This window comes from Cibotium barometz, chromosome 6, assembly GCF_041138505.1.
Source record: "Cibotium barometz isolate CiBa-2024 chromosome 6, ASM4113850v1, whole genome shotgun sequence".
NCBI lineage: Eukaryota > Viridiplantae > Streptophyta > Polypodiopsida > Cyatheales > Cibotiaceae > Cibotium > Cibotium barometz.
The window spans coordinates 57,587,505-57,731,683 of NC_141051.1; the positions used below are offsets into that span (position 1 = coordinate 57,587,505).

Consider the following 144,179-nt stretch of genomic DNA (forward strand, 5'->3'; position numbering starts at 1 on the left):
CATGGTGAAGCGCGTGGTTGCTTTAGAGAAGGTAACCCCTAGGTACACGTATAATGTCACCACCTCCACCTGGCGTCTTGCGAGAGTGAATGTCAGCTGACTCCTGCCCTGTCTCGATGTATGAAAGACCATAACCTTGGTTTTTCCAAGGTTCACAGTAAGACTCCTCTGTGTGCAAAAATCATCGAGTGCATGTAGATGCTGCTGTAGACCTCCTGGAGACTCAGACACTAATACAATATCATCAGCATAAAGCATAATATGTACTGAGATACCTGCTAGATCAACTCCATCTCCGCCTCCCCGTGTAATGAAGCCAGCCACCTCATCAATGTATAACCCAAATAGCGTGGGGGAAAGTGGGCATCCTTGCTTCACACCGATAGTGCTAGCAATAGTCTCGGATATACCTCCTAGGCATTTGACTCGCCCAAAAACCTGCTCATATAATGCATAGATGCCCCATGTCATATCTGCTGGTATGCCAAGAGACTGCAGGCACTGAAAGAGCCTCTCTCGTGGTATTGTGTCAAATGCCTTGCGGAAATCCACAAAGCAGCAATAGAGCTTTCTCTTCCTCACTCTGGTCTGATCAATCATACATCTCAAAGTGAATACATGGTCAGTGGTAGAGAAAGCTCTCCTGAAGCCTGCCTGCCCTGATGAGCGTAAACCTGCTCGCTCAGCATATAAGCTAAGCTCTTGCTCCAACACTGCACCATAGAGTTTGGCCAACACGTGGCCAACCATAACCATCATGTAGTTGCTCGAATCGAGCATATTCCCTGTTTTATGGATCGGCACAATGGTGTGCATCGTCCACTCCGCAGGCAAACCCTTTGCTATTGCCTTGTTAAACAGGTGTGCAAGAAAAGGAGCCAAAGAATCTACTACATATATGAGATGCTCACCCTGTAGGCCCATATGGTCTGCGGCCCATCCATGCTGTAGGCGGCGGATAGCTTCCTTTACCATCGAGTGGGTAAAGAAGCTAGCTGTGGTAGGTCGAGGCTCCTGTGGCTGAGGTATACGTGGCTGTTGTGGGGCGTGGTATAGGCCCTCTGCATATGTGTGCCATGTCTATGGGTCTGCAATGGGTGTCGGTGTCCGAGGCTCTCTGAAGTGCTGCCATGAGATAGGGCTATCTCTACTCATGAAGAAATGGAAGATCTCTAGCTCCTGTATCTCTGCGAAGGCCCACCTTTTGCGGCAAGTAAGTCTCCTCATCTCTCTCCTGTGATGGCTCCCAAGGCTCTCTGTATGCAGAGCCGTGAGCATAGTGCTCTGCACTCATCATCATACCATCTGTTTTGGGGCATAGTCCCAGATCTCGTAGGCTCTCCTGAGTGGACATGATGTGAAAAGCTCTGTAATGCAGCCGTGTGTAGGAGTGATGCCAGCTGGTGGGCTGTAATGGTATCCATAGGTGCCAGGGGATCCATGAGTGGGAGCCCATCCTCTACTCTGCCAGTGTATATGCCTGCCATGTCATGTGTGAAGTAGATGGTAGTGTGTGGCGTCGGTATGTGGGGGGCTGGTGATACTGGTGATCCGGCTAGTGAATGATCTGCCCCAATAGGACGAGGTGGGATGGAGAATGAGGTGACAAGCTATGATGCCTCCAAAGACCCCATAATGTAGTCCACCACTGTGCCTCTGGTCCGTGTATGACCCCCATGTGGGAAGCATGTCAGCCCTCCTGATCTCGGCCACTGTAGCATCTCGTTATAAATAACGAGACGATGCCTGGCTCCCAACTCTAGTAAGTGGTCCCCATAATGTCCTCTGTCTAGTCCAGTGTCCTCTGATGTCCGACTAGCCCCTATCTCCTCTGGATCCACAGGGTGGAGGATCTCCATGTCATCATAGTCATACACCTCACACTGTCTGCTCTGTGTGTGGGTATTGAAGTCACCCGTAAGAAATACTTCCCCTAGTGTAGAATAATGCATAATCTCCTCTGACAGACAAGTGTATGGCGAGGCTCCTGTCTCCTCCTCATGTGGCATGTCCTCTGTAATGACATAGGAGGATCCTGATGGAGGAAAGTAACATAGGGCTATGTATATAACCCTGTCCTGTGAGAGCTGTAAGCTGATCCACATGTATCTGGCCTCTGGATCCTGTGCTACCACTCTCAGTCTCCCCTGTAGCTCCCGTCTGAATAGAACTGCTACTCCCCTCGACCCTCTCGAGGTACCTTGGCGTGTGGTCCTCCTGTATGCTGACTCCCACTGGAATCCCTCTACTCGAGGTAGCCCTCTCTCTAGGCTCTGATGTGTCTCTGTCAGAAGTATGATGTCTCTCCCCACCATAACATGCTCCAGTCGTCTAGGCTGCACCCATAGTGAGCCATTACAGTTCCATACTACCATGTGTATCTCTGTTAGTGGCCTGGTCTCTTTCCCATAGGCCCCAAACCGCTAATCCATGGGCCGGCCATCAATGATGACCCGACCATCTCGATAGAAGGCCTTCTTGCCTTCTCTCCTTGTGTGTAAGACTTGTGGCATGCAAGCTCTCCTATGCTCTAGCTGCATCCTCGTGAGATTATCGTCCAAGAAAATAGGAGCTCCCTCTAAAAGCCTCATAGTATGACCCTCTTCCTCATGAAGGTGACCCTCTCCGTCTCTCGTGCAAACTGTAGGATGAGGGCTCGCTTGCGTGTTGTCTTTCCCGGCTCTCCATGCTTTGAAGGGGAGAGGGTCCTCTTCCCTGTAGCCTAGCTTCATGCATAGAAGCTGTCCATCTGTCTCGGGAGTGGAGTTGGGTGTCTCGGTGACTCAAATGTTGAGGCGGCGGGCATGCCTCATCTTCTCCTCCTCAATGGTGGTGTGAATGATTTGATGTTCTTCCCTTTGAGTCTCCTCCCTCACTTCTTTGCGGATGTTCTTCTTCACCACCTCAACCCATCCTGACTGCTTGGCTTCGAGTTTTCCCTCCATGTCCTTTGTGATCTCCTTGGAGATCTCTTCTTTGATGGCCATGAGAGTGTTCTCATTGATCTCCCCTTCTTCCTTCTCGGTGTTCTTGACGGCTACTAGTTCCACTTTCAATGCACTTACCTCCTCCTTGAGTGCTGTATTCTCTTGTTCAAGGTCCGTGACCCGTGCTTCGAGGGCCATGATGTGCCGGTGTAGTTTGTTCTCCACCTCATTGAGGTTGGAATCGGATGTCTTCGTATTCTCCTTGATTAGTGCCTTCATTGCCGTCTCGAGGGCCTCGAGTTTCTCTTGGAGACTCGGGGCCATTCCTCGAGATTTTGAGGAGAGAGAGAGTTATGTTGTTGCCTTGGGGGCCTCAGCAAGGGTGGGAGGAGAAAGGGGGATGTAGGGCCTACCGGACATGCAGGCGGGCCAGCATAGCGCCAGCAGTAGTGGGTGCCAGTGGCGAACAGAGAGGGCAGCTACGCACAGGGGCGCGAGGCGAACAGGGAACAGCGAAGTGAAGCAAGTGGACAGTGCAGCGAAAAGCGGGCGGCGACCAGTAGCGAACAGCGAAACAGGGGCGGCGAGGGCAGAGGCGAGGGCGAACAGTTGCGGGCGGCGACAGTAGAGAGTAAAACAGCGAACAGGGGCGGCGAGGGCAGAGGCGAACTGGGACGGCGAGAGCAGAGGCGAGGGCGAGGAGGGTAGGCGAGGGCAGAGGCGAACAGGGGTGGCGAGAGAGAGAAAAGCGAGGGGGAGGAGGCAGAGGCGAACAAGGGTAGCGAGAGAGAGAGAGAGAGAGAGAGGTTTTGCATGTCAATCCAGGATCTCTAAAGAGCAAAATAGTAGCCTTTTACAACGTCCTCTTCACTACAGCACAATCAGTGCCCAACATTTAGCAAGAAGGCAGCACCACCAAGTTGCGCAGCCTGTCTTCAAAACAACTACAAAATGGCAACCACTCAACAACTGACCCCATCTTCAATATCTAGCAAGACCTTAGTAGACTAGGCAATGCTTCTTTCTAACAATATCTTTTCTCATCACATTGAGGTTCATCGGCAGATCACGTCTTCACAATGGCTCTCTCCATTAGTTTCTTCCTCCAGACTTCTGCATGCAAGGAAGCAGAGACGCGAAGCATCGCTAAGGATGGGTGGGAGACCAACTAAATATTTACATTAGAGATTAATATCACATAAATCCATCTTAAACATGTTCTTATTAGTACTTTCAAGTTAAATTGCAAGTTGGCATGAAGAGCTGCTTGTGTGCTCAATATATAATTTCCTTAAATCAATAGCAAAGATGCTTTGCAATATAAAATGTGGTGAATGCAAGGCTCCAAATCACAATATTCCAACATCACAAAGAGAAAATGTATCACCATCATTAGACCAAAGCACCATTCTACTAAATCTTGAGACGTGTGAACATCCAACTCTCTTACTTCCCTAAACTGACACGTAGCATGTTTCCATTATAGTGGGGTCTGCTCATCACGACCCACCATACCATGGATCTTACCCAAAGTGGGGCAACAACCTCGTGCAAATAAGGGCAGTAGTGAAGAAGAGGGCCAGTCCCTGGAGACTCCTTTGATCAATCTAAAGACACGAGCCAGTATGCTCATTTGAGCACACTCATTGCATGAACACCCATAAAAACTAAAACACCTGCACACATGAAGCAATGGTAACAACTTCAACAAACCTTTTTATTAACTTGCTACAACTTTACTACGTATTTTTATGCCAGGAGTTGTAGTATAAAATCTCAAAACAATTAGTTGATAGTCATTGAATGTGCATAACACTCTAATTTCCACAACTAAACAGACACCTCCATTACCAACTGATATTTAGCAGGGGAAAATAATAATCATACATCAGCAAAATGATATTGTGGCAGGGCAATTGATAGATCATATGTCAGCTTATCGACACTGCATAAGACAAGATGCTGCAAAAAGTTAACACTTTTACTGATCTTCGATTTGAGCTATCTCAGATCATGCATTCGAAACCCTTTAGGACAGCTACTAATGTCGGTATGTTCTAACAACTTGTTCAATTCGCCGTCGACAAAGGGGGCAGTTGGAAAGTTGAGTAGAACAGGATGTACAAGAGCACATGTGCCCGCACCTGCAAGTAAATTATCAGAAAATGGCATGACTCTCTCTCTCTCTCTCTCTCTGTGTGGAGTATGGTAAGCACTAGTTTCCACTTTGGGCTCTGCATGGACCGCATACCCCCCTTCAGTACAGTTTGGACTCCCCTTTTTTCCGCTTGTCTCACGAGGATACCAACCGGGTTATCTGGTCAGATCTTCTTAGGCTCTACACACATTGCACATGGATCACACCCCCGGAGCTCCCCACGAAGATGCACCTTTACAGAGACCACTTCGTCACACTCACTGAGGATGGATTCATCCAGCAGCCGGGCTACTTGAGTGTTCACATGTCCCATGCCATGTGGATTGCGATTGGCTAGATATGGGTTTCTTCCCACCGCTTCAAAGTGGAGACAGGTACAGCTGAGCGCATCTTCAGAGCTGGGAAGCTCGTACGGACACCCAGAGAGGAGAGGATCTGCCGACTATGCCACACAGAGGTTGAGACGGAGGAGCATTACATATGCCGCTGCCCAGTATACTATGAGATCCGCGGGAGGTTTCACTGTCTATTTCGTGAGGGATTCGGTCCTCTCTCCAGGATCATTGACTTCTAGGACCAGCGTTGCCTGGGCTGCCTCCTTCTTGAGCTCCGCAGACACAGGGACACCTTCTTGAGACACAGGCCCCAGCCACCCCGCCCCCTTCCTCAGCAGCCAACCATCACCAGTTTCTTCCGGACCCAGGAGGTGGAGCACACCGACAGTGTGGATCTTGTGGACCCTCCACGAGCTGCTTTGGACCTACCTCGCCCGAGAGGAGTTACCTCGGACTGAGCCTCTGCACTCCAACGTGCCCGACGCCCTCGACCCCCCCGTCGGCCATGATCACCTCATCAGCTCTAGATCCAGGACATGCTCCACCGCCATCGAGCTACCTTTCCACGTGACATAGCTGAGGGAGACCTCTCGGCCATACTCGTCAACCCCATGCTTGACAATTTGGAGAGTGGTATACCATCTACTCGGAGCTGATGTTGCTCCCATGTTTTTATGTTTTTAGTATTCCATGATGAGTTTCCATGGACAATTTTGTATCACCCCAGTGAGATAGCTATATTTATGTTTTCATTCTGTTTTATTTTCCATTCCATGATGAGATATGCCATGGACATTATTGTACCACTTTGGTCTCATAGGCCCATTGGGTCTTTAGTAGACGCTTAATATATCTTTCTTTCTTTCTTTCTTTCTCTCTCCATGATCATCGCCTTTCCAACTCCAATTAATTCACCCAGCACCTGGCACACCTATGCCACCTCTCTCTACCATGTCCCCGAGCAGCCACCTCTCCCCCATCCACCCGAAGCTCATCCCCCACACTCTTCCTTCTTTCACCTCAGCATGGTGAGAGATGCTATTGACAGGATGCAGACTGGGAGAGCACAAGATCATGATGGACTCCTCACCGAGCATTTCTCCCATGCTAGGGACACGCTAGCCCCTTTATTGGTTCACATGTTTAACAGGGCTTTATGTGAGGGCTTCCCCCGTCAGTTGGTCATTGAATACTATTGTACCATCTTGAAAGCAGGTGACCCCATGGACCCCAACAACTATAGGACTATCATGATTGGTCACACCTTGGCCAAGATTTATGGTTCAATTTTGGAGCATGAGCTTAGTAGATGGTCCGAGGAGCAGAGACTCAGAGCACCGGGGTAGGCAGGATTCAGGAGAGGGAACTCCACACTAGATCATATCTTTACACTACGGGGGATCATTGAGGAGGGGAGAGCTCACGGGCAATGCATATACTGCTGCTTTGCGGATTTCCGCAAAGCTTTTGATACTGTCCCACGGGCCAGACTGATCAAGAGACTGCAGGATATGGGAGTGCCAACAGAGATGCTGGGGGAGATCCTCTTGTATGCAGATGATATTGTTCTTATTTCTGATTCACAAGAGGGGCTGCAGAGGCATTTGGATGCATTACGGGCCTTTTGCGAGGACCGGGACCTTACTGTGAACCTTGGAAAGACCAAGGTCATGATCTTTAACACCTCCTCACAGTGGATAACAAGATCTGCAGTACAGTTCTTGATGCAAAAGGCGGCCGACGCTAGGTTGACGAGGGGATATGCAGCCCTTGGCTCGCTAGAGAGGCAATGCTCACAGATACAGTTTCAGGAGCCGAGGACGAAGCTTTGGCTATTTGATACTCTAGTTACACCTGCACTACTGTATGGTGCCCCCATCTGGGGTCCTAGCTTATACCACAGGAGGAGACAGAGGAGAGAGCCGGCCGAGACAGATACAGAGGAGATAAATGATGGGTGGAAGCCGTGTTGGAAATAAGTGCACACTAGGTGTACTATTTCTCTAGTCTAGTTTCAGTTCAGTCTTTGTGTCTTGAGTCTAGTGCCATGTGGCACCTCTACATTTATCCCATAAGTGAGTCTACTCAATCTTGTACTTCTCACCTATAAATTGTAGGTGTCACATCAATGAATAAATCAATCTTGTGTCTTGTCTACACTCATCTCAAGGTAACTCTTTGTCTTTCATTTTGTTCTTGTTTCATTTCTAGTTTTGCTCTTGCCTTCATATTTTCTACATGGTATCAGAGCAGGCTGCTCCTGCCCTGTATTGCTTGCCATAGCCTGTAGGACCAGCCTATTCACACTCTGCACAGGCTGCGCCGCCTGAATCTTCTGTCCGCCAGTTTTTTTGCTGTCCGCCTGCGCCGGCCTGATTTCAGTAGCTGCTGCGTACTCTTGTTTTCGTGAAGCTGCTGCTGCCCGCCGTACTGTTGCAGCTCTTCTTTGGCTGCCTTCTTCATCGACTCAAGGGTGCGTATCATCTCAAGGAAGCTGCAGATCGACTGTCCTCCTAAACGAGCTATTTTGCTGCATTCAGTTCTGCCATTGCTTCCTTTTGAAGAGTCTACAAGGTACTGTGCATTGTCTCCTTCAGTTTGCTGGTTAGTCCTTTTCTTATCCTCATATCTGCAAACTGCTAGTTCCTCATGCTTCGATGGGCTGTCAAATGCTATGGCCTTGACAAGTGGTGAGAGAGCCGGCTTCTAAAAACAGTTCGGATCTCTTCTTTCATTCATTTCTGCAATCTTGTAAGGGAATAGACACTGCCCTTGCATTTTAGCAAGAGGTAAGACCTTCCTACATGGCCTCTTCTACTCATTCTCTCATGTCTATCGACAAATTCAATGGGTCCAACTTTCATACTTGGCAAATCAAAATCAAGTGCCATCTTATGAAAGAAAGTCTTTGGGACGTTGTTCATCCTGCTGCTCCCGAAGATTCCGACATTGAGCAAGTTATCACTTATGCTCCCACTGCCAAGAATGACAAAGCCTATGCTATCATCTTGCTCGGTCTTGGAGATGATTACATTCATCACATCTCCGACATACAGTCTGCTTCTCGAGCATGGATCACTTTGGATACCCTTTTTGGACCCCGCTCTAAAAATTCTAAGATTGCACTTATGATCTCATTCTTTGATCTATATATGCAGGAGGGAGCTACTATAGCCTCTCATGTCAATTATTTTCGCAGTCTTATGGTTCAGCTTGCATCAGTGAAGTCCCCCATCTCCGAAGATATTGCTATTGCTGTGCTTCTCAAAAGCTTACCTGACACCTATGCTACTCTTGTCACTACCTTCAAGTATCACAATAATCCTACTCTTGAAGGTATCATCAATGCTCTCCAAGAAGAGGAAAGAACAAAACAACAAAAGGTAACTGACACTGCATTTTTAGCAAAGAAAGGAGGTTCTAAGGTAAGAAAGCCTTGCACCCATTGTGGAAAAACTAATCATATGGAGAAGGACTGCTTCAAGGCTCATCCATGCACCATTTGTGGCCGTGATAATCATCGGGAGAAGGACTGCTACTCTAAAACCTCTACATCAGCCCCTGCATCTACCTCAGCCCATGTTGCTGCAGCATCTACATCAGCAGATCTTGCTGTTCATTCCTCACATGATGAGGAATGGGCTTTCTGATTACTTCACCTTTCTCGTCTACCACTTTGACCACTGATGATGTAGGTCAAGGGGTTCTAGTGTCTTACTCATGTTTTTTGACCTCTCTCTTGTCCCTACCCAAGAGGCAGAGATTGCCCTTGAGGAGGGGATGTCTTCAAGGTCCATCTGTTTGTCTACAGTCAGTCTTCTGTCTATCTAGTCTTGTCTGTCTGTCTATCTGTCTATCAATCTGACTGTGTCTTGTTTTAGATCCATCTTGTCCCTATCCTTGTGGACCCATATGAGGATATCACTTGAGGAGGGGTGTCTCAGGATCTTTTGTCTCTCATGTCTTGTCTCTCAGTCTATCAGTCTTTATATCTGTCTTCTAGTCTTGTCCATCTTGTCTTCTAGCTTGTCTCTCAATCCTTGTCTAGTCTCTCTGTCTTGGTCTTATCTTTTGTCATGTCATAGTCTTGTCTTTTTGTCTTCCTCCTAGTGTCCACTTAAGGAGGGTGTTGGAAATAAGTGCACACTAGGTGTACTATTTCTCTAGTCTAGTTTCAGTTCAGTCTTTGTGTCTTGAGTCTAGTGCCATGTGGCACCTCTACATTTATCCCATAAGTGAGTCTACTCAATCTTATACTTCTCACCTATAAATTGTAGGTGTCACATCAATGAATAAATCAATCTTGTGTCTTGTCTACACTCATCTCAAGGTAACTCTTTGTCTTTCATTTTGTTCTTGTTTCATTTCTAGTTTTGCTCTTGCTTTCATATTTTCTGCAAGCCGATGGAGAGGCCCCTAGTGGCGATGATCTCACGCATGATTAGGAGTAAACCATCAGTGCCACATGAGATTGTGCGGACAGAGAAGGGCGATAGTGACAGAGGCTCTATTCCAAACAGTGACATACTGGCATAGGCTATGGGAGCTTCCACTTGATAGATACCCCCGGCTAGCCCTGGAGTCCTCGAGACAGTTGACACTTGAGGGAGATATAGAGTGCTGGTATGCACAAGTAGGCACTTGGTTTGGCATGCACAGTATGCAGATGGAGGCACTCCCCCCCTTCTAGTACAGCATAGAGGCCCCGTCATTTGCTCTCAGCCGCACAGAGCGGAACAGGGTTATCAGGAAGGACATTGTCAGACTGGATACTCAGAGGACATGGAGTTCACCTAGTCGTCCACTGGGGACGAAGATGGCCTTCTACAGAGATCACCTCCTATGCCTGACAGTGGATGGGTTCATCATCCGTCCACCCTACATGGACATACACCTATCCTTTGGGGTGAGATGTGCGATCGGCCAGATCTGCACCTCGTCCCACCAGCTGAGAGTGGAGACTGCCAGATATGGGCCTAGGGCGGCCACACCAGAGGACAGGATATGCCAGCTCTGTCACACAGAGCCTGAGACAGAGGACCATTACATATGCCAATGCCCTGTATACTATGAGATTTGGGGGAGGTTCCACTGCCTCTTCCGAGCTGGGTTTGGACCACTTTCCAGGATCATGGACTTCCCGGATCAGAGATGCCTCGGACTTTTTCTTCTGGAGCTCCGCAAACACATGGAGTCCTTAGTGAGATCCATATCAGCTGCACCTGCTCGAGGAACAGCACAGAGAGCTCTCACCGACTTCTTCCATACCAGCACTCCGAGGGCCGATCCACCCATCATACCCAGACCACAGGCTAGTGTAGGAGCTCGGCCAAGAGGTGTGACACTCGACAGAGCCACTGAGTTATGCAGAGCTCGACGCCCCAGACCCCATGGCCCTCGCCCACGGCCATGCCACCACAGGAAGATCCGGGCCATCATCTCCCATCATCGCCGACCTTCTCGCGCCAGCTCAGTTTTACCACCTTGAGCACCATGTCACAACAGCCCATGAGGGATGTATTAGGGTGTTATGAGAGCTCTCTGCTAATGTACCTAGATCAGATTTTAAAGTTCTAGATTTTTTTGTTATCTTTCTTTATGATGTACCTCATGGATATGATGTAACCTTTTGGTCTCATAGGTCATTTTGGGCTTTTGAAGACGTTAATACAACTCTTGTGTATCAGATGTCATATGGTTGTAACTTTGGTCTCATAGGTCACTTTGGCCTTTTGAAGACGTTAATATAACATTTCATTTCATTTCTCTCTCTCTCTCTCTCTCTCTCTCTCTCCCCCCCATGGCGTGACTTGAGCTCAACCCCACTGCTGATTGCGCCTCGCGCAAGTGGCCATCTTCTCTCTCTCTCTTTGCCTAATGTAGACGCTCTACTGTAGCTTGCCTCTGTCCGCCTCTCTGCTCTGCTTTGTGCGCACCCAGCTGCGCACCTCTCGACTCTGGCTCGCATGCAGTCCCCTTAACTATTTCCAATGGCAACCCATGCCTAGCAATGATGTCCTTGAAGAAAAACTTCACCACCTCCTCTATAGAGTTGGTCTTTACAGATTTAGCTTCCGGCCACTTGGTGAAATAGTCAAAAGCCACAATGATGTAATCACATCTGTTGCCTTTTGTGGGTGACTTGATTGGTCCAACAAAATCCAATACTCACTTCATGAATGGAGTTAGCGGCAATACAGTTGAGATGGACAAACTATCGGCATCTCTGGGTTTACCCATCCACCATCACATTGCTTTGCTTTACTATTGGCATCCCTCGTAACAATTGGCGACCATAGGCCTTCTTATAAAAAAATTTCGGCTGTTATTTCTCTGCCCATGTGTCCTCCAATGATACCACAATGTTCTTCTCTTAACTCTTCTTTCTACTCATGATTCGAGACACATCTGTGTAGGATCTAGTCTATGCCTCTTTTGTAGAGTCTTAAAACTAAAGGGTAACTTTGTATCCAAAATATCTCAAAACTGTATTAAATCTCTCTAGAATATTTCTCTCGCTTTTGGCTGCTCTGCCTACGCTGCCCACCTGTGCTGTGTGCCTCTGGCTACGCTACCCACCTGCGCGCCTTTGCCTGCTTTGTGCATAGGGGTTCGCTGCTCTGATGTAGCCTGCCTTTGTCCGCCTCTCTGCTCTGCTCTGTGCGCGCCCAGCTGCCCACCTCTCAGCTCTGGCCTGTGCGCAGGCAGTCCCCTATTCTGTTCTGTGTGTGCCTCTCTGCCTGCTTTGTGCGCCTCTGGCTACTCTGCCTGCACTGCCCACCTGCACGCCTCTGCCTACTTTGTGCATAGGGGTTCGCCTGTCTTTTTCCACCCACCCTTGCTCAGGCCCCCAAGGCAGTAACTAGGGTAAAACACGTCTCAATCCCAAGAGGGAGAATAGGATGGTGAGACAGACTTTCACACCCCCACAAAGGCACCAAATGCATACCGCAGAAGACTGAGGGAAGGGATCATGTCCCCTAGCTCATGAAGGCTTGCGAAGATGGCTCGATGAGATGAGGCCCTTTATGAGGAGATACAGCTACACATAAGGACAGAGATGAACACCATGCGACAGGAGCTTGCAAAGGAATGGACCGAGCAAATGCATGCCCAAAGGAAAGTGATATACGAAACACTGAATGAAGAGATATATGCCCAATTGAAAGGATCCTTGAGAGGTCTAAGAGGCGCAAAAAACCTCAACCTCCCCCTTCTACATTGGAAGCCTTAATACCTGCTGAGAAAGCTGAAGATTCAGAAGATTCTTGTACATGTGTGACAAATACAATGTCCACAACTTCTTTTCTTGCTGTGACCCAGGCAGAAGCATATGGAAGATATTTCTTCTCAACCTATGACAACACTCGAAGACTTTTGTGTTCCAGAAAAATCAATGGAATCCCTTTCAGACATCCAACAGGTGGTTGTCGCCTCTGAGCAGGAAAGCGTGGTGACACAATCAGATAATTTACCAATAGTTTCACTTGAAGCAGATAAAGATTCAATCTTTTCTTGGACAAAGCTCGAAGTTACCAATGATGTTAACAAAAGTTCTACTCAACCTACAGATATGATTCTCATGCTTTTGGTAAAGATGAGACAAGTTGCAGATGCAGTTAATATTCAGTTTGGTATATGCAAGATTATTATGGTCAACAATAATGCCATGACATGGGATCTAGCAGCTAGGGCTTTGGATGCAGAAGCAATACAATCATTTCCCTTCTTCCAGAGTCACAACAACTACCCCTGGGTTTTATTTTAAATGGGAGGGAATGTCACGATTGTGACTTAGTTCATTATACACAGTCTCCTTATGATTAAAGATCCTGAAGTGACATAATTACAGAGGACCCCTACACTCGGATGGTCACGACTATTCACTCTAGAGACATGCCTCTTCATCAAGAGCCACACTCCTTCGACGACTGGTCACACCCCTTCGCTCTAGGGTTGCAACTCTTCACCCAATGGTTGCAGCTATTCGTCCAAAGGATGTGTCTCTTCGCCTAGAGTCATGACTATTGGTCATGGGATGTGTCTTTTCATTCGTGTCTCTTGAACTCCTATATAAGGAGCCTGTTGTATCACAATTTCAATCAATCAATCAAACATCTGTGTTCAAGTCTACTTTCAGTTTCAGTCTTAAATACACAGATAGTGGATGAAATACGTAATAACAGTAATCCTCACAAAAGACATCACAGAAATGCAAAACACTTTGGAATCATGTAAGGCAAAAGTGGCTGCAGATGAGAAGGAAATGCATTCATGGGCTGAAATTGCCAAATTGAGGAAGTCAACCCATGGATTGAAGTAGTAAAAAAGCAGAAGGATACACCAGTCAATAAAGTAGAGGTGATGAATGCTACATTGGAAGAGGAAGCCAAGAGACGGGCACGTGCCTTACATGTACGCGTAGTTGGGTGGGAAGATAAGGGAAATCCCCAAGAGGATGCAAAAGCTCTTGCAACAAAAATTGGAGCCACTGATGTACCCATTACTGGAGCATGGCGAGTAGGCAGAGATGAAACTAGGGTGAAGATATTGATCATCAGGTTTGGTGACTTGGAGAAGAAGAAGGCCTTCCTCTCCAAGAGGATGGCCCTTAAGGGGGAAAAGATTTATTTGGATGAGGACCTTACACCGGCATAGATAGCACACCGGAAGGAACACATGCCGCGTGTGCTTTGAGGCAAGGAAAGAGGGGAAATGGGCGGTATACAGAGATGGCCGAATCATCATTATGGAGAGGAGGCCCGCTTGACAGTGTGCGGCCTACAAGACCTTGCGATTCACGGTGTGGAATTGCAATGGAGCCCTTAGAACAAATGCAGGATACTTTTAGACACAGTGATATTGCTATGTATACGGAGACCCATCAGTGCACAAACAAGAGGCTTCCTGATGTGCGGGGTTGTAGATGGGAATCAGTTTTCCGCCCTTAGCCACGCACAATGGGAGGTACCAAAGGATCTGGAGGAGTGGCAATACTTTTCAGGGAGGAGCTTCATGACAAAATACATGTGGTACATAGAGATGCAGATGCGAGGTACATGTGGGTCCGAATATGCAGAGGGGGGCTCTGCGAGCTATATGTGGCGGTATGCTACTTTCCCCCAGCCCACTCCAGGTTTGCACCATCAGGAGAGTCGCCCTATACGCCACTATATGATGATATCATGAGGTTTGCCAACATGGGAGACGTATTACTGTTAGGAGACTTTAATGCACGTACAGGCACAGAGCACACATTGCTGTATGATACTCAAGAGGCTATGTAATTCTCACACTCGGGAGTGCACATGGGTTGGTCATATACAATGGCCTATCGAGATGGCAAGGATCAGATGCTCTCACACACTGGAACTCTAAAGGGGGAGCGAGAGGAACGGACTATTTGATGGGATCTCCTTCATTGATACCTGATGTGCGGGGTTTCACAATTTCCAATTTGCCCATTGGCATGGCAGCCGATCATGCATACCTGAGTTTCACACTAGTAGAGGTAGATCCCCGAGAGATGGGCCAGCCACTCATCTACCTAGGTACCCAAGATATCAGTTTACATGTGAGATAGTTGGGGTTTACCGAGATGCAGTATCTGATGGCTTGTTTGCTTTAGACCCGCATAGCCCTCTGGACGAGATCACGAGAGGATTGGCAGGTGTACTACATGCATCCGCTCATATGCGTTTCCCTGCACTATGATCCCTTCCACCCCACACCACTGCCCCACAGAACAATTGGTATGATGATGAGTGTCGTGAGACACAAGCACAGCTACAGCATGAGATTGCCATTGGGACTCACACGCATAGACAGGCCACGATGATCTTTCGGCGCCTTGTGTGGAGGAAGAAACGAGCCTACTTGGCTAAGCTAGAGGAGGAGATCTACCAACTCTTCCTGGGGAAGGACAACAAGAGGGCATGGAATATGTTTCAAGAGAGACAGCCTGGTGCTCTGATTACTGCACCTAAGGCATGGCATAGTTATGCTAGAGAGCTATATGATGCACCAGGACAGCCCCCCACCCCCCCTCCACTAGGAGCTAGACCAGCTAACAGCCCCTTTTTTACTATGCGGATGGTGCTAGATGCGATAGACATGTTACATAATGGAAAGGCACAGGATCATGATGGGCTATTTGGAGAGCACTTCTCATTTGCGCGCGTCACTTTGGCTCCGCTCATCGTACATGTGTTTAATCGTGCCATTTGTGAGGGTTTCCCGGCAAGCTGGACAGAGCATATCATTGTACCACTTTAAGAGTGGGGACCCCATGGTATCAGGCAATTACAGGACGATCATGATTGGTCATTACTTGGCCAAACTATATGGCTCTATATTGGAGTCGGAGCTGAGCCGCTGGGCAGAGAGGCATGGTCATCGAGCACATGGACAGGCCGGCTTCAGGAGAGGATTTACTACCTTGGATCACATACTGACACTACGGGCACTTACTGAAGAGGGCAGGGCACAGAAGAGAAGGATATATTGATGCTTTGTGGACTTCTGCAAAGCCTTTGATACCGTGCCACATGCCAGGCTTATGCACAGATTGCATGATATTGAGGTACCCGAGGATATGCAGTGGGGGATATATGCTTTGTATGAGTCTGTGACAGGCAGAGTCCGAGCTCCAGGCGGACTATCCGATGTGGTGACCAGCACGATAGGACTGAAGTAGGGATGCCCGCTATCGCCCACCCTCTTTTGACTGTACACTGATGTGGTCTCCGATTATGTAGACAGATTGGGAGGCCCAGGGGCATGCCTGGCAGGGGTGCTGATACCCATCTTATTATATACTGATGATATTGTTCTAATCTCAGACTCTCCGGAGGGATTACAGAGACCTGGATGCATTACAGGCTTTCTGTGCAGATAGAGATCTGATAGTGAACCTTGGGAAATGGTGTTTAACACCACACAGGCATGGGTGACGAGATCAGAGCCTCAGTTCACTTTCCGAGGGGAGCCGGTTGAGTACGTCAGGTCATATGTCTATTTGGGAGTTACTTTCACAGGACCGCGTTTCTCCCTAAAGGAGGCAGCAACAGCTAGATTAGCTAGAGGGCATGCAGCCTTGGGGGCACCTAAGAGGCAGTGTGCACACATACAGTTTCGGGAGCCGCGCACCAAATTGTAGCTACATCACAGATCTCAGAGAGGGACGGATGAGGGATGGAGGTAAATGGAGAGACCACTGATTATGATGATTGACCGCATGATTCGGAGCAAATCATTAGTACCACATGAGATTGTTTGGGCTGAGCTGGGTGCCGCACTAGTAGTGACCGAGGCCCTATTCTAGGCAGTTATATTTTTACAGCGGCTATGGGAGCTCCCTCAGCAGAGGTACTCCCGATTGGCATTGACCTCATCCATACAATTGGCAGAGGATGGAGATACTCATTGCTGGTACGCCCACATGAGATCATGGTTTGACCTACATGGTTTGCGGATAGAGGCACTACCACCCTTTCAGTACAGTCTGGATTGTCCATTTTTGGATCTCACCCGCTTAGAGCAAAACCGCGTGATCAAGATGGATATCATCAGAGTGGACACAGAGAGGACATGGACTAGTTCCCTTGAGCCCTTAGGCACAAAAATGGCTCATTACAAGAGCCATTTTCTACACCTCTCACTAGATGATTTTATCACCCGCCCGGCGTACATGGATGTACACCTATCACATGGGATACGTTGTGCCATTGGACAGATTCGGACCTCATCACACCAACTGCGGATTGAGACAGGGCAATATGTGCATCAGATCTTGGATGATCGCATTTGTCAGCTATGCTACCAGGAGGCAGAGACAGAGGAGCACTACATTTGCCGATGTACAGTCGATTATGAGATCCGAGGGAGATATCACTGACTCTTCCGAGAGGGTTTTGGGCCGTTACGCAGGGTCATGGAGTTTGAGGATCAGAGATGCCTGGGATTGTTTCTACTTGAGCTCAGGAGATTTTCCACTCAGTATCATCTCGGAGTCTTACAATTTTGCTCTTATAACTATAAGACAATCAGTTTATTGTACTTTTTAGTCTCATTTACTTGTTCTCTTTGATGAGACACCAACTTCAGATGTACTCTCAGTTTTGGTCTCATAGGCCGCTATGGCCTCTTAGAGACGTTAATATATCATTTCATTTCTCATGTAACTCTAGACCGAGCCACGGCACTACAGTGAGCCCAACGTCCCAGACTCGCTGGACCTTGCCAGCAACATAGACATCAGCCCCAGCTTGAGGAGATCTTGGAGAGGCACAAAGCCACCTTCTCACTGTCCAGTATATTATGAGATACGAGGGCGTTTTCACTGCCTGTTCAGAGAGGGTTTTGGACCACTTTCTAGAGTCATGAGATACCAGGATCAGAGATGCCTCGGATTATACTTGCTGGAGCTACGTAGACATAGAGAGGGTCTCTTGAGAGGGAGGGGATCAGAGAGGGAGAGACACCTATAGAGGCAGATTACAGACTTCTTTCGACCAAAGATTGAGCAGTCAGGCCAGCAAGCTGCAATCCTGTCTTTTCCATATTGCTCCCTTTGCTCAGGAGTTAAGCCAAACCTGTTCTTCTTGAACTTTCTGGCATGAGGCTCATGGTCCTCTCTTTTTCTTTTCCCCTTATCCAACGGGGCAGCCCTATCTGCATGGGCTCCATGGGCCATCATGGAAGTTTCATGAAGCACGGTGGCATGTGCTCCACGAACTTGAGAATCAAATGCATGTGACTTTCCTGCATAAGGCAATCAGTAGGCAAAGCTCTTTTAGTGGCAGACTTGTCACCCCTACCATGGAATATATGTCGTGAATGCATGTGACCATCATGCCCTCCATGAGCACTAGCGTACATATACCTGTCAAGCTTTGTGCCTTGTGGAGAAGATGCATGACGAGAGGTGACTGTCACCTCTTCCCTTTGCATAAATGACTTCAACCTTTGAGATGCGTGATCTCCATGCTTCAAGCGAGGTGGGTTTCTGAATTTCAGCTCTCCATCTTCTCTCTTTTTGATGTCACCTTTGCGGAGGAGGTAGGAAAGTGCCAACTCCCTTGGCTTCTTGCTCACTTCTCGTGCCATGGACTCAAAAGTCACGTCTACCATTGCATCAGGCTCTTCTTCTTGTATGACTGTCTTTCCTCGAGACAGTTGTCCCTTTGAATCACTATCATTTACCCTTTCAAGGGGCTTGTGCCTTCCTCGAAGAGCATCAGAACCACGCGAGGCACTTGATGGGCACCTCGAATTAGGCACTTCCAAAGGGTTGCCTTGGCTGTCCATTGTGTTAAGTGTGCTAGAAGCGGGGTGTCCAATACTCAAGTTCGTTTCCCCACTAGGAAGAGGGAAACAACCTAGCTCTGATACCAATGAAACCGATTCCGTCAAGTCGGAATAGACTCCAATGGACACCCACACGCGTAATAGCACAACTTCATATCACAATTTAAAATGGACAACTTAATAACAACTGGAATTTGAAATGAAATAGATGGACACCAGCACTGGGGCCAGAACGGGCCGACCCCCCCTCAATATATGATATATTTATTGGGAGTATTTAACAAATAAAATGCTCCATGGGTTCAAAGAACCAGATAATGTCCATGTACAAAAGGCTCGAAGTAGATGTTCGAAGCAGAGCGACCACTTGAGTGGTCCAGTCTTTACGGTCCTGTGCCTTCACTGGACTCCGCGGAGAGCGCCCCACTGGTGTTCCAGGACCACGCACAAACAGGCGCTCCCGTACTAACGCCTGGCTCTCCCGATCTCAGCACCTTTGGATCGTGGTTCTCCAAGAGCTTGGTCTACCCGGCACCGAACGGGTGTTAGCCATAGGGAGAATCCCTAATCAGATTTATCACAACGTACTTTACTTAAATCTGAAAATTCACTTACTTGTAGGTGGAAAACCAATACCCAGATGTATCTGTCTGTGTGCAGCCATGAGTGGAGGACACCAAGACACAGCAGCCTCTTGAAGAGAAGGGGAAGGAGTTGCCTGTGTTGAAGGTGTAGCCACTTGAAGATGGGAGATGCCACCTATGGAAAAGAGGCGCAATCGCCTGCAAAGGAATTCCACCACCTGCTGTGCAGGACAAGACACAGCCGCCTGCTGTGGAGGAGGAGAAGGCGTAGCCGTCTATGGAGAGGATGAGCAGCCTGCAGAAGATGGAGAAGTGGCCGCTTGTTTGCAGAACACAGCCGCCGGCCGCCTAGCTGTAGGAGCACCGCTGCTGGAGATGAGCACACAGCCGCCTTGTTGAGAGGAGATGGAGGCGCCTGCAGTAGACAGAAGGAGCACCGCCTGTAGGAGATATAATACCTGGCTGCAGCCTGCGCAGTTGCCTGCTGCTATGTAGTGGGCAGCCCACTGGATAACCAGCGCAGCCACCAGCAGATGGTGCAGCCGCCGGCAGAGGGTACAGCCGTCTACAGGACAGAAGCAGCCTAAGGGGTTGCAAAAACGCAGCTTGTTCAATAGCCGCCTGGGAGAACATGCGCAGCCAGTTCAGCAGCTGCCAGGGTGCCTCGAGGAGGAGCCAACTGAAGGATGAAGCGTACACCCTGAAGCGGAGGAGATGTTCACTGCCTTTTTCACGTTAGAGGTGGTGGCTCCTTTTTGTAAAGGTTGGAGGGGGAGTTGCACGACTAGAGCTGGCTGGCTCCCCACGTTTGCATGTGGGCGGCCAGTTCTATGGTGGTGTGGGTAGGTGACCATGCACCCACCCCCACACACACACACACAAGATAAGTGAGGCTCCCCACCTTGGCCCCTAAGTGGGTGCCCACTTTTAAGTGAGTGTGAACATATAACCTTATAAAACAAAGGGTTAGAAATAAAATTATTAAACCAACATGTGTAATACACTTACCACCTGTTCACACACAATAAAACTCGTCAGAAGACAGAGCAATAGCTGCAGGGCTTTGCTGTGTTGTTAGTTTCGACTTATTGAAATAATTTTTATCTTTGAATATCCCTAGCCAGGCATAAAGTTGCTCATTTGCTGCTTTTATGATTTGTTTGTATTTGTCTTGAGCATTGTGGAGTTGGGAACATGGTTTTGGAAAGATGGAATTCCTGATGTGGTTTGGGACCTTGGGATCTATGATTGGTCTGTGTGCCCCGGATGTTGCATCTTCAAGACATAATCGGCTGGTTTTGTTCTTTGGAGATAGCATAGAGAACTGCAGCTCCAGACAATTAATGCTAGTGTGACAGGTACATAATTGTAGCTCTAGATAACAATTACTGCTACTGTGACATGTAGAGAATTTCAGCTCTAGATAACAAGGTGATGGTGATGCAAGAGCGTCACTATTGCCCTTGCATCACTTTCAAATTTCACTTCGACCTTGCTACGTTGTCAAAGTACATAGATGATAGGGTACCAAGATCGCACTGCATAAACCTTGGAGTTGCACATCCGCCGGTGAAAATCACCTATGAGGGTGGACCCTGTATGCATCCCCAAGTGGGTTTTTTGTGGATCATTCTGAACAGTGGATGGGTTTCCAACCCCGCATCTAAGGGCATCCAGCATACTTGAAACCCTTTGGTGTACGTACTCACATGAGTGCCACCTTTCTCAGCCATAACATGGAGTACGTACTCACAGGAGTGCCACTGGCAATCGTGACAAATTCCTAGATTTCTTTCATTGAGAAAGTGGTCTATAGTAGCTCATTTTGAAAAGGAGTCTTTGGATGTATCCATGTTCTGTAAACATGTATTAGCCAAGTGTTCTCTTATTGACTATTCAGGTCTTGCTTGGGCGAAATCACCGATATCCATGTTCTTGGGCTTGCCTACTCTCAGTTGGAGTTCGACAACCCCACTAGCAGCAGATCAAGTGATGCAACAGAGCCCCATTGCGATATGCAGCACTCAGGCGTTTTTCGCTAGATGGAACCACGGCTTTGGCTTTGCATCCGACCCCCCTTTGCAGGTGTTTCCCGCTTCCCAATTAAAGTCTGCTTCCCCGGCCTCAAGAACCCTCTTGTCCATTCAATTGGACAGACGTTTGGGCAGGTTCCTGGAGTCACACCCGACTGTCACCTCGGTGGTGGCTAGGGCAACTGGGATTCCTTCTATTAGAGTTTGCGGAGCCTCTCTGTAGGGTTTCCTGCAGGTCATTGCACTTCCGAGCCTAAAGGGCCTGCTGTTGCAATGTGCTTCATGTGTAGTCAGATGGGGCACATGGCTTGTGTCTACCCATGCCACCGCGAGGCCCATCGAGGATTCTCCCCTCACCCTCCCCCAGCCCCACCTCAAGCTCCCCCGGTGAGGGTGCAGGACGCAAGAGCTCAACACCACCCCCTTCCCCTCCCGGGAGAGGGCGGCCGGTCAGCCCGACTCAGTACGTAGGGTGAGGATGCTGGCTGGTGGCATCCAGTGTGTCGACCTCATAGACCCACCACCAGCCCCAACTGAGGGCCACCAGCTAGAGCATCAGGCAAGCGGGGCCCCCGAGGTAACAGTGCCTACGGGTAGCCGTTATGAGCATTCATCTCCGGATCAAGAGGTGGGCGGCACCCACGAGGTGCCCATTTCAATTTGTCAATCTTCAGCTTCCAAGGTTCCAGTGCAGGTAGTCCCCCCTCCCTCCCTTTCCCCTGCTGCTCTAGGTCCACTCCCCCCCTGGTCTCCCTTGTCTTCCCCCAGTCCTTTTGTGATACCTCCCCCTCCCCTGCCTAACATCCCCCCTTGTTTGTTGTTCACGGCTTCTACAAACTCTTCAATGAGAGAAACTCCAGTAGCAGCAAGGACACCGTCTTCAAATTGTTTACAGGTCTCTGTGTGTCAGAAATGCTCAAAAACCAAATTTTAGGGTTTTTGACAGCAGATTAGGGTTTCTCGCATCTGGTCGTACAGCTCCACACCTGTCTGTAAGGGCCGTACAGATTGATGTTACAGCAAAGTGGCACATTGAATGAGTAAGGCGAGGGTGTATGAAGGGCTCATGCAGAAAAATAAGGTACATGCAGGTGGTGGACAGCTGTTATGGGCGAGAGTGCTAATGTAGCTAGGGCATTTCTCCCAATCGAGTTTGAACACGGCCGCTCCCACGTCCTCAGGGATGGGGCGGGATTCATGGAGTACCACTCACACATGCAGAGAAGCCTGCACCTCCGAGAAGTCACTGGCCTCAACTGGGAGATGCTGAAAAACGGTGTAGTCCACCGGATATCCCATGAGTAAGGGGGACTTGGGAGCAAAAGAGGAAACAGGAGAGGATAAGATCTGGCTCCACTGGGTCCGTGAAGCTCTGGTGATTGGGGGGGGGGGGTGTGCGGGGGGGCGCAGGGGGAGGGGAAGGGGAAGGGGGGGAGGCCGCTCAGAAGCGGTCATCTCTGTGGGGGAGGGGGAAGGAGGGGCATCTTGGCCCTCTCCGAGAGGGGCTGTCACCACTTGGTCCTGACACCCTAGCTTCTAACCAGTGTCCAATGAGACTGGCAATGGTGTGCTACCAGGGTGACTGGGAACGCACACATCAGGGTATCCTAGTGTGACTAGAACCTTGGGATGGATACCAGTTCTGAGAATGGGGATTTCCAAGTTTCATATGCATGTGCATTGCTCATGTTTGCATGTGTTGACTAGTTGATTTGCTACAAGAATGCTTTGCTTTTGTGTGCTGTCTGTGTTGTCGGGGACAGACTTGTGTCATCGACTGGCTACAAGACCGTGTTAGTGCCTTTGTTTGTTGACAAGCGGTCGCCATTTTGCAGAGTTCTAAAGTAAGGGAAAAATTCAGCTTTGAAAAGCTTGAGGTGTTCAAACACATTAATAAGTGTAAACACTTTTAAAACGGGCACCCTCTACCTTATATTTAAACCAAGTGCCCTCTTAAGGCTTGTGTGGAGTGCTCAAGCATAATTAGTCGTAAGTGTGGGCTGCCCCTCATACTTGGCATGGGCTAACCACACGTGGCATTGGTAGGTGTGCATGACCAGCCAACCTCTTCAAATCTTCTCCTGTGAACTAGGTGCCTCCATTCAGCTGAGCTGCACCCACTGCTGAAGAGCTGACGGACAGTTGTACATCATCCCTACTGTTTCCATGAAAATTCTCACCCTTCTGTAGCTCTTTTGGAGAAGTCTGGGCTACCCTGTCACCCATCGCTTCATCCCCTGCAAAGTCCCACCAGGCCTCAGAGACCAGCTCCTTTCCTTTCTGCTTTCAGTCAGTTACCTCCTCCCATCGACTACCAGCCAGCCTGGTCTTCTAAACCCCACAGGAACCACCTTTCTCGTCAGCCATCTCCCTGAGACAGTCAGTCAGTGCATTCAATTATACGCTACATTCGTAGATGCTTTCTGCATATGATTTTCTGCGCCTTCACTGTAGCCTCATTTCCAATCTTTCCTCCTCGCTCCCCCCCTTTCCCACCATTCACACATGCATTTCCATGCATCATCAGAAATACATGAAAGATGTAATGCACATGTTGTTTTGGACAATCTCCTAATCTCAAAAGCTTGTACTTGAAATATCTGGACTCAGGCATGGGAATCAAGCCCCAATGTACCTTCCAGTCCAACTGACTAGGAGTTTATTCATAGCTAGTAGCCATAGGGATTATGTCCAGCTAGTGAACGACCCAGTGCCCATGTAAGCATATTTGGTCATCATGCCACATTAGCATTCTTTGGAGAGAGAATTAAAAGTCAAGTGACTCCTTGACCAGTCAAAGGGTAAAGTGTCTGGTCCAAGCTACCTCCTTAAAGGAGGTTAAGGACTTCTAACAGCTTTCAGTAATGCACCTCTATTCCTTGTGTCTCTCTCATGCTTTTCATGTGTCTTGAAACTGGTTACCCATTTCACCGTTACAATTTACACACTATCACATGTGCTCTAGTAATCTTGGCACACAACACTAAACCCTAGCATCTTGAATATTTTGAGTTCTTTTTGCAATGGCATTACACTATGCATTCCACATTAAAGAACAGAGTTAGAATTTTGTATGTATCTTGCAATAATTATTGAGCAGCATTCTGAGAAAGTTTGGAGAAGCTCACGGGACAAAAACGGCGTTATACTCTTGCTCTAGGCAAATGACACAGAGGTCAGGCACCACAACATCCCTCTTTGGCGCAAACATATCATCTTCAAGGTAGCCAGCTGGTGTATCTGAACAGACTCCAAAGCCCACGTGAGCTGCATGTCTAGCCAGTCAATAGATTTGTAATCATACAGAGTCATGAACATAACAACCCATCCTTTTCTCTTACCTTCTCGTTGCTTCTGCTCTCGCCTCTGTGCTGCAGCTTTCATGACCCTACAATTGCATGAAAATGAATCCTGCATAACAAGCCAGAAAGCATGCACAATGCCTCTTGAATTGTTGAACTTTGACTGTTACCTCCTAGTCAAAGCCACTCTCCTCCGCCTTTCAAGAAAGTACTTTATTGCATGTGAAGTCATGAGGTAGATTCCAAAGACTGCAAAGCCCAATGACATATACTTGTACCACCTGACAAAGTGAACTAGTAATGACACTTACAGAATTGCTCTAAAAGAAGAAGCATGGAGAGTGAGCATTTTGGGGAGTCAAATGGACAAAAATACAAACCTAGACCACTTTCCAAGATTGGCTATTAGCTCATCAATGCTCCTGGGAGACACATAAAAAGGCCCTTTATGTGGCTTCTGAATACGTAGTGTGCCTAAATCATCTTGAACAGCCTGGTTTTCACCAAAGACATAAGAGATAACAAAGTCAAATACTCTGAAACATTCCTCATGCAAGGTAAAGCATGCATCGCTACAAAAATTGGATACACAAAACATTTTATGGAGAGAGAAAACTGCTTATTAAAATCCCTGAACAGCTGCTATATGGAAAATGGAAAAAGCTGATACAGCTGCAACACAGATCATGGAGGCATATGGGGTTGAGAGAAAAACCTTAGATGATATCCAATTTACAGTTAGTATCACCCTGAGCAGTGAATTACATAGACGAGCCATAAAATCTGTTCTGCGCTCCCCATATGATGAATCCTCTGTATGTATTCAACTGAAATGGTGCATCAATGTGCATTGGACAAGTTACAAACAGGGGCGGAGGGTTTACTTCAAATAAGGCACAACCTGTATGCTATCAGGTGCATCAGGTAAGAAGTCATAACTCCACCAAAAGACCCGAGTCGCTAGCGTGTTTCTGAGCTCCCCCCCTCATGCCACAGAGCTACAATTGGGGGACCCATCGACGTTCTTTTCCTCTAGGAGCACCACCTCTTAGAGGGGTGTACCAGTCGCTGCGGGAAAATTTTACCAAGAAGGAGCCACACTTTTTGGTCTCCCAAGAGTTTGTATTTCTGTCAGTGAGGAGCTCTTACCGGCAATTGATAGGTTTAGGTGTCATAGTCTCTGGGCGAGCATAGTGGGTTACCGTTATGATTGGAGAGGATTGCGTGGGCTTCCTCAATGTCTGTCCCAAACACCGCAGCAGGTAGAGCCATTTTCTAGAGCACAGCTCATCAGGCTCTTCCTCACGCTGACTCTTGGTGCATGGGTGTTAACATGATTGAGGCAGCATAGGAAAGACTTGGAGGAGGCACGGCCACAGTCTTAGGCACAGAGTACTCTGCATGGGAGGAGTTGATCTTGGCACTCGGGGGACAGGATCCTTGGCATCTTCCAGAGTTTGGGCGCAACCCCGGGAGCTTGTGCTTCGGCGATCTGATAGAAAGAGCACCAGCCCCAACCTCTCTCGACTTGATAGGTTTTATGTGGATGAGTGAGCTTGTGGCCGTGGGGGCATGATCGGCATCTTGGCGGGCACTACTTTGTCGGATCACGCTCCGGTTATTCTGACATTAGAGGACTCCTGGAGAGAAGACAACCACGCAAGCTCTAGGATTCCGGACAACCTTATTCAGGACCCCAAGATCTGCAGCAGCAGGATAGAGCACATTTGGGCGGGACTGGATTTTATTTCTGGCTCTGCTGCATGCACCTTGGAGTGGGCCTTGTGAGATTAGCACTTTTTTGTAGGAGGTAGCTCAGAGCAGATTGGAGGGATTTCGTGAGCAGTAGAGGAGTCTGAGGGGTCTTGCTTCTCTTCAACGGCTTCAGGAGAGTTCCCTCGATAGCCCTTGGATTGAGAGTCAGCTTGCTGCCACCCGTACGGAGATCACATCCATCGAGGAGAGGAGGGTGGAGTATAGATACCATGCCAAAGCTTCCTTTTGGACCCAAGCTGGCGATAGAGTCACGGGAAACTTCTTTGAGATAGCAACCACAGGAGGAGAGATGGTATTCGTAGGTTGCGTGGCTAGGATGGAGCCATTGTTTCTAACACCCCCCCCCCAATGTGAGAACCATTGCCACTGATTTTTTTCGATCTCTCCTCACGGGTGCCCCATTATCCCCACAGGTAATGGACACGAGAGAGGTGACTCCCCTCTCTCTTCGGTCCTTCTTATTGACTCCCTTCATTGCAGAGGAGCTCGTGGAGGAATTGATTGCTCTGCTAGGGGCAAATGCCTGGGGACGGACAAGCTTCCAGTTTCTTTCTTCGCCATTGGGACCTCATGGAAGGCGGCCTTTGAGCTGCCTTCAATGAGATTATGACCACAGGTGCCATGCCACAGAGTCTCTCAGAGGGTTTGATACACTTGATTCCTAAGGAGAGTGGTGACTAATTGGAGATCCAGAAGTGGAGACCCATCACCCTTCTTGGGACCGCCTACAAGATCTTCACCAAGGCCATCAGCCGGAGACTGCAGTCTTTCCTCCCTAACTTGATCCATGACACTTAGATTGGTTTTGTTCAGGATCGTAACATTCTGGATAACATCTTCACCTTCTCAAGGGTGACTACTTCGGCTAGGATACGGTAGCAAGACCTCATAGTGCTACTCCTAGACTTTGAGAAAGCTTATGATAGGGTGGATTGGAGCTTTCTGGAGGACACGATGAGCCGGATGGGGTTCCCCGTGGAGTGAATCCGTGGGGTTTCAGGACTTTACTCAGCCTCTCACAATCAGGTTCTCATTTAGGGAGCCTGTGGCGAGAGATTCCCTCTTTCTTGCTCGGTCTGGCAGGGCTATCCTCTAGCACCTTACCTTTTTCTTTTCGTCGCTTAGGCCATGAACAGTTTTCTCTCAGCCCAGAAGACCGGGCTTCAGGGATTGCATCTCCCCCTCCGCACACAAGAGGAGCTGCTGGACTCAGAGTTTGCAGATAACACAGAAGCTTACCTTTAAGGAGATGTGGGGAATCTCTAGAGATTCATTGAGGCGATCTTTTGTCGCACATTAGGAGCACAGATCAATTGGCACAAGTCGTGTGGTTGGGTAGGCTTTGCACCCGCCCAGTTGAGGCTTTCCAGTGGATCCCGAGGGGCACTCCAATTCATTATCTCGGATGCCAGGTGGGCATCGACATCTCTCCGGAGGAGCATCTCGCCCCTCTTCTTTTGAGCATTTGGAGGAAGCTTTCGTACTGGAGTTCTGTGAGGCTCTCCCTAGCTAGTAGAGTGGTGGTGGCGAACCGGGTCCTTGCCACCATGTGGTACATTACTTCTGGTTGGGCCTTCTCTCAAGCATGTATTGGCTAGGTACAATGGTTGATCCGGAACTTCTTATGGGCCGGCAGTGACGGGAGGCCTGCCAAGGCCAAGGTGGTATGGAGAGTGATCATTCAGCTAGGGTGTAGAGGGGGGCTAGGCATCATTGACCCTGCTATTCAGAGCCGCACCCTGCTGGGCAAGCTGATTGCCTTCTTGGTGGTGAGCCTTGGAAGGACTTCCTCTTGGCCTAGATTTCAGCCCGCACTCCGAGTCTAGGCGGCCCTTGGCTGTAGAGTACCAGATGGATCTTCACAGAGATGAGGGCCCACGGATTTAGCCCAACTTTTGAGGACAGATTTGCAGCCAATTTACTTTGAGCTTGGGATCACCTCAGGCTGGCCCTTAGGCAGATAGCTCCGATAGTCTCATAGGAGCATCTTCAGTAGCCATTGGTTTGGAACCCCCTGATCCATCTACCCACCAATGGCCATATGTTGGGGACCCGACCTCATGTATCATGGGGCGCGTTGAGCATTGGACTTGCCACGTCCCTTGGAGATTGTCTTGCACACAGGCAGTTACCCCCGAAAGTTCAGGAGAGAGGCTTGACAGGGATCCGGGGTAGAGACAGGCTCAGAATCGACATCGACTCTGCTATTCCTTAGGAGTGGCTGACTCCTATCCCACACCCAACTCCCCCACTCTAGCTAGGCGTGTTTACCAGGCATGATATTCTTTTGGTAGACCATGGAGCGGATGAGGACAGTGGTTTGCTCACTTTTTCTATTAGTTTTCATGGAAGATTAGAGAGATCTGAGCCCCCCTTGGAGGATTTCAGTGGCTGCACCTTACAAAGGGTGAGGTTGATTGGATTTCAGGCACGGGAGTGGCACATAGACCCCCCACCGGCCAAGGTAGCTAGGGAGAGATTTTGGCAGCTATGGATATGGAAGAGCCGACCTCTCACACGCTTGCAGTGGGACCCAAGAGAGTGGACTTGGCATGATCCTGTTGATCGGAAGGAGACTCTGGATGCCCCCTTTTTTGCATATACAACGTGGCTAGGCCGCAGGATTCAGATGCCAGAGATTGATGGCACCTAGACAGTAGCAGTACGCTGGTAGTCATAGGGCCTCTCATAGCGTTTCGTCTCAGATTTTTGGAAGAGGCTCTGGGATAGTTTTTGGCCTCGAAAGATCACCCTCTTTCTCTGGCTGTTGGCACACAGGAGCTTGGCGGTTGGCACATGGTTGGCCATTGGAAACGACTAGCAGCTTGCACGAGGTCTGGCCACCCTCAGGAGTCTCAGCCACATTGTCTTTGGGATTGCCTGAAGGCTCAACACGTTTGGCAGCGGATTCTCTGCATCTTCATGATGGATAGGGCCCCGACCTAGATCATTACATGGGGCACCGTCACTTGGGCCATGGAAGCTAAGGTTGTCAAGGCTTATGAGGAGGATGGTGGGGGACTTGCCCTTTAGGTTTCTCACCTCCGCATTTCGGCAATACCAGTCACAGCCCCATCTACTGACCTTTGGAGACTGGGTTCATGTCAGAGATGGGAGATTTGTAGTAGCATTGCAGCCTGGCACATATGATGAGCTAGATGCAACAAAGCCATCGAGGGTACCCACACTCCACCTGCGAAGTCCATTAGGAGCATTTGGCTCGACATCATCCATACCCTCCGCGGTCAGTGGTGGTGGAAGTTGGAGGGTGGCTTTGACTGCATGCAAAAGCGGTGGGAAGCTTTCTGGAGGCTCTGGCAAGCAAGAAGCCAAGGGAGTTGGCACTTGCCTTCCTCCTCCGCAAAGGTGACATCAAAGAGGGGGACGACGAAGAGCTGAAATTCAGAAATCCACCTCGCTTGAAGCATGGAGATCCCGCATCTCAAAGGCTGAAGTCTTTTATGCAAAAGGAAGAGGTGACAGTCACCTCTCGTCATGCATCTTCTCCACAAGGCACAAAGCCTGACAGATATATGTATGCTAGTGCTCACGGAGGGCATGAAGGTCACATGCATTCAAGACATGTATCCCATGGTAAGGGTGACAGGTCTGCTTCTAGAAGAATTTTGCCTTCAGAGTTGTCTCATGGAGAGACATTGCCATATGCAGAAAAGTCACATGCATCTGAGTTTCAAGTTCGTGGAGCACATGCCACCGTGCCTCATGAAACTTCTATGACGGCCCATGGAGCCCATGCAGATAGGGCTGCCCCGTTGGATAAGGGGAAAAGAAAAAGAGAAGACCATGAGCCTCATGCTAGAAAGCTCAAGGAATTTAAAGCAGGTGACAAATCTGTCAAGTTTGATGTTTTTCATGGAGAACATGATGCTTCTGAAGTGTTAGCATTTGTGGCACAGTTCGACATTGCTTTTAGCGATGAAGACTTCACTGAGAAGTCTAAAGTACGCCATGCTAGCATGTTTTTGAAAGGAACCGCTGCTCATTGGTGGATCACTGAAAAGATCACCAAGGATCCCATTTGCACCTGGAAGGAATTTATGGACCGATTCTATGCTCAGTTTTTGCCACCAAATGCGGAGCAAACTCTCACCCAAAAGTGGGACAGGTTGGAGCAAAGAGATAATGAAAGCGTGCAACAGTATGTTAACAAAATCTGGAAAGTGTTGCTGGAAGTAACTCCCTTTATGCAAATCACTGAGGATGAAAGAAAGAGGAAGTTTCGCTCTGGACTACAACTAGCATATCGTTCAGGCATTGAATTGCACCCGAAACATACTTTGCAACAGCTCACAGCTTCTGCTCTTGCTACGGAGCAATTGGTGCTCAAGATTAAACAGGATCAAGGAGGTTCAAAGGGGAAAGACAAGGCTGTCCCAAATCTGCAAAAGGGTGGACAGCCACCTAAAAAGAACTTCCGGGAGACCCACAAGGGTGGTAAAGCTGAAAATACCACATCTAAAGATCAGGGCCCAAGGAAGAACAAATTCGGCTTAACCCCGGAGCAAAGAGAGCAATATGCCAAGGATGGAAAATGCTTTTCTTGTGGTAGCAAAGACCACATGTTTTGACAATGCCCCGATCGCAAACCAAAGCACGAGGACAAGCAGACTAAGGCTAATGTACATGCAGTTCCTGATGTGCAAGGAAATACAAGTCATGATGCAAAAGAGCGAATGGTATGCAAAGCTTGGGGGCAAATCAAGGATCAGCCTGCCTTATTCATGTTTGATGACTGTGCAACCGATAACTTCATCTCTATGCAAACGGCAGCTGCATTGGGTATTGAGGTTGAGAACATGGGACCTCAGATTGAAGCCGAAGCTGCATTTATTGGTAAAGAGGTGCAGGTTACCCCATTGATAGGGAAGTTGCGCATCCATATCCAGGGCTACCTTGATAATGAACATTTCTTAGTTGCTCCACTAAATGGATGTGATGTATTGTTGGACAAGCCGTGGCACCATAGGCTTGAGCCCCGCAAAGACTACAAGTCCAATATGATTTCTTTTATGCATAAAGGCCGCATGCATTTTATTGATGTTGGCAAAGAAGGGGATTCCATCCCACTTGTATGCGTACTTGGTTTTTGTTCGTGATAGCCTTGTGCCAAATCATCAAAATGTGGATACTATGTCTAATGATAGGCTGAATTTTCTTCATGCATTCAATGACTGTTTTGCTGATACTTTGCCAGGAGAATTACCTCCCCAAAGGCCCGAAGATCATCGTATAGATCTTGTGCCAGATAGTTCTCCACCCAACAAACCCGCATATCGAGTGAGTGCCGCACAACAAGAAGAGATCATGAAGTAGGTAAACGAGCTTTTAGAGAAAGGTTTGGTTCAGCCCAGTTCCTCACCTTATTGCTCCCCTGTGCTTCTTGTTCAAAAGAAGGACGGATCGTTCCGCATGTGCGTGGACTATAGAGCTTTAAACAAGCTTACCATCAAGAACAGATTCCCAATTCCGCGTATTGATGATATTTTGGATAAGCTTGATGGCTCAGCTTATTTCAGCCGACTTGACCTGAAGAGTGGTTATCACCAGATATGAGTGGTGCTACATTCAGAACAGCCTTCGGATTATATGAATTTTTGGTAATGCCTTTTGGTCTCACCAATGCTCCTGCCACATTTAATCGTATGATGGATAGACCCCATCGCAAATTCACAGGAGTATTCTTTGATGATATCTTAGTTTTCTCCAAGAATGAGCAGGAACACATAACTCATCTGGTCACAGTGTTCGAAGAGTTGCGGAAGCATAAACTTTTCACTAATGCCAAGAAAAGTGAGTTCTTCCTTTCAGAGATTCATTATTTGGGTCATATTGTATCCAAAGAAGGAGTAACAATGGATCTTGCAAAGATAGAGACCATTCGGAATTGGCCGGAATTGCAAAACGTACATCAAGTACGTAGTTTTCTGGGATTATGTTCGTATTACAAGCGTTTCATAAGGCATTTCGCTATGATTGCCACTCCTTTACATGATCTCACAAAGAAGAAAACCACTTTCAAATGGACTTCAAAAGAACAGGATGCTTTCTTGCAGCTCAAGCATGCTATCATATGTGGTCCAGTTTTGATTGTTCCTGACTTGCACAAGTCATTCGTAGTTGAATGTGATGCTTGTGGTGATTGTATAGGAGCTGTCCTAAATCAAGAAGGGCATGCAGTTGCATACGAGAGCCGTCGTTTGCATGATGCTGAGCTTCATATGGATATCAAGAGCTCTTGGCTGTAATTCACGCCTTAAAGATATGGAAACATTATCTTCTTGGGGCTGAATTTGTAGTCAAGACAGATCATCAAAGCTTGAGATACTTTCTATCTCAGACAAAGCTTTCAGAGAAGTAGATGAGAATGGCAAACTTTCTTTCTATGTTTCATTTTTAGATTGTGCATACTCCAGGAAAGAAAAATGTAGTGGCTGATGCATTATCCAAGAGGCCTTATGTAGCTGCAGTCTCAGTGGCCTCTCATGGAGACTTATCTGCTATGCGAGAATTGTACCATTTGGATGCTGATTTTTGCCATATATGGACTGATTTGATGGCTGGTCATTCACATGCCTCTTATGTTATCAACGAGGGTCATCTTATGAAGGATAATTGCCTATGTGTAGTGAAGGATTTGCGTCCAAAAGTTATGGACGAATGTCACGCTCCACCTTATGCTGGTCATAGAGGTATCATGCCTACTACACGCATGATTCAGAGATATTTCTTTTGGCCAAGCATGCGTAAAGATATTGAGGCTTATGTACGTGCATGTATTAATTGCCAAAAGGTAAAATTTGACAGGCAAAAATCTCCAGGTTTGCTTCAGCCATTGCCTATTCCCTCGCAACCTTGGGAAAGTATTACTATGGATTTTATCCCAGCATGGGAATGATGCTATTTGGACCATTGTGGACAGGTTTAGCAAGCAAGCTCATTTCTTGCCCATCAAGAAAACCATTAAAGCTAAACATATGGTAAAGCTTTTTCTTGCTAATATTTTCAAACATCATGGTATGCCTAAATCCATTGTTGGGGATAGAGATCCCAGGACTACAAGCCTCTTTTGGAGGGCTTTATTTGATAATATGGGTACTAAACTTGAGTTTTCATCAGCTTATCATCCCCAAACGGATGGCCAAAGTGAAGCTGCAAATTCAGCCATGTTGGATTTATTGAAATGTTATGTGGCAGATCAAAAGACTGCATGGGAGAAGTATCTTCCACTTGTTGAGTTTGCCTACAACAATACAATCCATGCTTCCACGGGAAAGGCTCCGTTCGAGATTATTTATGGCAGAGTGGTATTGCCACCTATCCTTCGTACAAAGGATGAGATTTTTGCAGCTGATGAATATGTTCGTGATTTGGATGTAGCCTTTGGTCAGGTGCGGACAGCCATTGCTAGGTCTCAAGATAAGCATAAAATGGCTGCTGTAGAAGGGACATGCAAGTCAAAGAAGGTGATTGGGTTTTGCTGAAATTTGAGAAGGCTAGGCTTCGGAAGAGGCCAGGACGAGAAGGATCATATCCTAACTTTCTCCTCGCTATTATGGACCCTTCAAGGTGATTCAGAAGATCAATGAAGTGTCCTACAGGCTTGCTTTACCTAATCACTGGAAGATTCACAATGCTTTTCATGTGAGTCTATTTCGGAAATATGTGGGGCCAGATCCTGATGAGCCTGTCACAGAAGATCTGCCAGAGATTGTTTTTCACAAGGAGAGAAAGCTACCTGCAGGAAAGCTTTCCAGGAGATACCTTGTGAAGTTTAAGAATTATTTGCCTATTGATGCCAAGTGGGTAAATGAGGACTATTTTGTTGATTACCCACACTTGTTGCAGGCATATCTTCAGGCTTTTCAGTTGAGGACAACTCGTTAGAAGCCCGGGGGGATGTCACCAATTGGCCGACCATTTGGTCCATCTCCAATTTTTGTGTCTCGTTCACTTGAGGCCAGGCCGGTGTCTCATGTGAAGAGGCCGGTGTCTCGTTCACTTGAGGCCAAGCCGGTGTCTCATGTGAAGAGGCCAGTATTTTGCTGACATGGACGGGAGCCATACTAGTGCCACCCATGTGTTAGCAGGATGGTGTCATATGGACGGGAGCCAGACTGGTGCCACCCGTGTATGACCTGGACTGTGTTCGACCCATGGGATTGTCACGCCATGGAAGAGCCAGTATTCGTGCCGTGTTTTGCCTATGGGACTGTCACTCCATAGGGAGGCTCGTGCCTGGAACTGTGTCTTACCTATGGGACTGTCACTCCATAGGAAGACCAGCATTTATGTTTTACGTCGTGCCATTTTTGTGCCGACAGATATTTTGTACTTGTTCCATGAACGGGAGATATGTCCATGATACTACTTGCACATGCACTCATGTTCTACATGTTTGAAACTGTTTTCGCATGACTTGTATTTTTGTGTTTGCCTGCTTGACGTGTTACTTACTATGCGGGGACGCCCGCCAGTGAGTCGTGAAGTTTGCTCGGTCTTCTGACGAGTTTTGGTGCATGTGAACAGGTGGTAAGTATATTGCACATGTTAGTTTAATATTTCATATTCTAACCTTTTGATTTATAAGGTTATATGTTCACATACACTTAAAAGTGGGCACCCACTTAGGGGCCAAGGTGGGTAGCCACACTTGACTTGTGTGTGTGTGGGGGCGGGTGCATGGTCACCTACCCACACCCCCTTGGAACTGGCCACCCACATGCAAACGTGGGGAGCCAGCCAACACTATGGTTCTAACTCCCTCTCCAACCCTTACAAAAAGAGAGCCATCACCCTTCGTGTAAGGCACCAGCGATCATCTCTTGCGTTCGTTTTCTGACAGACGGCTGCCATCTCCTACTGTACTGCTGCGGATGCTCTCTCCCAGGCGGCTGCATCTCCACAGGCTACGCATGCTCACTCAGGCGGCTGTGGCTGTGCGCCCCCAGACAGGCAGCCAAACTAGCTGCGCTGCCCATCACAGCAGGCGGTTGTGTACGTGTGCATCTCCAGACGGGTAGTCAAATAAGTTGCGCTGCCCCCCCACAGCAGGTGATTGTGTGCTTCATCACCTGCAAGCTGTGCTTCACAGCCAGGCGGCTGTCCCTTCTCTCCTCTCAACAAGGCGACTGTGTGCCTGTCTACAGCAGGCTACTAGGCGCCTCCATCTCCTCCTTGCAACCAAGCGACTGTGACAGCCAGGCGGCCGGCGGCTGTGCTCTGCATTCAGACGGTTGCCTCTTCTCCACTGCAGCCAGGTGTTACATCTTTCAACAAGGTGGCTGCTCCATCTCCTTTTTGTAAGAGGTTGTTACACCTCCTATCCATAGACGGCTACCGGTGGTTTTGCACCTTCTCTAGGTGGTTACGCCTCTCACAGCAAGCTACCTTCCTCAACCTCCTCGACAGGCTGATGTGCCTCGGTGTCTCTCTCAAGTAACTGCACACAGACACCATGAGTATTGGTCTTCCATCTGCCATCCTCAAGTAAGTGAATTTTTCAGATTTAAGTAAAGTATTTTGTGATAAATCTGATAAGGAACTCTCACCACGGCAACACCCGTTCGGTGCCGGGTAGTCCAAGCTCTTGGAGAACCACGGTCCAAAGGTGCTGAGATCGGGAGAGCCAAGCGTTAGTACAAGAGCGCCTGTTTGTGCGTGGTCTTGGAACACCAATGGGGCGCTCTCCGCGGAGTCCAGTGAAAGCACAGGACCGTAGAGATTGGACCACGCTAGTGGTCGTTCTGCTTCGAATATCTACTTCGAGCCAATTTGTTTGGTACTGTATTCATCTTGTACATGGACATCATCTGGTTCTTGGAACCCATGGAGCATTGTATTTGTTAAATACTCCCAATAAATATATCATATATTGAGGGGGGGGTCGGCCCGTTCCGGCCCCAGTGCTGGTGTCCATCTATCTCATTTCATTTCATTTCAATTTCAAGTTGTTATTAAGTTGTCCATTTCAAATTGTGGTATTAAGTTGTGCTATTACGCGTGTGGGTGTCCAACGGAGTCTTTCCGACTTGACAGGATCGGTTTCAAGGTGATCCCACATGGCATTACAGACCACCTGTGTGGTTATTCCCCCCCCCCCCCCCCCCCCCCCTCCCCTTGTAGGAGATAGCCTTCTCCTCTCATAGAGTGGCCAACCACAGGGGAAGTGCATCTTTCTCCACCTTTTGATTATTTGATCCCCGCCTTGAACATGAGGCAAGTATGTATCTAGCCCTTCCTGGCTGTATTCAGCCCATCATGGCTGTTTTTTCATTAACTAATAGAAGGATCTATTTCTCAGAAAAAAAAGTCATAACTCCACCAGATTTCTATCACCATCTCCTATTTTAAGGGCTGGACATGTACATGGGACTCATGGGTGCTCTCATGAGGAGTCTCACATGTATGGGTTTAGTCAAGACGGGCGGTGCGCGTGAGTGCCCATGACATTCTGGTCTTCCCGTTGTGCATGACGAAAGACTTACAGGTGTCTAGATGCAAAGATGGGAAATTTTTCCAGTAACATTTTGCATAGCCATGTGTGTGCTGGATTTTGGTTTATTCGTGCGACATGTTATGTCTGCTTGGACAATGCCTGATATTTTGACTATGAATGCTCATGGGGCTCGCGGATGCCTGGAATGTGTGTGTGCATACTCTGTTTGGGCTTAAAGCAGCATTTTGCTGGGTTTTGCAGGTGGTAAGTGTGCACAATTCTTTTTATTCGATTTTACTATGGTTTATGGACGTAGGATTCACACACAATGAGGTTGGGCAGACAAGTTATAAAATTATTAACTCACTTCACACCAGATTGGACCTGAATTAAATATTTTTATGGTTTGGCCGGACACAAGGAGGAGGGCGCCCCTTTATCAACTCGTGTAGCTATTTTGAGTGGAGAACTCCTCTTTTGGCAAAAATCCTAGCAGATCTACATGTGGAAAGTATGTTGGCCACTTCAAGGCTAGGACAGGTGTTAAACATGCGTGGAGAATGCTCGCCAGGGCTGTCCACCCTTCTATAAGCTGGTCGACTTCATATACAGGCTCCCATGAGCTGGTCAACTGCTTCTTTTAGCTCTCCAAGCAAAAGCGATTGCTTTCTGGGCTGATTTTCTACAAAACAATGACAATCGACTGTTATGGGGCTGATTTGTGGACCACAGCACTCTCTTTCTATCTTCTCACTGCTAAACACAGAGTTCCATGGCTGTAAACAGAGATTTAGGACAGTTTTACACGATGGAAATGTAGGGTTTCAGCCCTGCTATGGTGTTTGGAAGATGAACATGGCTATGGCTGTTGCATTGCATAGAGTAAAGAACGGGGAAGACAAGTTCAATACTAGAGAGAGGTGAAGTACATGGGTGAAATACATGACTCAACTTGATGTGACGCTTTGCTTGATTATTTCAATGAAAGTACAAGTACCTTTATAGGTTACAAAGATTGCCTCTTTACATCACTACTTATGTCATTCACACACAAATATCTAGATATTATTTGATACCCCTCTAAGAGGTGGTTCACATGCACACATACTTCCTCACTCTAGGAGTGACTTCACACACAGGTTAGACCTTGATTCCCAACAATCCCCCCCTCAAGGGATTACCTCATACTATGTCAAGGATAAATCTTAGGCTCATGGACTAGTTTCTTATGCCAGTTATGGGGTCCCAAGGGTAGAGTATGCATGGGATTAGGTCATTCACAAGTGACCAAACACAACTGAACAACACACAACTGATCACAACACAATACAGAACTTTGGACTCTAAAAGGTCTAATGATCATGGCAGTAATTTTCTTCCTCTGTGGAAAGCTCTTTCTCCTCAATGATGTTGGCATCTTCTTTTTTATCATAGTAGTACTTTTCATTGTGGTTGTTTTTCCCACAATGTTTGCACGGCTTTTTTAAATAGCAGTCTTTTTTTGTATGATTGTTCCGACCACAAAGGGAACATTTCATTACCTTTGAAGTTCTTTGTGATAAAGGAGCTGTCCCCTCCTATTGCCTTCTGCTTGAACTTCTTCTTCTTTGAGGGAGTTGATGACTCCTTCCAGGGTGAGGTTTGGGAGATTTTTGAGTGTGGTGATGAGGTTTCCTCAAGGAACTTCAGGCATTGACTTTGACTTGATAAGAACAGCAACGACCACGTCTTCAGCCACCTTGGTTTTAAGTGCAACAAGCTGGTTCGTCAGGAATGTCATCTTGTTCACATGAGCGTCAAAGTTCTAATGTGACTCCATCATTAGGCCATAGAACTCTATCTGCAAAGAGACCTCAGAGTTCTTTCCCTATGCTCCAAAGAGCTTATCCAACATCTCATAGGCTTCCTTGGAAGTCGGGAGAAAGATGAAGTTGTCTGACATGCCTAGGGCTACGAGACCAAAGGCTGTATTATCCTGGAGCTTCTAAGCTCTCTAGGCTTCGTCTTCTGCTTCACGCACTTTTTCCTCCCCCTTAATGAAAGGCCATAAACCCTCTTTCATGAGACTAAATTTCAGTTTAGTCTGCTAGGTATGAAAATTATTCCCATTTAAATTTTTTAATAAATAGATGAGAGGCCATGATATGAGAAGGGAGTCTTAGCTCTTATAATGTTTGAGCCATTGTTAATGTCATTTATGTGCCCTTGATTTTAAGAAATGATGAAAGATTCGGGATAAGTGCTTTGATTGAGATAGATTTTCAAAAAATGATGAAAGGCCAATATTTGTACGTTCCTAAGATGTTTGTAGAAGCACTATGACCCCTTTGATGTGTCTGCTACTGTAGCGACAGTCATGAAGCTCTTTGCCAGAGCAAAGTATAGGCTTGGTCTTGAACGTCACGCCGCATGGCTGGTCATGCAGAAAACTAGCATGTGAAAGCCTCTTACTGCCGGGTTGTGCCTGGTGGCTATGGAATCTCCTAGTGGAAGTGTTCCTTGGCCTAGCTGTGGCGGGATGCTACAGCTTGGAGCGGTGCTTCTTTTTTGAAGAGCGGTGCTTTGAGAAACTCTTTTATTTGATTTGTTTATTCATGTTTACTAGAACTTTCGGTGAGACCGGTTGATGTGATTCCTTGCTACCGCATCATCTTGTACAAGAACACTCTTTTGGTAATACACTTTATCTAAAAGGGGGGGGGGGGGGGGGGGGGGGGGGGGGGGGGTGGGGGGGGGGGGGTCTGCCCATCTTCGACCCCTAGTGTTGTGTATTGTGCAGGATGCTCTCTTGATGTGATCTTGATAGTTATGTTATGACATGATGTATCGGACAAGGATGTATGATGCCATGTGTATGCAATTTGTGATTGTGTTGGATTTGCAGAATTTCTAAGTTTATGTGTTCTTTCGAACTGCGACATTGGTATCAGAGAAAAGGTTTCTATTCTCTTGGAGGAACAGGAGGTTGTGGGCACTTAGAAAACTGATTTTTAGCCAACACAATTGGTATCAGAGAAAAGGTTTCTATTCTCTTGGAGGAACAGGAGGTTGTGGGCACTTAGAAAACTGATTTTTAGCCAACACAATTGCTAAGGCAAGTGATTCACAATAGCATGTTTCACCAACTCCTGACCATGAGGGGCGGGAAGAGCAACATGAAAATCAACCTTCAGATATTATGTCAGAATTGGAAACTCTGCAGCGTCAAGTATGACACTATGGAGAAGAAACTGCTAAACTTCGTGCCTTGCAAAAGGACCCACAGGTGCAACAGATTATGGCTGCCCGCAAAGAGGCTACAGTTGAGGAGACTGCTTTTGAAGCTATAGCTCAATCTATGGGGATTGCGAAGCCTAAGGAGTTGGCAGTTGCATATTTGTATGCACATGGGCATTTGGTAAAGGATGCTGAAGACAATCTGGTTTTTAAGAACCAATTCGTTTGGAAGCCATGGAAGATGTAAAGAAACCTGACAAGCATATTCCCATAAGAGATGTGTCGTCTACCTTGGAAGATGTAAAGAAACCTGACAAGCCTATTCCCAGAAGAGATGAGTCGTCTAGCCGTACTCCACGTGCTACTTCTCATCCCAGCAAGACCACAGATTCAATGCATTCAAGAAGTGATTCTTGTGTACACAGTAAGAGGGAACGGAGTCCTCCCACAACACCCCCCCCCCCCCCCCCGAACACAGACATGCAGACACTTCTAGGTACAGTTCTCATGGGAAGAGGACTAAAGAGTTTAAGTTTGGGGATAGGGATGTAAAGTTTGACAATTGCGATGTACATCTTGTGCACTTGCTTTCATACGTCAATTTGAAATTGCTTTTGTGAATGAGGATTTCTCTGAGAATTCCAAGTTGAGGCATGTGGAATTGCATCTTAAAGATACGGCCCCTGACTGCTAGATGGCCAAGATTCGCGATCATTCCGCTGCCTCCTAACTTTGCTAAAGACATGTAGAAAGAGTGGGATTGGATCTCACAGGATGAAAAGGAATCAATTTCATCTTACACTGCAAAGTATTGGAAGGTCTTATTGAAGTTTACCCCTTTCATGAAGCTTACGGATGCTGAGAAGAAGCATAAGTATGAGTCAGGGCTTCATCATATCATTCAGCAAGGTTTGGAAGTTTATCTAAATCAAACTTTATAGCAGTTGATGCATTCAGCAACTGTTGCTACGAGCTTACACATGAAGTGGGCCAACAATAAGCAATTTTCAAGTCCATTTAAATCAAAACGCAGATCTGGTTTTGACCATAAAAAGGGTGGGCAGCCACCTAATAATGTATCCAAAGATGCACAAGAGTCAAAGGATGACTCAAGGAAGAAGCCGGGGGGTCAACAAAATGATTATGGGCAGTTCAAACAGCAAAAAGAGGCTTATATGCATGATGGAAAGCGCTTCAAATGTGGGGATAAAGGACACATATGCTAGATGCCCACGCGAAGCCTAGTTTGAATGTAGTCCTGGATGTGCAAGGAAATACAGGTCAATCACCAAATAGCAAAGCACTATGCAAAGCATGGGGCAAATTGCGTGATCGAACTGCCTTATTTCTTTTTGATGATGCATGTACATATAATTTCATTTTCGGTGCAGATGGTTGTATCTCCTGGGTAATGTATCAAATTTTGGTATGCACATGAATGCCAGTGCAGCTTTTAAAGGAAGAGGAGTTGATGTAATGCCAATCATAGGCAAACTCCACATTCATATACAAGGGATATTTGGATCATGAAAACTTCTTGGTTGCTCCAATCACTGGAATTGATGTTTTGTTGGGAATGCCTTGGCACACACGTATAGAGCCCAAGAAAGATTACAAAACAAAGAAGATTAGTTTTATGCATAGAGGTCAAGAACATGTTTTGGATGTAGGAACTCCTTGAAGCACTATCCCACTTGTTAGCCATGTACAAGTTTCCAAATTAATGAACAAGTCTACTTGTTCCTACTAAGTTTTTGTTAGAGATCAAGCTGAACAAGAAAGTGTGAATGCTAATGTGGATCATCTGACACAAGATAGGCTGCATTTGACACAAGATAGGCTGAATTTCTTACATGGTTATAGTGATTGTTTTCGAGAGTCTTTGCCAGGTAAATTACCACCCCAACGGCCTGAGGATCATCGTATTGATCTCATTCCAGGAAGCTCTCCGCCAAATAGGCCGCCATATAGAGCGAGTGTCAGTAACGAGGGGAGATTATGGCGCAGATACATGACTTGCTTGACAAAGGATTGGTACAACACATGGTATGCAGATGGAGGCACTCCCCCTGTTCCAGTACAGTATAGAGGCCCCATCATTTGCTCTCAGCCGCATAGAGTAGAACATGGTTATCAGGAAGGACATTGTCAGACTAGATACTTAGAGGACATGGAGTTCACCTAGTTGTCCACTGGGGACGAAGATGGCCTTCTACAGAGATCACCTCCTATGCCTGACAGAGGATGGTTTCATCATCCGCCCACGCTACATCGACACACACCTATCCTTTGGGGTGAGATGTGCAATCGGCCAGATCTGCACCTCGTCCCACCAGCTGAGAGTGGAGACTGCCAGATATGGGCCCAGGGCGGCCGCACCAGAGGACAGGATATGCCAGCTCTGTCACACAGAACCGGAGACAAAGGAACATTATATATGCCGATGCCCTGTATACTATGAGATTCGAGGGAGGTTCCACTACCTCTTCCGAGCTGGGTTCGGACCACTTTCCAGGATCATGGACTTCCCGAATCAGAGATGCCTGGAACTTTTTCTTCTAGAGCTCCGTAGACACAGGGAGTCCTTAGTGAGATCCAGATCAGCTGTACTTGCTCAAGGACCAGCACAGAGAGCTCTCACCAACTTCTTCCATACCAGCACTCTGAGGGCCGATCCACCCATCATACCCGGACGACGGGCTAGTGCAGGAGCTCGGCCAAAAGGTGTGACACTCAACAGAGCCACTGAGCTATGCAGAGCTCAACGCCCCAAACCCCATGGCCCTCGCCTACGGCCATGCCACCATAGGAGGATCCGGGCCATCGTCTCCTATTATCGCAGGACCTTCGCGCGCCAGCTCAGTTTTACCACCTTGAGCACCATGTCACAGCGGCCCATGAGGGATGTATTAGGGTGATATGAGAGCTCTTTGTTCATGTACCTAGATCAGATTTTATAGTTCTAGATTTTTTGTCATCTTTCTTTATTACTATTTTGTACCCAGGATGATGTCCCTCATGGATATGATGTAACCTTTTGGTCTCATAGGTCATTTTGGCCTTTTGAAGACGTTAATACAACTCTCTCTCTTTAGAGGGACTACCCAGGAGGACACACAGCCGACAGCCCAGCAGTGGGCACTCTAGTTGAGAGAGCTATCCAGTTGGGCACATCCAGACGCCCGAGGGTTCGCGGATCCTCACATCGGAGATGATGCCTATACCGGAGGATTCGGAGCATCATTGCGAGGCATCGGGCTCGTCCAACCAGGCATCTCACTATGGCAGATATCGAGGCCATCCGGCAGAGACCCATGCTAGAGCTCCTAGGATGATTACCACTCCAGCCATATACTGTTGTACTCACTGTCACTTTTGTACTCCCCCATATTCATGTATTCATGTATCCATGTACTCATGTACCCGATTTTGACTAGTAGCATTAGCTTCCCACTCTCCCTAGTTGCTGCTTCCGGATGCTCCCTACTGATGTATTGTAGGGCTAGATACTTACCTTCACTTCTTTCTTTTCTTTTCTAGACAGTGTATCAGATGTCACATGGTTGTAACTTTAGGTCACTTTGGCCTTTTGAAGACGTTAATATAACATTTCATTTCTCTTTCTCTCTCTCAGTTTTGGTCTCATAGGCCACTATGGCCTCTTAGAGACGTTAATATAGCATTTCATTTCATTTCTCCGCGCGCGACCTGCAGCCCAAACATCCTCTCTCTCTCTCTCTCTTGCACGCGATCTGCACTCACCTCTTCTTCTTCTCCTCCTCCTCCTCCTCCTCTCCCCCCCAATTTCTCACAAATTCCCCAATATTCCCAATTCCCTAAATTCTCAATTGGCCAATTTCTCATAAATCCCCAATTTCTCACAATTGCCCAATTTCTCACGAGTCACAATTCCTCAACTCCCCAATTGCCCAATTGTGACCACAATTGCCTAAGCTTTTACCATATTTTAAGTGTCTAGCTAGCACTAGGTAGGCCTACAAATAATTCTATAAACTACAAGTTCTAAACCATTTTATTGTATTTATATAGAAAAAACTATGAAACCTCTGCGTTTCTTAGCCAAAAGACGAAACGTTTTGTCCCGAAACCTCAAAAACCCCAAAACGTTTCTGGTGACTATGGTGCAAAAGAAAGATGACATTTACCGTATGTCATATTGGATAAGTTGGAAGGAGTTGCATGTTTAAGCCGTATTGACTTGAAGAGTGGCTACCATCAGATTAGAGTGGCTCCGCAAGTTGTTCATATGACGGCTTTCAAAATGAGTTTTTGGTGGTACCTTTTGGTCTTACCAACTCTCCTACCACTTTTAATCGCATGATGGATCGCATTTTTAGAAAACACTGTAAGTATATAGGGACTTTCTTTGATTACTTTGAGTTTTCAAAGAATGAGGCCAAGCATAGAGACCATTTGGCTGCAGTGTTTGAAGAACTTCAACTTCACAAGCTCTATATAAATGGCAAAAAGAGTAAATTCTTTTTGTCTCAGATCCATTATCTTGGTCATATAGTATCCAAGAAAGGGGTACAAATGGATTATGCTAAGATAGAGGCCATATGGGATTGGCCTGAGTTGCAATCAGTGAGTTTTCTTCGGTTATGCTCATATTACAGAAGGTTCATATGGCACTTTACTGAAATTGCTTCGCCATTACATGATCTTACAAAGAAAAAGGTCACTTTTCAGTGGATATCAAAGGAAAAAGAGGCTTTTGAAAAGCATAAAAAAACGATCATAATGGGACCGGTTTTAAATTTTAATCATTCTGGATTTGCATTAACCTTTCTCGATTGAGTAAGATCCAAGTGGGGACAGCATTAGGTGGTCACTATTGGCATGTATGATATGAGTAGTGCCACATGTGAACATGGGCTAACCAAGGACACTTTTTCCCTTTGGATTTTTTCCCTTGGAGATCTGATGTGAAAGGACACCACTCACTTTATTTGTATTATGATATTATAGAGTTGACCTACATGCTCCACACATCCCAATGCAATCCACACATTTGCATCTCCATCTCTCACCATCTCTATGTGATCTATGTGTTGTGTGTAGCTACAACTGGCCTCTTTCAAGTGAAGATGTACGCCCTACACACACAGTATCTAACACACCTGGCCGTGGTGCTCAGCAAGCTGCAACACCTGCTCCTCTCTCACAGGAGAAAAATGCTTGTGATGCCCAAGTGATGGCTTTTATTGCTTTGTTAGTAAAGCGATCAATTATATTGCATATCAGGTCTTGCAAGACCTCATGGCGAGCTTGGGATGTATTGGAGACCATGTATAAGGCTAAGAATGAAGCCAGAGTTGCCTTTCTTAAAATGGAGTTGGAAGATGTGTCCATGGAAGATGGAGATAGCATGGATGATCATCTTAGGAAGTTCCAAGATCTTTGGGAGCAGTTGCTTAACATTGATGAGGTCATTCCCGAAAAGGAGTTGGTCTCTAGGACACTAGCATCACTGCCAGAAACTTACCTGAAATTCTACACATTGCTCACTCTGTCTATGTGGGGAAACCTGGAACCAATCCTGTTTGAAGAGCTGGTTGGTTTGTTACTATAGGAGGAGCAGAATCAGAAGAACAAATATTCCGTCATGCATGGCAATGGTGGGGCTTTTGCTGCCCAAGGCAAGGAAAAAGGAAAAGCCAAAAGCAGTTTTAAGCCAAACGCTGATTTGGGACAGCCTTCACAAAAGGCTAAGAATGTTGCAGGCAAGCTCAAGAAACACTGCTGCAAAAAGCCGGGTCACTATGTAAATGAGTGCAGAAAGCAGCTTGCAAAGGAGAAGAAAAAGGAAAGCGGCATAGCTATAGATTCTTCTTCATCACCTGCAGTGAAAGATGATGCATCAGTAAATCTTGTGCAGGATGGGGACTTTTCTTACTTGCAATTATGATACATCATTACAACATATGTCTCTACAATGGTGCTTTTATACACATTACCCTCAAAGAAATTTGTTTAAGAAGCTTATGGCTGCCCCTGAAGGCAAAACGATAACATGTGCAAACAATTCTTCTTATCCAGTCAAGGGAGTTGGTGAGGTGATCCTCGCAATAGCAGATGGCACAGACTTATGACTTCGAGTGCCCATCAGACTAAGGATGATCAACAAATAGTTCCTTACCCGAGAATCGTATAATAATCAGGTATCTCAGCACTCTCATCATGAGTAACATCAGAGAATGCACACAGCAAGACCATGTTCATAACTGTCGAGACTGAACACCACTAAGAAAACATATCTAGACTATGTTCAAACTAGAACACCCCTACAGGGAAAACCAAACTACCAGAGCCCACCCTAAACATAACCTAGCTCTCACCAAGGCTCATATGCTCAACTGACATCATCATAGGCAATTCTGATCAATCAAATGGTCTCTTGATGTCCAAATGCATATAACATTTCACCAAGATCTAATACATCACCTATGTTGCCTAACAGACTGAGGACAATCATCACGAGCACGAACGCAACTTAGTCAATCACTGACTACTAAAGTGTCCAAAAACTTTGAGTTACTCTCAATCACTATGCCAAGGTAAACGTCATACAAAATAGCATCTAGTGCTCTACTGGGACTAGCTAGATCTATAATAACCCCACCAATCAACACATTACCACATAGTCCTCGACATCTACCGCATCAAAGGCTAAAATATATGCCTCATCAAGGCCAATAAAATCACACATGGTAGATCCTAGCATCCCATACCAGCAAGATATGCCCCATATATGTTTTACAAATCCATAATCCACCAGTTCAGACTCCCAAATGTTCCTCAAGGTATAATAAAGTTGCTAGCCATTACATCCGGCACACAAATGGTCTCACCTTGGAAGAATAAATCAACCCAATCAATTGATCTCAATATCATGATACATGTTCTGAGTACGGATCTTTGTAAAAAAGATGATATGCGTGAGCGCCAAGATCCACTAGCTAATTGAATCAATGTGCCTGTCGGTTTCCCACAACATCACTCAACTCGCAAAACATAACAACTTCACCACGTTAGTGACGAAACAAAGCATTTCACCACATCAATCATAGATCCAATCATAGTTACAATAAACAAGCAACAACACTCCAATCATCAACCCTTAATCTATTTCTTCCCCCTTCCCTATAGTTGATTTAAAAATCAACCCTTCTCGCCTTTGATCAACTAACACCCAAACAGAAATATAAATGCATCAAGGAATCCTACATGCAATGGATCCTAACGTCCCATACCACTAGGATATACTCCATATAAGATCTCTTTTAGACGTTTAAGCCCAAGCTAGAGTGATCAATTCCTTCCTTGGCCCGGTCTTGATATAACTAGCCTCCTACATGAATGTCAATCACTTTTAGGTTAGCATTACATCAATCTACCCAATATAACATTATATACCTAGATGAATCCAGGAACATGCCCAAATTCACCTTTTAGGAATGTGCATGTTATATACTCATGGTAGTCAACCCACAAGACTATATAACTATCAACTCCATTATGCATAGTATGGACTAGATTCTACGACATCCCCACTAACATCATCAGTGCCCAATAGTGGGTGTAGAACTCGGTATCAAGATATGCTCTCACACGCACTCCACACACACACACACACACACACACACACACAAAAGAGCATATATTCACACAAAGCACTTCGTACTGAGTTTCTGTCAAACCTCCGGAGATGCAGGGCAGACTCAGCCATAATGAAGGTTAGCACTAAGGGAAGTAGCAAATAGAAAGAATTAGTACAGCAAATAAGTAGTTGATAGGGCAAATGCACCGCTAAAGATAGAAAGAATAAGCACAATATCAACTGGCCACAACTTAGACGAAAACTTCACAATGTGAAATCTGCATGTCCGCTAATACGGCTGAATTATATACCTAGATGAATCCAGGAACATGCCCAAATTCACCTTTTAGGAATGTGCATGTTATATACTCATGGTAGTCAACCCACAAGACTATATAACTATCAACTCCATTATGCATATTATGGACTAGATACGACGACATCCCCACTAACGTCATTAGTGCCCAATAGTGGGTGTAGAACCCTAAACCCTAAACCCTATTTCATCCATTTCTTCTCTTTCTTTCCCACATATCTACCTGCTCCTTTCAAACATTCCCTCCCTCTACAATGGGAGGGTCTGTAGATGACAAAATCAGCCAGCTTGATCATATCCTTAGGGATCTTATCAAGGACCAGAAGAAGACACTGGACAGCAACATCACCGCCATCAAGAAGGACTTATTGACGCGCATGGGGAAGCTCGAGGCCGAAGCAGAAATATGGAAGGAAGAGAAGCTTACCATGCAAGAGGAGTGGGAGAAGGAAAAGCTCGCCATGCAGGAGGAAATCAACCTTTTGAAGGGCGAAGTGGCATCCTTATGCGATCGTCCACGGGAGGAAGGAGAGACTCTTGAGGTGGACAAAGAGGCAATCAAAGAAGAGATCACCAAAACCCTCACCCACACAATCGAGAGGAAAATGGAGGCGGCCCGCGAAGGATGGGTAGAAGTGATGAAGAAGAACATAAAAAAGGAGGTGCAAGAAGATGTACAAGTGATGAAGAAGAACATCAAGGAGGTACAAGAAGATGTACACATGATGCAGTCTACTCTTGATGAAGAGAAGATGCGACGGATCCGGCGCCTCAACATCCGAGTCACAGGGATACCAGAGAGCACTGCCTCCACGCCCGAGATTGACGGGCGGAACCTATGTACCAAGCTGGGACTAAAGGAGGATGAGCCGCTCCCATTCACTAGAGTATGGAGGACAATCCCAAAGGACTCCACCAAAGGCAAGGCCTTAGTGCTACAGTTCCCGGACGAGGAGAGTAGGATGAGCTTTATGAGAAGACGGGCTATCTTGAGGAGCTTGCCAAGGGACCCCATCTACTTTGATGATGACCTCACATGGATGCAGCTGGAGCATAGAAGATTATGCATGCCGAAGATCAAGGCGGCACGCAAAGAAGGGAAGAAGGCACGTTATAGGGATGGTCACATCTACATTGATGGGAAGAGGGTCGAATAGCGCCATCTGGCCTATGAGACACGGAGGAAACAACATGAAGACAAAGAGATACACATAGCAGTCTGGAACTGTAATGGAGTCCTATGGACACATCCACGGAGACTTGAGGAGGTGATGGAGGGCCAGGATATCATCTTGATGACAGAGACACATGAGAGCCCGGAGAGGGGCTTACCACGGGTTGAGGGTTATCAGTGGGAATCAGCTCACCGACAGGGGATGAGATAGGCCACCTCCCTAGGTTCAAGAGGTATTGCAGTGCTTTTCAGACATGGGTTACATGAGCATGTTCGAGTCATAGCACGAGACTTGGAGGCGAGATACATGTGGATTAGCTTACGCCTCTCGGAGACCAGATGGATTGGCTAGTGAGTCTCCATACTCTGTCTTATTTGAGGAGATCTCATACTATTCGACACTGGGAGAAGTCTTCTTGATGGGGGACTTCAATGCACGGACTCAGAGCAGACAGTGCGAGATCTATGACTTTGAGGATCCCTTGAGACTAGAGCCGCTAGCTACAGAGGATACGGGGACCACTCGGATCTCTGCTGACAGAGGAGCTGACAGCACTGGATATGGGCAACATTTGCTGGAGCTTGGGGCCCAACACCATCTCATTATTTACAACGGGATGACTCAGTGGCCAGATTCAGGTGACTTGACTTGCTTTCCAATGGGAGGCGGCAGTAGTACAGTGGACTATGTGATGGGATCCCGGGAGGCAGCAGATATGGTGTCTCACTTCACCGTACCACCATGCCCCATTGGGGCGGATCATACATACCTATCCCTCACTTTCAGGAGCTTACTGGAGACCCACCCACCCATCATATAGCCATCACGCGCTATTTTCCACTTCACTCAGGACCTAGCCGATGTGTACGACTATCATGTTCATGATCAGCTATTTGCCTTAGATCCATCGGCACCCATGGCTATGCTCACCTCCCAACTCTCACATGTACTGCACTTTGCAGCCGCGAGGAGTTTCCCATACCACATACAGACAGGACAGCCACCTACATCTGGGAGCATGCCCCAGAACCGATCGTATAATGATGAGTGCAGAAACCTTTACCGCAGTCTCCGAGTGCAGAGGGCTCACGGCGAGATCACCCAGAGGCAGGCAGGCAGGAGGATGCATACTCTCACACGCCGTAAGCGGCGAGCTTATGAGGCGGCTCAATACTGGGACACATATCACATGCTCCTGAGCAGAGATGCTGCTGCTGCTTGGAGGAGACTCAGAGAGCCCCGTCCTCCCACACCTATTACCGATCCTCAGACCTGGCAGACATATGCAGAGAGACTTTATGATGTGCCTACACAGCCCCCTATACCACAGCCCACAGAGCCATGCTCCACAGTCTCCACCTTCTTCACCCCACCTATGGTTAGGAGGGCCATATGCCGACTCCAACATGGACGGGCGACAGATCATACAGGATTACAGGGAGAGCATCTCATCTATGCTATTGATACATTGGCACCATTTCTTGCTCATCTCTTCAACAGAGCTCTGTCAGAGGGGTTTCCGGGGCTGAGTGGACGATGCACACTATTGTGCCGATCCATAAAGCGGGAGATGTACTAGATCCCGGGAACTACAGGACCATCATGATTGGCCATATATTGGCCAAACTATATGGGGCAGTTTTGGAGGCAGAGCTGAGCACTCATGCAAAGGTTGGGGGATTGAGAGCAGCACGCCAGGCAGGCTTCCGTCGAGCCTTCTCGACCATCGACCACATTTTTACATTGAGGTGCCTGATTGATCAGGCCAAGGCACGGAGGGAACGGCTCTATTGTTGCTTTGTGGATTTCCGCAAGGCATTTGATATTGTGCCCAGAGAGCGCCTCTTTCGGCGACTACAGACACTAGGCATACCTTCAGACATGATGTGGGGCATATACAGGCTATATGAGCAGGTCTTTGGGAGAGTCCGATGCCCAGGAGGCTTGTCCGACACAGTTGCTAGCACCATTGGTGTGAAGCAGGGGTGCCCGCTCTCCCCCACGCTCTTTGGGCTCTATATTGATGAGGTGGTCGATTACATCACACAGGGAGGAGGCTCTGGGGTTGAGCTATCAGGTATTACTGTCCATGTTATGCTTTATGCTGATGACATCGTCTTGGTATCCGACACGCAGGTTGGGCTTCAAAGACACCTTGTGGCTCTTGATGACTTCTGCGCACAGCAGGGTCTCACAGTGAACCTTGGGAAAACCAAGGTTATGATCTTCCACACCTCACCCGCAGTCAGGAGCCACACTACTCTCACATTAGCAGGAGGGCGGGTCGAGGTGGTGAGCTCTTATGTTTACCTTGGCATCACATTTACTAGCTCAGCTGGACGCTTCTCCATGGCTAAGGCAATCCGAGACAGAGTGACCCGGGGGTAGCAGCTCTTGCTGGCCTTGAGCGTCAGTGTCATCAGGCACATTTTCAGGAACCCCGCACAAAGGGGTGGCTCTTTGATACATTAGTGACACCAGCCTTGATGTATGCAACAGTGGTTTGGGCACCAGGGCTTGCAGCCTCCACATGGGTACAGCTGGAGAGACCACAGATCTTGATGCTCTCGAGGATGATACGCAGCAAACCATCCGTCCCGCACGACATTGTTCGAGCTGAGTTTGCTGCACCACCTATGGCAGTGGAGGCATTGTTCCAGACGATCTCCTTTATATACAGGATGAGGGAGATGCCCACGGAGAGATTATCCCGCCGAGCTTTTGAGGCATCCAGACAGCTGGCCGAGGCTGGACACACTGGATCTTGGTATGCACAGATGCTACAGTGGTTCTCACACCATGGGATAGACATTGAGCAGTTGCCACCTTTTCAGTATGATCAGTCTGCTCCACGGGGTTACCTCTCTCTCAATGAGAGGAACAGAGTGATGAGACAGGACATATGGCAGCACTACATACAGGAGACATGGACAGCACCAGAGAGCCCACTACCACCGAAGATGCTGTATTACAGAGACCACTTTATGAGCATCTCAGGGAATGGGTTTATACATCGACCGCGGTACATGGATGTATACATGCCACACACAGCTCTCGCGTTGCTATTGGACAGCTACGAGTCTCATCACATCAGCTAGAGATAGAGGCTGGGAGAGCGGCACGGCTGTCCCAAGCCCATAATCTCCAAGAACAGTCCCCTATCGAGGCCGGTGAGGGGTCTACATGCCACTGTCTCTGATGAAAGCCGACCACCCGCACCCTCTGAAGAATACAACCCTAGAGCCCATCCAAATCTAGTCGTGTCCTCTGAAGCTGGCCACCCTCTCCCACCTCGAAAGTGAGTGGGGCGACTCTCTCCGCTGTGCCGCAGACCACTAGAAGGATCTCATGCCGAGTAAAGACACCCATCCACTGTGGAGGTGGAGGGTCCTGTACTGGGGTCCGCCACTCCCGGGGGATGGCCGCCTCAATGTCCTGTCTCATCAACTCTCTGCCCCTCATCCCACTGAGTCTCCTCTCCTGAGCCTCTAGAGGCAGCTGCTGAAAACATATCCAGTCGTCTAGGGACTGGGCTGGGCCGGAGCTCAACGGGCCCCACGACACGTGAGACCGCGATCCAACCATATGGCCACTGGGAAGTCGAATCAAGGGGTTCCAGATCAATGGCTGCCTCAGGCGCTCCTCATCGGTGCCCGGGGGAGTCTGGAAGAGTGACGGCCTCAGATGCGCCCAGGCCCTCAGAAGGCTAGCTGCAAAACGCTCCTCGAAGCCAAGGCCCACTCCTCTGGATCGCTGCTCTGTAAAGATCCACCTGATGCTGGGGGTCGAGGGGCCGCTAAGAGGAGTGCGGCTGAGCATCCTGGAAACAAGAAACTCCTTCCACGGCTCAGCGCCTGGCAGGAGGCCACGAACTACCAACTTGCCAAGCAAAGCTCGGCTTTGGCAAATAGGATCAACAATGCCCAGGCCGCCTCTCTCCCTCGGCTAAGTGATCACAGCCCATGCCACCTTGGCCCTGGCGGGCCGCCCGTCGTCACCGGACCAAAGAAAGTTCCTGATGAGCCTCTGCACCTAGCCAATGCACGCCCGAGAGAAGGCCCAGCAAGAAGTGATGTACCACATGGTAGCAAGCAGAACCTGGTTGGCCACAACTACTCGGCCAGCCAGAGATAAACGAGCGGTACTCCAATACAGAAGCTTCTTCCGAATGCTCAGAAGAAGGGGGGCTATCTGCTGCTCCGGAGATATGTCAATGCCCACATAGCATCCCAAATAACGCACTGTAGTGCCGGGGGGCAGCCACTGAAAACCATCAACTGGCCTCCAAGTCGGGGGGGGGCATAGAACTGACCCACAACCCACACGACTTGTGCCAGTTGATCAAAGCGCCCGAAGCTCTGCAAAACCTGTCCATGGCTGAGGCGAAGCGGCGGAGGTTCTCCTCACCTCCCTGAAGATAGACAGCAGTGTCATCCGCAAAATCCGAGTCTAGGAGCTCCTCCGAGGTGCGGATGGGAAGCTGGAGGCCCCGCAAACCTGTATCCTATGCCGTCAAAAAAGTGCTCATGGCCTCCGCCACAAAAAGAAAAAGAAAGGGCGCCAAGGGGCACCCCTGCCGCACCGAGCGCGAGAGCTGGAACCTCTCTCCGCGCACGCCCTGTATCAGCACCTGGCTATGAGCCGAAGTGTAGAGTGCAGAGACCCCACGGATCCACTGAGGGGGGAAGCCCATCCTCTCTATAGTGCCTTCCAAGAAGGCCCAGTCCACCCGATCATATGCCTTCTCGAAGTCGAGAAGGAGCACTGCCAGATCCTCCTCAAAATCTAGCCAAAGCCGTAGCCTCCCAGAAAGAGAAAATGTTATCCAGAATGCTCCTATCCTGGATGCAGCCTGTCTGCATGGAGTGGATGATGTCCGGAAGGTGAGGCTGAAGCCGCCTGCTGATCGCCTTAGCTAGGACCTTGTAGGCCGTGCCTAGCAAGGTGATCGGTCTCCACTGTCTAATCTCCAGTCTGTCTCCTCCCTCTTTGGGGATCAAGTGAATCAACCCCTCTGCCATGCTATCCGGCATGACTGCCGACTCCATAATCTCCTGGAATGCCAATCTGAAGCCCCTATGTAAGAGGCCCCAGTACCTCTGGAAGAAAGCCACTGAGAGACCGTCCTCTCCTGGGCATTTGCCCCAAGGTAATGCCTGAAGAGCCTCCTCCAGTTCCGTATCCGAGAAGGGGGAGAGAAGGGAGTGCTGCAAATGGGCCGGCACAACCGGTCTCGTGAAGCTCCAGACTGCCTCCCGAGCCTCTCTCACCCTGTCATCTGCTGGCTCAGCAGAGAGAAGATCCCTGTAAAAATCTGTGGCTATCGCCCGAACCCTGGGGGGATCCACCACAACCTGGCCATCAGCCTGCCGAAGACGCCTGAGACCCTCTCGTCTGAAGCGAGGCCCTGTCGCCTCAAAGAAATCTCGAGTCACTCTGTCTCTAGCCTGTGTCCAAAAAGAAGCCCGAGCATGGAATCGGAACTCCACTCTCCTCTCCTCGATGGATCTGATCTCAGTGCGAGCTGACTCCATCTGCTCTGAGATCCAAGGGCTCGTAGGATCCCTCTCCTGGAGTCTCTGGAGGGACGCTAGACTCCTCCGTAGGCTCCTCTCCTGCTCTCTGAAGGCCTCCAGACGGTCCAAGGCAGCCTGTCTGAGCATCCGACTCATCTCCTGCAAGCCACTGGCAAGATCGCTGGCTGCCGATCCTCTCCTGAACTGCAGCTCCTGCCAGACCTGCTCAACTCTGATCGCAATTTCGGGCTCCTCTATGAGACAATCTGGAACCCGGACGCTCTGGCCCCGCTCTCCTCTCGTAGGGTCCTCAATCTGGAGAAGCACTGGAAAGTGGTCTGAAAACGAGGAGCCTGCAAGTATGCCCACAGTGCCACCTCTATTACAAGCCCACTCATCAATGTAAAACCTGTCGATGCGGGAAAGGTTAACTCCTGTGGCCCGTCTATCCGAGCGCGAGAAAGATAGACTCCCCTGCAACCTACCAAACTCCGGGAGAGTCCACGGATCCTGGCCTCTCACCTGCAGCACTAGTTCCTCCCAGGCAGCGAGCTCCGGCCCATGAATGGCCTCCTGGCTGCCCCCCATCCTGTCCTCTGCATCCTCCAGCATGTTGCAATCCCCTCCTAGGCACCACTGGTCTGCCAAGGGGAGGGACTGCCTAATGGTGCTCCAGAACTCGGCTCTCCCGGTCGCCCCATTAGGGGCGTAGAAGTTGAGGAAGCCAATGCGGTCTTCCCCAACCCGAAGGATGATCCACTGCGCTCGACCCTGGACCAGAGTGCCAGAGTCCACAACCTCGGATAGAAGCTGCTCGCTGACTGAGATGCATGCTCCACCCTGGTTCCCCTGGGAGCCATATGCCGGTGACCAAAAAGTGTGACTCCTGCCTGGCAAGATCTTCCCGCAGGTGCGGGTACGCCCGGCAGAAAGGTGGTGCTCCTGGATGAAAAGGATATCTATGGGTCCTCCAACGAGAGCCCTCTGGATCTCCTGGCGAAGTCTGCCCCGACCAATGTAGCAGCGATGTCCACCGAGACCCTGGATGTTCCATGAGAGGATCCTCATGGATGAGCTATGGCAAGTGAAGCAGCCGCCACTGGCTCACCCCTCTCAGCCGGCCCGGATGATCTGCCCTCCATTCTGTGAGTCTTGGGCGCCGGCTTGGAGGGAGAATAGTCACTGTCTGTCCGGGTGCGGAGTCTCCCCAGAAAGAGGGTGACCTGTCTCTGTGTCCAGCCCCACTCCGCCTTCGCCCTGTCCAGGGCATAGGCGTGAGACCAATCCTCTGCATATATGTATCTAAAGGTAGGCTGCACCCTCGGGGCGGCATGGAGGAGAATCAGTAGCACCGCCTCAACTGAGGTGTGGACCGGATCCGCCCGCCAATCTCCTATACCAAACAAGCTCATGCGGGCTGAGTGTAATCGGGTCTGCAATAGGTCCGTGAGCCCCAAGTCACTGAAGTGGTGAGAAAACTCCAGTATCTGATCACGCAGAACTTCCTCTACAGAGTTGCAATCCCATGCTGTGTCTGGGGCAACACTGAGAGGAAAGGAGAAGGCCACCATGCTGCTACAAATAGTCACTTTTCACTACTCACCACAGCTATGACAAATCTCGATTGCGATTTCAACAGCTTTGACAAAATTCCTTGGTCCTAACACGGTCATGGACAATCTATCCAGCGGTAACTTATGTTGTCCCTGAATCTAAAGGTGTAGGAAGGAATCACTGGGTCAATCATGACAACCATCACAATAGTACTGGAAAAATTCTGGAAAGTGTACATCACTATCCAATGTCATGCTATCATTCCTTCTCATCAATCCTTAGTATCCCACCAAGTAGCCTACAATCATGAGGATCCACACAATAAAAAGGTTTCTCCCCCCACCCCCCCCCCCCCCCCCCGAGCCACACGGGTCACAGCACGAGTATCAAAAGATACAACACATCCACATCCCGCATCTCAAAGTTAGACCTTGGACAAATCTAGCCTGTAATAGGCTTTCAATTCTTACCAAAAGTCACAGATTCTATCCACTGCATCTTCACCACAAAAAAGACACGTCGCCTAATCAACAAATACACAAAACGCTCAAAGAATATCTACCTTTTAATAATCCCCAAATCACCTCAAGGATGAAAAGGTGAACTTCAGATCCAACTTTCTACTGCTAGTAGGAGGAACCTAAGATAGAATCCTGCACAGGTTCGACAATACAATACAATAGTCCACACCATAAGCTCATCCCACTCATATAGCCTCAGTCAACCTATAAATAGCCATTGACGCATAAATAGCTATAGCTTATGGAATAACACTTATAAACACCTTAGTACACTAATCCTCACGGTCCCCTAACCCCAAATTAGACCAACTAACCATGTGGTTAGCATCGTGTACATAACAGCAGCAAAGCAGCGATGACCCATGCATTCCAATGAACTCATCAGATCCAAGGTCACCTTTTCTGCCATGGCACCATGAACAACACATATGAGCCACGGACATGCATGTCATAAATCATCACATAAGCTAGGCATACAAGATGGGGCCTAGCTTGACTAAGGGTCTGACAGCTTAACAGTCTTATTCATGCTTAAAAGCTAATGTAGTCACAAAGTTGAGATGGCATTGAGTATAACACTCTTAAGACAAACAAAAGAAACCCTTACCTCACCTACTACAGTCAGTGCTGTGCCTACAGGCAGAACTCTCTCCACCCGCTTCACTCCAAGCATCTGCAATATCCCAATAGACAGACATAATCACTCATTAATCTCAGTTCACGAGCAAGGTCTTTTAAGCATCTGCAATATCCCAATAGACAGACATAATCACTCGCAAGATCTTTTAGGATTGCAGCTAACATGTCACTGAGATACAACCTTCAGCCCTTGCAAGTAGTCAAGGGTCCCACGTACAAGTGAGCGACCTGATTCCTCAAAAACCTCACTAGCAATTGGCAGCTCTAAACCATAAGCCCCACGAGCTCCGACAATAAAAACCCGGCCTGTACCATCCTCCTAGCACCATATACACAAACAAATACATTATTAGAGGATTATTTGCCAACTCTTTCCTACACCATAACTCTTCCAACCATGAGTAAGGTTCTCACCAAATACCAAGGCACCTCCTTGCTCATTGCAAGCATCAATGCGGAATCTTGAATCCATGATCCAGACTCGTTGTGTTTCAAGAAATGTTGTTCTGCCTGACAAAGTCAACACCAATGCAACACTAAGAAGTGCATAACACATTAACACAAGGAGTAGCTCATTACAAATACAAGCAGGACATCAAAAACTTGCAAGCAGAAAGGACGTCAAAACTAAAATACTCCAAAAGTGCACAGATAACATATTGATGGGGTGTTACGAACATGAAAAATAGTCTAAAACAAGAGAGCAGAAATGAGACGAGATGAGAGCTTATGTAAGAGAAAATGCAGAAGCTTGCATAGGTCCTAGATAGGGGACTAGTGTGGAAGAAATTACAGCAATTAAAGCAAACAATTGATGAACAAGGATTGCAAGATAAAATGTGATTTTAAGAAATTAAATTCCTAAAGAACTTGGTTAGAACTGTTGCATGCTGCAAACAACTTATGTGTGATCCCTCCTCCTGCGTTTGCCTAGGATCATCTTGTCAATGGGTGAGTTAAAGAGGGGAGTGATGCCCCCGCGCCCCCCCTCTCTCGCCCCCCCCTTTCGGCTGCGAATAGTTTTACAGGCATTTCAGCCACCAATAGAAATCCATAGAAAAATCTTCGATCCATGAGATATCCATGAGTTCCATAAGTCCAATGCATCCCAAATAAAGGGAGACAAAAACATACTCCATAAAGCATGAACGTGATTCAAGAGCTGATCCCAATACATGTGTTTGCGCAGTCATAATGACAAAAGCGTCATAAAAATTCATTAAATCCTCATTGAAGATAGATAGATCCCGAATTTTAATGACTCCGTATCGCATAGAATACCAAAATCATGAAATAGCTTAATGGCTTTGTGGCCAAGAAAGAAAGATAAATAGCTGGGTTGCTCAAAGTATCCTTCCTATAACAAATACAAACAACCCCTGCATGCAAGAGTTAAAACATATATCCAACTGACCAAAAGATTGAATATATTTATTTCAGAAAGATTGCATATACATAAGCCAAAATACTTAGCTGATCTTTACGAGATCGAAGGATACTAGCAAAACTGCACAATCAAGGTGTATCCAAAATAGCATCCTCTTTACACAAAAAAACATGTCTTCCATGAGAGGCTGAAATCTACCGTCAAAGTATCTATATCTCAAGCAAAGCCTCTGTATCATCATGATGTGTAATCATTGGATGAGGTCAAAAGACCATCATGTGGCCCACTACTCCATAGTCTATGCACTTAAGGCTGCCAGAAAGAAGCGCAAGGAGATACTGTCTCTAGTGCAAAACCAACGTTCTGTTTCACTCTGGTGCAGGGCTTCCTAATAAGAGTTGCTCTTCCCTCAAACCCAGGAGGAAGAGGGAGAGCTGTGTGAGGATGCTCCTTAGGTGGTGTCACAAAGGAAAAGCGGAGCCTCTTCTTCACAAAACATGAGTGCTCATCCAAGTCCTTGGGTAAACGTTTCCTGTATTGCTCATGAGGATCTGAAATGAGAAATTGGCCATTGGGATGAACCTTGATTTCACCATTCTACCAAAGGTATTTAAAGGCCAAATCTATGGGGTTCTCAGCATACATTTGAGCCAAGTCTCCAAAAATGCCCATTGCCGACCTGTCAAGATACCTTTCCAGATAGTAGCTTTTTCACATATGGGTAGCATCGATAGTGACTCAACAAAACCTCACGCTTAGCCAACTGCTCCAGAAGTTTGTCGAGTTGTCCGGTATAGAACACTTTTGAGCGTCAAGGATCTTCTGGAACCCTATAGCCATATAGACGAGGGTGCAGTCATGCACCGGATTTTCCGCAGTATACTGAGCGACTTTCCACAAAGCATAGACAAGACTCAGGCCAAGCTCTCTTCCCAGAGCCAAGACAAAACAGTCCAAAAGTTGTCCCAAAACTGTCTCAAAACAGTCCCAAATCAGCCCTGTTGTTGTTGTCGGTTGGCCTGAACAATCAGCCTGTATAAAGGCAGAAGATAAGAGATAAAAATGAATGATGTACGGCCAGCTTCTTGCATGGGGTGCTGCTGTACAGCCAGCGTCTCTGCAGCAGACAGAAGAGAGAGAGAGAGAGAGAGAGAGAGAGAGAGAAATGAAATGAAATGAAATGAAATGTTATATTAACGTCTTCAAAAGGCCATAATGACCTATGAGACCAAAAAGTTACATCATGGTGGATCTAATACAATGTCTGGATAAAAAACCAGAAAATGGAAAAGAAAAATAAAGATGATACTACTGGCACCTAGAGAATGAAACTGGAACTGGCAGGTAAACAGAAACCCTTATAGGGTGTGAATATAGTGAGGGGGGGTTACGCTATGGAGGTGAGTGGAGTATAGTGAGGGGATAAAATATCATGTGGGACGGGGGGGTACACTATGGAGGTGCCTCCATCTCATAATATGTGCCGCATAGGACGCTGGCGGATCTCCTCAATATCCTCTGTGGTCAGCACCCTGACTGGGTGTCCCGCATGTCTCGCAAGAATAATCCGAATCCGCCGCTGCAACCTCCGTCTATGCTGGGATGCCTCCTCCATAGTCGTGGGCGTTTGGACCACCCAAGCTCAATCGCACGATCAATCAGTGTACCGCTGGTGTGGGCGGTATCCATGTCCTGCTGCTGCTGTGGTCCATCAGGCGCAGTGATGGCTGGACTAAAGAAGTCTGTAATGTGCCTCTGAGTCTGGCTCTCTGTGCACCTAAGCAGGCTATCTCTATATCTCCGCAGCTCAAGCAAGAACAATCCCAAACACCTCTGGTCCTGGTACCCCATGACTCTGGAAAGTGGTCCAAACCCTCTCTGAATAAACAGTGGAAACGACCACGTATCTCATAGTATGCAGTACAATGGCATATATAATGCAGCTCTGTCTCTGGCTCCCCATGGCATACTCGACATATCCTGGCCTCAGCTGGTATACCTCTATATCAGCCAATTTCAATCTCAAGCTGGTGTGAGGATGTGCGAATCTGACCAATAGCACATCGTACTGCATGAGACAAGTGTACATCCATGTAACTGGGCCTGATCACAAAACCATCTGCTATGAGCTGAAGAAAATGCTCTCTGTAGAAAGCCACCTTCGTGCCCAGCTCCTCACTCAGCTGTATCCATGTCCTCCTAATGTCCAGCTGAACTAAATCCTGACGGATGAGTCTGGTAATCTCTGTCTGTGTGAGAGTGAAGAGGGTGAAAGTACATGTCAGTGGGCATGGTACTGGCAGGTCCGGAAAAGGTGTCTGTCCAGGAACTGTATATAGAGATGCTGCATAACTACCCCAGACCTCTGTAGAAGTGATGGCCAAAGCAGGGGAGGACTCATGAAACAAACGCCAAGCCTCCCTCGAATCCTGGCTCAAGAACAGCTGGTATAATTCCTGCTCTAGCTGAGCAAGGAAGGCCTGCTTCTTCCTTCGCACAAGGCGCCGGAAGGCAATACATGACTGTCGGTGAGTAGTGACTCCCAAAGCAACCTCCCGCTGCAGTCGGGCTCTCGTCTCTCTGCACTCCTCATCATACCAGCTGTTCTGGGGCATACACGCAGAACGTTGTCTCTGTCCAGGCTGAGCCTCTCTCGCTGCATCCTGTAAAGTCTCTGTCAGTATATGGGTCAGCTCCTCCAAAGGTTTCCCTGGCTCCTCTGTGTACAGACGTCTATAAATCCCATCTGTGTAGACAGCATCAGTCTCTGAAGTAAAAGTATATCGAGTGTGATCTGCCCCTCGTGTCCTCTGAGCTGTGGTAAAGTGAAAAGAGATGGTCAATGTCAACAATGCATGATCCACTACTACCCCAATGGACCGAGATCCAACTGTGAAGTCCTCAATGCATGAAATAAAGCTCGGCATAACCATATCATAATCCACTGTGCTAGCACCATGTCTATGTGGAAAGCAAGTAAATCCAGCTGCTGATGGAAACCTCTGCAAGCCATTAAGTATGGCCAACCCATGTGCAGTCCCCATATCTACCAAATATCGCCCATACTCTGTGCACTCCACATCCTGTGAGCATCTGTCTAATCCCATATCCAGAGTGTCCAGCTCTCTCAGCATCTCCTCTGAGGTATCATAAAAGGCCGTCTGGTGGTTGCCCGTCCGGGCATTAAAGTCCCCTAACAGGATGATGTCTCCATCCCTAGAGAACTCCCATATATCATCATCTAGCACAGAGAAAGGAGACTGCCCTCTAGGTGCTGCATATGTCGATGTACTAGGAGCAAAATAGCATATGGCAATATACAGGAATCTGCCTGTGTCTGCCCTCAGTCTCACCCACATATATCTGGCCTGATCATCTCTCCGAACGATGTGTAGAAGCGGTTGCAGCTCCTCTCTGAAAAGAACTGCCACCCCCCCTGATCCTCTACTACTGTGTACCGATCTCGTCCCTACTCTGCAAGCTGTCTCTCATCTGTATCCTGTCACCTGTGGCATCATCTGACCACGGGCCTAGTGAGTCTCCGAGTAGAAGACTATATCTCTATCTCTAAAGCTGTCCTCAAAGGCACCTACATCAAGTCTGAGGGATCCATTGCAGTTCCAGGCTGCCAGCTTTAATTTGGTCCCATAAGTCTCGCACCGTCATGTAGAGCGTCGCTCCACGATGACCACCCTCCCTTCTCTATAAAATGCTATCTTTCCCTTTTCTCTTGCCGCCCTAATCTCTGGCATGACTTCCTTCATATGTGGTGCAAGCTGTGAAAGAGTAAGATCGTCACCAAGAAAAATGCCTGTATTCTTTAAAGTGGGTCGCCTCTTCAAGAACTCCTTCTTCGCCTCAATAGAGGGGAAGCGAAGTATGAGAGCTCTTTCCTTTGATGTTTCCCCGTTGCCTCCGCTTTTTTTACCCATTCTCCAGGCTTTTGCGTGTGCCAGACTGTCAATCCCCATCAACACCATAAGCTCTTTCACCTCCTCTTCAACTTTATCCCTGTCTTTAAGGCCGGTAATCGTGACATGCAAAGCACATGTACGTCTTCGTTGTTCCTCTTCCAAAGTCATGTTAATGATTGTAGGTGTAGGGGTTATTATCTCCTTACCTTTACCGTTCTTGGCGACCTCTATCCACTTCTCCGCTTCATCCATCTTTCTTTGAGTCTTGGTGATGACTTCCACCCATGAGGAAGTCTTTGCTTCGTGTTGCTTCTCTTCTTCCTTAATTGCCCGTACTTGTTCCTTGATAACCTTGAGCTCTTCTATCATGGATGGCTGAATTTCACCTTTTTCAAGTCCACCATTTGCCTTAGCCTCTGCAAGCTCCCTCTGAAGAGCTGAAATTACGCCTTTGAGCATGTTGACTTCCCCGTGAAGGTCTTTGACTTCTGCTATGAGGTCCTCCTTCTCCTCTTTCCACCGCTTACCCTCATTGAATACCATTTGGAGAAAGTTGGCTTTCTCCTTCCACCATCCCTCCATCTCCGCCTTCCATTCTTTCATCTCCTTTTCCACATGTTTGTGACCATAAAGGTCGCCTTCGTCGGGTTCCGCAAGGGGGAAGCCATGGAAGAAGCGAGAGAGAGAGAGAGTTATGTTGCTGCCTTGGGGGCCTGAGTAAGGGTGGGTGGGAGAGGGGGGCGCAGGTGGACAGAGAAATGAAATGAAAATGAAATGTAACTTTTTGGTCTCATAGGTCATTATGGCCTTTTGAAGACGTTAATATAACATTTCATTTTCATTTCATTTCTCTGTAATGAAATGAAAATGAAAAGAGAGAGCTGAGTTTTCAGGGAGGGGTGGGCAGAGAGAGAGAGAGCTGAGTGGACAGAGAGAGAGAGAGAGAGAGAGCTGAGTTTTCAAGGAGGGGTGGGCGCAGGCAGGAGGGGGGGGCGCAGGTGGACAGCGGGAGGGGGGCGCAGGTGGACAGAGAAATGAAATGAAAATGAAATGTAACTTTTTGGTCTCATAGGTCATTATGGCCTTTTGAAGACGTTAATACAACATTTTCATTTTCATTTTTGAGAGAGAGAAAGAGAGAGAGAGAGAGAGAGAGAGAGAGAGAGAGAAAATGAAAATGAAATGATAAATGACCTATGAGACCAAGATGTTACAAAGTGGTGAATCTGATACAATGTCTGGAGAGAGAGAGAGAGAGAGAGAGTACACGCTGCTGCTGCCACCTGTAGGCGACTAGCACAAGGCAAGAAGGATTCTGCTGTCGGCCAGCCCAAAACTGTGCGGCCAGTGCAGAGCAGGGAGGGAGATAGAGAGAGAGTGTCACACAGCTGCTGCCCGCCTGTATCTGTGCGCATACGAGAGAGAGATGTCTAGCTGCAGTCAACCCTGCACTCTCAAGCGCATGCTTCCAAAGAACAGCCCTTCCTCCTTTTTTATGGAATCGACTAGCTCTCTCTTTTTAGCTGTGCTTTTCCCTTTTTGCCAAAAGTGGCCTTGGCTGCCAAGATTATCCTTCTTTTTGTTTTTCCCTACTTGTTGCCCAAGCTTGTATCTAGACGCCTCCTTTTGTCCAGGGATTTGTGCGCAATGTCCAGTCAATACTTCATGATGTCGGAACACCTTGACTTATAAACCTTATAAGTCACATAAATGATTAAAATCCATGTTACTCATGCTTTGTGGCCATTTTTCACCCCAATCCTTCCCAGTGAATGCTTCAGCTTCCTTCTGTGGAAAATCCCCGTTCTCACCTCGGTTCCGTACTCTGTGGGCTTGCCCCAAAACACTGATCAAAGTTGGTGAAGGGATCAAATGGTGACAAATCGACTTAGGCACCATTGTCACTTTGAGAGCTCAGTGGGCAATCATCAGGATTGGAGAGGACACAGAGTGGGCTTTCTAAACATATACGAGCCGAACGCCGCAGCAAGCAGAGCCACTTTCTAGAGTATGGTTCGTGAGTCCCCCCGCCCCGGCGGAGCAGTGCCATCACACCCCCTCCCACAGGCGGATTTTGGAGCATGGGTAGTGATTTCAACATGTTAAGAGTCGGCAAAGGACAGACTTGGAGGTGGCATGGTTACAGTTTCAGGCACAGAGTACTTGGCCTGGGAGGAATTGATTCTAGCTTTGAGGGGATAGGACCCTTAGCATTTACCGGAGTTCGGACGCAACCCCGAGAGTGTGTGCTTCTCGAGATCCAACAGGAGGAGAAAAGGTCCTAACCTTTCTATATTAGACCGGTTTTATGTAGATAAGTGGGCTTGTGGACGTGGTGGCATGATTAGTATTCTAGCAAGCACTACTTTCTCTGATCATGCACCCGTCATTCTATCCCTAGAGGACCCCTGAAGGCAAGACAAACATTTGAGCACCCGAATCCCACACAACCTCATTCAAGATTCCAAGATATGCAGCAGGATAGAGGAGATTTGGGCGAGTTTGGATTTTCACTCTAGTTCAACCGTCGGTAGGATCTTTGGACGTAGGTCTTGGAGAGATCAGCAAATGATTACACAAAGCATGCTGGCTGGCTTCCGAGAGAAGGAGAGGAGCATCTGTCAAAGCCTAGCCTCCTTGCAGCGCCTTCAGGACAATACTCCGGCCAGCCCATGGATTGAGGCCCAGTTGGCTGCAGCCCGTACTACAGAGCTCACTTCCATCGAGGAGCGGAGGCTTGAGTACAGATATACCATGCTAGAGCCTCCTTTTGGACCCGGGCAGCAGACAGGGTCACTGGAGATTTCCTTGAGATTTCAGGCCCACAGACGGAGGGATGGTATCCACAGGTTACGAGGCCAGCATGGATCCATAGTTGCAAATCCCCCCTAGGTTCAAGCCATTGCCACAGATTTCTTCCACTCTCTTTTCACGGGTGCCCCCCTATCCTCTCAGGTGTTTGACGTGCCCGAGCGGGTCTGGTAGCACAGAGAGAGGTGGTTTCTCCCACTCTCCAGACTTTCCTATTGACACCCTTTACCACAGAGGAGCTTGCGGAGGCTCTAACGGAACTCCCTAGGGAAAAATGCCAGGGAGAAGAGGGGCTTTGAGTTTCCTTATTTCTTCGTATCTGCACTGCCGATCCTAACTCCACCCAATAATCATTGGACTCCAGGTTCTAGCCAGAGATGGGAGATTCGTAGTAGTATTGCGACGTGGCACATTTGGAGAGTTCCATGCACCCTCACCCCGCCAGTGCAATCCACATCTAGCTTGATATCATTCATACCCTCCGTGGACAATGGGGGAAGCTTCTGGGTGGCTCTGATCGTATGCGGAAGCACCGCATGGCCTTCCTGAGGATTTGGCATCACGATCCCTTTCTCACTAACAGTGGTGGTGAACCCACTTGGCACTATAGACCACCTGTGCGGTTGTTCCCCCCTCCCCCCATTGTATGAGATAGCCTTCTCCTCTCAGAGTGGCTAGCTGGAGGAGGAGCATCCTTCCCCCTTCTTCCTGTTTTTGGACTCTTGTTTCCCTATGTGGAGCTAAGTTTGTACTTAGCCATTATGGTTGTTTTGCTTGGTAACTAATAGAAGGATCTCTTTCTTAGAAAGAAAAAAAAAAGGGAAGGTGAGTGAACAAATTTGGGAAGAATGTGCACAGATAGTAGACTTAATTATCCCCGCAGGCTGAGTCTCTTTCCCCATACATAGCCAAAGTTTGGAAAGCTTATCTGGTTCCTTTCTTGAAGATCACTAATGAAGAACAAAAATGTAAGTTTGAATCGGTAAGGGAGGCAATGTTGGAAAGAAGATCATACTACAAAGAAGTGGGGAAAGGGTTTGTGGTGAGTTCTGTTTGAACTTTTTGGTTCTATGGATATGAGCTTTGACTTTCTTGGTCTATGTGTACCTACAAGACAAGTTCCCAATTGAACCTGCTTGAACCCACTCAATGGGGAGCCCACGAGGAGGAGTAGAAAGATTACCTCACAAACATGTTTGCCGTAGGAGGGTGCAAGTCGCTTTGAGGTGGGCGTGCTTACCGGAAAGGGATTGGTCAGTAGTAAGCTTAATGCACCCGTCCTCCTTTTGATGCTTGGGATGTACACATCAAGTGCCTTCAACCCCACATAGATTCTAGCAAGAATAGGGGCAAGGAGAAGGCTAGGTATAGTCAACCTAACAATGGACAGACACCCAAAAAGGATTCCAAGGATGCCAAAAAGGACGATGATGCCTCCGAAAAGAAGTTGCGGGCATAGCTTGGTAGAGAATGAGACATGAAAGAGGCTGAAGAAATTTCAAACAGATTGAGGAGGAGAATTCACATCAAGTGAGTTTAATGCCTACTGCAAGGAGCACAGGATCAAGAGAGATTTGATAGTTTCTCATACTCCACAACAAAACGGTGTTACAGAGTGCAAGAATCACATAGTTGTGGAGATGGCATGGAGTATTCTCAAAGGCATAGGATTACATAATTCTTTTTGAGCCAAGGCAATTAACACTCAAGAAGCATATTCAGGTAATAAACCCTCAGTTGCATACATGAGGACGAGGCATCATGGAGTTCCCAATGTGTAAGGAAAATACAGAGCAGCCATGGAAAGCACAAAGATATGCATAGCTTGGAGATTCTTCTCACTACACTAATGGCTGCTAACATGGGCCTGGATGTGCCCAAGCTTAGATTGGTACATGTGATGTGTTGTTGGGGATATCTTTGGTATGTATCCACACAAGGATGTGATGTATTGTTTTGGGGATATCTATCCACACAAGGATTAAATCACTAAGAGGTGTTTATAGTCTTGGTTATTTGTGCTAGTCTCATTAATCATTAAGTGCTCCCATGTCTGTGCTCTCCATTACAAGTTCTGTTTTCCTCTATGTATGCAGCATTTCGCGTGCAATTGTAGCCGGTTTCACATCAATTTGTAGCTTGCTTTTACTTAAGCAGCCTGTTTTGCACCTATAAGCAGCCGCCGCCTTCTTCTTCTATCCTCCTTACTTCCTCCTTTGTCTTCTCCCCTCTTTCCCCAATTTTACCAATTCGCCCCAAATTTCAGCGACGGCCAATTTGTTTCAATTTCACCTCATCTTTGCTCCAATTTACTTAAAATTGCCCCAAATTTAACAGTTTCCACCAATTTTGCCTATTTTTCATCATTACACAATGTGGTTTCTAGAATTTATGAACTTTTTAATTTTTCGAAACCTCACGGTTTTGTAGTCAAAGGACAACGTTTAAAAACAACATCCCAAAAACCTCAAAACGCACAACTTTGAAATATTTCTTGTAACTATGCTCAAGCAGTTTTGTCTGTGGACTTGCTCTAGCTGAGTCTTTTGATGTGCCTTTCCTTACCACATGATCAAACCCACACAAGGACTATTAAAATAATTATGGCAATTGCAACGAGAGGAGAATAATCACTTTCTACCAAAGAAATGTGTACAAAGGAAAAAGCTAGAACATAAAAGATGTGTCGCCTCAGTATGTAAACATGTGCACGTGAGATCAAAAAGCTTGCTACATGCTTCTAGTGAGTAGTGTATTGAATTGTTCTTTCCACAATGTTAAAGAGATCTGCACCTAATAGCAAACTCATAACTCTTGTTGGACAAGGAAAAGGAAGATCAGAATGTGGTTGCACCTATCAAAGAACTCTGTAAAACACTAAAAAGGAAGCATGTATGCTCTTTTGAAATGCTGATTCAGCAATGATTGATAGAATCTGCCCCTTCCAAAGACCCAACCCACTGCCAAGGTAGGTGCCTGGTCTTGAAATTGAAAATGCCTTTCAGGAGGCCTAGTCGCAACCACTCAGGCAAAATCAAGACAAGACGACTAGGCGAGGTAAATTTTACTACAGCCAGCAAAGCGTGTATACACTCCACACAGTTATTAAACATGTATTAGGAAACAACACAATGTTGTTCTGTATTGAAAAAGGGGGAGCCAGAGCAGCAGCATCCCAGTTTCCCAATATGGAAGGTGGATCAACTGCCATTCCTAGACCTCACAGTCTTGGGGAGGCAAATGTGACAGAGCTAGGCAAGATGACAGACAAGCATTCTGGCATACATCAGCATTTTGGGACTGCCATTCCTGGACCTCACAGTGTTGACAGGCAGGCACAAGGGATCATCACACATCAGCAAGCACAGAACATTAATGACAATGGTGACGAGTGGGTGCAGAAGATGCAAATCCAGACATTTTTGGCCCCATTCAATGATCCAGATTTCTCCTCTGCCGACCCATGACTGGATATGAACTACATCTGAATTAAAAGCTACACTGCATGTCATAAGCTGAAAAGCACATACTGTTAAACCAGCACCTCAACAAGAAGCTCTAACAAGCAACTTAAAGTAGTACCAAAGAAAGACTAACTTCCATTTTGAAGAAGATATTGAGGTTTAGAGTTGTTTACAATCTCTTCAAGAATAACTCCCCGCAGATTGCTATGTTCACAGTTTATTGGTGAGTCAGACCCAACCCGACCGGCAACAGTCACTACCAATGGGAGTGCTTTGCAAGCAGACTCTAGTAAAGTTGCTGCAAAGGAAATAGCAAAACACAATCATTGCCTAAAAATCAGTTAAATATTAAGTGAAATAAAAAGGAACATTTAATGCAAGCCTTCTGTCACCGAAGCATCAAAATACAAGTTGTTGATATGCAAAAACGCAATGCGCACACAACCCCCCCCCCCACCCCCCAAAAAAAAAAGAAGTTTTGGAGGAAAAAAAAGTGACGTGGCAATGGTGACATGGCACTAACACGTGGCAGGCTAGCAGCGCAAGGTCACCTTACAAGCTTGGAATGAAGCAACTAGCTTTTGGAAAGCAAAAGATTAAAAGCTTTTTAATTACTAAAAAGAGAAGAGCTTTTATTATTAAAAAGATGCTTTTTGGACTAGCCCAAAGGCCTGCCCCCTTCTCATACATGCTTCCTACCTAACACGCTGAACACCTGACATCATTCCAAAGGAAGACTCACAGTATGGACTGGCACTGCTTCATGTGCAAGACAATGCACACCTGACCAAGACCATGTCCAGGACTTGTACACCTGACCTTGGATGCTTAGAGTGGAATCCTGGCTAGCTCGTCCATGGGACCAATTTCCACTCCAGGTCTTGCACCTACTTTTATAGATATGTCCACGTGGCATCCAAGTGCAAGACGCACGTGACACAAACACTTGGTAGCGGCTGCCTACACACTTTGGCACTACTTTGGAGTGCATGGCAAAGCAACCTCCTATGTCTCTCTGGTGGACATAGGCAACTACTCTTGCACTCTCTCCTACACCCGAGCACCATCCCAATTGTTGCACGGCCACCCCCATCTGCTAGCCGACTTGTACCTGCTATACAGAAACCCTGATCTGTGCATACGGACTGTATGGATCCATAATGTACATGCGTGTACAGCCTGTCAAAAAACCTACTCTGCTGTCAGAAACCCTAAAATCCAGTTTTTGAGTGTTTCTGTAACTTGAAAACCTATAAAATTGTTATGGTAATTAATTTATTGGGTGATCCAATAAGTAAAAGGAATATCTTGGGTGACCCAAGGGTGATTAATTTGGTTGTGAGTAAATCCAACCAAGTGTGACATGTGTGACGCTTGGTTGTGATTAAGTTCAACCAGTTGTGGCACATGTGAGACGTGTGGTATACATTTGAATACGTGTGGTATACATTTGAATACATGTGATGCGTATGAAAACATTGTGAGTGAATCCAATGTATGAGTTTGATTGTGAGTGAGTCCGATCAACTCTAAGACACGTGTGATGCGTGTAAAGGTTCTATGAATTTGATCGTGAGTGATTCCAATCAACTTTAAGACACATGTGATGCGTGTGAGGATTTGTGGAAGTGAATCCACTTAAATACATAATTACATACTTTGTGAATACGTGTGACGCGTATGGAAACATTGTGAGTGAATCCAATGTGGGAACAATTAATGTGTTTGATCACTCTTGTGTGCTAATAGTTACAACCAAGGACGGTTATTCTTCTCAAACAGGAGGACTATCACGGGAGTGAGATTTTTCAAAATATTTTATCATGGAAATGAATCTAATTAATTATATGTGTGATGCATGATTCATGTGTGAAGCATGGTTATGAATGATTTCCATTTGTTATAATAATTTTTGTGAGTGATTCCAAAGCAATTGTGATCTAACATTGTGGATTATGTTGAGTATAGATCATGGGTTCGAGACAACCAAGGTGGACATTGGACGAGATTATCTAGCCAAGCACATGTGCGCCATATATTTAATTTTGTATGGTGTGACCCAATGTACATATATTGGGCAAGGTTTATTTTTTATGAGATGCTTTAAAAGCATTGGACTAAGATTCAATTTTGAAAAAGCCCACTTCACACATGACATGGCAAACATATACACTGGCAGAGTAGAGGATGGGCTCCTACTCATGGATCCCCTGGCACCTATGGATACCATTACAGCCCAGCTGGCATCACTCCTACACACAGCTGCATTACAGAGCTTCCCACATCGTGTCCACTCAGGAGAGCCTGCGAGATCTGGGACTATGCCCCAAAACAGATGGTATGATGACGAGTGCAGAGCCCTATACTCACGGCTCCGCATACAAAGAGCCTTGGGAGCCATCACAGAGCAGGAGTCGAGGAGAGAGATGAGGAGACTTACTCGCCGCAAAAGGCGGGCCTTCGCAGAGATACAGGAGCTAGAGATCTTCCATTTCTTCATGAGTAGAGATAGCCCTATCTCATGGCGGCACTTCAGAGAGTCCCAAACACCGACACCCATTGCAGACCCACAGACATGGCACACATATGCAGAGGGCCTATACCACGCCCCACAGCAGCCACCTATACCTCAGCTCCACAGGAGCCTCGACCTACCACAGCTAGCTTCTTTACCCACTCGATGGTAAAGGAAGCTATCCGCCGCCTACAGCACAGACGGGCCGCCGACCATATGGGCCTACAGGGTGAGCATTTCATATATGCAGTAGATTCTTTGGCTCCTTTTCTTGCACACCTGTTTAACAGGGCACTGGCAGAGGGTTTGCCTGCAGAGTGGACGATGCACACCATTGTGCCGATCCACAAAACAGGGGATATGCTCGATCCGAGCAACTACACGGACGGTTATGGTTGGCCACGTGTTAGCCAAACTCTATGGTGCAGTGTTCGAGCAAGAGCTTACCTTATATGCTGAGCGAGCAGGTTTACGCTCATTTGACACAGTACCACGAGAGAGGCTCTTTCACTGCTTGCAGTCTCTTGGCATATCAGCAGATATAACATTGGGCATCTATGCATTATATGAGCAGGTTTTGGGGTGAGTCAGATGCCCAGGAGGTATGTCCGATACTATTGCTAGCACCATTGGTGTGAAGCAAGGATGCCCACTTTCCCCCACGCTATTCGGGTTATACATTGATGAGGTGGCTGACTTCATTACACGGGGAGGCGGAGATGGAGTTGATCTAGCAGGTACCTCAGTACATATTATGCTTTATGATAATGATATTGTATTAGTGTCTGAGTCTCCAGGGGGTCTGCAGCAGCATCTACATGCACTCCATGATTTCTGCACACAGAGGGGTCTTACTATGAACCTTGGGAAAAGTCTTTCATACATCGAGACAGGGTAGGAGTCAGCTGACATTCACTCTCGCAGGACGCCAGGTGGAGGTGGTGACATCATACGTGTACCTAGGGGTTACCTTCTTTACAGCAGCAGCCACGCACTTCACCATGGGTTCAGCAACCAGAGCTAGATTGACACGGGGATATGCAACATTGGCTATGCTAGAGAGACAGTGCCACCAGGCGCATTTTCAGGAGCCCCGGACGAAGGGGTGGCTATTTAACACATTAGTCGCACCGGCACTGATGTATGGAGCAGCGGTATGGGCGCCAAGCCTTGCTACCCATTGGTGGACACAGATAGAGAGACCACAGGCCCTCATGATGGCACGCATGATACGCAACAAACCGTCAGTACCTCATGACATTATCCGAGCAAAGTTTGTTGCGCCTCCTATGATGGTAGAGGCCATATTCCAGACTATATGCCTGCTAGACAGATTCAGAGAGATGCCACAAGACAAATTGTCATACAGAGCTTTTGAGGCATCTAGACAACTGGCTGAGGTAGGAGACAGAGGATCATGGTATGCACAGGTCACACATTGGTTCTCACAGCATGGCCTAGACATGGATCATCTACCACCAGTCCAGTATGACAGGGATGCACCACATATCCGTCTCTCTCATAGTGAGAGGAACAAAGTATTGAGATAGGACCTATGGCAGCTCTATACACGAGAGACATGGATATCGCCTACACAGCCTCTTCCACCGAAGATGCTATACTACAGAGATCACTTCATGAGTATCACTGATGATGGATTTATAGAGAGGCTTAGATACATGAAGGGCTTTTTACCACACGGCTCCCGAGTGGCTATTGGTCAGCTTAGAGTTTCATCACATCGATTGGAGATCGAGACTGGCAGAGCAACACGGATCCCCCGAGACGAGAGGGTATGCAGATTATGCAGAGAGGAGGTGGAGAGTTAGGAGCATTATGTATGCACATGCAAAGCATATACAGCCATGAGAGAGAGAGATCCCATTTTATTCAGAGAGCCACATTCCCTACGCCAGATCTTTGAGGAAGCAGACCAGCGCATACTGGGGAGATTCATTCTAGACATACAGCGTCACAAAGAGATATCATTACAGGCTCAAACAGCTCCAGAGGGGGGACGACAGACACAGATTACTACATTTTTTCACAGATCCATCCCACTCCCAACCCCTACACAGCAGGGAATTACTCTCCAGAGAGCAGAGACACTCAGAGCTCGCAAGAGACAGAGGACATGTGACTTGGTTGAACACAATGCTAATCAATACACTTAAATACACTAAGATTTGAAGGACACTTGCTCAGATGCAAGAAGTAAATTGCTGAATTGACAAGAGACACACAATGAGCCGGAACGGCCGACCCCTCCCTTGAGTAAATTGTATTACTATTGGAGAAATTCAATACATAGCTTCACGGGCATCCATTGCCAAATCCTCCATGCCAATGCATATGAAATTCAGCATTTAGAAAACAATGGTATGTCGATGTAGATCACCAAGGAGCTGCCTTGATGCTCGGCCCGACTTCAGTGCCCATATTCTCTACCATTGGCTCTATGTTCTACCAAGCAAGGTAGCAACATCTTCAAGAGCACATAGGACAAGAGAAATACTACACAGGGTAGCTAAACAAGGAGTCCTGTCCTTCTACTGAATAAGTAATCACAACACATTGTCCAATTAGCTTACCAGTCTTCATAGAAGTTGTTGCAAGCGGAAGCCTTCGCGTTGGAAGCTTTAGAAGTGTTGATATCTTCGATTTGCCGCAATCCTTCGCGACAAAAGTCTTCAAGAGGATGAAGGGAACCCTGGGAAAGCTTCCCCTATGGTTCAACTTGAGAAAGGAAGACTGAAATTAGGGTTTTCAGCAAAAAGACCAGAAATTACAGCAAAAATGAGAGCTGTTTTGCTGAATTTCAGTCATTGGGAATGAGTAGGAGAGTGATTAGCACTTGGAAACACTCTTGGAAGCTTGGAAAACACCCTAGCAAGTTGGGTATGGCTATGGAGAGCTTGGAAATGGAGAAAAATGGTGGAAAAACATAGTTTTCAGCCTCCAAAAATCCTCATGAGGAGAAAACACGAATTTTCTCTTAATAAGTGAATTGGGGTCCAATCAGGTGAGAGGACATGGGGAGATGCCCATTTATGAGTAAAAAGGGAGGATCAGGTCCTGGACATTGAGTCTTGTCCGCCTCGGGACTTCAATGAGTGTGAACTTGGAAACGGTCATAATTTATAAGTGACTTTTGGGCGCCCAAACTTTAATGAAGTGGGAACGCACTCACTTATAAATATTGGCTAAGTCCTAAGGGCTATTTGAGCCTAGATTGGGTAATACTTACCACCTGTTCACATGCCACACAACCATGTCAGCAGAGCAGACAGTTTCACACGCACGGTTCACGGGCGGGCGTCCCCTTACCCGGAACTACACATTGGTCAAGCAAGCATGAAAACAGCATGCAATTTCATTTGCAGGCAAGCACATAAAGATGCTTTGCAATGCAGCATTGCCATGAGCAATTTCCGTTCATGAAACCATATAAGACCAGGCGTTTCCAGGCAAGTATATGCGATACCAGACCTAGTGGAAAGCCAAATCCTCCATGCGTTTCCGGGCATGTACACACAGGCACAAGTCCCAGCGGAAAGCCAAGTCCTCCAGATATTCCGGGCATGATAACATCAAGTCCCAGCGGAATATCATATCCAACTATACAGCATGACACGTGTCAATCACATGCATAGGCACATTCCATAAGCCATGGACACCAATCCAATATGTACATAGTGTGAAAGCAAGAGTGAACCATTCGGGTGGCCAAATGGTGACATTCCAGCGGAATATCATATCCAACTATACAGCATGACACGTGTCAATCACATGCATAGGCACATTCCATAAGCCATGGACACCAATCCAATATGTACATTGAGAAGTCCAATTTGGTGCCCATATTATCAAATAAGGCCCGCCAAAAGAGACTTGTAGTCCTGGGATCTCTATCCCCCACAATGGACTTCGGCATTCCATGATGTTTGAACACTTGTGCAAGATATATTTTAATCATATGCTCAGCTTTGATGGTCTTTTTGACCGGCAAGAAATGAGCTTGCTTGCTAAACCTGTCTACAATTGTCCAAATTGCATCATTACCCTGTTGTGTACGTGGCAAGTCCATAATGAAATCCATTGTAATACTTTCCCATGGCTGCGTGGGAATAGGTAATGGCTGAAGCAAACCTCGTGCCTTTTGCCAATCAAATTTGACCTTTTGAGTGACAGGTGATACATGCACGTACATGTGTCTCTATGTCCTTCCGCATACCTGGCCAAAAGAAATACCGCTCAATCATGTACGTAGTAGGCATTATGCCTCTATGACCAGCATATGGAGGAGCATGGCACTCATCCAAAACCTTTTGCCTCATGTCAGACACCACACATAGGCAATTATCTTTCATGAGATAACCCTCTTTGATCACATATGAGGCATGTGCATGACTAGCCATCAAATCAGCCCAAATAGTGGCAAAATCAGCATCCGTATGATACAAATCACGCATGGTAGACAAGTCCCCATGAGAGGCAACCGAGATAGCTACTACATACGGCTTTCATGACAATGCATCGGCCACTACATTCTTCTTTCCCGGCTGCAAGATCTGAAAATGAAACATAGTGAGGAAATTGGCCATCCTCATATGCTTCTCTGATAACTTAGTTTGAGTAAGAAAATACCTCAAACTCTGGTGATCTGTCTTCACAGTGAAATCAGTCCCAAGAAGATAGTGTTTCCATATAGCCAAGAGCTCTTTCTCATAAATGCCAAGAGATAGCTCTGCATCATGCAATCTACGACTCTTATAAGCCACGGCATGTCCCTCTTGATTAAGGACAGCCCCTATGCAATTTCCAGATGCATCACATTCCACACAAAAAGGCTTTTGCAAATCCGGAACGATCAACACTGGACTATGAGTAGTTGCATCTTTCAATTTGAGGAATGCATCTCTCTCTACATTAGTCCATTTGAACACGGCCTTCTTCTTTGTCAAATCATGCAAAGGAGAAGCAATCCATGCAAAGTGCCGAATGAACCTACGGTAGTAAGAGCATAATCCAAGAAAACTACAGATCTCATGCACCGAACTCAATTCGGGCCAATTCCGAATTGCATCAATCTTTGCAGGATCCATCCGCACTCCATCTTTGGACACAATATGCCCAAGATAATGTATCTCTGACAAGAAGAACTCACTCTTCTTTGCATTTATGAAGAGTTTATGCTTATGGAGCCCTTCAAAAACAATAGCCAAATGAGCTTTATGCTCTTCTTCGGTCTTCGAGAAGACTAGGATGTCATCAAAGAAGACACCTGTAAATTTCTTGTACCCACGGAATATGCGATCCATCATTCCATTGAATGTAGCCGGGGCATTTGTAAGACCAAAAGGCATAACAAGATACTCATAAAGCCCGAATGCTGTCCTGAAAGATCAATTCGGCTAAAGCATGCCGATCCATCCAACTTGTCAAGGATGTTGTCTATGCATGGAATCGGAAACCGATTCTTGATGGTAAGCTTATTCAAAGCTCTATAATCCACACACATACGAAAGGATCCATCCTTCTTTTGAACTAAGAGGACGGGTGAACAATATGGGGAAGAGCTTGGCTGAACCAAACCCTTCTCAAGAAGCTCATTTACTTGCTTCATGATCTCCTCTTTTTGGGATGCACTTACACGATAGGCTGGCCTATTAGGTGGTGAGCTAACCGGCACAAGATCAATGCGATGATCTTCCTGTCGTACAGATGGTAACTCATTTGGTAACTCATCAGCAAAACAATCATTGTGCTCTTGCAAAAATTTCAGCCTATCATTACAAAGAGTGTTTACATGTACATCATTTTCCTCAACAGGATCTCGTACAAAAATCAAGTACGCAAAAATACTCTTTTTCATTACTTTCTTAATTTGTACATGAGATACAAGGGGAATGGAATCACCCTCTTCACCAGCATCAATTACATGTTCTCGGCCTTTATGCATGAAGGTGATCCTGTTAGTCTTGTAAGCCTTGCACGGATCAATACGTGTATGCCAAGGCTTTCCAAGCAATACATCACAGCCATTCAAAGGCGCCACAAGAAAATCCTCATGATCCACATAGCCTTGAATGTGTATGCGCAACTTGCCAAAAATAGGCATGACCTGCACTTCTCTACCAACAAAGGCAGCCCCGGCTTCAATTTGAGGACCCATGTCCTCCACTTCAATACCCAAAGCAGCTGCCATCTGAGTGGATATGAAATTCTCCGTTGCACAATCATCAAACATAAACAAAGCGGGCTGATTCTTGAGTTGTCCCCAAGCTTTACATACAACCCTATCTTTGCTATCATGTGAAGTGTTGCCCTGCACATCCGGAACCATATGCACATTAGGCTTCGGTACATTAGCATTTTCAGCTTTGTTCTTCTTATTTGGGCATGCTCTTGCCATGTGCTCAGTGCTGCCACAAGTAAAGCATTTGCCTTCACACATATATTGCTCCTTCTCAGCACTAAGACCAAAGTTTGCCGGCTTATAAGGGCACTTTTTAGCAAACTTATTTTCAGCTTTTGGACCTGATTTGGCTTGGTTTTGGTCCCTTTTAGGTGGCTGTCCATCATTTTGCAGGTTTTGGACAGCCCTCTCTTTGCCTTGAAAGGGTTTAGCCTTAATGGATCGACTCAATTTGAGTTCCAATTGCTCGGTGGCGGTGGCGGTGGCGGCTGCGATTAATTGGTGTAAGATATGACCAGGACACATTTGTAATCCCGCTTTGTACACGGGTTGCAATCCCGATTGAAACCTTCTCTTCCTTTTCGCCTCGGTGACATGCATAAATGGAGACACCTCCAAGAGCACTTCCCAAAACTTTTGTACATATGCATTTACCGATTCCGCCTCATTTTGCTTTACCCAATCCCACTTCATTGTTATCTCATTCAATGCATTGGGAGGCAAGAATTGAGCATAGAACCTCTCCTTGAACTCTTCCCATGATCTAACAGGATTCGGTGAGAGCTTCTCCGTGAGCCACCAATGGGCAGCAGTGCCTTTCATGAACATGCTTACATGCCGGATCATGGATTTTTGAGTGAAATCCTCATCACTGAAAGCAATATCAAACTGGGCAATAAAAGCAAGTGCCTTTGATGCATCATATTCCCCATGATATTCACAGATTTGTCTCCAGCTTTGAAGTCACGAGACTTTGATGCATGTGTGTGCATCTCAACATGTTTTCCCCCATGTTTGTCCATTGGGATAGCCCCTGTAATTGGCATCATTTTTGGACCAAAAGGTGATGCATAAGGCATAAATACATATGCCCTGTAAGTATGAGGCATGGCTGGCCCCTCAACATGCATTGATACATTTTCAGCCATAGTTTCTCCCTCACGAGCACACTCGAAGGCATGAGTGGCATGAGAGATACGCGGAATACCTGCACCAACAGAACATTGCAGCCCATGTTGCATGTGTTGTGCATGTACATTTTCAGCCGGCAATGGCATTTGACATACATTTTGACCATTGCCATAAACATTGTATCTTTCACGGGCTACATGAGGTATTCCTGCATGGCGTGAAGTCACTGATTGTTCCTCTCCCATCGCATGGAGATTCATCCTCTTAGACATAAGTTCTTGTTTGGACACTTGTGGGGATTCCAAGACATGTGGGATGGTTGCCTTTTCTGCATAGGCATCCTCGGTACGAGCCAAGTATGCACGTGCTGCATCCCTCGGTTGCATGTGCAACTCTTGAGCAATCATTGCCATTGCATGATCCATATAAGATTCAGCTTTCTTGGTCTTCAATCGATCATGTACCAATGGATCCTCGCGGCGATAGAGATTCAATTCTTCTTGTTGTGCATGGAGAAGAGCCTGCATACGAGTAAGTTCAGCCCTCAAGACTATGGACTCTTCTTCTTGCATCTTCTCTTTGCCATGGGACGGCTGTCCCACATATTCATGTTCCCTATTGTGCACCACATGAGTTTGCTCATCCTGTAAAGCATTGGAGGCATGCATTTCATTGTCCCTGCCTCTTGTATTAGCATCTCCAACATTCATTGTATGGCTGTCCATAATGTTCTAAGTGTAGAGTTCACGGTGATCGTCTCTCACGATAGAAGTAAAAGAGAACCGTATGCTCTGATACCAATGTGACTTGGTTGAACACAATGCTAATCAATACACTTAAATACACTAAGATTTGAAGGACACTTGCTCAGATACAAGAAGTAAATTGCTGAATTGACAAGAGACACACAATGAGCCGGAACGGCCGACCCCTCCCTTGAGTAAATTGTATTACTATTGGAGAAATTCAATACATAGCTTCACGGGCATCCATTGCCAAATCCTCCATGCCAATGCATATGAAATTCAGCATTTAGAAAACAATGGTATGTCGATGTAGATCACCAAGGAGCTGCCTTGATGCCCGGCCCGACTTCAGTGCCCATATTCTCTATCATTGGCTCTATGTTCTACCAAGCAAGGTAGCAACATCTTCAAGAGCACATAGGACAAGAGAAATACTACACAGGGCGGCTAAACAAGGAGTCCTACCCTTCTACTGAATAAGTAATGATAACACATTGTCCAATTAGCTTACCAGTCTTCATAGAAGTTGTTGCAAGCGGAAGCCTTCGCGTTGAAAGCTTTAGAAGTGTTGATATCTTCGATTTGCCGCAATCCTTCCCGACAAAAGTCTTCAAGAGGATGAAGGGAACCCTGGGAAAGCTTCCCCTATGGTTCAACTTGAGAAAGGAAGGCTGAAATCAGGGTTTTCAACAAAAAGACCAGAAATTACAGCAAAAATGAGAGCTGTTTTGCTGAATTTCAGTCATTGGGAATGAGTAGGAGAGTGATTAGCACTTGGAAACACTCTTGGAAGCTTGGAAAACACCCTAGCAAGTTGGGTATGGCTATGGAGAGCTTGGAACTGGAGAAAAATGGTAGAAAAACAGAGTTTTCAGCCTCCAAAAATCCTCATGAAGAGAAAACACGAATTTTCTCTTAATTAGTAAGTGAATTGGAGTCCAATCAGGTGACAGGACATGGGGAGATGCCCATTTATGAGTAAAAAGGGAGGATCAGGTCCTGGACATTGAGTCTTGTCCGCCTCGGGACTTCAGTGAGTGTGAACTTGGAAACGGTCATAATTTATAAGTGACTTTTGGGCGCCCAAACTTTAATGAAGTGGGAACGCACTCGCTTATAAATATTGGCTAAGTCCTAAGGGCTATTTGAGCCTAGATTGGGTAATATTTACCACCTGCTCACATGCCACACAACCATGTCAGCAGCAGCAGACAGTTTCACACGCACGGTTCACGGACGGGCGTCCCCTTACCCGGAACTACACATTGGTCAAGCAAGCATGAAAACAGCATGCAATTTCATTTGCAGGCAAGCACACAAAGATGCTATGCAATGCAGCATTGGCATAAGCAATTTCTGTTCATGAAACCATATAAGACCAGGCGTTTCCAGGCAAGTATATGCGATACCAGACCTAGTGAAAAGCCAATCCTCCAGGCGTTTCCGGGCATGTACACAAAGGCACAAGTCCCAGCGGACAGCCAAGTCATCCAGGCGTTTCCGGGCATGTACATAAAGGCACAAGTCCCAGCGGAAAGCCAAGTCCTCCAGATATTCCGGGCATGATAACATCAAGTCCCAGCGGAATATCATATCCAACTATACAACATGACACGTGTCAATCACATGCATAAGCACATTCCATAAGCTATGGACACCAATCCAATATGTACATAGTGTGAAAGCAAGAGTGAACCATTCGGGTGGCCAAATGGTGACATTCCAGCGGAATATCATATCCAACTATACAGCATGACACGTGTCAATCACATGCAAAGGCACATTCCATAAGCCATGGACACCAATCCAATATGTACATAGTGTGAAAGCAAGAGTGAACCATTCGGGTGGCCAAATATGGTGACAGGACACCTGGCTTTCGGACACCATGTCTATACCAGAGAGAGTTGACAGAGATCAGAGCTCAGTTTCACAGAGAGGGTGCGGAGTGACTAGCTCGCTTCAGAGCAAACCCAGGCATGTTCTTCAGGGAGCTGTGGACACCCCCTTCATTGATGTATACCATTTTATACCCCCAGTATGGTACAGGATGGAGCTAGCTAGGTTGCATATCATGATTGTATACTCCATGCATATAGCTTTGCATTCTCCTAGTAGTAGAGCTCCATCCCCTCCCCCACTCATTGTACTTATTGCACACCCAGATTCAGCTTTTTAGTTCAGTACTTTTTCATTTTGTTGGGATGACAGAGAATACCCCACACAGGTACACTGATTTGTCTCATAGGCCGAGTTCGATCTTTTGGAAGACGTTAATAAAATCTTTCTTTCTTTCTCTCTCCCATTGAATGGACGGCGACGGGCGACTTCTATTCAAATTTCTCCTCGCCGAATTCGCGCTAGGCGCTGGATTTTTCTGCAGGGAGCGCCGGCTGTTTGATGTCAAGCTTTAATAAAGCTTTATATGAAAAAACCTTTGGACAAAAGAAGCTATGTTTATGTGAATTTTGTGAGCCATTAGATCAAAATTTGGATCAAGGGCTAGGAAGAAAGCCACCTTTTTCACAAAAAACCACTCTTCTTCTCCCAAAACCACCCTTCTCAATTCAAATCCTTTCCCTAATCCAACCGTATGGATGAAATCATCAAGAGGAGGAGCAATTGAACCTATAATCGGATTGCTAAACCAGTAAGAGTGTTTGAACTCCATAATCAAGAGTTTTATTTGCAGGCAGGTCGGCCACCTGGCCAAGGCCTGCCCTCGCAGGAGACCCCGACCTTCACCGCAGCAGCAGGCCCCCGATGGCCCGCCCACAGATGCGGCTCGGCAGGCAGCCTCCGGGACACCTGGTCAGCCCACAGAGACCTCGGAGTGGCAGCCTGGACAGGGGCGCCGTCGAGGGAGACAGCCCCAGTAGCACGCCCAGAGACCGATGTAGTAGCAGCCACAATCTCAGCATCACTGGGTTCCCATGAGGAACAGCTTTGCTCCCCTACAGGAGGAGACCCCAGCGCCGACTGAGGACCAGGAGATGCTGGCACTCCACTTTGATCGTCTCACACGGGAATGAAATGAGCTTGCTTACTGAACCTGCATATGATAGTCCAAATGCCATACTTCAGAGGGGGGCTGATTATGAGGGATGACATTCAGGAGACACTCACAGAGGAGTGGTTCACGCCTCTCGAGCCAGTGGCCCCACGATGGATGGGAGCCTTTACACAGTTGGAAATCCTGATTGCTGTCAGAGCTTGCACTGAGGATGGTAGATGCCTCTACTATGAGATCCAGGATGAGGGCAGACTTCAGAGAGTGGAGGTGGAGTCGCCTTTGGTTGTAGAGTGCATTTTTCAGAGGATACGGGTAGTGGCCGCCGCTTCTCGGAAGTGGCATATTGACCCAGACCCCTGCAGATGTGGACTCTGATTGGCACATATGGGCATATGCAGCGCGCCCCTTGGCCCGGCTCCAGTGGGACCCTGGCGAGCACGAGTGGCATGATCCTTATGCATCCCCCGAGGCCACAGAGATCACCTTTTTCCAGTATACTGTTCGGTTGGGGCGACATATTTTGACGGCGAGGAGGATGGTCTCTCCAGCTGCATCAGAGCATTGGCGGCTACAGGGACTTTCACAGGAGTTCCTGGAGGATTTTTGGACCAGGCTCTGGGCTAGTCGACAGGCACGCAGGATCTCGACTTTCCAATGGCTGGTCGCCCACAGGGGCTCTACAGTTGGCACCTGGCTTGTCTACAGCGGTCTTCCGGCGGCCTGCATCCGATGCGGCCACCCTATGGAGACACAGAGACATTGCCTATGGGACTGTCCTCAGGTGCAGCAGATTTGGCTGCGGATGCTGTGCATTCTGGCCCCCCTCTCTCCAGAGGGTATGTATACGTGGGGTGTCGCTGCTTGGTCGACTTCGTCAGGGCCTGCTATGGGCTATGAGACGGAGCAGGACAGCCAGGCCATCAGATTCATTAGGGGCCAGCCTCGCCTGGTTCCTTCACCGGATTTCTCGTCCGCCGACTGGACACAGGAGAGGGATCTACGATGGGAGCTCCTCAGTAGCCTCACCATCTGGTTCACCTGGAGAGCCCAGTGTTTCAGGACCTTTGAGGGGAGACTGGAGCCATCAGCAGAGACTGTTCGGGGGATTTGGCAGGAGTTGATCCACACCCTGCGAGGACAGTATGACCGCATCCGGGGCGACTCGGATGAGGCGATCTTGCGGCGCCAGGCCTTTCACACCACTTGGCGCAGCGGCCCCTTCTATACCCTAAACGCGGGTTCCCCCCGCTGGCACTACAAGCCACCTGTTTGGCTTTTCCCCCCTCCTATTGTATGATATAGCCCCTCAGTTCTTTGTACTGATATTTGTACTTTTCTGCACCTAGGGAGAGTCTCCCTAGCTGCCTTGCTTGGTTCTCTGCTCTGTTTTCTTATGAGCAGGAGAGGATCTTTTGTAGCCCTACAGGCGTTTTTATATAACTAATGAAAGGATCTTTTCTCGAAAAAAAAAATACCTAGAGTCACCTTTGACCCCAAGTATGAACATTTAACAAATGTCCTGCACACTGACCACCATGCCCAATGTTCACTGGCTCTTCCCACACCCTCCAGGTCCCCTAGGGTTAGGGTTAAGGTTTACAAGCACAGAGCTAGGCACGTGACGAATTGCCCAAAATACACAGGGCCGTGACAAAATACTTCAAACTTCATGTACGGTTCGCTTTGGTTGGATCCATGCGTACCCCCTCCTTGAATACAATGTGACCAACATAGTGGATTTTTGATAAGAAGAATTCACTCTTTTTACCATTAATGTAGACCTTATGACTACGAAGTTCTTCGAACACAATAGCCAAATGTTCTCGGTGTTGTTCCTCATCTTTGGAAAACACAATGATATCATCAAAAAAAGTACCTGTTAATTTATTGTGTTTTTTAAAAATCATGTCCATCATATGATTAAATGTGGCGGGCCATCATATGATTAAATGTGGCGGGTGCGTTGGTAAGTCCAAACGACACTACCAAAAACGCATAAAGTCCACACTGCGTACAAAAGGTAGTTTTATGCACATCTTGTGGTGCCACATGTATTTGATGATAGCCGCTCTTGAGATCAATTTGGCTAAAGTAGGCTGCACCTTCCAGCTTGTCCAGAATGTCATCAATGCATGGAATGGGAAACCTATTCTTTATCGTTACTTTGTTAAGAGCACGATAATCCACGCACATTCTGTATGTACAATCTTTCTTTTGCACTAATAACACAAGTGAACAATAAGGAGAAGAGTTGGATCGTATCAACCCTTTCTCAAGCAAGTCATTTACTCACGCCATAATCTTCTCTTGCTGACTAGCACTTACCATGTATGGAGGCCAATTGGGCGGTGTGCTTCTGGGTATCACATCAATACAATGATCTTCAGGACACTCGGGTGGTAACTCACCAGGCAACGCATCTCAAAAACAATCACTATAGCAATGTAAGAAGTCTACACACTCTCAAGTTGGTTGGTCAACATTCACTATTTCATGCTCAGCATTCTCTCTTACAAAAACCAAGTAAGAACAAGCTAATTTCTTTATTACTTTACTAACCTATACATGACTGACAATTGGAATGATACTTCGTAGAGTACCGGCATCTCTAACAATCTCTCTACCACTATGCATAAAACTGATCTTCTTGGCTTTGTATGATTTCTTTGGTTCCATGCAAGCATGCCAAGGCATTTCCAACAAAACATCACAGTCTTTGAGAGGAGCAACCATACAACTCTCATGATCAAGATAGCCCTGTATGTGAATGCAGAGTTTGCCAATAATTGGCGATACATTAACTCCTTTATCCTCAAAAGCTGCATTTGTATCCATTTGAGTGCCATAGTCTGATACATCCAACCCTATAGCAGTGGCCATTTGCACAGAAATGAAATTGTCCATGGATGCATCATCAAAGAGAAATAATGCAGGTTGATCTTTCAATTGTCCCCATGCTTTACATATAAGTCTCAAAGAAGAAATGTGTCTTGTGTTTCCCTATACAACAGGCACGGCATTTACATGAGGCTTCTCTATACCACTGCCTGCATTCTTTGGGTTTCATGGACACTTAAGATATATGTGATCTTTACTACCACATCCAAAACATTTTCCATCATGTACATAATCCATCTTTTCCTGTTTTGACAACCCATGGTCATTACGTGTGGCCCCTAGCTTCTTAGATGAGCCTTCCTTTGCATCCTGGGCATCTTTCTAATCACTTTTTAAGGGCTGTCCACCCTTTTTCTGGTCATAACCAGCCCTCTTCTTACCCTTGAAAGAATCTAAAAATGGCTTAAATTTGTCTTGTTTCATGTGTAACTTTTCAACACCGAATGTGTTAACTGCTAAAGAGTTTGATTTGGATACACCTCGACTCTCAAGACTCAATTGAATGATCGGATGGAAACCAGACTCAAACTTTCTTTTCTTCTCTTCATCACAAAGTGTCATGAAGGGGGTAACTTTCAGCAATACCTTCCAATATTTGGTAATGTAAGTTTGCACTGACTCCCCATCTTCCTGCTTTAACCAATGCCATTCTTTGCGCACATTTTTAGCAAAGGTAGGAATTGAGCATAAAACTCAATTTTAAATTCAGCCCATGTGCAAGCCAAGGTGGAAAGGTACATAAGGTACGGTACGAATTAGGTACGTAAGGTACGCATTCAGGTACGGGTTGAGATTTTGAGGTACATAAAAACATAAATAAATATACTATTTAGTATATATATATATACAGAAAAATGAATGAAAAACTGCAAACTTTAAATTTGAAAAACAATTCATTTCTGAACAACAACACAATTACCAAAATGAGAGCTATCAGTAAACAAAAGCATAAATAAGTTTCACGCAATGGAATCACTCAAACGTTCAATACCCATGACTCAAATGCCACAGGTTACATACTATAAGCAATCAATCAAAATTTAAAAGTTAAAAGACAGTTTACTATCTAGAGAAGCCAAAAAATCACTGCACATTGCAGAGCGCTCAATGATCAATCCACTTCATCACCATCAGATGATGAAGAAGATGAAGATTCAAGATCTCCATCTCTCAACATATTTCCTACTCTGGCTCTGCAATGGCGGTACGGAACTAGACCTTACCGTACGGATCCATACGTGACAGCCCCCCCCCCCCCCCCCCCCTTTTCCCCAACTGGCCTTTGGCCCAAGATCCTCCCATAGTTACCAATTTTTCACCCCCTAGGCACTTCTTTATCCACCCGTAGGCGATGCTGCCAAGGAAGCACCAAGAGGGGTTTTGAACCCAAAGAGGTCCTAGGCAAACACTTTCACCACTTGAGCTATCACCTCATTGGCCATCTGTGGCAGTTTTTAAAAACATTTTCAGCCAAAAAAAACCCTAGGCTGGTCGCCGTCGCCGATTTTAGCCATCTCCACACTTTGGGGACACCCAAGCAGGTGAGGATACATGCACTTTCTTGTTTAACTTATGTGTGTGTTTGATCGCACGATAAGCACATACTTTTGGTACTAACAACTAAGTAGTGAGAGATGATGATGAGGCAGTGCCAGCGCCGCTACGGGGTAACCGTACACTAAAACGTACCTTATCATAAGGTCCATACGTATGGATGCAACCTTGGTGCACGTAGCACTATGATCCAAAAGTTTGACCATCCACCAATCACAGTTGTGTCTTTTAGATGCATACCCACATGCCTAAGTTTAGACTTCTCCGAAAAGTCTTTATTATAGAAGGCAATTTCAAATTGCCGAATAAAATCAAGATTTCAAATTTAATATCCTTATCCCCCGACTTGAACTCTCTAGCTCTCTTCTTTAAATGAGATCTGCCATACACATCAAGTTAGTAGAATCAGCATGACGGAAATGCTCTCGGCATGTGACAGTATGATGGGAATGAGATATAGCCTCTTCTGAATCACCTAAATCTGAATGTGCTTCCAGGCGAGAAGCCCTTCTTCCACTGAAGTCTTCGGATACATCCTTTCGTCCTTTCAAATAGGAAATAGCCAATTCATGGGTTTCGTATCCCATCTCTACTGCCATAGCCTCAAAGGCTGCATCATCTGCTGAAATTTTTATCTTTATACTTAAAACTTTTTGCACATCAGGTCTATTCTCAAAGACAATCATTCTATTGTCTCATCATGATAGCGTCTAACTTGATGCCTAAGAGCTTCCAACTCAGGGATCTATAGGAGCAGTTCCAACAATGCCTTTTGCATATGCCCTCTCCTACTCAAGAGGAGTGTGAGTAGTTCCAACAGATCCTTCTACATGTGCCCTCTCCTACTCAAGAGACTCAGATGTTATCTGTTCTATATGCTTGGCCAAATTTTCTGTATGTCCCAAAATTCGTCCTTTCTCAGGCACTGAAGGAAACCAATGCTCTCATACCAATGTCACAGACAGGCACGTGTATACAGAAACTGTTTGCCAAGACACAGCATACATACAGTATCCTTCACATCATAGACATGTTCCCATACATCTATCACAAATATCAAGAACATATACATCATGTAAACACCAAGAGATAGCTTTGCACATGACACAGCACTAGGGGCGGAAGTTGGGCCAGCACACACCCCCCCCGCCCCCGGCGGCCCCTGCCGAGGTATCTTTATTACCAACAGAGTATTTTCTTGTACAAGTTCTGGGTGCCCGGGAGATTATCCTCCACCGTCAGCACCAGATTTATCCAAATCAGTGTAATACAGAAAAGAAAAGAAAACAGGTCCTTGGTCACCAACCCAGGGCAGAGCACTCAACAACCCCTCTTATAATTACCTCGGCAGGCCCACCCAAGTGTTAGTACATGAGCACAACCGCTAGCTTAAAGCTGTCTACACAGCTGTTCGCACAACCAGCTATGTTTCAAGCTTTCTGGCCACCCGTAGGTTCCACCGGATCATACATAAGTCCTCCATGTTTGCCCGGAGCAACTTCCTCTCTGTCTTCATGACTGAATTCAGCCTGCATACTGTCCAGACAGTCCCGGACAGCCCTCTGACCAAATCGTCTAGCAACCTGTAGAGAAGGAGGAGAAGGTGTCGAGCAGCCCTGTATAAACTTCCTGTGCACTCAGCCAGCCCCAAAACAGCAAGAAAACTGCTCTGTGGAGCCCTATATGCAAGTCGACCAGCTGTCCAAAGCCTGTAAGCAATTTGACCAGCAGATAAAGAGAGAAAACAACAATCGACCAGCTCTCTTATGCCTGTTTTTTACGTCAACCAGCCCTATGACACATGTAGAAGCAGTCAACCAGCCCTATGACACCTGTGTATGCTGTCCAACAGCCTTGTGCCACCTGTAGAAGAAGTCGACCAGCTCTAACAAGCACTAGACTCCCCACGTGTGGAACCTACATGCCCTGCAAGTAACCCTGCCTTGTCCAGCAAACTAGGGTTCCCAGAAAAGCAACTCGTGGGCTTTTAAAATATCTCCCCAGCCTCTTTTAGCAGCTCGTCAAATGCCCGGGTGCCCACCACTAATAAATGGCCTCGGTACGTTATTATAGTCCACCCTGATGTGAATTCACTTACAACTTAGAAGTTTGTCTACCCATATTTTAATGAGTTTGAACCTGTAACCATAAACTTTAGTAAATAATTAAATGGAGTTAAGTGTGCACACTTACCACCTACAAAACACATAAAATCATTGCCTTAGTCCGAAACAGGTGTGCACACACGCGTCCACGCGGTGTCCAGGCGTCCCCGATGCCCATGGACATTCACATGCAAAATACCAGGCAATGTCCAAGCAACAAAATAAGTCACACATGCAAGTGCATTTCACAAGCATATGCTTGTGCACAATAATTTGGATTAAATATCCCAACTTGCCATTTTGTACACCAAAGTAGTCCCGACCACGGGCGACGCCCATGCAGGATTCAAAATACTCACCAAAGCAACTGCCCTTCCACGAGTTCACATAACTCACCAGGGTTACCACCCTTCCATGAGTGAGTCCATCGTGCTCCTGGATACTCCAAGACAACATCCTAGAAATCCTTCTGCATGTTGTAGCTCTCTGGAGGATTGTGACACTAACTATGCTCATTAGAAGCTGAATATGCGGGTGTGGTTCATTCATAAGGGTTTGTGGAACATTGTGCAAAGCAATGAGAAGAAGCCTGAGCATCTTCAAACCTCGAGACATTGGACCCAGGCTCAAGAGGATGAATTTCTTTCGGAACTTGAAGACTGGGAAGATTGCGATTCCAAGGCGCGCTCAATGCTTGCGTGGACCATTATGAAGGAGGTCTCACCGGCCGTGCAAACCATAGACAGTGCACATGAAGTTTGGTCCAAGTTGGAGGATCTCTACACTCGGGATTCCTCAATGCAGGCAGTTACTTTGCAAGGTCAGCTCTATAATCTGGTGTTTCCGGCAGGCAGTTCTATGCAATCGTTTGTTATGACGGCCAAGGTCATCCATGACCAGTTTTACTGGCATTGGGTGTTGTCTTGTCCTCTAGTTGGTTGCACTAATCCTCAAGAAGCTTCCTCCAGAGTACGATGTGATTTCTTGGGCTTTGTAGTATCAGGTCACAGAAAGCAAGCTGAATTTTGATAACTTCAGCTCCCTTCTCTTGGAAGAAGAGTCTCACAAGGTAAGGTCACGGTGTCTCTTAATGGTCAGGATCAGGCACTTGCTATAGTGCAAAAGAAAGTTCAGAGTTAGTGATACTCTTGTGGGAAGAAAGGTCACTTAGCAAAGGATTGTTCTTCTGTTGTTGGGAGGGCTTTCTTGCTCTCATGTACTATCAAGCATGCCCCCACCCAGTGGATATTTATCGAGACCCTCTTGACGCATCCTTTAAGAACAGATTTGCAGCTAGCCTCTTCTGAGCCTGGGCCACAGTTCAAGTGACGCTCCTTCAATCCCCCCTATTGTTGGCAAAAAGCGCTGGAGGCAACCTTTGATTTGGAATGCCCTGATCCATCCCCCCACCGCACACCCACTCAACTCCTGCACCCACATTCCCTGGGCTACCCGGAATTCAAGCTAGCAATCTCTAGGCTCTTGGCTCCATGTCTCGGAGCCCCTCACATGCCCCCACCCCCCAGGCATGGTCAAATTCCCTCACAACAGTGGGGGGAGGATGATGTCATCATCCTTGACATCAACCAACTCAGCCATCCTCCTAGAGTAGCAAACCCTAAAACTCTCCCCCATCTTCAGTAAGGGTAGTAGCCTTCTCTCACCATGACATTCATCTTGATCCTCGACCTCAGAGAGAAACTTCCACCCGCTTTCAAGATTCACAACTCATGCCCTCTCCTCTCCGGTCCTTTTCTCTGTTGCCCCCTAATGCCTCCAAATGATCGCAAGCAAGCTTGCTAGAAACCAGCACAAGCCTGCCAATTTCCTTTTATAATGCCTTTATAAGCCTTACTTAAAGCTTGACCCCAAGCCTTCTCTTCTTCTAAGCCTAGAGCCTCTACTCTTCTTTCACTTTCAGTCGCGATGGTAAGCATTGATAAAGTTGCATAATGCGAAAGCAAAACATCAGAGAGAGGGAGAGAGGCGCAGAGAGAGAGAGAGAGAGATATCACACAATGAACAACTTTGTATTATAGCATGAGGCTTTACAATGGCAATACCAACCAACAGATAGATGTAGAGCAATGCGCCTGTGAATTGGATTGGATACAAGTGATGAGAGAAGGAGGGCTTCATAAGATAAGAAAGAGAAAAAAAGAATGAAGAAAGAGCAAAGAAAGCATGATAAGGTCAAGCATGGCTATGTGGCATGTGGAATAGATGCATCTGTGAAACTTTAGCGAACTTGAAATCAATATCTAGAATCACAACTTGGGGCTAAGTTTTCTATCCCCATCTCGTGCAAACACCATAATCTCGCTAAGCAACTGGTCTCTGCAATTCTCAATTACCGCATACATACCTAAATCTTTGAGTTGATTGACTCTCTTGACCGATCTCAGAGCAGTGGCATCCCTGCCATGTAAGACGAATTAATGATATCAATATGAATGCTTTTTATTAAGAACCAAAAACTGTCTAAAGAAAATAAAATGGATTATGGAAAGTGAAATTAGGTGCGATCATTGCCACAGAAACAGAAGCTATTTTACTTCTAAATTACCGGCCAGTGTTGCGGGACAAGCAGTAAAGGGCGGCTCCGCTGAAGCAGAAAGTAAGCCCGCCCCAGGAAAGCATGGCCTCCGCTGCTATGGTTGTTGAATAAGCTTCTCGCTCTGGCCTGGCCCATGCGCAGATCAGCTCCTGTTCACGGTAAACATTACTCAATAAAGCATAGAACTTACGTCGTCAACCTTTTGAAGGTTATTCTTCAGAATTTGCAGCAGTTTTCATAGTTAGGGGTGGTAGGATGATTTAAATACATCAAAAAACAGGGAATAATTCAATTTTGTGCAAGGTAAACGTTTCTTCAAAAAAAAACAAGGTTAAAAATATAGGGAAGTCTTCTACTAAAATAGATTTTTCAATCTCTCTCTTCACACCACAATCACATACATTTCCTATTTGTACATCTTGAATAGAGATCGTCTGGCCATTTTGGCATTAAGTCTTTGTTCAAGTGAAGCGCTTACCTTAGCCTTGTCCGAATCACATGTTATTGGGTCTTGCCTTTGAGCCACAATGCAACTCCCCCAATGTTGTGGGCCTCACTCCGTTGTCACACCAGAATGCTCCTTTGCTAAGGAGGTATAGGCAAAGTATCGCCACCGTGAAAAACTAGATAATCTATCGCTACTATCAATCAATTTATGATCAATCTTAAGAGGAAGAGGCTTCACGATCCTCTCCATGTTTAGGCACTACATCTTGATGAGTGTCATTGACATGAGGCAATATGCCTACAAGATAAGAATGTAGAAGTCGTCCAACCAAACTAAGAGATAGTGGATGCATCATCCAAAGCCTCAAATGGCCAAGGGTGCCCAACTAGCACCAGCTAGAGTCCTAGTCAAGGACATGAGCATGAATGAGTTTGCAAAGAATTTACTAATTTTTTTACACACCATGCTCATGTCCTAGTCAAGGACATGAGAGTATGGATGAGTTTGCAAAGAATTCGCTAAACCATTTAGGCCAGTAGTAGTAATGGGCAAGGGCCAACCCAAAGAGAAACCCCAAGGCAAGCCTCAGCCAACACCTCAACTAGGATGCCCACACTTATTCCGATGCAAAGGTATGGTTTGATGCACAATCTACCATTGAAACCATACAAGCACGGAGTGTCCAATGCTATGGCCTAGACAACAATAGTTTTGTGTTCATTGCTCTTGCCATGGAAACCATGATATAGCCCATTGTTGGTACGAGGGAAACTTGGCACCACAACCTATGCTCCTAGCGCTAAAGCAACCACTACCACCCATACCAAATTCTTCTCAACCGGCGAATAATCCAAGGCCTATATATCAAAACCCCTTACCCACAAGGTGTGTATAGACCACCACCAATGCCATACCCACACCTCTAGTATTACCACCCCAATTGGTTCCATAACAAGAGAGCTATGAGTCATATGAGCAATATGATTCATATGGATATATAGAGCAATATGATTCATATGGATATATAGAGCAACCTCTAGCCATAGACTATACCTCTCTGTTCAAAGCCATGGTGCAACAAAGATCAAGAGACCTCAACAACATGGCACATAGACCACCTCTTTATGTTTTCATTGTAAGGGCTCGCAGCATATTATTGAGTGTCCTTATAGAGCCACCATCACACCTAATGCCCAACTCCAGCCTAGAACCCCAATGTCATTCCATATGGAGGCACATGTTACTTGGACTCTGAACATGCTTTCAAGGATTGTCCCAATAGAGTGAGAATTACCCCAGTGGTGGTGGCTAAAGCATCGCCCGCTTTGGCGAGCCTTAACACATAGCCCCCCTTAATGCTATCACAAGGCTCTAAACTAAGGACGTCTAAGGCAGTAAAGAAGTAGAAAGCTCAAGGTTCGACCTCAAAGCGAGTAGCCTAAGAGCCAGATGTTCAAGCCCCAAGGCTATCAGCCCCTAAAAAGGCTAATGAACTAGAACTAAAGGTCCAAAAGAAGAATTCTTAAAGAGCACATGTAAAAATGTGCACGATCAGTTGTCAAGGCAATGATTTCGTGACTGTTGAAAGTCGTCGGGATGATAGCTCCGAAGTTTCCTCCCTCATGGAGACAACGAATAATCTTTCGTTCAAACCAGCTCTTCCTAAAGAGAAAAAACCCATTGACTACAAAAACCTTCCAAAGATTCCTAACAAGTACCCCGACCCCATGTTAGAGAAAGAGTGAATGAAATAAGCCCAAGAGCTTGAAAGGAAGGTATAGGTTATACTAAAGCGTGAAAGGAAGGTATTGGTTGAACTAGATCTCGTACTTGAGCAAGTGGTCAAGTATAACCACTAATGAGCCTGACTGACCCCATTCTAGAGCCACTCATAGAACTAATTACGGGACCTCATTGCCTGCCAAAGACCTTGACTAAAAACCATAACCATTCTTATGATTGCCTAAAAAGAGCTAATTCTAGAGCCTCTACCTCTGGAACCAAAACTAGATTTTGCATTGCTAGATGCAGTGAAAGGATGACTCTTAGGAGGTGAAAGTTGGCCTTCCATGGGTCATCACAGTCATCATAATATTTTCTTTGATGTGATAGGTGACAACATTTTGACCGCATCCGAGGCACCACCTCCTAGGGAAGGATCAATGCATATCCCTTACACATTAACACATCCAAGCCCACCTTTAAGTGAGTACGTGCATGAGGACATAGAGCAAGCCTCATAGCCTTCTTATCCTTAGAGGTCCAAGTTTCGATAAGTTCTCTATTGTAAGGAAATTTGCAACTTTGGAAAGACTTATCCAATTGGATGAATGGGAATTTAGAGCCCACACAGTTAAATCTAAACCTATAGAGGAGGAGGATGAGATGTGCCATAGTAAGCACCCTCCTTCCATATACCCAAGATAAAAGGATAGTCAAAAGTGCAAAAGTGTTGAAATGAACAATGAATGGGAATTTCAGAGCCCACATAGTTGAACCTAAACCTAAAGAGGAAGATGATGAGATGTGCACAGCGCTCTCCTTCCATACCCAAGACAAAAGGATAGTTAAAAGTGCCCATGAACAAGCTAGGAAACTATTTCAAAAGTGTTGAAATGAACATCATGTCACTTGCCATTTATAAAGGAACGACGACGATCGCAATAATCTTGGATGGTGATGCTAGTGTTAGCATAATCACCAACAAGGACCATTGGGAGGCTTAGGAAGCCCACCACCCATAGATACAAGCCTTGAGGGTCAAGCTTACTAACAGGAACATAGCTAAACCTTTGGGCATTCTTCAGGATTGTTGGGAGGCTTGGGGAAGCACACCACTTGTAGACACAAGCCTTGAGGGTCAAGCTTACTGACAGGAACAGAGCTAAACCTTTGGGCGTCCTTCAGGATGTAAAGATTAAGATCTTCGGGGACTAAGCTCCCACGACAAATTCATGGTGATGAAGAGGGTCATATACCATAATCTTACATGATGAGAGATGCAAGGGAAACCAATCACATTTATAAACGCAAATGTAATTAATCCTTGAAAGTACTTAAAAATGGGAAAGACTCATCCCATGGATCATTGCATTCTCACGAATGAATCTGACACAACTTCTTATATCTTCAATCAACATTTACAGAGCATGTAAATGTAGAATATTTACAAAGCAAGCAATTTAGAATCTCACATTATGTTAATTGATATTTATAGAGCTTGTAACAAGATGTTGAATGGTGAAGATGAGGACCAAGAATATGAGCCCCTCGGGGAGCTTGTCCACTCCGAGGACTAGATTCATGTTATGGCAACCATGGATACTCTTCCACAAAATCTTGGGACAATATTTGCACGAGTGGACAACATAGAAATCACATTCCTATTTGTGCTCAACGTAATTGAAACAAAACTAGCGATGGAACCCACTCGTCTCATAAGCTCAAGTTCCACCAAAAAGGACATCTGGCTTTGTGGCCCACCTTAGTTTACACTAAGGCTAGCTACAATGTGTTGCCCCTTAGGAGACATGGACCTTTTCTGGCCACCCCCCCTCGCACTATATCCACAACAACCATTACCACGATAAACAATTTCCAATCTATGATCGTCAATTATTTTGAAGAGCGAAGTTTCTTATTGGAACTAAACTAGCATCACGCAAGTTTTATGTGACTCCAACAGCCAGTACAATTAAGGAGGGGATGGATTGTAGCCACAGATTGCATCATCAAGAGGCTGGCAAAGAAGAACCGTAATGCTCTCACTCCCTTGAGAAATGGTTATTGTATCAACATCCCAAGCCTCGTCCTTCACTTTGAGCCACCACCTTAGATAGCCTCTAACACTACATAGCATCCTCACCTCACAACATCGTCACCCCCTTAAACTCTATCTAGTCAAGAAAAGCATGACACCTTGTAAGGATTTGGTAGCCACCATTTGGCCCAAAGCCCAACTATGAGTAAAGATCTGCCAAGCAAGAGCCCCATGTTACAATGCTCTACCCAAACCCCAAGCCATGCTAGGTCCCAGTCAAGCTACTAGAACCCCAAGCCATGTTAGGTCCCAGTCAGGTCCCAGTCAAGCTACTAGAAGCCAAGGGCCTCTATAAAGGGAACCCATTTGTCTAAGTCCCAAAAACCCGGCCGTCCGAAAGCTAAAAAGATCCAGGTAATAGCCTTAGTACCACTATCACCTCAGAAGTTGACACTTTGTTGGATCCCAACAAAATTGCTATAAGAACAAGGATATTACAAAGGGAACCCCCACATCTAAGTGCAAAGATCAAAGAAACCCATATCTCAAACCCTCGTAAACGTACCCTTGAACATTAAATCCAAGTATGTGTAGAGACCCAAAGCCATGCCTTGATGCCAACTCCAAAACTCAAGCACAAAGTAGTGGCTTCCACCTTGACTTATATGCCAACACCACCTTCAAAAAAGTCAAAAGATCTCGTGGACTATGGGCAACAACAAGAGATAATAAATTGCCCATATGCAGTGGCCCTACCCATCCCTGTTCCCATCAAAGAAAAACCACCCATGGTGACAAACCCTAAAGAGAACCGTGCTTACACTTTCATGGCACCATCGAGCAACTCTGAGGCTTAAAAAGATCACCATGATCCCCACAAGTGTGTGCGACACCTCACAACACCATCTCATAAGCTGGATCAGGAAAGATAAAGAGTTATGCCAGTAAAGCCATCCACGCAGTGGTGTCTAAACTTTCGTCTCGTGTGGATATGCAACAAACGATTCTCCACCCTCTCCCATTAAGCGCGTGCAAAGCGCGTGCATGGTAAGATCGAATCCTAAGCCCATGTGTACATATGTAACATAGCCCCCCACTCAAGTGTATAGCTACTACGTTCTCATGAATGATAACAAACACAAAAACCCAAAAAACATAACAAGAAATGTCAAAAAACACGCATATTTACACTACCTATATGCACATTTACACGTGCATGCACCGTTGCACACCACACACGTATACACGCACCTTTGCACTTACCACATATGTACCCCACATGCACTCACCTCTATATATGTACACACTCCACCCATTTACTCCGCAATGTGCATGCACCTTTGTGTGTACACATTCATTCACTCATGCACACCCATGTGCACTCATTTGCACACGCACACGCACACACTCTTACATATACATACACTTTACATTCACATTTGCACTTGCATGTATACACCCCCGCACATGTTCATATACGCACATCACACTTGTGCACATTGATGTAGGTGTGCCCCTTACACTTTTAGCCCCACATGTACCCACCATCGTGCATGCAAGCCACAAATTCCCATTTGCACATGCACCCACCTTTGCACACACTCGTCTTTCTATTTGCATATTGTGCACGCACATTTGCACATGCACCCCACCCACATTCAACCACTTGTGTAAATATTCACACCTTTGTACACAATTTGTACACCACAAGTGCACACACCCTTTTCACCTTCATGTGCATACACCTTACAATTACATGCACATGCACTCCCACTCGCATGTGCACTGCTCCCCTATATGCATAGTGCTCCCATTTACTCCACTACAGAAATTAGCATGTGGCTGCACCCACTCTTACACATTTGCTCTTGCACACATAATTACACTCATAGAGTGTTGTGCACACACACTCGCATTTACATGTGCATGACCATCCCTTCCCCCATGCATGTGCTTCGCATACACTTACACTGTGTGTGCACATTCACCTATGCGCACACACACTTACACTGTGTGTGCACATTCACTCGCATGCACACACACTTACACTATGTGTGCACATTCACTTGCACGCACACACATTGCCCATACATGCACTCACTCTCATGTACACTTTTTTGCACATGCATACCCACCTTCGTGCATGTGCACATGCACACTTGCATCCACACATGCACACATACTTCCCCATTTACAAAGTACGTACATGTACCTTTGCATGTGCACGTGCACCTAGACCCGAGCGCGTGCACATTCTTTCACTCACACACACCCATGTGCACTCATTCGCACATGCACATATACGCACACCCATTTACTTCCCTACCTGTAAAAGACTCGATGATTTATCACTTGTCTATTAATTTATATTTGGTCTTAAGAGGAAGAGGCTTCATGACCATGTCTATAGCTCTAGATATGAGGTTGCCCCATGAGGCAATAGGCCTGTATACAATCTATAAGACAAGGATGTAGAAGTCATCCATCCAAACTAAGAGATAGGTCTATTTCCCACAAGGTAATAGACCTAGTAGATAATTTACAGGACAGGAATGTAGAAATCATCCACCCAAACTAAGAGATAGGGGACAATATATAAGGGATGTAGAAGTTGTCCACCCACCACCGAATTCAAGAGATATAAGGGATGTAGAAGTCGTCCACCCACCACCACCGAATTCAAGAGATATAGGGGACGAATCATCTAAAGACTAACACCAACAAGAGTGCTAGTCAAGGACATGAGCTTGGACAAGTTAGCAAAAAAAATTACTCAATTGAATAGGCTGGCTAGCAGTGGTAGGGCCAACCGTAAGGGCAACCTCAAGGCCAGCCAATTCTTTAAGCAAGACACCCACACTTGTTTTCCAAGGAGGGATATGGTTTGGTGTGCAATTTGTTGCCAAAACCATACAGGTACAGAGTCTCCATTGTTGAGGCCTAGATAATAACCATTTTGTGCTCATGTGAGTGCTACAAGAACTGTGATAGAATCCATTGTTGGTACCAAGGAAAACCTGACAGGGTGGACTCAAGAACCACAACCCCTATTATTGTTGGTACCAAGGAAAACCTGACAGGGTGGACTCAAGAACCACAACCCCTATTATTGATGCCAAAGCAACTACTAGCCCTACCAGGGATTCCAAATCCTCCTCAATTGGCACATAGTCTAGTGCCCATTTATCAAGGCCCCTACCAAGAGGTATGTACAAACGGCCACCAATGCCATATCCACCTTTGATATTACCACCCCTTACTGAGAGGTATGTATAGACCACCACCAATGCCATATCCACCTTCGATATTATCACCCCAACTGATTCCTCCCCCCATAACCACACCAATACACAACAATGGTGACTTTTCCAGTAAACTCTTAGATAGTCTAGAACAAGAGAGCTATGAGTCATATGAGCAGTACAAGTCATATGAGTAGTATGATTCATATGAGGAGTACGATTCATATGGATATCCCGAACAATCTTTAACCATTGACTATGCCTCCTTATTTTTTATGCCATGGTGCAACAAGGGAAAGAAACTTTAATAACATGTTACATAGCCACCACCTCTTTCAGTGCAAGGGTGTTACCGAGTGTCCTCATAGAGCCATCGCACACAAGGTAACCCAACTCATACAGCCATCACATGCCCAAAGTGTAATAAAGGGCAAGAAACTTCAATAACATGTCATGTAGGCCATCTCTTCAATTTCTCCATTGCAAGGGTTTGCTAAGTGTACTCATAGAGCCATTACATAGTTAAATTTCATGGATTTAGAGCTCAAGGTGGTTAAACATGATTAGAAGCATGGTTTTAATGTAATCTAGATACTAATGAAGATTAGTGAAAATTTAACAAAATGACACAATGTGGGTATGAATCAAAAGCACACATTTTGCATTAGATTAGCCTCTTTTTATAGGCTTGATACAAAGTGATTAGCTCATGGCTTAGTGATAATCATCCACCTAATCATGCTTAATTTTCTTCTAAATTCAATTCCCATAGAACTTAGCCTCCACCTCCCTTTCATAAATGTTGATTGGAGACTTTGCCCATTTGTATAATAGGTGCCTAGATTTGGTGAATTATGGATCCTTATTTTACTCCACTTGCCACATCTATATGTCTTTTACATGCTCTTTGACCTTTGGAACCCAGCTCTATCAAATAACTAAGTTACATACTCCCCCTTGCTACACAAGTGTTAAACCTCTAGCACTCCAACGCTCCCCCTCAATGTGGTAAGGTTCTATCACCTAACATTCTAGCACTCCAACACTCCCCGTCAATGTGAGAAGGTTCTATCACCTAACATTCTATACTAGTTCTACACTCCTAGTCATATGTTGGAGTGGTCCATCTCAGCTTGCCCTATGGGCTACAATGTTGACTTGACACTTTACACATGGGAAGAAAGGGTTACAACCACGGGTGAGAGCCATGCCCTTCACTTCGTAGAACAAATGTTATGGGTTGCTTTCATCTTGAGAAACCTTATCTTCATCCTTGACCATTACATTTTATGTTTTTGCTCACTGCTTATGCTAGCAATCTTTCGCCATGTGGCCCACCTTTCCACAATAGGGGTAGGTCACCCTTGTCTTTAGTCCATCTTTTTTCCTTGCTCATGGTCTTGGTCCTCTTGAGAAGAAATCCTTTTCTTCTCCCAATGTAGATTATGATGTCTTTACTTGGATCCTCTTGTCTTCTTCCATTAATATTGCCTCTACACTAGTATTTTTTGGTTCCATGAGTTTTATTATAGCACCGATGGACTACACTCATCTATGGTATACTTTTTAACAAATGTCTATGGCATATTTTCCTTCACCAATGCCAGCCAACTATTGCATGATGCTTTTCATTTTATTAAATGTGTTGAGATTAATTCACTTTCCTTGCCAAAAAACTATAGTTTTAGACTTATCTTTGAATTCTTTTGTTTGGTCCCAAATAGTTTGTCCAATGTAGCCCAAGCACCCTTAGCTATATTTTCTGAAGCAATATGGTCCATCACCCAAACTAATGTAATTATAGCTAATCCCTTCTCATCCTTACTCAACCAAAAATTCTTTACATCCCATCAACTTTTGGACATTTTTTCCTCCCACTTACAATTCCACATAGTGTGTATTTGATAAGAAAAAACTTGGGCCTTCATTTGCCATTTATGGAACCCTTCTTCATTAAACTTCTCTATCACAAATGAGCTAGCTATGATTTGTAATGGAGTGGGAAGGTCTTAGCAAAGGAGGACTCCAGTGCATCAAATCATGGGACAATTGCAAAATGATAATATATAAGTGTTCTAAGCTACTCCCCAATGTGATGAATGAACCACCAATGGTCCAAAAAACTCACATTTAGTGTTATTACTTTGTTAATCAAGGTAATTTACTATCATAAAACCAAAGAATGATTTGATGATTTGGAGCTCAAAAACATGCTGGTCAAACTTGGTAGGCACTCCTTACATGAGATGAACAATCACTTGATAGCTTCAAATCTATCTCAAATTGATGAATAATGTGAGATTTACCCTTCTCCTAACTTCTCTCATGGATTTTAGTTTGATTATTTGATGTTATTTGAAGTGCTTCTTGATTCTTAGACCAAGCTAGGGTTGATGTAGATGCTCCCCAAAGTCACCATTTATAGTACAAACGCCCACAACTCTTAATTTGAGCTAATTTATGAGATTGGGAAGACGATAGAAAAATAGAATTGATTCTAAATGGCTTTTGGGCTTAGTAAGAATGCTAAGGGAGATGATTGATTCTAATGATACAATTAGTCCTAAATGGCTTTTAGGCTTAATGAGAATGCTAAGGGAGATGGATTAGTTCTAATGATGGAATTAGTCCAAAATGGCCGTTAGCCTTAATAAGAATGCTAAGGGAGAGGCTATGATGTGGGGAGGTTCTAATACCAAGTTAAATTTCATGGATGTAGAAGCTCAAGGTGGATCAAATACGATTATAAGCATGGTTTTGACATAATCTAAATACTAATGAAGATTAGTGAAAATTTATCAAAATGACACAATGAGGGTATGAGTCAAAAGCTCACATTTTGTATTGGTTCAACCCCTTTTTATAGGCTTGATTTACAAAGTGATTAGTTCCATGGCTTAGTGATAATCATTTACCTTATCATGGCTAATTTGCTCAAAGTGATTAGTTCCATGGCTTAGTGATAATCATCTACCTTATCATGGCTAATTTGCTCCAAATTCTAATCCCTAAAATCTAGCCTTGTTAAGGCTCACCCTAACCCTCCTTGAAACACATCCAACAAGAGATTACCTGGTGAACCACAACTGTCGTAGGATCTTTTCAATGGCCGCGCTCATAACCCTTGAGGTCTCCAAGCTCTACAACTCCTTGAGAAGCAATTCCATCGTGCCTCCTGGCGAGCATTCTCACACCGCCACATTGCACTAAAGGTACTCATCCCTCCTCTCACCTCACTTCATTCACACACACTCACTAGCATGCATTAGGGAGAGAGATTAGCAAGAGCAAGACTCAATTGCACAATGGAAGAGTATGTTGTATTATGAGAGATATTCACTTATATACATGGCCATAAGTGTTCACACTCACTTAAACTGTGGTCGGCTGGGCACTTTAGGCTCATAAGAGGCCTAATGCTATTACAATGACTACTCTCATAATATATCCATGAAGTACATCACTTAGGACTTTATCCAAACTTGCTACCACACACTCTTGAAAGCAGGAATCACCATAAATACTCTACCACACCATTACGGGCGCCCATCCAAGTTGTAGCTTTGGGAACTATTGCTTTATATCTTAAATGTATGACCCTTTGGTGTATCTATTGTGACTCCTTGATGTAAGATAATGGCGGTAGATCTTGTTAACCCTAGAATTGGGTTAACATCCCCCCTTTCTTGATGGCGATCGTGTCCTCGTGATCGCGTTGAAGACCTTTGTGTGGGGAGAATGTGCAAGCTTTGTCAATGGCTTTGATGTTGATTGACGCTCAATGGTCCTTGTGATCGCGTTGAAGACCTTTGTGTGGGGAGAATGTGCAAGCTTTGTCAATGGCTTTGATGTTGATTGTCTTTGTTCCTCCGGAAGGAATAAGAAAAGTTAGTTAGTGCATGAAAAGGTTAGTGGTTTATTGGGAATTCCTAACGGGGTGGGAGGTTGGGGTTTTTTGTAAATGATTGCATTTTTATATTTGTGTGAGCTCTTTTTTTTGGGCGGTCATAAGCAAGGTTACATGTGATTTATGTTAGTAGGGATACTAAGAGATGTTAATAATGGGAGAGAAGAGAAGGGAGGATCCGGGAGGAACGTAGACTTAATCATTAGAATGAGATAGTGATTCTCAGTTCCTCATTTGATTCATTGAAGCGACATTCATCATTTGAAGAAATTGGCCTTCGATAATGTTCCTTTATGTGGCAGGATTCTTGTCAAATGTTGTTGAGTAGAACTTGGTCCTGCTTTCTTCTACCCATATGCTTTTTATGTTTTTATGTATATTTAAGTGCTCTTATGAAAAGTAGATATACGTGAAGTACAAGAATTGAGTCATATAGACTTTTATTGAACTGATCTGTGTTGAAGTAGCCATTTGTTGGTGAGGATTGAAAGAATTACGTCGACTTGCAAGGCTGATATAGATATCTTCACTAAGAATTGAAGATCATTGATTTGTGAAGATGATAGCGTCATTTGGAGAGGTATGTAATTTGAAAGAAAATTTCAGGCGATGGGTTGTACCATTGACCAGGCTTTGGCCCACCATGGCCCCCCATCCAGAGATGTACTTTTGGAAGTTGACGATGGTGAGGCTTTGGTGCAAACATTCTCCAGGTGCATGAGTATAGATATGTACACATGGAGAAGCTGCTACATTAATTTAGCCAAAAGAATACTAAGAAATAAGCTTAACAAATATATAATGGCTATTGAAGATTGTTGGAAAATTGTTAATGCGTGAGATGGCTTAATCCGTGATGTGGCTTAAATCGTGAAAGTGCAGGTTATTAAGCCGTGAAATTATTAACTCATGCGAGACCTGAACTCGTGAGATTGCAGGTTTTTTGGCCACATGAATGGATATTCCGTGAAATGGCCTAATCCATGAGATTGCAGGTAATTTGGCCGTGAAGGGATATTCCGTGAAATGGCCTAAACCCATGAAAGCTAATCCCGTGAAATGCTATTTCTGTGAAAGTGCAGGTCCTGAAAGGGAATTCCGTGAAATGCAATTCTGTTGTGAAAGTGCAGGCTATGAGATGGAGTTCCGTGAAGTGTAATTCCGTGAGATGGAATTCCATGAAGTGTAATTCCGTGAGATCGTAGGTTTTGACCCCGTGAAGTTGAAGGTTTTGACCTCGATGGTTTTTTATTTAATTGATTTTATGGGTCAGCGAGGACATGACTTGCAAGCAACAGGTTCTTGTGCACTTATTCTTCACATCCAAAGGGGTGACAAGAGTATTGTGAGTTTGTCTTTGATGTGCTCATAAGTCTTTGTTGCCGACGTGGGAATTGATTCTTGGATTTTTGGCTCACATGTCGAGGCTGTAGATAAGACTGCTCGTTGGTTACCATTGGGGTTGCTTGAACACACAAGCTCTTGTGTAGGTGCTGAATGCACGAGAGTGGTTGAGTGACTTGCTTGGGCCTCCACTCTTGTAAAACTTTAGGTGAAGCTATTGGGGGGGTTGAAGTCCCTGGTGAGGTTTTCTTCATGTTGTTCAATTTTTGGCAACCATATGATGGGATTACCATCATAGTATCCTTGTTTTTAAGCACATGCACAGGCACCCATCTTTGATGAACATTATAAACTGGTGGCTGATGTGCTTGGTGTTGAGGCTTCCTTCTTTGTGCAAGCTTAGGGGACTTTGTGATGCGCTTGGGAATCCAAGCTTTGGTATTACTTTGGTAGCACCCTTGTGCTTGCAGTAATATTTTGGTACCCACACTTGTTGACTTGGTGGAGTTCTTTGAGGAACTCGCATAGGTTTTTGTGGACGGTGTTGTGGAGTACTTTTCTTTTTCCTTGGTCTATGAGTGCTGCGTGTTGAGGAAGAGGCTTGGACTGTCGAGGCACCCAAATTTGATTGGCACCTTCATAGTAGCCTTGAGATACAAGTAGTTGCTTTTCCACCCACATCTTGATATTATTAAGATACCTTGATTTTATTAAGATACCTTGATTTTGGTTTTCTTGGCGGAGTTTTCTTTTTGGTTGATGTGGAAGGTTTGGGGCCCTCCTTCACATTGTTTGGGTGAGGCTGTAGGTTTGAGACTCATGGGCATTGTTGACAATGATGAGGCTAGAGTCTCTTGTGGAGTGGCTGTCGATGAGGCCTTCGAGCATGTGGTTATCTCCTTTGGTGAGGTTTGTCGATGAAGATGCATAGGCTCCGAGACTGTTTCTTTGATTTCCTTGTTAGAGATAGATGGTTGAGCTGGGAACTTCTTTAGGAATAGATGTTGATTGCAAGGTTTGGCATCGAGCTTCATAGGTGAGGATGGGTTTGAAGGAGTAAATACTCTAACGGAGTCGGTTGTTGATGCAGATGGTAGGTCATTGTGTAGAGGGGCTTCTGTGGAAGAGGCTTGTAATCTTTTGCATTTAGCATCATAGAAATCCATTAAAGTTGTATCCTCTTCCTTGCTGTATGGTATTGTCAATTTTTCATTCATTGACCACCATGTGACGACTCTATCGCTAGCAAAGCACAGTGGTGCTTGGGCAGCAATAGTTCATTTATGCCCCAAGATCAAATCTGCTTCCAACACATAGTCAACCACAAAAAACTTGCAGGTAAGGGGGTTAGTTTCAATATAAATTATATGTTCAAAGTACCCCAAACATGGCATGTTCAAGCCTTGGTAAAGGGAATTCTTTCATGATTTGCCATGAGTGTTGGTTGACCTCGCAAATCCCATGGCTCAAGGGTCATGAGATTGTGTTCTCGTGTTGGATAAAGCTGTGCTTGAGCTGTGGTGATTTTATTTGAAATTTTCAATCCAACGAGAATCCTAGGGATCTTTTCAGTAAGATATGTTGAAAGTTCTAGCTCCTCCAAGGTCTCTTCCTCTCGTAATAGCGATTGTACATTGCCTGCAGGAGTGTGCAAGGTGACTGTTTGCATGGATTCATCTATAGAATACAAGTCATGTATCCCAGTTTCACCAAGGATGACATGATACTCGAGGGAATCTAGGGTAACATGGAATGTAAATTCAACATCTCCACCGATTGTTTGAGTATCATAGCTAAAGTAACCTGGAACTTCAATAACTTGTCCATTGGCTCCTCTTGCAAGACCATTATCTGTAGGGATAAGTTTAGGTTATCCCAATGATACCCAAGTGTCAATTGTCATGATGTTATGACTAGCTCGAGGGCTAATCAACGCGCGTTTGTGCTTAACATCATTGCATGTAGGGAAGTCCAACCATATCATGATAGAATCTTCTAGAGGAACCATGGATGTTTTAGTTTTTGTTTCAACTTCAAATCCCGTTTCTGTTTCATATTCGCATTTACTCTCATCCTCGTTTTGGCTCTCATCTTTTTCAAGAGTATCGAATGTGTACACTGGTACACTTGGCCCTCTAACAATTCTTAATGAGGTATGTTTGGAAGCTTGTGAATCCACAAAGTCCTGTTCTATGAAGTTCTTTATGTCTTGGTATAACTCATGTTGAGCCCTTAAAGGTGCCAGTGTTGATGTTATGCTGGCTTTACCATGAGATAAGAGCAATCCTCCAAATGAGGTTTTGAGAGATTGCTTTAATTTTGTAAGGGAATTATCGAATTCCTCACATGATTTCTCAAGTGTATAATTCGTACAATCTATCTCAAATGACTCTTCTGTAGAGAGTATGTCTTCCTCTTGTGAAAGGGGAAGCAAAACTTGTCTCGGCTTTGTATTTTGGTTGCTTTTTAGGATTGGCATTATGAGGCTCAATCACAACCGGTGACCCTATAAGACATTCAACCAAGCTAAGCATGCTCTCCTGAGCTTGCATTTTGCATTCCACATATGTCATATGATCATGATTCTCAATTTGGGGTGGTTGGGTGGGTTCTAGTTTCTGAATTGGTCTATGAGGTGCACTGAGTGACGAATCAGAACTTGTTTCATCCTTACTAAGTGACGTACTAGAACTCGTCAATTTTTCATTATGTTTGTCCATATGCGATGACGAGATCAAATTTCCTTTTGGGCTTTTTTAGCCTGTGTCGCACATATGGGTTTTGTGGTTTGTGTAGTGGCCTTTGAGGTGGATGCTTTAGCATCATTTGTAGCCTTTGGCTCTTTTGGATTTATGTCCTCCACAGGATCCTTTTCTCTGTCCTTTAATTCAACCTTGGTTTCGATAGTTTGTTGTCCTTTGTTTTTCTTGGGTTTAGAAGGTTTTGCTTTTTCTTTTGGGTTCTTCTTTAGAGCATGTTCTTCTACCCATGTTGAGGTATTGTCTTTTGCGTTCTTTTTTATCGTCTCTCGTGCCTTGGCTTGTAAGCGTGTAAGCACATTTAAGGGTACCGCGGACAATAGCCCGTTTTGTATACTTAAGATGTTAAGAGTTGTATTTTGTGAGACAAGTTGCATTGAAGAGCAACTCGTCTTGGGTTTTCTTGGAACATGTGATCAATGCCACAATGTTCATACGGGTCACAAAGTGTCAGTGATTATGGGCATGAAAGTATTCCAAATTGTGCAGTCTCCCACTTTGTGAGGTCCACGATAATAGAAACACTGAATTGTTTGATTAATTGCTTTTGGAGTAGTTTCTACCCTTTGGACTGTTTCTGTTTGGTGCACGGGAGATGGAGGTTTTGAGTCAATTATGGATGAAGTGGGACACTTTTTAGTATTATGGTCAAAGGTTTTAAAATATATGCAGTATAGAAAAACAGGTGCCTTGTATACACAATGGGGATTGGGATGGTCATAGTGATTGCACTCAACACAAGGCATTTCGTTCCTCACTTGTAGAGGCATTAAGGATGCCTGGTTTTGAAGGAGTTCATCCTCTCTTAGAGAGGTCGATTGAAAAGTTTTAAGCAAGGTTGCATAGAATTCGGGGAATGTTAATTCTGAGATCGATCTTTCTTTTGCCATTGCTTCACTTGGTTTAGATGAGGAACACCTTGTAGCATGATCATCTTCCAACATGTTGTTATTTAAACGTATTGCTTCTTTACAACATTGATCGAATGTTTTTGGATTGGATACAATGATCAAGTTGTGTAAGCTATTATTCTTCAAGCCCATCATGAAACATCTCTTCGATTGAGTATTGTTTAATTTTTCCCATGATTCACATCATGAGTCCAAGAGTTTTATCCGAAGGATAAAATCTCTAATAGATTCATTTGGTTGACACTCAATTGAATAGAGTTCTTTTGCTGCACTCCACCGATCACCTTGTCTTGAAAAACCATGGATAAAGGCTATTTTCAAGGTTCTGAAGTTGGTCTTGATCGCTGGCATCAATGTGATGAACCATCGACTAGCTTTTCTCTCTAAGCATAGGTTCAATGCATGTACCTTGGTGGGACAGTTGGGATTTCCAAAGGCTTCACATCTCTATTCAAATATTTGAATGAATTGAATAGGGTCTGTTGTTCCGTCGTTAGCAAAGCCACAACTTGAGCCCTCTCCTCAGCTCAAAGGTAGACCATCGCAACCCTACAAATGGCTCAAAAGAACATGCATAGTAGCTGTCGCCTCAATCACTGAATTAACAAAGGAGCTAAGTTTTTGGGGGAAAATGTAATGGCAAGTTATTTCTAGTGTTTATACCTAATTCCATCAACACTTTGGTGTTTTTGAGCATGGAAAATCGAGTGGTGGTGTTCATTTTGTAAATAATCGATTATAGCACCAATCTCCTCAAGCTTGTATTGCTCATAGTAAGCTACTTTGATAAAACTTTGATTAATCCTTAATTCCTTTAATTTATCATGAGTTTATGGGCTTGGATCATAAGCAACATATTGCTATAGGCCTTTGAACCTTTTCTAAAGAAGGTTTATGAAAGGCCTTCAATTGAATGCTCCAAAAAGCCTCTATTTTTTGCTCCAAAAAACATTGCTTTTTTTCTCACTAATATATGATTAATAGTGGATTAATCACTAAAGCTTTTAGATAATTAGTGAGTATATTAATCATGTCTTTATCATATGTCATTCAAAATATATTAAACCAAGGAAAAAGGTCAAAAAATCCAAAGCCAAAACCAAGCCCTATTAATATTCTGATGCAAAGAAGATGGGGTTTTAAGAATTTCTTGCATTTGTATGGAGAAGGTGTTTTTTAATCTTGAGTTTTGTAAGGGTTTTAGACACTGCCCTTGGACTAATTTTCCAAGTGGTAAGACCTACCCACATCATGAAACGGTTTCCATACATGGCAAACCAAAATCAAATTTACTCTGATGAACTATGCATAAATGTGCTCAACTGGGAGACCCCAAACTAAATGTCTAGCCTTGTACTACATAGATAGATGATAGATGAGGCATCCAATAACTGATAAAGTGATGTATTAAATGGTTCAACTATATCCTAGTGACCAAGCCTAGCATGTATCTCTATAAGTGTAGCAAATAGACTTACAGTCTTCAAGACCAAATCATGTAAGCAGCCTCTATATGTACTTTGACTACTGTAACAACATTACAATATCATCATCATGATAATGTATGCCCAAATAATAATGTAATGAGCCCAAATTTGGCATGTTAAATGACACATGTAATTCAGCCTTGAAGGTTGAAATCTTATTCTCATTAGAGTCTATGAGCAGCATGCCATCAATGCATAAAATGATAACAAAAAAATAAATTATCTTTACTCCTCTCTTTACATAGAGGGTACACTCAGTTGGACTGTTACAAAAACCTTTTGTGACCAAGTATGTGTTTATCTTCTCGTACCATGCTTTGGAGCCTACTTAAGGCCATAGAAATCTTTTCTTAATAGAACCATGAGGCTATGATACATAAACCTCCTCATGCAAGTCACCATTTAAGAAGGTAGTCTTGATATACAACTGATGTACATTCCAACCATGATGCATTGTTAATTCAACAATACACTTGATCGTAGTTATACAAGATGTGGGTGTAAAGGTTTCATCATAATCTATGCCCTTCTCTTGAGCATGACACACCCTTTGCAACAAACCTTTTTGAGTAGCGATCAATGCTACCATCAGCCTGTGCGCTTTTGCTGCACAGGTCGTAGCTGGGGACTTGCCGAACACCGTATGCGAGCCACGAATGGCTGCAAGCATACAACCAGGGAAGGAAGCTCAAACAGAATGCAAAGGATGTGTCACTCACCGCTCAACCGCTGCCTTGAAGGATTCCCGCGTCGCAGTGAAGAAGGAGCCGCCGTCGCCGCTCTACCGCCTCTCCGCCGTGCCGCTACACAGTGCTCGATCGCTCTCTCACTCACTCTCTCTCTCTCTCTCACACACGGAGGAGAAGGAAACCAAAGAGATAAGGCAAGAGCACTCTTGTATTCACAACACATGAGAATGAGGATTTTAGGGTTACATTTGACTCTTATAGGTGACTTGGCCGTTCACACTTGGGTGCCCATACATGGCCGGCCGACCCTAACCCTTATCCTACTGATATTCAAGGTGCGCCTCTCATCGGCGATCACCCAATCCCTTCATCCTTAACATATGGTGCCGACAAGCCCGGCCCATGACTCAGAATATTTAAATTAATGACGTAAAACATAGTACGTCTGAATGTCCGTCATAGGTTAACATGCCCCCCTTCTTGATGTAGATTCCGTCCTCGGAAGCTATGGTATGGTAAGCTCAAGAGGGTTGTTGTGGTAGACCGTCTGCAAAACAGGGAAGTAGAGTGAAAGTATGCTGGAATTCAAAAGATATAAAGTGTATAAATTCAAGCATGTTAGACCACAATGGAAGCTGCTATGAGAACTTAGTTTAAGGGTCACATGAATGAGCTAGTGTAGCAAATTAACAGGAGTTTAAAATTATTGAAAGTAAATCAAGAGTTAGCAAGGTATCAAAGGTTAATCAAGGTTTATAACTAGCCTAAGTCAAGGAAAATAACCAAGCTTAATAAATAAACAGATGACCACACTGTGTCTACTCTAAGAACAAGTAGTTACCACGAGCCTAGGGACACAAGAAACATCAGAGTTACAGGAGCCTTTTGCCTTTATTTTTTTTATGCACGTGATAATTTTTACACTCAATGGCGACCTTCCTAAGGCAAAACTAACATCGATCCTGGTACCATGTTTAACACAAGGCATTATCCAGGAATCTATTAGCTCACTTTAGGCAAGGCTACCCCCTACCAACCAAGGCATCGGTCTGGAGTAGAATACTCCTCGCCTACCAAGTATCAATAAGGCGATAGGCCAACATTAAAGCACATCATAGACTTGTATTGCCATTTATTGTAGGCTTTTTTTTTCTATTTCTTTTGATCTTTGCTCCTGAACTATAGTTTGTCTTGCATCCTTTCGACAAATGGATAAAAGCTATGTCCTAGAGGTCAACACACACATGGCCAAGTGTCAAACATTAAGATGGTTTGACCCTAGACCTAAGACAATCGTATTCCAAGGTTAACTAAAGACGTCATGCATTCTCAGGAATATATCCAATAAGGTTAAGCTTATTAATGATTTACACTAGCATGCAAGCAACTTCAAAAACTAAGTAGTACATTGACAATTTCCATGTGGTCATGCATTATAGTTCATGCAATTAATTGAACAGAAAAAATTAAAGAGAGTGGGCATGGAAGAATTACACCTGAAATTGGAGATCTCCTTGATTTGACGAGACAGCTTGCAATTTGATGTAGATATATTTTGATGAACGTTGCGGCAGTCTCACGACTTGGAAGCAAACCCACCTCAAACTTTTTAACCTGTACAATCAACTAACAAGCACTATACCTCGAGAGGCACATCAGTGTGAAAATTTAAAGACTCGTTTAAGGAATCTAAACTAGAAAAAACTTGAAAACACTAACCTACCTACCAGTCACCACACTACTACTGAGGATACGGTAAGAGGATGTTGTAGAGTCCTGGCTCTATCCCTAAGGCTAAGCCTCTATCCGCATCATCCAAACAAATAAAGTCAACCTCAGTAGTGCCATGAGTTTCATCCGTCCATTCATCATTGTCAGATATTTCCTTTTCATTTTCCCATCCACATAAACTCATCAAGAATGTAACCATGCGAGGATAGTCATCTTGTGGAAAAGGAAAGCATTGGGCTATCGGGGATATGTCCTCTACGGAGTAGGGGTCAGTCATGGTCAATAGGCGAATCAGCCATTCTAATTCCTCAACATTTTCCTCTCTGGCTAGTACATCTATATGATCCCATTCAGTTTCAATTAGCACATGTGGAATATCTGAGAAAGGTACAGATGATACCTCTCACCAAAGGTAGGAGTGGATGAAGTGTATGATGATCGTGCATCTGCCATATCTGCAAACACAGATATAGCATCAGTAGATTTGTGACAGGTCAATCTAGTTCTTGATTGTATACGGATATTTATCCTCTTTTTGTGCTCTTGCTCTTTTTACTATTATTTTATTTTATTTTCTTTGTTTTATTTTTTGTTTTTTTAAAAAAAATGTATGAAGCTATATATATACATCCCCTTGAATTTGGCAATTACATGGTCAGGGGAGAAGGTTAAGGAGGAAGCATTAGAATGTCGAGCGTGAGTACATGCTCCCCCTTTCCTTGGGTAGATCATATTATTTGCAATGATGTTGCAGCCTCTTGGAACCAATTTGTCCAGTGGGTCATAGGTTGTGATGTGGACAGATAGCTTTTTATGACCCTTGTGGCCACATCCAATTGCAGAGATGGTAGTGTACGCTCCCATTAACGAATGGAGGAAATGGTTTCCGACGATACTATTACAAGGGGAGACGTAGACTCATCGGTTTTTTGTTGGGTGTTGACAAGAGTAGGTGTAGAGCATGAAGAAACTTCTATATCAATGTGTGTTTGGCATGAAGAGCTAGAAGCTTCATGTGACTCCCCCCTTCCTGAGCTAGGTGGTATTGATCGATATCGTTTGGGAATCCAAACTAGCTCTGGAAGAAGTGGTGCGGAGCACTCTGTTACCTTTTCCTTACCACGGTCTTGAATTGTCATTGGGGTGGCAACAATTGGTTTGCAAGGTTTTATAGGTGATGTAGAGGGATTCAGCTTATGTTTAGGGACCCAAATCTGGTCATTCCCCTCGTAGTACCCTTGGGCTACTAATAATTTTTTAGGGATCCATCTCGATGTTACATTGCCCTTTCTCGGGTAGGTAGCTGTTTTCCTTTTACGAGGCTTCTTGGTGGCTGAACGAGATTGAGCAGGGGAAGTAGCTATTAACGAAGCCTTTGGGACCCATTTGTATGTGTTTTTTGGCATAGTAAGCGGAGCTTTAGAGACCACCTTGCCTGTTTCCACTCTTGGCGTTGAAGCGTTAGAGGGATGGCAAATAATCAAAGATGGTTTTGCCACTGGGCTTTGTGATTTTTCATTATCTAATATTTGAGTGGATGACTTAGGTGCGGGATTTTGAGCGGTCAGACCTAGTGTTGGTTCTTGCGTTGTGACTCGTCTAGTTGCCCAATCGATATTGCACTTGGTGGCCATCATCCATTTGCGCCCTAAGTTTACAGTCCCTTCCATGGTACCCGCAGGCATAACCAAAAAGCTTTGAATTATGGTTCCCTTGTCATAAGCAATCGGAGTGTGCAGAATTCCTGAGACAGGGGTTTTCTTCTTGTTGATTCCTTGAACTTGGATAGAAGTCTTGGATAAAGGTGGTTTTCCCAGTTGACACCACACGCCATATGATAGCAAATTGTGTTGAGCTCCTGTATCCAATAATGCATTATACAGCACCTCCCCGTAAGGACTCTGTAACTCAATTGGGTATCTTAGAGGCGGGTCAGATTCCAGTGAATCCTCCTCTGCTTCCTCGAAAAATACTTGCGTAATTCCCAAGTTGGCTTCTCGTTGGCGCCTAGCACGCTATTGACGTTCTTTGGCTTCGACTCTCGCTTGTATCTTTTTAAGCTCAGCTTGTTCTTTAGCTGCCTTCTTTTGATGGATTGCATGTAACTCTTCTTGGCTCAGGGGGTCATAGTATCTTTTGAATTTACTCCCATTAAGGAATCCAATGGTTTCAACTCCGTTGAGAGTCTCCACTCTGATGGTACCTTGCGGGGTAATTTCACATACTCTATACGGTCCCTTACCAGCATATTTGAGCTTTTTCTTTTCGTTTCGCACTCCATACATCAGGACTTTATCCCCAACCTTGATGTCCTTGTCCTTTAGGTGGCGATCAAACCATTTTTTCCTTCTATCCTTCTCCACAAGGGCATTATACACAGCCAATTGTCTTTCTTCATTTAGCCGCTCAAGGATATACAGACGCTCTGTTAAGGGATTACCATCCCAACCCTCTTGAGTAGCAACACGAAGACTTGGAATGACAAATTCCCACGGCATGACTGCTTCTTGGCCATATATCATTTTGAATGGTGTGCAATTAATAGCCACTTTGTACGCAGTACGATAGGCCCATAAAGCTGTCGTAAGCTTTAGATCCCAATCCGTGCGATAAGCTTCAACTGTCTTTGTCAAAATAGAGATTAATGTCTTGTTTGTACTCTCGGCTTGGCCATTCGCTTGCAGATAATAAGGAGTAGATTTATGATGGGATATCATGAAATTTGTTGTGAGCTCCTTAATCACTTCATTTATAAAATGTGTACCATTGTCGCTCACAAGTTCAAAAGGACAACCGAAGCGTGTGATTATATTTTCAAAGAGGAACTTGGCTGTTGTCCTTGCATCTGCCTTACGTGTCGCCTTCGCTTCAGCCCATTTGGTCATATAGTCAGTGGCCACAATAATATAGCGAGATTGTGTGTTTCGGGCCGCTGGGCTAATTGGACCTACAAAGTCTAAACCCCACTTTTCAAATGGTTGGTTTACTTTGATTGGATGTAGGGACATCTGATCTTTCCGTTGGGGTTTCTTGTATCGTTGGCATTCATCGCAACCCTTCACAAAGAGTAATGCATCTTGGAACATAGTGGGCCACCAATACCCTGATTGTAAGATCTTTCGCGCAGTTAAGTCTCCTGAGAAGTGATCATCGGCTACGCCCATATGTGCCTCTTGCAAAATGTATAGATACTCATCCTCTCGGGCACAACGCCTAAGAACGTCATCCTTTCCTCTTTATAAAGAGTCCCGGCTATCAGGCAATAGGGTTCGCATTCTTTGATTAGCTTTCGAGCTAGATCTTTACGAAGCTCCTTGGGTGGAAAGCCATTAACCAAAAAGTTAACAATCTTCTCACTCCATTCAGGCATTGTCTCCACCATGAACAGGGAAGTGTACCCCCATAGGAGCCTCACCATTAGGTATGCGAGACAAATGATCAGCCATGACATGTTTTTTGCCAGGTCTCACAACAACAGTGAAATCAAACTCAAGAAGAATCAATAGCCATCGTGTGATTCTTCCTGTGGAGCATGGTTTGTTTACCAGATACAACAATGCTTGATGATCCACATAGAAAACAAACTTGGTGGCAAGGAGGTAATAACAAAATTTCCTTACTGCATATATCATTGCCAACCCTTCTCGCTCCGTAGTGGTGTAGTTCATCTCAGCATCGTTCAACTGGCGACTGGCAAAGCTAATGGGGTAGTCTAGCTTGTGTTCTCCAGGTTGAGTTAACACACACCCAATAGCAAAGTTTGATGCATCAATATGCACATGGAAGAGTAAATCCCAGTTAGGCATTCTCAAGATTGGAGCACTCGCCAAGGCCTTCTTTAATAGCTCATAGGCACGGTCACATTCTTCGGTCCAAATAAACTCGATGAGAAGCTTATACAATGGTCGAGCTATCTCGGCGAAGAAGAGAATGAACCTTCGATAATAACCAACGTGGCCCATAAAGCGTTGGACTCCCTTGTAGTTGGTGGGTGGTGGCAATTCCAGAATGACCTTGATTTTACTCTCGTCCGTGGAAATCCCATTTTTGGACACTATATGCCCTAAGATAACTCCGTGTTTAACCCAGAATTGGCATTTGAAAGGATTCAATGAGATGCGATATAATCTACACCTTTCAAATATTTTTCGTAAACACATCAAGTGCTCATCCCAAGAGGAATGAACACAAAGATCATCTAAGAAAGCTTCACAGAAGTCCCTTAGATATTCCTTAAAGGCCGTGTTTATCAATCGTTGGAATGTTGCAGGTGCATTGGTCAAGCCAAAAGCCATGACGCGAAAGGCAAACACTCCAAACTCTGTGATAAATGCTGTTTTAGCTTGGTCCTCGACAACTGCGATTGTGATTTGATTGTAACCCGAGTACCCATCTAAAAAGCTATATGCCTCCTTGCCTGCCACTCTTTCAAGCACATGTTCAGAATATGGCAAGGGGTAATGATCCCTTCTGGTGGCTGCATTAACCTTTTTGAGATCAACGCACACTCTGAGTTTCCCATTCTTCTTTGGTACGATGACTATCGGAGAAACCCATTCTGAGTGCTCAATAGGGTATATGAATCCACATTTTACAAGCTTTTCAATTTCCTCTTGTACAATCTTTGCGTACTTAGGATTCATTGGTGGGTAGGGACGTTGCTGGACTGGTTTAGCAGTGCTAATCATTGGAATCGTATGTTGCACCACCGAGGGTGGAACACCTTTCATATCATGATATGTCCAAGCAAATATGTCCTTGAATTCTTTAAGAAGCTTCGTAAGTGCAGCTTCTTCCACCTTGGTGAGGTCTTGAGCAATAAAAACTGGTTTAGACTCCTCACCCGGGATCTGCTAAGTCTATCTCCTTAACTACCGCAGGGCCATCGTAGGCACCGCTACTCCCATTGGTAGGCGTTCGTTGGGCTTTGGTGTAGACCACTTTACGTTCCCCTGTGGTGAATGATTTGAAATGCTCGGGTGCGGGGTGTAAGTCTACTGGTTCTTGTTGTGCCAGGCTTTTTTCTTTCAATTCCGCTTCCTTTTGCTACTGAGCCAACTCTTGGTTTTGCCGCCTTCTTGCAGTACGACTTAGTTTTGGCTTCTCATCAATTTCTAATTGGGCGATGTCATGAGGTTGCGGAATACACCTCATGACACTTTGGAGGTATTGTCCCCAATTATCTGCTAACTTTCGATGAGCATCAATGGCTCCTACATAACTGAGCCATTCTGCAGTGGATCTTTCCTTGTTTATTGCAGTGCGTACATTAGCTCGATAGCGTTGGCGCTTATGTCTCGTTTTCTTCTTACCAAGTTTTTGATTTTTGTTTCTATCAGATTCGGACTCACTTGGTCGATCTTCACTTTCGGATGAACTGCAGGAGGTCACTGTCCTAGGCCTCGAGCACCTTGCTTCCACATTTGGGTGATTATTTGATTCATCCCTCCCATCAGGCTCAGAGTAAGTTTCTTCTTGAGATTCATACTCAGAGTTGCATTGGTCAGAGTCTTCGCTACTTTCAGTGTCAGTGGAGTTTACCACTTTCTCGCCATCAGGAGTCAAGTGCATAACACCTATCATGTTTATTGGCACTAACGGTGGCATATCTTGCCCCTCAGGTGTTACCCAACTTGTGCCTCTATTTCCCCATGTGTCTATGGTTGCCGCTAGGTGTACCCAATCCACGTTATCCGACTCAGTCATACCCGGTAGGACATCCATATAAGGAGAATCTTTCCCATCATTAGTCTCTTTTTTGCATGTATAGCAATACCTTAATGGGGCGGAGTGAATAGTGGTATCCGATCGATTATCAATGATAACCTTGCTTCCTAAAGGATGTGCACGACCATTCTCAAGATCAACTCGAATGACAGAGTCCTGGAATTGTAGGTAGACATGGTTTTCAAAGAGAACTGGAGCCAAACCCGAGAAAAATTAAAATTCCAGACACAGTGTTTCCTACGCAAGTTCAGCCTCATCGAAACCATAAACCGTTAGCTATTCCTAGTATCATTCGGGAAGAAAGTGAGGATAGGACATCAGGAAGTGGGCAAACACCCTTCTTACTGGAAAGAATGTTTAGTGAGGGAATGCCTGACCCCATTGAAGAGGAAGTGATTCCATCTTCACCAGTCCCTAGTCAAGGGGCGATGTCTCAAAAAGTACCGTTGAATGTGTCTAAGCTAATGGATTTCATGTCCTCTGAAATCAGAACCACGATCATATCCAAATTATACGGAGATCCTGAGCTATTCTTAGCTCTTCGGGCATTTCTCAATGGAGAACTAAAGGCGGGGCTACCACAATTTGCAAATATGGATAGACCCGACACGCTTCAAGATGAAGGGGAACATTGGGATCTACAACCCAACCCAAATGAAGATTCGGTCGTTGAAATACCTGTGAACAAGTTGGGACAGTACTTTGAAGGTGATGAATCTAATGCCACCCTCCTCATTACTACCAAGGGATTAACTCTAAAGGGAATCCTTGATGGTGGTGTTGGAGTGAGCATTGTGACTAAAAATTGTTGGGAATCCATGGGGAGACCTCACCTCGAAGTCACAAACATAGTGGTTAAGATGGCAAACGGAACTATTGCTAAACCTATTGGAATGTTAAGGGACCTTAAGATCAAGGTCCTGGGATACAAGGTAAAACATACCTTCATTGTAATGGATTTCTCCAAGCATCCTATGTCATATCAAATGATCTTAGGACATCCTTTCATGAGGGAAGCACAAATGGTGCATGATTGGTACCCCTTGAGTGTTGCACTTGTTCAATCTCCTCAACTGGGTTTGGGTAAGTACCAATCTTTTTCTTGAGGGTTTTTGGCCCACGTGGCTTGTCTTGGGGAGTCTCAGTTAGTTTGGGTGGTCGAGAGGGCATTAACTGACTTGGTTGTGGGGCCGAGGAAGTTTCCTTCTGTTTCCCCTTATTTATGTACTCGCTTGATTCTCCTTCATTGAGCTCCCGAGTGGGTTCCTCCCTTAAGGTAGTGGCTTTGGTCCCCATGGTTTCTATTGAATCAGAATCATCTTCAGGATCATTCATATACACGGGGTCGTCTCCTGTCCCTATGTTAGTCTTTGAACTAGGCTTGGAGCTCGTGGCATTAAGCGATCTCTTCCGCCGTGTTTTCTTTTTCTTTGCCTGAGCGATTGATGCGGTATCCCTCTCTTCAAGAATGTAGTTTTGATTTTGAAGCATTGACCGTGTAACTACATTCGCGGGTACAACAGGTGTGGATCCTCGTGCTTGGTTGGTGACCTCAACCAAATTCAATGGCGTAATCTTGGGTGCATTAGGATTATGTGGACATTGAGCGATCAAATGATCTATGCCACAACGATTACATGTAAGTACCGGCATTCCCGATGTGCTCCCTTGATTTGGTTGCATTTGAGTAGCGATCTTCTGTAGCCTATTAGGGCACTCCGCTACACGATGCGGTCCACCACACTCGTAGCATTGAAGAGGTGGTCTCCTCGCCAAAGTATTAAGGTTTTGCCCTCTTGTAGTGAGAGCAGCCGCTTGATATACAGGCTTGACTTGCTCGAAATGATCCTCCATGTAGTACTGGGGAATCATTTCAAACGTATCAATCCCATATGGAGCAGTGGGGTCTATCTCCTCTTCATAATCCCCACACGCACTATGTGACTCACAACCCATCTGGTTTATAGGGGTAATCCTTGGGGATGTGGAGGTTGTGGTCCTAGCACTGGCAGTGGTAACGGCACAGACTGGACTACATTCGGATTCCTTGGAACTATGTGTTGTGACGGTTGCTCGACAGGTTGTGTAGGCATCAGCGCGGGTACTTGAGGTGTGTTTGACCAGGCTAGTGGTGCCTGATTTGCCAACATTCGCTTAAGTACTAGGCAATCTTTAGATTGATGGCCATACTTACCACATGCATTGCAATTCCCATTGAATTTGACTCTGAATGTGGGACATTCACTCGTGCTATGTGGTCCTAAGCACACCGAACACCATTGTTGCTCTCTTCTTGGGTACATATGGCTATTCTGAGGAGCTCGATTACCCCTAAAGTATTCTTGGAGAGCCTTAGTAAGGTCGGTCTCACAGACATTTCAGATATCTTGGGCTCCTTGGCAATAGGTTTCACCGTCATTAGCTCGTGCCCAGATACTTGTGAACTAACAGATTTTGTTTCCGAAGACACCTTTTTACCTGCAATCATCAAGTTGTCTTCTAACTGGATTGCATTGGCAGTGACTGCTTCCCACGTTGTAAGACCTCTAATGACTAGGCCATTGTAAATGTCCTCGTGGCGCAATCCTCGGATGAATCTATCGAGCAATTGGTTATTATTGAAGCGCTCATCGGGAGTGCAGCGAGAATTTAGATGCTTCAATCGACTTATAAAGTCTCTCACCGACTCCCCTTCCTCGCGTTCAGCTTTTTGGAGTTGAGATGCTACTCCCCAAAGCACACCCTCACGTATGTATTCTTTCAAGAACAATCTCTTGAGAGTGGGGTAGTGAGTGCGCTCTTCAACCCTTAAGGTTCGATACCAATCTCCGGCCTTCCCACTCAAGGTTAAGCCTAAGGCTTTACACTTATGCAGCTCATTGTGCTCTTCCAAGGAATCACACACGTGTTCAAAGACTTCAATGTGCTTCCTAACATCCTCGTTACCACTGAAGTTTTGAGTGAGCTTAGCCACTTGTACTGCCTTGCTTCTAGGTTCTCTCTCAGGCATACCCCGCATGTTTTCTGCAATGGATCGTCCGATCGTCTGAGCAAACGCTGCGAGATCACCTAGGTGAGCAGGCATAGCTGGTGGAGGCACTTTTGGGATAGCCTGGCTGATAGGAGTTGGCGTTGGTCTGAGTATGTTGGCAAATGACGTAGGATATGATATGTGACTAGGCCTAGCTCCTCTTGGATAAGGGTGGTGATAAGGCGATCGTGGAGCATACGCCATTGGCATACTAAGAGGCGTAGGAGCTACATGAGCATGAGTAGCGATAGGTACATATGGTCGATAGGCACTGGCACGCGCTGTTGTAGGTACTGTTCCACTAGGTAGCGGCATCGTACTAACTACAGCGGTAACAGGTGCACCTTCCATCATGCTCATCATTGGGGTAGGCATTGTGGATTCCTTAATGGAAAGTTGAGCCAAGGTTGGAAAACTAAAGTTACTGCTCGTGGGCTCAGCCTGCATTGAGACTCCAGGCGAAACAACATACGAAGGATCTATGGGACTCACCGAGGGAGTCTCCAATTGTGATAGGGTTGGTTGTTTGGCCTTGCCCGTATCCAAAAATCTCATAGGGCCAGTGGAAACTAAGTTCACTCCCCTATTTTGCCTCTCAATTTGGATAATTCTATGAATAACCTCACATATCATTTGTTGTTGCTCCTCTAGACTAGTGGCGCTAGATGTAGATCGTAGGACTTCTAACCAACCTACATGGTATGTGTAACCCGTGTATAGGTCAGTTAGAGTCTCTGTGTGTAGATCATATTCCCAATTTTCATTGAGAAATATCCTATCCAGACTTGGTGTGCCAAACGGTTCTCTTGAAGTGGACGCAATGTCACTTCTTATGGATTGGCTTCTAGGGACCTCTACTTGAGGAAGAGCATCGGAATGTGGTAGCTCAGTAGGGCCCTCATTGAACGAAGTGGGTAGAATATCCACATGGACACTCTTTGGGAGGGTAGGGTCTACATGAGATGTGAATGGCGAATCCACTACCCCTCCTTCTTCATTTACTTCGCTTGTCGCATGCTCAGAGCGTGTAGCTCTACTAAAGGTCTCTATTAGACGACTAAACATGCTAGATCCGGGTTGTGGGGCCCAACCTGGCATGTTTTGGCTTGTCTCCTCGGGGTTCTTGGTAAGGTGCCCTTCCATGGCTTCTGAGTCAGAGGATGAGTCACTATCCACTATTCGTGGATCTTGGGTTGCACTCCCTTGGGTTCCAGCCGAAGGCCAAGATGCTAACGTGGAGGGATGGTGTGAGCCTGCGTAAACTGAAACGCTTTCTAGTGGCTCAGGCTCTAACACCCGACCAGAACGTAGATGCATGTGACGTGGGTACCCTACGTGCGTTGGTAACTACCCTTGAAACTCACGCAAGTGGTTTCTTAGGTGTTTCGCACCCCGTTTTTACTTGTTTATAGATTGTTTTTAACTCGTTTTTGATCCCCTTACTTACGGTCGAACTCGGACTAGGGCTTGTGATAGCTCGAAACGAGCGTATCATTCAAAGGGTCCTAGCGTGCTTTACAGCACCGTGTTTGCCTATCCGGAGCTCTCGTGGTCCTCAAAACAGTCCGTTTCCCTATGGGGGAAGGGGCAAAAGCCTATTTGCTTGTGGAGGAAAGGGTGAGGGCTTTATCCCACATGCTCACTTTACTCCTTGGGGAGTGGGCTACATATAGGGCACGACTTCCCATAAGCTCTCACTTGAAAGAAAGCTATGGAGGCTCACTCTCCTATATATATATATCGAAAGACCGAGACCGTGGCCGGGGTCGTGGGTCGTGGGTCAATTGGGGTTCTTTCTTTTCAAAATTTTTTTCTCCAATTAGAAAATCTTTCCTCTCCACACGTTTGGTTCTTTCTTTAAAAATAAAATTTAATTTTTTATTTTTTATTTTTTATATTTTTTTAATTTTTATTTTCTGTTTTTTTTAGATAAGTTTTCTAGGGTTTCTTTAGGGTTCAGCCTTGGCCGCGGCGCAGTTCGCACACAGCACAGATCTGCTGGGGATTCAGAAATCCCCCCCGGCACTCAGATAACCAGATAACAGAACGCACGCCCACACGCGGAGCGGAAAAATAACAAAAGAAACAGAAATGCAGAAGACAAATTGCAAAAGACAGATTGCAAAACACAGAAACACCTCAACAACAAACACACAGTCGCTTTCCTGCAGTGTAGATTAAACTTCACGCAGCAGCCGAGCTGCAAATTGGAGCTTGGTGCAGGGCAACTCCCCGGCAGCGGCGCCAAAAATGTGCGCTTTTGCCGCACAGGTCGTAGCTGGCGAACACCGTATGCGAGCCACGAATGGCTGCAAGCATACAACCAGGGAAGGAAGCTCAAACAGAATGCAAAGGATGTGTCACTCACCGCTCAACTGCTGCCTTGAAGGATTCCCGTGTCGCAGTGAAGAAGGAGCCACCGTCGCCGCTCTCCCGCCTCTCCGCCGCCGTGCCGCTACACAGTGCTCGATCGCTCTCTCACTCTCTCTCTCTCTCTCTCTCTCTCTCTCTCACACATGCAGGAGAAGGAAACCAAAGAGATAAGGCAAGAGCACTCTTGTATTCACAACACATGAGAATGAGGATTTTAGGGTTACATTTGACTCTTATAGGTGACTTGGCCGTTCACACTTGGGTGCCCATACATGGCCGGCCGACCCTAACCCTTATCCTACTGATATTCAAGGTGCGCCTCTCATCGGCGATCACCCAATCTCTTCATCCTTAACATATGGTGCCGACAAGCCCGGCCCATGACTCAGAATATTTAAATTAATGACGTAAAACATAGTACGTCTGAATGTCCGTCATAGGTTAACACAGCCTTACACTTAAGCTTATAAGCCCACTTTGTACCAATGGCATTTTTATCATAAGGCAAATATGCTAAACATCAAGTGTCATTTTTAGGATTGAGTCATACTCATCCTCTATGGCCTACATCCAATGATCATTTTTTTGAGCTTCTTGAAGGAAAGAAGTTCATGTTCATTGCATATGATCCACAAAAGAATAAGATGCATGATGAGAACCTTCACGTGTCCTGCTAGGTAAATGAGTATGCCAACCACTTTGGCATGCTCTTAGATGCGTGTATGGCTTCCCTTTTCTCACCCACTCGATCATCTACAATTGCCTTATCAATAGGCTGATATGTGGGCTGAAATTCGAGTTGATTTTTAACTATTATGGGTTGATTTATAGCACCTTTTTAAGTATTCATTTGCTCCATATATGGTGCACCCAACATTGTACAAAGGTAGTAGTGTATCAAAGATGTCTTGTGAGCATACATTTTGCTATTTTTTGCATAAACACATGGGCTAAGTTGAGTCCTCAACAAAGACATCTCTAGGCACCAAATCCGTTTTGTGCCTGAATGGTAGATTCTATACCCTTTACTTTCTGAGCTACTATATCCCACAAAAATACATTTTACCACTTTCTCATCCAGCTTATTGCGTTATTGCTCACGTACAAGAGCATAAGCAAGATAACCAAAAATATGCAAATAAGCCATAGAGAGCTTCCTACCATTCTAATCTTCATAAGAGGTAGTTGTATACAAGGCCTTGGTTGGGTAGCTATTTAGCACATAAGCGACACATATAACTACCTCTAACTAAAAAACATGAGGAAAATCAAGACCTTTAACCATGCAACATGCCAGCTCCATGAGGGATCTGTCCTTCCTCTCTCAGAGTCCAAGGGGTGTGTCACTCCCTCTTGTTTGCTCTTCCTCTACTCTCAATCTCCTAAGTAATCCCTTCCAAAAGGCAAGGGTTAAGGTAGGAAGCTTGAATGTCCCTCTTCTCCACTATTACTCAATCTCTTCCTCAATCACACTTTCACTCAAGATAGTAAGCATGCACACTCAACACATTCCAATCACACACATAAGCGTGCATCCTACAACCAAGAAAGCAAGGAGGTAGGAACTTAAGAGAAGAAAGCTTTACACTTAATAAATTATTGAATTCTCTCATTTTAAAATTTGTATATATACAACTAGGCTTTTCCTAGCTGCCCAACTTAAGTGGGTGCACCCATTGCTATCTCTACCCATGTATGAGCCATGTAAACAAGGCTTACGGTTGGCTTTGATACATCATTGGTATCATAACCATACATAATGTGAACTATTCCTAGGCTAGAGGCATGGATTTAAAATGTACAAAATGAGTTAACAACCCCCTTGCCTAGACGTACTTCTATCCTCGAAAGCTATGAATGTGATGGGATTTATGGATGAAAGCCTGATCTTTAACTTATCTTTGTGGTGGCCTCATCATGTGGAAGTGTTGCACCTTTAAGCATTAGATTGGCTTCCCATTGTTTGTAGGTGAACACAAAGTTGCAACTTGAGAGGATAAACTCAAATAAGAACATCTCTTCAAAGGCTTGCATCCGAAAAGCTTCCAAAAACTAGATGCGTGTTTATCAAAGTGTGGGCCTAATGTTGATGTCAAAGGCAAGGCGTTGGACATGTGGAAGTGTTGCACCACTTTTATGCATTGGAGTGGCTTTTCATTGTTGCGTGGGTGACCACAAAATTGTAACATAAGAGGATAAACTCAAATAAGAACATCTCTTTAAAGGCTTGCATCCAAAAAGTATCCAAACATTAGATACATGCTTATTGAAGTGTGGGCATGATGTCAATGTCAAAGGCAAGGCCTGCACATGTCATTCATTGTATTTTTACCATATTTCTCTTCCTTGAAGTCCTATAAACATATTCAGATGGTATCCAAAAACTTGATGGCTACTTTTATGGTGACATCTGGGGCTTCTTGATATGAAGTGATGAATCATATAATCAGTCCACACATCCATTATTTTGTCAAGATCATGCCAAAGGCTGGAGATTCAAATTCTAGAAAGGTAAGGAGGAGAGGGTTGAATTTCTTCTCTTTGCCTTGTACTCTTTGCCTTGTACTCTTTCCATTTGTTTATGTCAAGAACCTTCCTGCTAGCAAGGAACCATAATTTTAGTAGTTAAACCTTTTGTCTTGGATCGTGGAAGTCCGAATTGGAGAGGTAAAGTGGACAAGAGTTGTGTCGATTTCTCTTGTTTTTGAGCCCTTGCTCTACTCTTCATCTCCTAAGTAATCCTTTCAAAAGGTAATGGTTAAGCTAGGAAGCTTGCACCTCCCTCTTCTCCACTCTTGCTCAATAACACTCTCACTCAAGGTACCAAGCATGCATTCTAATCACACACACAAGCATGCATCCTACAACTAAGTAAGTAAAAAGGTAACCTAAGAGAAGAAGAAAGATTTGCACTTGAGAAATGATTGAATTCTCCCATTTCAAAAGTTGTATATGTACAAGTGGGCTTTGCCCGACTACCCAACTTAAGTGAGTGCCCTTTGCCTAGCTCTATCATATATACAAGGCTTATTGTTGGCTTTTGATATAACATTGGGCCCATAGAATGTGAACTATTCCTAGGGTAGAGGCGGGGATTTTAGATACACATGAAATAAGTTAACAACCCCCTTACCTAGACTTTGTTTTGTCCTCACAAGCTGTGAATGTGAAGGGCTTTGTCAATGAGAGGATATTTGGCTTATCTTTGTACAACCTCATCATGTGGAAGTGTTACACCACCTTTAAGCATTGGAGTGGCTTCCCATTATTAGAGTTGAACACAATCGTAATCCAAGAGGATAAACTCAAATAAGGACATCTCTTTGAAGGATCGCATCCAGGAAGCTTCTAAAAATTGGATGCTTTTAAACAAGGTGAGAGGTTGAAAATCTTCTTCTTCTTCTTCACACAACACTTGAACACACCATATACACAGATAAGAGTACACGCAATATGAAAGGACTCAACCAAATACATACTAGGGTTCTCTATAGTGTAAACCCAACTAAATGAGCTGGCACTATAACTATGCCAATCTCTAGAATGGTTGTCACATAGCCTGTCATCCCACTAGCCGCATATCACCCATGATCTCACCGACCATGCCAGTGGTGTAAGTGTGGGGCCTATCCCCCAGGCGGGTCATCAGTGTCCACCGCCTCACTAGATGAGCTCGATATCTCAGCACTCCCCCTCGAGATCAACTCCATCTCATGTACACCAAGCATCTGCGGAGCTTCTCTCTACCCAATGCTTTGGTGAAGATGTCAGTGACCTGATCCTCTGTGCTGACATAAACAAGGTCAACGTCTCCTGCCAAAACCTTCTCTCTAACAAAATGATAGTGGACCTCTATATGCTTTGTGCGAGCATGAAAAACTGGGTTCCTAGCCAATTGTATACTGCTAATGTTGTCACAGAAAATGACAACTTGTCTATCCACTGATAGACCCAAATCTGCAGGTAGCTTTCTCAACCAAGCTACCTCACATGCTGCCATAGTAGCACCTCTGTACTCGGCCTCTGTAGTACTGGATAGAGCAACCGTAGACTGCTTCTTACTGCTCCAAGTCAGAGCAGCACTCCCCAAAGAAAACATGAAGCCACTAGTAGATCTTCTATCTAAGATACTACCAGCCCAATCACCATCTATGTACCCATGTACCCATGTACACAGATCTCTGTCCTAGTTTCATAAAATAGTCCACAATGCAAAGTAGACCTCACATACCTCAGTATGCGTCTCAATGCATCCAAATGCGGCTTCCGTGGAACCTGCATAAACTGACTTACCAACCCAACAGCATAGCTCAAATCTGGCCTGGTGATCGTCATGTAGATCAAGCTTCCTACTATGCACCTATACATAGTAGGATCCTCCAAAATCTCTCCTGAATCTGCACTCAACTTGCCATTCTGATCCAATGACATTGAGATAGGCTTACAGCCTGTCATACCATACTTGGACAACATGTCCAAGCCATACTGTCTCTACGGTAAACCAATACCATGTGGTGACCTAATCACCTCAATGCCCAAGAAATATCTGAGCTCCCCTAGATCCTTCATCTCAAACTTCTGTCTAAGCAAGATCTTTATATTAAAGATCTCTGCATCATGGTCCCCCGTAATGATCAGGTCATCTACATAGATGACAACAAGCACAACCCCTCTATCACTGTGTCTCACATACAGCGAGAAATCTGCATTGGCTACATGAAAGCCAATAGTGACAAGATATTCAGAAATCTTGTCAGACCATGCTCTTGGTGCTTGTTTTAAGCCATACAAGGCTTTCTTCAACCTGCAAACATGCTCAAGGTGACTCATATCCTCATAACCAGGTGGCTGCAACGTATACAACTCTTCCTACAAATCCCCATGCAAGAATGCATTCTTTACATCCATCTGATGTAAAGACCATTGCTTTGACACAGCCACTGCTATCACAACTCTCACTGTTGCCATCTTGGCAACTGGGCTGAAAGTTTCCTCATAATCAATGCCATATGTTTGCGCATATCCTTTGCCTACCAATCTAGCCTTGTACCTGCTTATGCTTCCATCACTGTTATGTTTTACTTTATACACCCACTTGCATCCAATGGCTTTCTTGCCTTCAGGCAATTGCACTAAATCCCAAGTCTCATTTCCATATAGTGCATCCATCTCCTCATCCCCATAGCTTTCTCCCAACACACATTTCCAACATCCTCATCAATGCATGTGGGCTCTACAACCTGCACAACTTTTGCCATGTATGCATAGTGATGTGCCACATAACCATCATAGGTAAACCTCTGCACAGGATTCTTCACTCTCCCAGATCTTCGTAGCTTTGCATTCATGGCTTCCATAGCCTTCTTTACACAAGGTGTTCTCATAGCTAGTATCCCAAGATCCTCATCAAGGCTCATCTTCTCTGAGCCACTAGACTCTCCATCAACATGAGAGTGCCCTGCAAAAATGTCAGGCATACTAAGGGGCTCAATCACTTTCTCTTTGCCTTTATGTGATGTACTGATTACATTTGCAAGACTGGTATTATGATGCAGCCTGCCACTCCATGGTCTATCAACTGAATCACTAGATGAGGACTCTCCTAGTCCACTCAAAGACTGTGATTGCTGACTTGCATTCTGTGCAACCACATTTCCACTCACATCAGCCCCAACAGATTCTTTTTCAGCAGCATACCAGCTACTCATCTCATAAAAAACAACATCCCTGCTTACCCTCAACTCACGTGTAGCAGGGTTATAACACCTATATCCCTTTTTCTCAAGTGAATACCCAATAAACACACATTTTTCAGCTTTTGGATCCAACTTAGTTCTCAACTCATCTAGCACATGCACATATGCAATGCATCCAAATACTTTCAGATGAGACAAATCAGGTTTTCTGCCAGTAAACCTCTCCTCTAGAGTTACATCATGTATGGCTGCAGTTGGAGTCCTGTTCATGATGTAAACTGCTGTAGAAACAGCCTCAGCCCAATAGCTATGCGGCATATTCTTCTCTCCCATCAATGCTTGTGCAATCTCAGCAATGTGCCTGTTTTTCTACTCAGCAACTCCATTTTGCTGCGGAGTGTATCTGCATGTAAATTGTCTCCGAATACCATTCTTCTTCAAAAATTCAAAGAACTCATTGGAGAAGTACTCTCCCCCTCCATCATCTGACCTTAGGCACTTTACATATTTCCCCGTTTGCTTTTCAACCATAACTTTTGTTGAGATTCAAGCTCGATGTCAGTGTGAGCCAGCTATGCTATGTGCTGGCATGTTAGGTAGGAACATGTGTGAGACATAAATGACCACGTGTCCAGCTGGTCATAGTGTGTGGACATTAGCTAGGGTTAGAAGAGTGTGGACACAACTCATAGTGTGTAGTGTGTATTATGGATTATGGCTTTATGCATTGTGTGAGAAGGGTGATGGCTTCCCTCTATGGTTAGGGTTTGCAATATACATTAGGGTTTGCTCCTGTGTGTGTGTCTCCTCCCCCTTTACCGTTCTTTCAACATGGTATCAGAGCCTTGTGCTGTTTATTAGGGTTTATGAGTGAGTGAGTGAAGAGGGAGAAGAAGCTGTGAAGAGGGAGAAGAAGCTGTGAAGAGAAGCTGTGAAGCTTGCCATTGAAGCTGTGAAGCTTGGAGCACACTGATTACTATATAATCTGAGAGCTTGGCCTACCGGGTAAGGTCTTCTAAACATCCTTGAGCGGATTGCAGGTGATTCAGGCAAAAACAAAGCAAGTTAGAGCAACTCAAAGCAAAGCAAATTTCTGGTTTTTGGAAGCTTTCCATTAAAGCTTGGAAACATTGATGTATGGTGGAAATACATGTAAATCTGGCAAAACAAATATGTATCTGACAAGGAGGAATGTATTGGCAACTCCTATGCAAGCCCTGAACTCATTTTGGAGCAATTTGGATGCATATGAATGTATGGAAATTTCTAGTTTTTGAGCTCTCACAAAACAGAGAAAAAGGAGTCGAAAATTGATGCATTTGGAGCATGTTTTTGGCAAAAATCCAAGCATTGACTAGTTGCACACATACCCAAGTGTGTTGGGGACTTAAATACCTCATCAATTAACAATTAAATCACTCCCAAATCCCTCAAATATAGGCGGCACAGACTGCACAGAGAAAACAGAGCAGATTTTTGATATATTTGAAGCGAGGAGATCGATTTCTACTTGGTTGCTTGATACATTTCAAAATTGCTTTAGTAATTGGTTGCTATACACATTGGAGAAGAGGGCTACATGGTTGGTTTGATCAATTATGCTTAATTGAGCTAGGAATGAGCTGATTAAACAAGCTGTCCACTGGTTACAGAGAAACAGAGCAATTTTAATTGAGCAATTAATCTTTGGTCTTAAACAATTGGACAAATTCCTCTTACATGGAGTTAGTGGACACTATTGCTAAGCTAATGAATGCCTGGTTGCTCAATTTGGACAAATATTGAAGAAATTAGAGCCATTTTACTACTGGTTTTCTTGGTTTCTCTGGTTTTTTCCAAAACAGAGAAAGGGGTTTTCAAAAATTGATATGTACACATGTCAGATGGTGTTGATACTTTACATTGAGGTTGTTTAGGTGTCAATGCAAGTTGACCATACTTGATTGCACCACTACATTGTGATTTGGAGCCTTGGAAAGCGCATCAAAGCAGGGTATCTCAAACTGCGTGAGCCAGTTCATTTTGGATGCATACATGTTGATTTTCTACATCAAATTTGAAGATTGTTGGCTACATTGGAGTATCTGGAACATTCATTGGAGTGTGGTTGAGCTGAGGAAGGCTTGGTTATAGATTTGAAGTGTGCGAAAGGTGTATGCATTGAGCAAACATGTCAGATAATCCAGTACAGATTGTTGGTGAAAAGCTGGATAGGAAGAACTTCCAGGCATGGAAGTACAGGATAAAAAGTTTCTTGAAAGGAAAAGGATTTTGGAATCTCATTATAGGTCCTAAGCCTGAGCCTGAGCTACCTCGACAACCTACACAGCAGCAGCAGGTTATTGCTCATAAGCAATGGTCAGAAAGAGCATTCAAAGTGTTGCATTATCTGTCTATATGTATTTCTGATGCTATGCTCATACACATACAGGATGCTGAGAATCCCAAAGATGCATGGGATACTTTGGTAAAGATGTTTGATACAGACACGAGTGCTCACAAGTCTCAGTTGCGATAGCAGATACATAATGTGCAAAGGAATAAAAGGAGCATCCATGATTATGTGCAAGAAATAAAGAAGTTTGCAGATGCATTGGCAACAATAAATGCCCCCATGCCTGATGATGATTTGGTGGATATTACCTTGCGTGGTCTTGGCAAGGAATATAAATCTTTTGATACATCTATCTCAGTGAGGAGTACAGGTTTACCAGACTTTGATGAGTTGGTTTCACTCTTACTTGTTGAGGAAATCAAGCTCGGTGATTCATTTCTGGATGCATCTACTAGCCATGATGATAATGGCAGAAATTAGGCTTTCTATTCTCAGAGAGGTTTTAGAGGCAGGGGGAGATTCGCATCACGTGGTCGTGGTGGTAATGGTCGTGGATGGCAAGACAGGTCACCACAATAGAATTTTCAACCTTCATATGGTGCTAGAGGTGGTCGTGGATATGCACCTCAGAGAGGCAGAGGTAACCCCCGTGGTAGAGGACGTTGGCAAGGCCAACAGACATCTATGCAAGATGTGGAATGCCATTATTGTGGGAAATATGGTCATATAGCGAGAGATTGTTTCCGCAAACAGAATGATTTGAGAGGGGGTAGAGCACAACGTGGTGGTCATTATGGTGGAAATTATGCACATGGTGGTGGAAATTATGCATCAAGCAGTAATGATGGCACTGCAAATCATTTGTTTGCCATGAAACATGTTGTGGGATCGATGATGACAAATGCTAAGAATGATGATACTTGGTATATGGATTATGGAGCATCAAACCATATGACTTGTCATGGTGAATGGTTTGAGCATATGAAGCCTATGGAAGTGAAAGGCTATGTGGAAACTGGTGGAGATGATACTCAGCATGCCATTACACATGTTGGAAGTGTACCATTGGTTATGCACAATGGTCAAACAAAATCTATGTCAGATGTATTGTACGTGCCTTCTATCACAAAGAGCTTGGTGGAACAGGGATTACAGGTTCGTTTCAACGAGCATGGTTGCTTCATTGAGAGGACTTCAAACATGGATGTAGAGTCAATGCTAAAGGCAAGAAAGAAGGCAGGTTGTTTAAGCTGGATGCTGGGATTCCTGAGCTAAAATCAGCCATGTTCTCTAAAAGCAGAAATGTGGTACATGACATTGATATGTGGCATAAGAGGATTGGACATGTCAATATACAAAGATTGAAGAACATGCAGACAAGAGGCATTGTCAGTGGATTGCCTAGATTTAAATATGATGGGAATATGCATGTTTGTGAAGCCTGTCAGTTTGGAAAGCAGGCAAGGTTGAGGTTTCCTAGAGAAAGGAAATATGAGTAGCAGGCCACTTGAGATAGTACATAGTGATGTATGGGGTCCTGCACAAAACCCATCTATCAAAGGCAGTTTATATTATGTGACATTTATAGATGATTTCAGCAGGATGACATGGATATACTTTCTCAGAGAGAAGAGTGAAGTGTTGGAAAAGTTCATGGATTTCAAAGCTTTTGCAGAAAAGCAATATGGCTGTTGGATTAAATGTTTGACAGATGGAGGTGGTGAATACACCTCAAAGGCTTTTAAGCATTTCTTGAGGAAGCATGGTATAAGAAGACAATTGACTTGCAGGTATACACCTCAGCAAAATGGTGTGGCTGAGAGAAAGAATAGAGTCATATGTGAAGTGGCTAGGGCGATGCTCAATGAAAAGAGCATGCTAGATTATTATTGGACAGAAGCTTGTGCTACTGCAGTGTATATATTGAACAAAACACCTACAGCAGCCATTCATGGAAGTACGCCAGAGATGCGGCTTACAGGTTATAGGCCAGACATTGGACACCTCAAAGTTTTTGGATGCATAGCTTATGTACATGTGCCTGATGAAAGAAGAAGGAACTTGGATCCTAAGGCAGAGAAATGTGTATTTGTTGGATATGCACAGGATCGAAAGGCATACAAATGTTACAACCCACAAACTAGACAAGTGGTCATCTCACGAGATGTGGTATTTGATGAGCTTGCTAGTTGGTACAAAGCAAAAGATGAGGGTGTCATTGAGTCACTTGAGGCTGATGTGCCTGTGAACTTGCCACAAGCAAGTTCTAGTTCTACTACTATGTCTGGGCCAGCAGCAGAAGCTGAGAGTAATACTGTACGTCCATGGTCAGGACGTTTGAGGCATGAGAGTGTGAGCACTGGGAGTAGTGCTGTGGATAAAGGAAAGAAGAAGGTTGAAGGCATTGGAATTACAGGTTATGAGTCATCGAGTTCAGAGAGTTTGGATGAGGAGCTTGGCATACCTATTTTACGCGCACCTGGTGCTAGGCAGGATAGATATGTGCCACCACATGCTAGAGTGACAGGTGTTCAGAGTGATCCGCATGCATTGCGGAGATCCCAAAGAGTCAGATATCCAGTTGACAAATTGACATATCGAGATTTTGCTATGCACTATGCATATATGACATCTATGGTGAAGCATGTGGAACCTACATGCTATACAGAGGCTATTGGAGAGCATGTATGGGAGAAAGCAATGGATGTTGAGATGGACACATTGGTCCATAATGACACATGGGACTTGGTTGCATTACCAAAGGACAAGAATGTTATTGGATGTAAATGGGTTTACAAAGTGAAGTGCAAATCTGATGGTTCTATTGAGAGACATAAAGCTAGATTGGTAGCAAAGGGTTATGCACAAACCCAAGGTTTGGACTATGATGAAACCTTTAGTCCAGTGGCTAAGATGGGAACAGTAAGAGCAGTCATTGCTATGGCTGCAGCTAATGGTTGGGAAATGCATCAAATGGATGTCAAAAATGCATTTCTAAATGGAGATCTACAAGAGGAAGTGTATATGGCACAGCCAGAAGGTTATGTACACCCAAGATATCCCACTCATGTATGCAAATTGAAAAAGGCATTATATGGGTTGAAGCAAGCACCTCGTGCTTAGAGTGATAAGATGCGCAGATATCTTATCTCTCTTGGTTTTCAGATTTCTACAATAGATTCTTCACTCTATGTGAAGAAGATAGAACATGGGATTGTTTTACTCGTCATCTATGTGGATGATTTGACTATCACAGGTGATCATAGTGCAGATGTGATACATGTCAAGAAAGCTTTGAGTGGGAAATTTGATATGAAAGACCTTGGTGAGTTGAGATACTTTCTTGGAATAGAAGTGATCAAAGATCATGCAGGTAATGGTTAGTACAACGCCAATATGCATTGGATATGTTGGCAAAATATGGATGACAGGGTGTAAGCCTATGAGTACACCTTTGGAGCAAAATGTGAAGTTGAGGGCTGATTATGGGAGGAGTTGGATGATCCATCTATGTACAGAAAGATGGTTGGTAGTCTCATATACATGACTATCACACGCCCAGATTTGAGTTATGCTGTGGGGCTAGTCAGCCAGTTTATGCAGAGCCCCAGAAAGCCTCATTTGGATGCAGTGAGACGCATTATGTGATATGTGAAGACCATTGCACATTATGGTCTACTTTATGAGAGTGGTAAAAGCTTGGATATACATGGCTACACAGATGCTGATTGGGCAGGTAGCTCATATGACAGGAGGTCTACTAGTGGTTATGCTTTTACACTTGGAAGTGCTGTGGTGAGTTGGAGTAGCAAGAAGCAACCTACAGTTGCTTTATCTAGTACAGAGGCTGAATACAGGGGTGCAGCCATTGCTACTTGTGAAGCTGTATGGTTAAAGAATCTCTTGGCAGATTTGGGTGAGCCTATTGATGGCAAAGTTGTCATTCATTGTGACAACATGAGCAGTATACAGTTGGCAAAGAATCCAGTATTTCATGCAAGGACCAAACACATAGAGGTCCATTATCACTTTGTCAAAGAGAAGGTGCTTGATGGAACAGTTGATCTACAGTATGTGAAGACTGAAGAGCAGGTGGCAGACATCTTTACAAAGCCACTTAGCAGGGAGAAGTTTGAGTACTTTCGTACTATGTTGGGAGTACATGGGATGAGCTTGAGGGGGAGTGTTGAGAGTCTTGATATCCCAAGCTCATCTACATCTTCATTGGCAGTACATCATGAGCTTGAGAGGGACTGTTGAGATTCAAGCTCGATGTCAGTGTGAGCTAGCTATGCTATGTGCTGGCATGTTAGGTAGGAACATGTGTGAGACATAAATGAGAGGGACTGTTGAGATTCAAGCTCGATGTCAGTGTGAGCTAGCTATGCTATGTGCTGGCATGTTAGGTAGGAACATGTGTGAGACATAAATGACCACGTGTCCAGCTGGTCATAGTGTGTGGACATTAGCTAGGGTTAGAAGAGTGTGGACACAACTCATAGTGTGTAGTGTGTATTATGGATTATGGCTTTATGCATTGTGTGAGAAGGGTGATGGCTTCCCTCTATGGTTAGGGTTTGCAATATACATTAGGGTTTGCTCCTGTGTGTGTGTGTCTCCTCCCTCTCTACCATTCTTTCAACAACTTTGAAATTCTGAAAATGAGTGAACACTTCACCCTTCTCCTTCATGAAGTATACCCACACTTTCCTTGTGGTCTCAATAAATGTCACATAATACGTGCAGCCTCCCATAGACATGGTCTTCGTAGGACCCCATACATCTGAATGCACAACATCTAGTGCATTTTTGCTCACATTTCTGTCTCGTGGAAATGCATGCTTTGTTTGTTTTCCAAATTGGCATGCTTTACATATTTTCTCCATACCTTCAACTTTAAACTTTGGCAGCCCTGTCACAATTCCTTTAGTCTGCATAGACTTCATTCTTTGCACATTCACATGTCCAATTCTTTTATGCCAAATGTCTGTGTCTGCAACAATTCTTGAACCATTTGCAAACATCGCAGCACTCACTTCAGGCATGTTTACATTCAATGTAAACATTCTACCCACTCTGTTGCCTTTTGCAACCAACCTGTACTTGTCTTTAAAGTCTTCAACAGAACAACCATCAGGGTTAAACCGAACCTGCAAACCCTGCTCAATCATTTGGCCAACTGAAACCAAATTTTTTGTTATGTTCGGAACATGAAGTACATCTGCAAGGTACTTAGACAATGGCACATCTCCAACATGGGCAATTGGATGAGCAGTGGCATCATCTATTTCCACAAAACCTGGTCTTTCAAGGTTTTTCATCTGTTTCCACAAAACCTGGACTTTCAATGTTTTTCATCTCATTGAACCACTCCCCATGACTTGTCATGTGGTTTGAAGCACCTGAATCAACGTACCATACATCATCTTTATGTGCTACTTCAACATTTTCAGACATGGCATTAACGACATGCTGCATAACAAACAACCTTTCATTATCCTCATTGTTTCTGCTCGAGGATGCATAGTTGTTTTGCTGCAATTTTCCATTTTGCATGTCAGCCTGCTTCTTATAACAATCTGCCTGCACATGTCCAGGCTTACCACAATAAAAGCATCCACGTGTATCATTATACTACCTTTGCCAATTTCCACGACCTCTTTGACTCCCCCTGCCTCTGAATTGGCCTCTTCCACCTGCGTGTTGTTGTTGTTGTGAATTCTAGGACTGTTGTTATTGCTGCTGTTGGGTGGCCATAATTCTGATTACCTGTTCGGCCACCTCCTTGGCCAAGTCCACGGCCTCCTCTGCCTCGTCCTCTTCCTGAACTTGTGTAGAAGGCCTGTTGCTCTGAACTATTTTTGTTTTGTGAAGACTGTTGGTCTTCACCCAAGCTCTTCTCTTCTATAATCAACATAGACACCAAATCTGTGAGATTGGGAATGTTTTCTCGAGTCTGAATAGATGTCTTGAACACCTTGTGGTCTGAGACCATGTAGACAGGCTTCCACCTTATCATCATCATCTACTGAAACGCCAATAGATGCAAGGGATTCCACAAATACCCTTGATCTTCAGTGCATAGTCATTCACAGACATACTCTTTTTCTCCACAGTATGAAGTTCATTCTTCAACTGTATCTTTCGTGCCTTGGTATTCGTTTCATAAAGTTTTACCAAGGTGTCCCATGCCTCCCTTGGGGGACTTGGCATCCTGTATGTGCCCAATCATGGTGTCCTGTATACTGATAGAGAGCCAATACATAACTTTTTTGGCTCCTTGGTTCCAATCCTTAAACTCTTTCACATCTGCAGCAGTCGGATTAATCTCCAGTATCTCCGGTGCCTCTTCATGGTCACCTTCTATGTAGTCCCAATAACCGTTTCCCATCAGGAAATTCGTCAACCTGAACCTCCAAGCATGGAAGTTGTTCTTATCAAGCTTCTCAGCAACAATCTGGTTTATGCCATCATTTGACATCTTGCCAGACACACAAATTTACCAGAAACAGCACTCTGGTTTGTCCTGCACAAACTGCTGTATTTTTTGCAGTGGTACTGTACTACACTCAAATGTCACAACCAGTGACCTCAATGTGCATACATACACCCAATGGCAACTGTTGACCTCCTTGTAGCATGCACAATGTCTGCACAACCAATCTATCTTCCTGCAGTTCTTAAAACAGAGTTCTGCAGAGAATCGATGACTTACCCGTAGTGCTCGAAATCACCTGCTTTCTAAAAAACGGAGGTCATAACATGCCTGAAACGTGTTTTCTCCCTGAAAAATGTTGTCCGATAGGATAGTATAGTTGCCCTATAGCTTTACTCCCGCGAAGAAATCTCCTCAATCAGAGATCGTTTGCCGGTGCCTCCCGTAGAGCTCCCGACAAGGGTGTAGTCGCCAACACAAATAGGAAAGAGTAGTTGAAGCTCTTACCCTTGTATCGCTTCCTGTGCTTCTCTTGCTTGCAGCTCAGCCCTTAGCATGAACCACGCTCTGATACCATGAAAAGATGCAGGGGAGAAGAGAGTTTGAGCTCTTGCAAGCACACACTCACTCACAAAACCCTAAAAGAGAACACACAAGGTGAGAGGCTGAAAATCTTCTTCTTCTTCTTCACACAACACTCAACACACCATATACAAAGATAAGAGTACATGCAATATGAAAGGTACTCAACCAAATACATACTAGGGTTCTCTATAGTGTGAACGCAACTAAATGAGCTGGTGCTATAACTATGCTAGTCTCTAGAACGGTTGTCACATAGCCTGTCATCCTACTAGCCGCATATCACCCATGATCTCACCGACCATGCCAGTGGTGTAAGTGTGGGGCCTATCCCCCAGGCGGGTCATCAGTGTCCACCCCACCTTACCCGATGAGCTCGATATCTCAACACTTCTCCAGCCCTTGAGCTATAGGAGATCTCATCGTACATTAACATGAATGGACTAAATGCAATCATGGAATGTTTCAAACTATTATAAGAAAACTCCAAATGTGGTAGGTACTCCTCCCAATTGGATTGCTTTTTACTGACATAATTCAAGCATGTCCTCTAATACTTAGTTGACTCTTTATGTCTGACCATCAGACTGCAAATGATCAACTGTACTTATTCTCAGAGTAGTGTCTAACTTTTTGAAGACTTCCCTCCAAAAGTGACGATCGAACTACTTATCTCTATCAGAGACTATATCGCAGGCATGCCATATAGTTTGTAAAGATGTTCGATGAACAACCTAGTTAACTTAGGTGTTTTTATTGTCTTTTTAACAGGTATAAACTTGACCCTCTTGGTCAATCAATCAACCACTACCCAAATTGAATCATTCCCTTGATTCCCATTTCCCTTTGGGAATATCTAATGGATGAAGCAAACCTTCAACCTTGAGGCTATTGACCTGACACTTCTTACATTTCACAGCACAAAGTCATGGATGTTCTTAAACAAACTAGGCCAATAAAATTATCTTTTGACTAATGCATAGGTCTTCTGTATCCTAGGATGACCAGCATTGGGACTATCGTGACTTTCTATAAGAATTTGGGCTCAAAAATCGCCAATAGCTCGTACACAAAATCTTCCTTTGTAGAGTAGGTACTCATCATCAATGGAATAGTGTCTATACTTTTTCCCTTGACAAACTTTATCACCTCCAAGTGAACTAGTGTCAAATGGTTGTGAGAAGGGTCCACCCGTGCTCTCCGTCGTCTCGGTACATAACTCAAGAGACTCATCTAGTCACTCCGGACTAGGACTCATCCTCTTCCCGCAGAAAGCTTGACTAATCTCTTCAGACTAGTACTCCTTTTTGATGATGAATCATGCTCACATAAACCACGTAGTGACTCCAAGAGTTCACTATTAAAAGTGGTGAAAGTTAACTCGTTAATTTACCTCTCTGGTAAACGAAGTGTAAGGTCAAACTCCTATAGGATCTCCGACCACTGAGCCATTCTACCCTTTAACTCACTCCAACTTGAAAGCCATTAGAGAATTTCATGAACTATTTGGACATCAAACATAGCACCATACAAATAATGTTGCCACTTTTTTAGAGCATGAATAATAGCAAGTAACTCTCGCTCATAAGCTGAGTACTTACATTGGGCACGATCAAGCTTCTTTCTTTCAAATGCAATAGGGCATCCCCTTCGCAATAAAATTTCCCCACTAGTGTCTATCTCCAAAAACAAATGGCTCATTGGGGTCCACAATTCCCAATACTCATGCCATTACACTATGGCCACTTTGAGCTTCTTAAAACTTCTTCATTGAGGATCCCCCCAATGAATAGTTTTATCCTTTTTCCTCAACTCATCGGTTAATCTTCATGTAGCTCTTTACATACTATCGGTACAACCCCGACATACTTAGAAATATTTACAATTCCTCAAGATTTCTAGTTTTGTAAGATTCCTCCCTCCAGTTTTTGAGGTGTATAGGTGTAAGAACCTTCCCTTCTGATCTTAAAATTATTCCCCTCTTTGAAATAAAAGAAAGATCCTGTTTTGGCCCGAAGAGAGAGAAAATGTCTAGAGGGAGGTAATTCAAAATTGAGATATTTTTGGATATAAAAATCCTCCTAGTGTCTAAAATGGTTTCCCTTGAAATAGAAATTCAAAAAGAACTTTCCAATAAAAGCAATTGGAATAAATTGAAAATAGGTATAAAGGACCTTAGTCTAAGGGTCCAGATTTTCAAAAAAATTTGGATTATGGTCCAATTAAGGTTCCTATCAGCCAATAGGATCAATCCAAGTGTAGGGAGGTGATAAATTGAAGAATAAAAGAAAAACCTCCCAAAAATGAGTAAATTCTCATATAAGATAAAGAGTGGACTAAGGACCAAAGAAAAGAATTAAAAAACTGAATTTTGACATCTCAGTGTGGGGATCTCCCCTCATGAAGTAGTGTGGGGATCTCCCCTCATGAAGTAGTGTGGGGATCTCCCCTCATGAAGTAGGGGCCTTTTTCTCATCATTACTCCTAATTTTTAATCAATAAAATGAGATATTTGCATCTCTCCTCTCTCCTATTTCAAAACTAGATCCAAAAACTAAGCTGAACTAACCCAAAAATGGTCAAAAATTGACCAAACTGATCTGAAAAATTCTAGAATCAGTTTGCTTGGTTAGAGGCTCACTTTTTCCTATAAATAGAAGCCTCTCCCTTTGTAAAAGCTTAATGGTGTTTATGCACTGTTACTCTACTCCTGTCCTGAGCCATCTACATTGAATTTTTTAAACATTCAATTGTTTTTGGCCTAATCCTCTCCAAAGTGAATTGGTGGCCACTCTTGCTTCAAACAAGAGTAGAACCCTCAATCCCTCAAGCCAAAGGAGAGCTTACAAGCTCCATGTAAGCTAATTTTCTTACTTTGTTTATACAAATTTTTAATGAAAAATCTATGGTTTTCTTGATTTTTATGTTTTGCAAATGTTTGAATTAAATTCAAATGCTATGCCTTTGATAAAAAGGCCACCCCCTTCTCTTCTTTATATTCCAACATTTCTCAATCCTAGAAAGATTAACTAAGTGATTAATTAAACTCTTCTTATTGTTTACTCTCTTGAATTTAGGAAATTGTGTAGATTAAAGTTCTATGATTCTAAATTGGACTAATTAATTTAAATACAGAAAGATAAAAAATGAGAAATGGTCAGCCATACAAACGAGGTTATGGCAAAAATTTTTAAAATTTTATGAAAAAGAAAGTTTGTTTTTATGTTATTCCAAAAGAGTAATTCCCACCATTTTTGCATCTAAAAGAAATATTCTAATTACTCCATGTACATATTCACCCATGAATATGCATGGATATCACTGATATTAATTATTAAAATTGATTTCTATATGCAAAGAAAGATGCATAAATGAATTTTTTTTATTACAAAAGTGTTATTCTTATTAAAATTGATTTCTATGCATAGAAAGATGCATAAAGGAAATTTTTTAATTATAAAAGTGTTATTCTTATTAAAATTGATTCTATGCATAGAAAGATGCATAAAGGATTTTTTTTATTATAAAAGTGTTATTCTTATTAAATTTGATTCTTATGCATAGAAAGATGCATAAAGAAATTTTTTTATTGTAAAAGCGTTATTCTTATAAAAATTGATTTTTATGCATAAAGAAATTCTTTTTATTATAAAAGTGTTATTCTTATTAAATTTGATTTTTATGCATAGAAAGATGCATAAAGGAAATTTTTTAATTATAAAAACGTTATTCTTACAAAAATTGATTTTTATGCATAAATAGATGCATAAAGAAATTCTTTTTATTTTAAAAGTGTTATTCCTATTAAATTTGATTTTATGCATAAATAGATGCATAAAAGGATTTTTTTTATAAAAGTGTTATTCCCATTGAAGTTGATTTTATGTATAAAGAATTTCTATATCAAAATTAGAAGTCTCTTAAATTCTATGAGTACTTGATAAATAAATAATTAAATACTCTAAGAGAGAAATTTCTATCGTTTTATATTCACACGGATTGTAAAAAGAAAATTCAAGAAATCTATCGAGATCAAAATATTCAGATAAATGATTAATTTATTCCTCATTGGAATTTGTAACTAATTTAGAAATCAGTTAAGTGAATATTCAAAGAAAGAAATTCAGTAAAATAGTAACCGAATTATCAAACCTTTTTGAGAAAGATAGTTCAGGAAAAATCTTATTCGACTCGAACCTTGAATTAGACTATGACCAAGACCAAACTCTTTCGTCAGTTTCGAGGAAAGAATGGATGTGGATGTGTATGTGAAAGAATGGATGTGGATGTATGTGAAAGAATGGATGTGTGTGGATATGTATGTGAAAGAATGGATGTGGATGTGTATGTGAAAGAATGGATGTGGATGTGTATGTGAGGAAAATGGATGTGAATGTGTATGTGAAGAATGGATGTGAATGTGTATGTGAAAGAATGGATGTGGATATGTATGTGAAAGAATGGATGTGGATGTGTATGTGAAAGAATGGATATGGATGTATGTAAAAGAATGGATGTGGATGTGTGTGATGAAAATGGATGTAAATGTGTATGTGAAGAATGGATGTGGATATGTATGTGAAAGAATGGATGTGGATGTGTATGTGAAAGAATGGATGTGGATGTGGATATGTATGTGAAAGAATGGATGTGGATGTATGTGAAAGAATGGATGTGTATGTGTATGTGAAAGAATGGATGTGGATGTATGTGAAAGAATGGATGTGGATGTGTATGTGAAAGAAAGGATGTGGATGTGTATGTGAAAGAATGTGATGTGATGTAAAGAGATGTGATGTGACATGAATATATGTGGATGTGAAGTGATAGATATGAATGTATGGATAGATGTGGGTAGTCGTACATGTGAACGATTGGATGGATGTGGATGAATGAGATGAGATGTGTATGAATGAGATAAGATGTGGATAGATGTGATGTGGATAGAATGTATGTGATGGGATGGTGATGTGAATGAATGAGATGTGATGTCATGTGAATCGGGATGTGAATGAATGATATGGGATGTGAATGGATGAGATGTGATGTGATGTGAATCGGGATGTGAATGAATGAGATGTGATGTGAAATGGATGTGATGTAAATAGGGATGGATGTGAATGGATGATATGTGATGTGAATGAATGTGATGTGATGTGATGTGAAACGGGATAGATGTGAATGAATGTGATGTGATGTAAAACGGGATAGATGTGAATGAATGAGATGTGATGTGAATGAATGAGATGTGATGTGAATGGATGAGATGTGAATGAATGTGATGTGATGAGATGTGGATATGGGTAGATGCGAGTGGATGGGTAGATGCGAGTGGATGAGATCTAATGTGGATATGGGTAGATGCGAGTGGATGAGATCTGATGCGAGTGGATGAGATCTGATGAGGATAAATGAGGAAAGATGTGATTAGATGAAAATGATGTGATTGGATGAGAATGGGAATACATATGAAATGGAGGTGGATTAAATAATGTGGATTGATGTGGAACAATGTGGAAAGACGAGAGTTCGTTATAGAAACTGTATTTATGACCTGTTTTTAAATGATAAATTTATGTCAAGAATGCTAGGGAAGCATTTTGACCACCTTGTGAATGAGGTCGTAGAGACCTAACTGATAAAGTTGCAATAGCTGACGGAGAGTCAATGGAGGACGTCTCGCGTAGCAAGGTTGGCCGAGGTCTTGATTGACCAGCCTCGGTTCGATTTAAATGGTGAGCTTTCGATACGGTCGATGAGGGACCAAGGAAGCAGCCTATGAGTGAAGCGCTAGGTGACTTGTGAAGGATCCTAGAGGGTGCTGACCATATGGTACTCGGACTCTGGGTTGCCGAAGATACCCACACGTGCATCGGGGAAGATATTTGGATCAAGGAGTAAGAGTTGTTTTCTGAATTCGGGCATGGATCTGGATGATTGACCTTGCTGGTCCTCAACGGATGAGTCCATGGCTCTTTTATATGGATCTG

At 44.9% G+C, this 144,179-nt stretch overlaps 1 protein-coding gene across 4 annotated transcripts; it reads right to left on the bottom strand.

Moving 5' to 3' along the window:
- Positions 1 to 4,183: 4,183 nt before the first annotated feature.
- Positions 4,184 to 91,992, bottom strand: LOC147637894 (E3 ubiquitin-protein ligase SP1-like). 4 transcript variants are annotated; one of them, XR_015266109.1, is made up of 12 exons: positions 91,741 to 91,988; positions 91,540 to 91,592; positions 69,187 to 69,311; positions 57,852 to 57,947; positions 57,619 to 57,756; positions 57,406 to 57,471; positions 25,028 to 25,140; positions 24,818 to 24,928; positions 24,687 to 24,733; positions 24,474 to 24,585; positions 4,815 to 5,071; positions 4,184 to 4,603 (listed from the first exon to the last, which is right to left on the bottom strand). XR_015266109.1 is itself a non-coding variant. In XM_086799729.1 (12 exons), exons 2-12 carry the CDS (start codon positions 91,812 to 91,814, stop codon positions 4,969 to 4,971), a joined length of 1,038 nt encoding a protein of 345 aa, XP_086655855.1. In that variant the 5' UTR covers positions 91,815 to 91,857; positions 91,931 to 91,963; the 3' UTR covers positions 4,616 to 4,968. The 4 variants fall into 4 exon arrangements, 3 of the variants coding, with proteins under 3 accessions (XP_086655855.1, XP_086655856.1, XP_086655857.1); XM_086799729.1 differs by lacking the exon at positions 4,184 to 4,603 and having other exon boundaries at positions 4,616 to 5,071; positions 91,741 to 91,857; positions 91,931 to 91,963; XM_086799730.1 differs by lacking the exon at positions 4,184 to 4,603 and having other exon boundaries at positions 4,616 to 5,071; positions 91,741 to 91,857; positions 91,922 to 91,940.
- Between the last annotated feature and the right edge of the window lie 52,187 nt (positions 91,993 to 144,179).

Bases quoted from the DNA above. Each gene is read 5' to 3' on its own strand.
- LOC147637894 (XM_086799729.1), bottom strand. From the start codon at position 91,814: ATGCTTTCCTGGGGCGGGCTTACTTTCTGCTTCAGCGGAGCCGCCCTT. The intron at 57,472-57,618 runs GTTGTATCTCAG...GGGATATTGCAG, and splicing joins ACTACTTGCAAGGGCTGAAG to ATGCTTGGAGTGAAGCGGGT. The intron at 24,734-24,817 runs GTAACAGTCAAA...ATGCAATTGTAG, and splicing joins AGAGTGGCTTTGACTAGGAG to GGTCATGAAAGCTGCAGCAC.